Here is a 120,886-nt window from a genome sequence, read left to right on the forward strand (position 1 = left end):
AGCGGTAAGCGCGAGCCTGATCGTCGCTGCTTCCTAGGTCTGCGTCAGAAAAAAAAAGCTTCAAGAAATGAAAACGATGATGGGAAGTGGTGCTGCACATGCGCGTGCTATTCTCCTACGGCGTAGGAGCTAAGCTACCAGTTTGAGCATGGCTCGGGTCCTTTCAGCTTGACAAGAAAATCGTGCCGCGAGCGTTGGACACCGACAGGATCGGAGTGATCGCTTTGTACCGCCAGGAAATTCCACAGGAAAGAATTGCGGAGAGTACCTGAAGAGCTCTGCTTTCGACAGTGAACAGAGTTTTGAAAGCCTGCAAAACTGAAAGTAGACTCCCGGGCCTTCCTCACGGTTCGCGGCCAAGTTTCGCGACAGCGGAAAAATACCTACTGGTTATTGCAGCCGCTGTAGATAACCCTTTTTTAATAGCCAAACAGATCAAAAACAAGCTCGGGCTAAACATTGATGTTCAAGTGGCTCGACAGCGCCTCCACGAAACGGGCCTTCAAAGCAGGACAGCCTTTGCTTTCAGGTCTTCACAAAGCCTCCCGGCTACATTTCGGAAAATCGCATAAGGATCTCTGCAGGATTGTGTCCAGATGATGTTCACAGATGAGAGCACCACGAAGGGTCACGGTAGACAAAGTGTGGTCAGTGGTAAGCCTTTGCATCCCAGTATTCTAGAATTGCGATCCTCTTTATAAAGATGTAGTCCCTAATTCGTTCAGTTAGTGCTAAGTTTAACGAGTATAACCCGACGACATGGTACAGGAGGGTGCGACCTCCGAGATTTTAAAAGACATAATAATATACATCAAATCAGAGTTTTAAATAAGAGTTCTTAGCAAGCTTGGCTACTTTTGGTTGCTGCATGCTATGAATTAACGGCTCAAGGTGCATTTTAAGCGAACGAACAAAAAAACCATGCTATAGTGACAACGCGGTCCCTGTTTTTGTGCTACGTGCCTACTTAGCTAAAATATACAAGAAAACAAGATTATACAACTTTGAAGTGCGTAAACACTATCAACTTTTATTTTTTTTTACATTATGCAGCTTTGATCCCACCTGCTTCAAGCAAACAAGCAAGCCTCAGCGGGCGCTGCTCCGTGAATGTGTGGGGAGCCCTTACAGCCGATGGGTTGGGTGCCCTTATACGACTATATGAACGATTCACTGCAGTAAAATACTGTGACGTAATTGAGCTGGTTGTCCTGTGTTGTGGTTTAGATGGATCATTCCAGAATGGGCTGTTTTATTACCAGCATGACCTTTCTCCAATTCGTACTATACGTTGCGGGGAAGCCTTGCTAGAGAACCTTGCCATCTGTAAACTTTCGTGGCCAGCAAAAGACATAAATTCAATTGAAAATCTCTGGGGATTTATTAAATGACGCTTCTCAGGACTGCAGCTTCATAAAATGAGCAAGTACTCCCATGGGTTGCTGTTCACGTCTAGCAGGGCAGGCTTAGCAAATATTATTAGGTATATTAGCAAATATTACCAATTAATGCAAAGTATGGTTTCGTCGAGCAATGCTGCTTTCTGATAAGTTCAGATTTTGTACCAGCTTGCGCTTTCATTTTAACTGTTCTTCATAATTTTGTTAGGAAAATAAATTTGATATGGTCTCGAAGAAAATCACGCTTCACTTATCTTCTGCACGCAGTCATCGTGACAGCATCAAAGCGTGCCGTATTTTAAGGCGAAAGCCTTTAATGGCTCATACTGTTGTCCGTTAACAAAGCTTGTCACACGCGTTTAGCTCGGGAACTAAAAAAGAGACAAGAAACCCAATGGCTGATTCAGATAGAGGACGAAGAAATGAGCCTAGAAGCCAAGTTTGATGGGGGTAGATTAGCTAGGTCATTAATTATAGGCAAAAATGTCGAAATAGCGTGGGTGTCGATGTAGCCACGGGAACGATGTGACGTCGCAACCATCGGAAGTCGTCACGGCACAGCGCCCCCGGCTTTCGCCTCTCAACACATTAGTTGCCAAAGTGTCTTCGCAATTTTAGTTGCTTGGCATAATGACATGGAAAAGTTATCCGCCAGTCACGCCTGGAACTCGGAACGCACACGCGGTGCGATAGCGCCGATCGGAATTAGATTCAAATCTACGGCAGCGCTGACTGAAAGCGGCGATTTGCATAGCGACAGCCAAGGCGTATCGCAGTTGACAAAGATCCTCGCACTAGTGGTTCGGCGCTAGGCTGCGCTGATTATGCTTCCGGCCATGCGTTCCGCTGTTCGTGTTCCTTTTCATCGCGATAGTAGAGTCAGGAAATTTATGAGCGTGAACACGGGAGCGCGTGGCAGATAGCCTCGAGCCCTACTTGTGGCGATACGCGGAGGCTGTTTTTAGCAACGTGTGGAGAGGGTAATGCCGCCTTGCCAGCTTCCAGCAAGCCGAAGGACACGCCACCCTTTCCACTTTGTTTATGCAGTCGACCGCCGCGTATCGCCATGAGTAGGGTTCCAGGTGATCGTGGACGCGCTGCCGTGTTCGCGCTCAAAAATTTCATGACTCTACCTGCGCCGTGGAAAAAAGGACGATAAGAAGCTCGCACCCTTGTTGGGCTTGGCTGAAAAGAAAACCAAGGGTGCCCGTTCCGCTCGCAGAATCGCTTCTGGAAGCGGTGACACGGTGCCGAAGCTCTGAGACGAAATGCTTCATTAAGGGTTACTTAGTGTTCGGCGGCTAGCACGGAAAACACATCTGTCGGCTCTCGCGCATTGATGACAGCCCGCACTAACAAAAGTTGCCTTCAGCCGTTTACAAAAGGGGAAAGTAGAATCGCCGAATGACTGGCTGATGCGCATGGTTTCACAGCGCCGTGCTGGGCCAAATAGAACCAGATAATGGAACTAAGTATTCAGAAAGTGTGGTGGGTCTCGGAAAAACGCGTCGTAATGTACGAGAGCTTCGCGAAACAGAGTCTAAAATGTTAGCCTCTCATGCCACATTTAGCCTGCTAGCCGCGTCGAGCACTGAACCACGATGCGATTTAGAAAAATCCTATCGCTACTATTTTCTAGAACAGCAGCTTGGGCTTGTTGGTTATTCATCTTCAAGTAACAGCGCAAAAACACAGACTGTACACATAAAACGAGAACACACAACAGCACTCGTTGTGCGTTCTCGTTCTATGTGTCCCGTCTGGGTTTTTGCGCTGTTACTTGAAGCATTTTCTGTACCATCTGCGAGTACAAAGACACACGCCGCCGGCTTTTCTTGTAATTGAACTAGTAATGCTTGCGCATTAATACTAGGAATGTTTCGAACTCGCTAAATTTGTCGTACGAGAGAGCGCGGCCATCTACTGTTGCACTCTAGAAAAATTCGCAGCACTGCTATAGCATATTCACGCCCTTAAACTCTATCCAGAGAACCTGGGTGAAATTAAAGCTGCAAGCAGCAGTAACAGCCACTGTGACGCTGCCCGAAATCAGTACGCAGGAAAATCAAATCTTGAAATGAAAAGTTGAAGCCCGCGGCGACAGTTAGAACTCAAAGAAATGCCTCCGTTGGCGAAATAACAGCTCATTTGCATACGAGTGTTCTGAAGCACAGCATTGAACAGCAAGTAGGGAATGTGCGACTGCCCTCTGCCCGCCACCTCTCTGCTTCCTCTGATCCCACACCGAACTGTACGAACAGACGCTGGGAGAAGAGTTAATTAATTTGCTAGCCACTTCCATATTAAATACGGGGTACTTAAATGATGTAAACAAGAGACCGCGGTATGAAGCTTACCTTTGCTCTGTTGTGGTATTAACCGAGCCTGTTGACCGACGAATGCCCCCTTTTATGCAATCGTCTAACAAAAACTTGCTGTTTATGCCACTCACATGGGTAACCGTGTCGACTGAGCTGATGCTACCTGCATTTCTGAAGGCGGATTCACGCACCTGAAAACATTTTTCCTCTTGATGAAAACAGATGCGGGAGATTAGTCGAGGCAACGTGCTTTGTCCAAAGATATGACTTGCTTGCGCATGCGCAAAAAATATCGTGATACTTTAGCGCCCTGTAACTGTAAAATGAATGCTTGACGAAATTCATCGCTAATACGAGTGCAGTGTCACTGCGATCTGCAGGGTGAAAAGAAGGAAAGCTGACATCACATTTTCCACCCTTGCGTTTCTTGAGCGTTTGCATGATCATAGCTATGCGTGATATGAAAGCCAAAAATTACGTCTCGAAAAGCTTAGTTTTAAGCCGCAAGAAAAGGTAGAATCTGGCCTTTTGCGGGATTTGTCCTAAACAACGTCGGGATTTTTCTCGCAAGCAACAGCGTTTCCCTCTTCATTACTTCATCTGCATAGAGTATCTGCAAAAGCTTTCTTTGAACCACGATCAAGATAATAAATTTGCTCTTTGAACAAACTGCGATTATCTAGTCCCGTTTCCTGGAGATTTGACATGATCTTGATAAATCTAGTACGATCTTAACGATCTGGCGTATTACATGCCTGTGATTTAGCGCCTCTGACTTTGCCCATAGCCACACTTAAAACGTTCTGAAGCTTTCCACATGAGCAGCTAGCAACAAGCCTTGTAAAGAGGCTGTTTTAATCCTCGCAAGATGAACACTGGTCTCGAATATGTCGAAGTGAAGCGAGAGAAAGCATTTTACATTTTTTTTATTCAGTCAGTTGTCACGCACGCATTTCAGCTGGTGAACGGAATCTTCCATGACAAAACTGGCTGAGAACAATCTGGTGGATTCAAGTAGAATGCAGGAAGCTTTCATAGGTCTGGAACCATCGTCATCGCGTTCTCGTTCAGCGAGCTGTAACAAACGACGGCTGCTGACTTCTGTTATAATTTTTCTGCGTCTAAAATTACTGCTTTGAGGACCGTCTTAAGCTGGTCACTAATCAGAACCTTTAGATACAGACGGTGTACTACTCCTCGGCGCAAATATAGACGCTTTACAGCGGCGTATCATGGTAGCGGCCATCTTTGATCACGTGATCACGCCGCCATTACTCGCCTCCTGACCGCTCGGCGCGCGCCTCGTCGTGACGGCCAATACGTCGCATGTTTCGGTTCCGACAGGTAGTGTTTCGGCTGATACGGTTGTAAAGGAGTTGGACGGCAACACTGTGGTTGTTCCAAAGCTTCGAGGGACATGTGAGAGCCATCATTTGATTCCTTTAGGCGTGAGAACGTGATCGGGCTTCATATTGCGGAGAGCCGCTGAGCTCTCCGCCTGTTCGAGGCAACGGGTGGATCACCTGAATTCTTGTCTTTGCATCCACCGAAGGCTTCCGTTAATGTTGTTATTGTTATCATTTAAAACGACAAGGTTTAATGCTCCTACGGCATCGTAGGTTGTTGTCGTATTGTGTACATGCATTCAGACACCGGTCTAGAACGCTCACATGCACATCTTACGCATTTGTTTGCAACCTGTTAACGGTGCGCAGGAAACCGAATATATTTTCTACTGGCTTGTTAAACACAGAAGGGCGACAAAAATAAATAGACACACAAATGTTAACTAGTAATGTAAGCAGTAACATGCATGAACCAACCTTCATAATCTGGCATGCAATCGTTTCTAAGAATTCCGCGCTAAAATTGTTATAACGCGCACATGGCAAAGCGTTCACGCTACATGAAGTTCAGTTACGTCAGCCTCACATATAAAATTGTGTTACGCTCCACGCTCGATATGCGCACATGAAAAGGCTCGAGGTCTCGTTGGCTGTAAGTAATCAGCCGGAGTCTCTTTTAATGAATGTCCTGAACAGACCGCGAGGAAGTTACAACCATCGAGCACAGCAGCCGTGAGGCAAATGCTTTATTCCGATTGTGGCCCGAGAAAACCGCGCTCCTTGGAGCGAAGTTCAACAGTAGCACCAAGACGGCGTGTAATACAAGGACTGACGGTAAGCGTTGTCTGCTCGCGCAGCTATGCACTGCACAATATGGAGTAGAGGTATGTAGGAGCGTATGTCGTCATTTTTTTTTTCGTGCCTAATTCGGCCTCGTACTCTCCTTTTATGAATGGCCGCACGCCTTAACCTACAAGCAGTGGGGTCTCAGCACACTGCACAGCAAATGAAAGCGCGAAGTGACGGTTTCGGCAGTGGAACAGCCTGTTCATGCGGGTATATGTTGTGCACTCGCAGATTTTCTACGATCAAAACCTTTCTTTCTATATTTATTTATTTATTACAGATACCTCGAGGGCCCTCGGGTGAGGGCTTTACATCTAGCACTGACGAACATGTTGGTTGCGTTCGCCCGTTCGGAAAGGGAGGATGCCGCACGGGCGCGAACAGGGGCAGTATGTCCTTGTAAAGTTCGGTTCGGTGAAACTCGCAAACAATCACATTCCGCACCTTTAACTCTCTGTCGCAGTTGTTACAATCCACAACACAGCATGCATTTTCTCTGCCTTTTCCCATATTTGTAGGAAGAACGCATTCAGCAGCCAACCGCGTCGGGGCATACATGCCGGCGAGTTACGAGGCCCGTAATGGCGCCGTGTTCTGAGCGCACCTGTGGCGCCATCTGGTCTCAAACGGAAGAACTGCGTGCAGTAAATGTTCTATAGCCGGCCTTGCATTCTGAGAGCATGCGCCAAAATTGCTGCTTCCTTAAAACTGCCAGCGGCGCCGCATGTATCCATCCCAGTAGTGTAAGCAAAGTGTTATATACGGGTGAATTTTCGAAATATTATTGCGCTTTATAGAAAATATATAATGCTGATGGTGACGTGGATGCTATTTTCACTTAGTGTTTGTTGGGCTCCGCGGACACAAGATAACGAGAGTGGTCATGTCTATGAGAATAATTAAGGCAAAAAGTTCTGAAATAGCTTACGAATTAAGGCGGGCTGACGGGTTCTTTAGGTTCACATGGCCGCATAGGGCAACATGAGCCCTTTGAACCAGCCCCCGAAACTGGCCAGGGTGCGCAATGAGCAGAATGGACTCCCATTGCTTCTCTCAGGGGTTTGAGCTAAGGTCGAGGGCAAGGTTGAATTGGCACGGCCACACTATATGAAATGATGCTGATATTGCACCACTATGTGGGCATTCAGGGTTGTCAAGCGTAGGGTACTACTGGTGTAACCAGACAGGAGCTGAGTAAGTCTCGGTTTGTTATCCGCGCAGAGTATATTCTTCCTCCTTGATGAAGAATGCACGTTGTTTGGGGCGCATATCTTTCTAGCCTTCCTATGAGAATGAAGGTGTTGAGCCTAAAACGTTATTTTCCCCGTTCCATACCTCTCTTCCTCGTTTTCTACGGTAGTAAAATGGTGTAAGCGACCTCGGACATGCCTTTGGGCGACACTGCTTCTCCTGTTGATCCTGTGTGACCTAGGAACCAAATTTCTGAGGCTTGGTTGGGGGGATGATTAGTGTGCAAGAGTAAGCCTGTTCCAAGTATTAGCCCTTTGTTGGGGTTGCGACATGCATTTTGGCAATTCGCTACTTGAGCCCACGGCAAGTGCTATGGCAGCTACCTATGCGTGAATGGGCACTGCCCTGCACAACGAGTCGCTGTTGACCAGAGTTGCTGTGGGAGTCGTAAGTGTGATGTTCATTGTTCCCTGTGTTTGTCCATCACCAGGTGCCGCCTTTGCAGAGAGTAAGCAGGCAGAGGAGGCAGATATGCACATCGGACCTTTCTGGTGTACAATATAGGCACCGTTTTTTCGCACAGGATTGTACCTCGTCCGCTACGGCTTGGAGGTGTGACTCCGCTTCGGAGTCACTCCCGGTGTTGCACCAGAGAAGAGACAGGAAGACTTTAATGAATAATGGAGAGGTGGTGTTGCAGCAGATAGCGATGTCTGCATATATGGCATGCTTGAAGTCTTCAATTTTAACAGCTGAGTGGCCAGGTTCAGCACGGCCAGGTTTTACACCATAGGCGACAAGACCACCTCTTGTGTAGTTCCCAGGCGACGGAGCGTAATGGGGTCCGGTATCAGGTTCCGCAGGCTTAAGACTGCTTGTGTTGAGGTCAGATCAGGTTCCCCAGACTTCAGACTGCTTGTGTTGAGGTCATAATGCCTTTGAAGTAGTTGCATGTCCAGAGGCCGCAATTTATGACAATCAGACGGCACAGTAATGTTATGTAAAATATATTGTTGAGCGTGCCTTTTAGATCTACCATCAGAATTGTCCTGGTTTGGGTTTTAGATGGTGTCGCCAAAAGGTCTTCTACAGATAGAAGAAGACACCTTGCATGGACAAATGCGCATAGCGGGTTGTTCGGTTCGAGATACCTGCTGAGCATTCTTTTGGTAACATTTTCGATGAGGTTTCCTGGGCAGGTGTTTAGCGATATTCAATGAAGATTTTCCAAGAGCTTGGGTTTGTTAGGCTTCGGCATATATTTGATCTCTGTTATTTTCCACGATGAGCGCAGCTGTCCTATGTCCCTGTGCTTCTCGGTAAAGTACATGACTAATGATGAAAGGCTGCTCCACTACAGCAACTCTTTGTATCTTGCCTCTGCGTTCTGCGTGATTCCTCTCGTCAAAACTATTTTTTTTAATCTTTCCTCACTCTGCTGCATCAAATTTTTCGAGAAAATATGAGAAGACAGTCGTGTACATTTCAGCAGTAGTCTCGTCAAACAATAGTACATAATGTGTTTTGTGCGTTATACCCGACACCCACGCACATCGCAACCCAAGCAACCACCGATATCCTTCGAACGGCAGACGGAGGTCTGTTTTGGATGTTCCGGACGTCCGCTGAACACCCACAAACAGCCGGCGGACGTCCGTCAGCCTTCCGATAGGAGGCCGAAAGTGTACGTTGCTCGCGCCCACGGACGTCCAGTTGAGATCATCCGTTGCCGGATATTTCTCGGATATTCGCATATATGATGCATGCGTGCTTTTTTCACTCCCGCGATGGAATAAAACGGAAAACAATTTAATGTACAGCAGGCGTGTTGTGGTTGATTGTACATCAGCAGAACACTGGATTATATTTGTAAAATTTCTTAAATCTGACTCTTCAAATGTGACAGTCTTGGGACACGCATCCATAACCTTCTTACCCACAGGATTTCTGAAAAAAATGAAAGTGACAAACATTAGACATGTGAAAGAAATGCCAAAATGCAGTAGGCTAAGTAAAAACATTGGAATGCAACTTGAGACGGCGAAAGAAGACCAGGAACGAGGAAGAGACCAAGAAGAGAGAGCGCGATGTCTTCCTCGCCCCTTGTCTTTTTACCGGTCCCAAGATACATTCTAATACTAGTCATCAACTAGCCCAGCTTTCTCAGTTATATAAACATTGGAACCAATTAACAGGAGTGTTTAGTGCTTAAAGTTTAACAGACAATGCATTTTAACAAACACCTTAATAATTATAAGGCAATGACAGCTCGACTTTTGTACAGCATATTTGACAGTATATCTGTACGTTATTTACTCTCATAGTTTTATGTCTTACAACCATCAATTCACGGCTTAAGGCACTAACCTGCGCAGCACTGTACGCGACTGTCCACAGAAAGCCGCACAGCTTCCGTTGCAAACAACTGCAAACTACACGTTCTCCCTATGTTTTGCCTTTCGCAAGTTGGCACTTTTTATAGGAACACTGAACCTAGCGATGCCTTAAAAATTAACAAAATGCGAAAATACTCCGTCGCAAAATTTAGCAGAAGTGTGGGAATTAGCCGCGCGAGTTGAGGGCTCCCGCAGCTATGTGGTGTATGCTCCCGAAAGTGTGAGAACAGCACACACTTGTGGAAGCCATCACCTCGCGCTTACTGCTCCCATTCTCCTGGAAACGAATGTTATGTGATCATGCTGCATTGACCTAAAAGTAAGTTCCAAGCAGTGTACTGTACACACCTTCGCAGGCAATCACACTGAGCCTTCCTTAAACCAGGGTTGGCGCAGTACGGCATTCTAGCGTTCCAGAAGAGCTTCAGGCACTTCCCGTATTTTCCGAATTGCTTCAGTTACATACTACTTTCATCCACAGACCGAAAAAAGCCACGCGTTACAATAACAGAGCTATAAAGCAGTGCAACACCACGCAACAAATTAACAACGGTGCTACGTAGCAGTACTGATGGATTGGATTGGACTGACAGCGATGTGACGTCTATGGGGATGATGATAGCGGAATATGCGGCAGTTTTGAATTTACCAATTGTTTCAAAGGCAAGTTTCGCGAACAAAACGGCGGACATGTCGTACAATTCCACTCATTTGTAGAAATTTTCTAAATATAAAGTATTAATTGGGTTGCTGCAGAATTGTGCTCACCTGCTTTAAATTAATTTAGCTCGTTGGCGGCTTTTGCACTGCAGGGAGGAGAATCGCATCAATTTACAAACGTCTTCGCGTCAAACCCTCCAACTGATGCAAATAATTTCGGGAAAGCAAATTTGCGGAATAAGTCTTTCGCGGTTAAAAAAAAAAGCAAACTGCATAGTATAGACACTACACATACACGAAGGGCGCGAATTTTCAGTGGAAAAAAAAAAGTTCATACTCATGGCCTGGGAAATCGTTCGGACGTACACCTCGTCTCTCATGCGGATATACAAAAGTGGACACTGTCCGTACCTCCGACGGACGTACGGATTAGGTTACCCAAACCGATTTGCGTTCGTACGTCTTATGAACGTCCTATCTTGGCGCAGGGCGTTCGGATCTAGTTCGGACGTACGACGGATATCTGTGGTTGTTTAGAAAAGACATTTTGGGCACAACGTTCAAAACTCCGGCATTTCAAATTTTCTTACAAGCTACTTTGCGTTGAGAAGATCATTGGGGATAGAGATAAGGAAGGAGAGCGAAGAATCCTCAATTATTATTAGGCACGAAGTGCATTTACTTCGCATTTTCTGAAAACTCACTTCCACAATGGCCTAGAACCGCAGTGAAGTCGATTCGAAACCTGCATCCGACAATTCCAATGACTCTAAGCTTAATGCTGGCATGTTGTCTCAGTGGTAAACAGCCATACCCTCCCGAGGATGATGAAATCCGCAGCAACAGAAGTATCCTGTGACCGGTAGTCACACTTCGTGGTTGATCCAGAGGCCCCAGAGACACAGTGCGGGACAGACCCTAACAACATGGTTGTGGTGAATGACGGCGGCATATGCCGCCGTCTAGCATACGTCTATTGTTGCAGCATCCTTATTGACTGAGGAAACGGTTTCGAATCGATATGAATGTAACCTGCAAAACTAGTCGGCAAATGCCCCATGCGTATCCTCTTTACCGTATTAGAAGGGGAAGCTTCTTTCTGCTTTGGCCAAATACAGGCCCCTGACGTAGGTTGTTTGGCTGAAAGCGTCGTAAAGCACTGTCTCGCCGAATTTGGAAAAGTCCTGCCCGCTGCTCCTGGTCCCGCCGTATCTTAGCACACGGCCAATGCCTTCTAAGGAGGCATTGGCCGAAGAGCGCTAACGCTGCAAAGTCATTGCGACAGTTAAGCTTACTCTGTCTTGACACAACTAATTCGGCTAGTAGCTGACGCCGGTGCTCGGCCTGGCCACAAAATGAAATAAGGCAGGAGAAGACGACTGACTGCTTATCAGTCAAAGAACAACTGCTTGAACCAGGGACTAGAGCGCACTGGCTGCACATGGCTGCACGGCGAGGCTGCACGCTTATTTTCAACACGCCAATTTTCACATCACAGAGGGCGCTGCCCAGCGCTGACTCAACGGTCAAACCGTAGGGCAAGATAACTGCTTGCGCGAAATACGAGACTCTGAAAGATAGGCCCAGGCTCGCGCTAACAAAGTATTTGCACGCGGGCAGCGCAGATACGCTGGCGTCCATGTTCTTGCGGCACCGTAGCCGCTCGAAGAGTTTAGCAGCTGGCCGCCAAGGGCGACCAGCTACAAGCATGTGGTCGTCAAGCGCTCGTAGACTTCCTTGGATATTTTGGATATGTGTCCTCTGCGTGCCGACAGTGTGAGTAGTATTTCATAATTCTTTGTATTTATATTCTAGCACCGTGAACTTCCCTTATTTATCTCTGTCAGTGTTTTTGAACAAAAATTTTCGCATTTGTGTCTGCTAGTTCACTTAGACATACGTGCAGTTCCTGGAAACTTGCCCTCCATAGACACTCTCACAAAAAGGAATTAAGTCTCAGTGCGAATTCGAAAAACCAAACGGCTTGCTGAGAATAGGAACGCTAAGCCCGCCTCTAACGCTTAAACATAAGATTGCTTGCCGGCTTTGGCTTCACTGTCGCAGTGCTTCATACCGTGCTCTCAGGCTCACCGACGTGAAATGAGGGAACGCAGAGCGCATTGAAACACAGAATGCCTAAACACAGACCGGCGAAAGAACAACACGTACCGCATTATACAGTTTTCGCTCTAGTCTAAGCTCACCTAATGGTAATCCGATCCTGAAGCATTTAGAAGCCTACAAAAAGCACGAAGAAGTAACCCTCGCAGACAGGAGGAAAGCAAAAGAAAATAGCCGAAAAATAATGACGTACTTATTCGGTTATATGAATGCTAATCATTACTAACGTGACCGAATGCTCATTCACCGTATCAACTGCACATATCTGCCACATTCCTCGCGCACAACGGGCTTTTTGTGGTGCCATTTAACTCCGCTAATCCGCCTTATACACCATGATTACGGCATTCTTACTGCAGCAGAGGCGAACACGTTATGTTGAACCCTCCGACAGGTTGAATTCGTTTTATCGAAGTCGTATTCTTGTTCTCCTTTGAAAGGCCTTTTACACAGAAGCTGCAGTGTAACCCCTGACGCTGAGCCAGTTTGCCTTCCATGATTACGATGCGCCATCACAAGGGACAAACCGGACGATGTCCTTGTCGTCCTCACTTTGTCTAGTGGATTGTGTTCCTTGCGCTTGTTCTTGGAAAGTACGGGCGTAGTGACGCCGATTTCTGCAAATAATTGTTAGCTTAGTGGGTTGGTGATATCCAGCGGAAACTAGCCCGAAGGATGGGGGAGAGGCACACGGCAAGAGGGCTGCTTGCCTACCTGAAGCAATCCCGTTTCGGCACACGGCACGTGAAAGATAGATGAGCTGCGTCCTTGAATATAATCCCACCTGCGGGTTTTCAAGCTAGAGTTTTCATTAAGACCGTCGCATTACATGCAACAGATATGGCAGCAGTGCCAAAACCCATCGCAGCATAGAACTCAAGCGGGTATAGTTGTAGTAGGATGGCAAGTCAAACTAATTGGATTATGTTCATTTTGAAAAGAGAGAGCGCGAGCGGGGACGACGGGCGAAGAGAGAGAGGAATTCAACAGAAGCACCACACTTCGTGACTAATTATTGTGATCACTAGCCGCATAAAAGTTTTGCCGTTACTATCCGGTGTTGGCGACTTCCACTGTCTTGCTACTATGGGGGTTAGTTTTCAATCTTAACGGCAAACATCGCAAAAACCGAAGCAAAAAATCTGGTCCGCGTAACTGGACGACTCCATAGGCGTGCGTATTACGTGACTGTTGTCAGAAAGCCCCCGAGGGTGTAATAAGAACGGCCCACAAAACGACGTGACTACCATTTTCAACCAAAACAACGCCTGCAGAGGCTGACAGCGTGGAAGCCGCGCTTTTTTGCTGTTTCTCGTTTTTAGTATTAACCCCTCTATCCTATCTTCGATGACAGCAACATCAATAACAGCAATAACTAACAATCAATACAGCCGTATGTGCTGAAAGCCTAGCGTCACGATCAATAAATATGAAAAGGGCTTCTGAAGCCGAACGCAGTAAACATTTAAAATAATAAGCTCGAAATGTCTCACCTTGCACCGCCATGTGCGGTGAAAAAAAAAAAAAAACCGGGGCAGTATAAAACGCCCTTCAAAAATTAAAACTCTCGGCCTTCCATTCAATTCACGGGACGGTAGCTCAGTGGGCAGCTGCTCAATCTTTCTGAGCCTACTCTCGTAACAAACGCTCATCCAGTCAAAACCTGGTGTTCTTTTGTTCCCCGATAAGATACAGTTCATATGGGACAACAGCCAGGCTTTAAGTGCAGCCTGGCTACATGATACTTTTAAGGTTCCTGCTCTCTTCGCAACTTTTATCTGTTTTTGCCACAGCTGTAGTTCTTTCGCTTCGGCTGAATGTACAGGACGTGTGGTCTAGTACGATCCGTAAAGCGCTTAACACAAGCTTTTGATCTCTCGGTTGTAGGTCGTACCCAGGAGAGCATGTTTGTTTTTTATGGGTGAAGGGCGTTCAACGTATGAAAGAGACTCAGGCTATGAGCGACGCCGTAGTGCAGGGCTTCGGATAATTTCTACAGCCCGATATTCTTTGGCGTGCACTGACATGGCATTGTAAAGGGCATTTAACGTCCCAGAGAGACTCAGGCTATGAGGGACGCCGTAGTGCAGGGCTCCGGATAATATCAACAACCCGGGGTTCTTTGACGTGCATTGAAATGGCACAGTACAGAGGCCTCTAGCATCTGCTCCACTACTGCACCTCTTCCTTCCTTTCTTTCAGACCCACCTTTATCCCTTACCTTAAGGCGCGGTTCAGGTGTCCATCGAGATATGTGAGACAGATTCTGCTCCATTTCCTTTCCCCAAAATCAGTTTTCAATTTTCTAGCATCTGGTCTTTATCGAAATGCGACCGCCGCGGCCAGGAAGAACCTCGCGATTTTCAGATGAGCAGCCGAGCACCATAACCACTGCGCCAACGCGGCCGCTTGCAGAGTCTGCATCATTTTCACATTATGTTCCATACGTTACCAAAGTTGTCTCCGAAGAAAGTACATCGTTGGGATCCGAAAAAATATCTTGTGCAGTTCGTGCTTTTAAAGTTTTAATGGTCTGCACAGTTTTCTACATGCCTTATTCCCTCCATCCAGGGATTTTTGTTTCCTTCTGCACCTTCAGACTATCGTAGGGAACGGTAAAAGATTCCAGACGCTTAAGCTCCGCGAAAAAGCGCTAATGTGTCCCTTCAGCTGCCTGTAGTCTTCTTTGCGTATCGCTTCGCAGGCAAGATCATTATCATCTTTACATTTACATACCGCGGGGATTCCTCAACCACCGTGGCGCAGTAGAGCAGCGGATAAGCGATTCGCCGCTACTCCGGCAGGTAGCGGTTTAAAACACAGCAACCGTTGGGGATTGGGCGACCTTGATTGCGATTTAACTCACACCTGCCACAATGAGCAGTTTGCCACAGTCCGGTGGACAGGTAATGATGACATCACCAGCTTCCGTGACTAGATGTCAGGTGGACCACCTTCTTTTTCACTCACAACGCCGACAAAGAATTTTTTACTGACGGGATTCTTAACGCTTACCCGTTAACAAAAATGGCACAGGTTTCAAGCGAGATACAAAACTGTCATCGTTGGCTTAAGCCCTGTTGAACGGCACGATGTAGCGTCTGGCGACACTTGTGGGCTGTCGTGGAAGTAATTTTTAATTAGAACGGGAGCAGAAAGCCCTGTTAAACTTGTCATCAAACCATACCTAATTCTGAAATGTAAATTAAGTTAATCCTATGCGGTTGCTCACTCGTGCTGCACAGTACAGTACCGGCGAAAGTTGCATGCGGATTTCTTTCTGCTTTCTTACCTTTATCAATCACGACTCACTTTGCAGTCTTTGCGTCTCCTTAAGAAAACCGAGTCTCGTGAGCATTAATCTGATTTGTAGTGAATATCTAACAGGTTGTTTAACAAAAAAAGTATTAAATTAATCTGATCCCAACTTTATGAATAAAGTGGCGATAATATGAAAATGTCTAGTTTTACGCCAATCTCTCCTACTCAATAGCCGTATATAATTTGCAACAGATGCAGCCACTCTTTGAGATGCACACACACGCGGTGAAGGCCACTGACTCTACCACGATACAGCATGCGCACTCGTGAATGCGCTTGTCGAAATGAGTTCTGCAAGCACCGCGCTCCTGTGTGAACCTTGTGCGCGTATGTAGCGCACACCATGCAAGATGCCGGAGCCTGATGAGACCTAAATGTAGAGCAGACCCCTCTTCCTACAAAGACTAGTCGAGATTTTAGGCTCTCTATGTAAAAGTTCGGTTCTCAACCAAAGCTCGATGGTATGCCTAGAAACGCATGCTCTTCCGTATCTTTCAAATGTATTCGAAAACGATCACACTGCCACATATGACCCGTGCACTCATCAGTTAAACGAACAATGGTGCCTAGCGCGGAGAAAGCTTCTTGAGAAAGGCAATAGCTGATATTCTCAATACCGAACAGATATGCTTTTAAGGCTGCCTCAAACACATATGCCAGTGTGTAGGTCTTTACAAAGCCGCTTTTTTTGGAAAACTTTGTTCCTTACAAAGGTATTTTAACACATCAGTACCGTTTACGAAGCGTCCAGCAAGCAGTTGTGTAATGAGAGTAAAGGCCTTGAAAAGCTCATTAACTGACATCATTTTAATGGGGACTGGTTATATCAGGCTATGATGCGGATGATATCAGTGCATGTTTATCCATTGCTTTCGAATTTCAAAAACACTTCTTTCGTACTTCCCTTTGTTATCTTTGCTGCTTTTTTTAGGGATTGTCGAATGCACCGCGTTTGTTTGCTTCATTGTCTTGACCATCAGCCATCCAATTATTTAGCTTCTAGTGCCGTTGTTCCCAGTCTTGTTATTTCTTTCATGATCTCTGTCTTTCCAACGCTGCATTGGAGAGTAAACGTCGACAGGGCACCGTGCAGTTAGGCCAAGTCCTATGGACATTCCTTTCACCGAAGTTGTTGAAGATCTAAAGAAGTCAGTTTGAAGGAATTATGTATAGTATGCGTGTTCCACTGAATACTGTATAACCACCCAGGTGGAGCTGCGTCATCGTAGCGCCCAGAATGGTCCGGCCCGGAGTCGATGAGACGATTGCTGTCTTCAGCCGGGGATTGCCAAGGATCATCACTTTAACCTTGAGCAGCATCGGGCGTCAGACGCTGCCCATCTACCAAGACACCCTCAGTCTCGGCCCAGGTGAGTTTTCAGGAAAGAACGAGCGATAGGGAAGGAAAGAGAGGCAAGGACGTTAACGAGGCGATGACCACTTTACTACCATGCTCATACAGATCCATAGTAGCGGCATGGCAGAAAGACGGGATTCTCGAGATTAAATGAACAAGCGTTGTGAGAAGAGCGTCATTTCGCAAGCACACGCTTCGACAAGAGGACACGTCTTGAGACGAGACAGGTCGTCTCCCTGAAACATTAAACAGTGGACTGCGGCTACACTAGACGCTTGTTCATTTAGTTTGGTGTTGTTTATGTGTTCAGAAGGGGACAACGGATGGGAACGAAAAGGAAAATTGTTTTGTGTCAATAAAGCGTCTCCAGATAACGAATGAAGGAACTGTATTCAAGTATGCCATTTTTTGCCTTGTCTCGATGATGTACGGCGAGATAAGACATTGCATGGACAGAGCACGTCATTTTCAACACATAAGCGAAGCTACACCGGTCAATTCCACCTTGTAATGCAAAGAAAGAAAGTACAAAGGTCTCAGATATCGGCATATTCTCGTCGTACTGTCTATGAGGACCTGCTCAAGCAATGTCACTGTTCGCGATCCTCTGTACTGTCCCCAGCACGCTCGTGAGAACAGCGGCTTAAATAGGGTCGCCAAAGGAACGGGGAATAGGCGAGACACTGGTGAGCAGGTTGAAGTTGGAAGATGCTCGTTAAAAATACCTCTCTCTGCTCTTCGTCCCTAGAGATGTCGTAAATTATGCACTTGGGGTCTTTTGAGAGGTTAAGGAGCACAAACCATCACTGGGCAATAGGCAGGTTTAGCATAGTTTTCTTCTGCACCGGTATCACATATCGCAACCGCGAGGCGCCAATGCAGAGGTGCCGATCACTCCGAGATGACAGGTGTGCCCGCAGCAGTTCTGCACCTGAGCCCTCGCGGCCATGGGCGCATGCACAATGTAGCCATCGTATAGCATTTTAATAGAGACTTGTAACTTGATGTTACCGCACGCCGCATGTATACGCCGCTACGAAGAGCGGTCAACAGCGCATGCTCAAGTGATCAATCCTTCATATGGTCCCTTAGAGCCATCTGCACGTGTGGCTTTTGCCGCTGTGAGCAGTCATAGAGTTTGATTCTATACCTAGACGGAAAACTGACTTTTCCGGAGGCAAATCTCAAGGATTGCTTGCAAATTTACATGCGGGTCTCACTTTTTCTAGTTTCAAAACTACTTCCCTGTGTAGCAATCCGTTCAACCGTAAATATTATGATTTGTTTCTATAGTGTGCTCGTATGCGACCTGCCACCGTTGTATGTATGAGTTTATTTAATTTATTTTTTTGTAATGGCTTTTAGATGAGCCACAGGCATTTTCAAGTTATTTTTTTTTACCTTTTGGCCTGTGGCTCATTCGAAAGACTGCATGTACATTTGTGAAATAAAGTGAACCTTACTACTACTACACCGGACATTCACTCATGTTAAAGTTGTTAAAAAGGAAAAACACTCCAAAGAATTTAGTCTCCAGAGGTTGGAGAGAATCGGAGCTGTGGTGGCGAGTTCTAGCCACTCTATCCCCGCACAGCCACGATTCCGGGTAACAGACCATGTTTTAGGCCTATCACTAGCCAACCAAAGAGGAAACCTCATCTCGCCAGTACGCTCTTGCATTGGTTTAAGAAGCGCTCTTTTAGAAACTAGGACTAACCGAGCTTCTTTGCATGATGAGTTTATGTGCTTACATCGCCATCAAGCGAATTAAAAACACAGTACAACAAGGTACTCAGTCTCTCTTTCTCTCTCTCTCCCTTAACACGAAACGGGTACGGGCAAAATGTCAGCATCTCCTTCATCACATTGTTCGAAGTGTGATTTCGTTCGCCCAGTTCTAATCACTGCGAGGGTAACCAGAACGAGGGAAGAAAAAGAACAATGGATGAGCACACACAACATAGGCACTGGTCTGGAGCGATTTTCGCCATTTATTAGTGTTTTGGTTGGCACTATGGGCATTCGCAAGCTCTTTTTCGGAAACTACTGAAGGAGCAGGTTGGGTGATTGCCAGGCACCGGAATCAGTAAAATTTAATGTAGCGAGAGCTATAGCAAATGGCTCCGATCAAACGCCGTGTTGAATTTTGACGTTAGCGCCAATTGCGCCGGCAAGGAGTGCATGTTCATAAAGCCGTCTCCCGGCTACAGCGTCATGGGGAAGACCACGTTTATCACTTGAAAGTCGCGCCGTATGATAAAGCAGAGCTACCCTCTCTGGCCTCCGAACAGGACACTCCTAGTGCTGACGGCTTGCGATAATGCCCGTCTGGGTCAGCCGTGCTCAGTTTAGAGAGAAAGAATCTGGTCGAGGGGAGGCAGCTTGGAAACTGTATTTGGTGTAGGATGTCAGACTGAAAGACTGAACGTGGGCGACAAAAACAACTCGTGAAAAACGCGACACCACTGGGAGCGCTGTTGCGTGCTCCCGTCGCTAGCGGAGAAACCTCGATTAAGCGGTGATTGCTAGGCTTCGTTTATGCCGGCGGCGTTTATGGAATTTAATAACATCGTGGAGGATTTGCTTGCGCGGGCTTCATCTAATGTCCTCGACAGCAACATAAGCACCAGCGTTTGCAAGCGATTCTAACCTGGGCAGCGGCATTGAGTTTGGCGCAGCCGCAGGTTTTCGCCGGTTTATGTAGTTAGTACCCTGAAGATTTCGATGTTGGTCATTCGGGAACACTCATGTGAGCTCTGTAGCGAAATCCATTGGTAAAAAACCGCCGTTAGGTGTTACGTTTGCTCTCAAAGCAACTGTCTAAAAGCGCGCTGGCCTGGAAGCGAAGGAGATTTTGTTTTGCAGCCGTTGATGAGTCAGTACCAGGTGTAAAATATTGGTAAATTGGTAAATTGATTGGTAAAAATAGACTTTTTGAGGCAAAAACTAACCTGTTGCGGCAAAGTAATAGCAGGGTTGGAGAAAGTAATAAAAGAAAAGAAAACAAGTGAATCATTTAACTAGTGAGATTGTTAACTAAAATCTAATGTTAATGACTTAGCTATTATAAAAATACCTAGTTGCCATTATACATCTGTACCTGACAGTGTGTAATAGCCATATATGCTTTCAGAGTTTTGAAAACACGATTACCCTTAGCTCTATGGCTCCGCAAGTATCAACTATTTAAAAAAAAATCACACGTCGATGTGTGCGGACAGCGACCTTCATCAAATCGCGTCCCTGCGAAGCTCGCGTGTCACGTGACCTTTTCTCATAGCTTCTGACTGCTCCTGCAAGGCGGAAGCTCGCGCGCCGCATGTGAATCTCTGTCACACCAATGCTGCGATGGCCTCCGGTCCTCGCCAAACCGCTTCTCCAGCGTGGGTGGGGCAGAGCTAAATAGGTTAACAATAAAACTCTTGAAAAACTGCCAGAGTGCTTACCAAATTAGGAGCGGGGAATCGGGTGGTATACTGACCGACTACCTCCCTCTGCGAAAGTAAAGGAATTGGCGTCTGCATATAAGGCGTATGAAGATATCAATGTATATATAAGGCGCATTATCCTGAGTGGGCACGCCTGGATAGGAGGACTGCTGTATAATAGCCTATAACGACTAACTGGCAAGTTGGTTTGGATTCATTGCTACGGAGCTGCGCGCAACGACGACAGACAAGAAAGGAGAGGACACACAACAAAGCGCTGGGCTGTCAGTTGAGGCTTATTTGGAAAAAAGAAATCTTTTAAGCATGGCTTAACTGCAAGTCAAAGGGTTATGCAACATGTTGTAATGGTCACTCAAGATTTAACAACAAAAACTGTGAATAAAAGTGAATTCCTTCTCAAGCAAGGTCTCCTTTCTTTTCTGTCGCCGTTTCGCGCTACTCAGTAGCAATGTAAAGTGGGTTCTCTCTTCAGCAACTGAACATGGGAGATCTGTAGTTTTTTGCAGCGAAATGTTTCAGAGATTTTTTTTTGTGATGAAAATGGCTGTTGATGTAATGTTGCGATAACTTAATTCAGCCAATGTTTTTATGAAATTTGTACTCGCAAATCTGTATCCTTCCTTTCTCCGTAATTATCTCAAACCTTAAAATCCAAATATCTCAAGATATACATTACTTGCTTTTTTTAAGCTTTTGCTTTCTTCATATATTTCGCTAGAATAATTTAAAATATACCTTTCTTTCAAGCGGTCTCAGGTTAACTTTCGGTCATTAAAGTAAAGCTTTGCAGTCGGTATGGTGCCTTGCAAGGAGTACTGTCTCAAAAGAAGTCTCCCTAATGAGCAACTCAAGTGAGAAATTCATAGAACAAAAAAACTAACACAGCCTTACTCCTATTGTAGTACTAACTGTGCGAGCGGGGTAATGCGAAATTGGAATAGAGGGTTTAAGGCAACGCGATGGGCATGTGTTGCCGCTACCCTCAGTCATACCATCATCTCGGAAGCTATGAGGGGTGGTTTGCGTAGACGACGACGATGCCGCGATTTCTCCTAGTGGGCTACGTACAGCGTTCCTATAATATTACGGTTTTGGAGTTCCTCTTAAGCTAAACCACAGTGTTTCCACCCCCATTTAACATGGGCGTGAGGTAGGGGGATCTACAGCAGTCATCGTCATTTCGCTGTATCTGGTAGTAACTTTGGACCTCCCATAATTTTGTGATGCGCTTGCTGTCGTGACACGGTGGTAGCTGTACTACCAGGTAACACAGGTGGTAAAGAACAAAACAGCAATTTACTTAGAGCACTCTCCTTCCACATGGTGGAACTGGAGGGTGAGTGGACTGGTTCTTATTGTATATACGGCTAAAAAATACTGGCTAAGAAATACAGTCGATTCATGCCACATGGGATTTTGTTCTTTCTAGTGAATACGTTGTTTGGCCATGGTTTTGCATTGGGCGATTTTAAATAAGGTTCCTTGGTGGCTCGGCTCCTTGGCTGTCGTGTCAACGCGACCGGCCAGTGCAAAAGCGCAGGAATATTACCAGCCGTAAAAATATGAATAGCTCTTGGCAAGTTGAGCCTCCGAGTAGTTGACGAGGATGGATGCAGATTTCGGAACGTTTCGAGCTGTGAGTACTATTAATAGTGCAGCGCGCACACACTTCGCAGACACTGTATATAGCTTCCACGCAGGGTATCAGTGGTATTTCTCGCTACAAAGGGTTTCTTCCTAGCTAAACATTTGAAGGAATAATTTATAGTTTACAAACACGGGAGGAAAAAGAGGGTAGAGAAGTACGAGCGAAAATGACAAGATGTTTTCTAACACTGCATCGGCATTTTTGCGTTCATGTGCTCATCTGCGTATTAGCCGCGAACACGAAATGCCTTTTTCATTGCAATAATTATCCAGGAAGGAATTATCAAAAGTTGCGATATAATAATTAAAGTGCGGAACACTCCGTAGAGAAATTCAAGAAGTGACAGCCAATTTGTTGCTCTCAGACGCAAAAAAAAAGTGGCGGTAATGATCTCTGGCTCAAAACTTTTTTTTTCAGTTTGTGACATTTCTGAAGTGCGAATGTGACAGTGAGTTCAGTTCTAAGCCTACTTGTCCTACTTTAGACCAACTAAGTGATACGGCATCGTTGAGAAGCTTCCGTGCTGATTTTCTGGCATGTCCAGAAGAACTTGACTCTCAGGAGCAATGCATGTGCGAGGTACCACCGGTCGAACATCATTTGCTGCATAAAATTCCAGGTCTTAGAACTTTCTCTCAGCTTGCCCGCATCTGACTGAACCATTTGACAGATTCTCACGCACTTCAACTTCTTCAGCGTACGTAGCCCGTTGAAAGGGGTGCAGTAGAGAAAAGGTCCGAACTTTGGTTGCTTCTTGGTGAAAAGCTCAGCCATGTCCTCGTCCAGGAACATGTGTCACGTCCTCCGCAGGTGAGTCCCGGCTGGTGCACGTGTGGATCGATCCGGACAAGCTGATCGCTCCTGGGGGAAGCCTGAATGAAAGTTCCTACGTGTCCCTGGTGGTCGAGTGCGGTCAAGTGTACATCAAGGAGGCTCGCATTCCGATCAGCCCTCAGAGTGGGTACATGCTGATGCAGAGCGACAAGCCCATCTACACGCCTAAGCAGACAGGTGAGTAGGATACGTTCACTGCAGGGAGTTGAAGACAGGACTGGAGACTGGCAGGCTTGCTTCGATTGTTTCACGCGAATTTGGTTTACAACTAATGTGAATAGACAGATGTGATGTGTAGGAAAGAGATGGAGGTAGATTAGATGGCCATGACATAGGTTGATGGATTGTGTAGCGCCCCTTTGTATCGATGTAGTGGCGAGTGCAACCAGGTTCAACTTTTTTATAATTAATTTGATTTTAATACCTTTTCCTGAACAATATTCCCCGAATATGCGGCGGCGAACTTCTAATAAACAGACTTGTCAGTGGTACTGGTCCGATATTCTGCCCTGTATTTGTCTTTCGCTAGAAGTTTCGATGTGTTAACGTATTCACCATCTTTCCGGCAACATGTTATACCCTTTTTTATTTTTCATCAGTGCCATTAGTCTGCTGAGTGCATAATCGTGGGATTCAATCTTTTCCCCGGGAAGGAAATTTTATGAAGTCGAAATGCTATGTAAGTTCACTTTAAAGAACCTCAGATACTCAAAACAAACATTTAGCCCTCCAGTACGACGTCTTTTATAGCCCATGCGAAGCTTTAGATGTCATGCTACTACGACTCCTGAAAATTTACTCTTACACAATTTCGGTGCTTTTTGATCACATCTTCCAAACGCTTTAAAACTGAGCTCGTTTGACCAACTGTTTTAAACCTGACCCGCGACCTCGTCCTCAGCAGGCGAGCTCCACAGCCTATCACTGCGGTGCTTTGAAAGCCTGGAATAACAAACATTTATCTTTTGCAAGAAAAAGTAGTTGGGTTTTTTACGTATTTAAACCGAGTAGACATGCGAAAGCGCGTGTTTAGCCTGATTACCTCGTGCTTTTGTTTTGCTAAGTCATCGGCACGTCTGGCGGCTATATTAGAGTCAGGTTAAGCTCTGATCGAGGTTAAGCTTATCTGATCCGTTCGTGCCGATGATGTAAGTTGATGAAGTGGGCGATGTGCAGTGCACGTCACGAGAGTGTGCTGCAGACATCATCATCATCAGTTCACCACGAGGCATGAGCGGCGAAGTTTCTCTTCAGAGAGGAGTGTGCTATGGTGCAAGGAGTATATGCTGCCCAGGATCGGCCTCATGTCAGGCTCCCTTTCTTCGACGCATGCGTTCTCCCATATTTGTGATGTGCGGGACATGTGAGAGCAGGATGTTGGTGTGATTTTATATGACGAGTTGCGGCACGCGACCTGGTTAAGTCGGACTTGAAGCCTGTCAGGATGGGTGTACTTTCATGCAATAAAGAAAAAAAACTGCGCTGATAGCATAGTTCTCTTGTGAAGTGCCGAGCGAAGCTGATCTATCTGTGTAACGGCGATGTTTACTTTGTTTATTTACTCATGGTCAAGTTCAAGGCTCCAGCGAATAATCGGTTTTTAGTTTCGCTCTTAAAAATACTGCATTCAAAAACAACCCATAAGCCCTCGTGCAGCATATCCGGAACGACCAGAAAATTAAAAAATACGGAGAAACTCTCCTGAATAAAAGCGCGAACTTGGACGAGGACTGAAGAAAGACACATAGACGACACAAAGACGCAAGACGCATAGACGCATAGTTCGCGCTGTTATTCAGGAAAATGTCGTACTAACCCGCCCAAGCATCCGCTTTAACGGAGAAGCTATCACTTTTGCGAGCTCTTCTACGGATGAGTTTCATCCACATGTGGTCGAGTCTGTAGCTCCGCAACGCATCAAGTAGTGTTCGTGCGTTCCCCTCTGTGCTAGTTTTCTTCTTTATACGCTCATAGCATGTACAATGTGCTGTTTGTTTAACTGTGTTTTATAATAAGGGAGTAATTACTCATTGACATCCACCCGAGCGCAGCCATACGGGTACAAAGGAAAGCTATACAGCTTTCTCAGAAACTTTGTAGTTAAAGAAAAATTCGTCCTGGTCCGGGGATCGAACCCGGGACCACCGCTTCACCGGAGCAGTCGCTCTACCAACTGAGCTAACCGGGACGGCAAGCTTATGGTAGGGCGAGAGCGAATTGATCAATAACTCGAAGTGGGAACAGTGTTCGTCAAATGTTTTTCGGGGAATCCCCAAGGGTTCGATCCCCGGACCAGGACGAATTTTTCTTTAACTACGAAGTTTCTGAGAAAGCTGTATAGCTTTCCTCTGTAGCCGTAAGGCTGCGCTCGGGTGGATGTCAATGAGTAATTACTCCCTTATTACAAATCTACTCCACCTTGGGGGTTTCCCCTAAAAACATTTGACGAACTGTGTTTTATATTTCTTATAAACCAATGTTGAATTCTGTAAAGCATACGTTGCAGAGAAGCGTTTTCATGTTAACTGCGCTAGTCCAAATAGTTTACTTTTTTTCGGTCATTTCCAGGCGCACTTCCTTGAAAAGGCTGATTTGCCCTATAGAGCGCGAATTTCGTTACCTTTGTCAGCCCGTAGTTCGGTTGGCAATGGTCAACATTTTGTTGCTCATGAACCCGCCGTTAATTGGATATCATGAGTGCAACTGTCTTACTCTGCGTATAAAAAATATTTAACAGCACGCCACAAATGTTAGTGCATATAACGAAGAAGTCAAAATCAGCGCACCTTTCGTCTATGCCCTTCTTTAAATGCGGAATCACGTAGTGCAAAATGCAGCCTCTGATTCTCAACAATCGCTGCTTCTTCTTTTCCAGTCCATTTAAGAATGATTGCCGTTGGAGAGGACCTGAAGCCTAAAGTTGGAGATCTCAAGCTTCAGATCAAGGTAGAAGAGAATCACGTTGATTAGTTGGCATGTGCATGGTAGTGCTCTACTTTCTGAGTGTTTCCAAAATGTAGCAAATGGAGTTTCCCACTGTTGTACTTTGGGCCCCCGTTTTTTGCCGACAATGACAATTCAACGCGCTGAGATCAATGTTCTTTCTAATGATGTCTCCAGTGTTCCGTTTCTACTTTTACGCTCGTCTTGCAGAATTGCAGTAATTAGAAAAACTTGATGTTATACGTAGAAGACAAAATACTGGCACCCACAAATTTAAAGTCGCAGAGAAGTCGCGCGGGAATCGGACTTTCAAGAAGAAACCAAGGTTTCTGAAATTGCAAACTCCCGTATGAACTTTGAAGTCGAAATGTTACGGTCGACATCTCAATTAGATAATAGCCCCGTTAGCAGAAATTTTTACATCTCCAGGTGCCAGATGTTTTCGGGGGCACCTTGCAGACAGACTGCTGTTGAGTGTCGCATCAAATTGATTATGCGGGGTTGTTGGGTGGGAGGGCTTTTCCGCCATAATTCTACAGCAACTGCAGGCTGTTTCTACGCAAGGCCATTCTTATCCACCAGCTATATATGCATAGGATTGGTTGCATCTTAACTGCGTCGGTGAGTGGAGGGATACAGCTCCCGGGAATTATTCCAGAATCCGCAGAACGTCAGTATGCAGCAGGTCATACTCAGCGCAAAGGGCAACGCCTCGGCGACTGGCATGTACAGCCACTCATACTCTTTCCCGGAGTCCCCGATACTGGGAGAGTGGAAGGCCGTCGTCACATACGGGTCCACAGTAAGCTAAACTCTAATGCTGATGCACCATAGCTCCTTCAGGTAATCAATAGGCGGCGAGCTCTGCCCTTTTGTGCTTCTTTTTCAGATCACCCAGCAGAGCGAGATTGCATTCGAGGTTGACGAATACGGTGAGTCACCGATCTGCAAGCATACCAACATTAGGCAAACCTGTCCCAGTCCTGGAAGAACTGCCTCGAACAATTTCTCTTAACTGGTTTCTATCAGCCCAACCTGTAGCATACTCCCACTTTCTTGCTAACGCTGGAACTGTGTTTAGCCAGTCGAGCGGCCGGCAGTGGTCGAACGGCCAGACAACTCATGTAGCGTAAAGGCAGTGTTTCATTACTCACAAATATAAAAGCAAGCTTAGGTGAAGTTAAAAGGTATGTTAAGTTAATGTGAAACAAATTTTCATCTATTCTAGGGCAGAACAGAATGAACGCCTGCTTCTTTGTTAGCCATTTTAGCAGCGTATGAAAGCTCTACGTTTGGACAATAGAATGCAATTTTCCTTGCTTTCTTTTTTTGATGATGCTAACGCACATGCTTCTCGAGGTGAAGGTGTTTGAACATTGACCTTGTTTCTCCTTATTCTGCAGTCCTGCCGACGTTCTCTGTCAGTCTGACCGTACCCAGCGTTATCCTCCCAGGCGCACACTCTGTGGTGGTCCGTGTGGACGCTGAGTGAGTGTGGACCTCTGCTGTTATTTTAGCTTAAGTGCATAACGGTGTCAAGGGCGTTGCCAGGAGGGGGAGGGGGGGGGGGGTTCTTATGGGGCTCTAGTCCTCTTCCTCCCTCCCCCCATCCCGAAAATTTTTCGACGCACCGCTCACCAGAACAACCACCGGCGCCGGGAGTCATTGTGGATTTTGTCACCTACAATGTCTTTTTCAGATTAGAAAAGACATTTTGGCGCCAACGTTGCTAATTCGGATTGAATTTCGTGGCAACGCCCATTCACCTGGAGTCACGTAAGGCAATCATCAGTTAGTATCATGGTCAAAATTACCATGCGAATACGAAAATTTTGAGGACATCAATAACCAATCTTGACTGACTTTGCTTATTGAAAGCTCTGCCCACGTGGCGTTTCCCAACATACACATTCGGATATTGGTTATTTCAGCTTGCGGCATCATTCGTGGCTTTCGTTTGTCCTTCTATTTCCTTTTTAGCTAACTGCGCTTGCTTTTTCTTTGACTTCATCATGTCAAAGGAATACCTTTCTGTAAGTATGGGCAGAATAATTGTCGCCGTGCAGGCACTTAAAAAATAGGTACTTTCGTATTTATTTCTGCCTTTTTCCCCTGTTATTCTAACCATACGCTGCTGTCGCGACCGCAGCACGGCCCAAGCATATATTGCCGCCAGGTGTCCCCGGGCGGAGCCGAAAGGACGAAGAAGTGAGGAACTCGCGTGCTCTTGGAGCTGGGACTCTGCTTCTCTGTTTACGGCCTGTGCCTAGCCTGTGTGATTAAGGACCCATCTGTGACATTTGTGGTGGAGGTGCTGGATACATTGCCCTGGAATATATCGCACACCCCTCCTAACAACGAGGACCCCAGACCTCTCCCTATCGACACGCCAGTGCATCAGGTCAGTCGCGGTAATCTAGGACTGCCCCCTGAGCATGGCCTGTTGGAGACTACCTCGGCACCTAGCCGGCTGCCTCCTGAGCTCAGGCCATTTGACACTACCTCGGCGCCTGCCCCTCAATCAGTCATGCAAGGCGCCGCGTACTACACCCTCCACAACCCACGGCTACCAAGATCCTTTCACGGGACTCAGCTGGAGGACGTGGAAGATTGGCTCCTCCAGTTTGAACGTGTCGCCGCATTTAACCAGTGGGATGACGCCGCCAAACTGAGGAACGTTTTCTTCAGCTTGGAGGACGGTGCTCAGACGTGGTACGAAAACCGTGAGGACGCTATTTTGTCATGGCATGAGTTCCGACGTCAATTGCTCGCCGCGTATGTCAGCGCTGATCGTCGGGAGCGAGCTGAACGCACCCTGCAGTCCCGCATGCAGATGCCCAATGAAACGGTTACCATGTACGTCGAAGACATGACGCGTCTCTTCCGACGGACTGACCCAGCCATGTCGGAAGCCAAAAAGCACATCCCGAGTGACCGACGATCCCTGCGCAGAGCGGACGTCTGGCGTGGCCCAGACCGACGACGTTTGTGTTTCCATTGTGGGGAGCCCGGTCACCTGTTCCGGCGGTGCCCATATCGCGAACTTGGCCCGCAGGGTTTTTCCCCCTATGCGCCAAGACCCCGATTTGGTCAACGGCCCCTGCGATTGAAGAGTACGTGACGCAGCAACCTATGTGGTCCATGGCGCGCCGTCAGTCCCGATCACCATCCCCTCGCCGGTCATCATTTTCACCGAATCCGCAGATCTTTTCGCGAGCGACAGCGGACCGCTCGCCCAGTCCTCGCCGGGAAAACTGAAGACAGCGACCTCCGGGGGCGTGGTCGCTGGATATCGATGCTGTAAGAACCCCCTGACGACGCCGACATCCGATGATAGAGCTTTGTCGACGTCGACGACCGCAGGTGATCTAAAGGAGCGATTCTCACTCGACATAACCGTGCTTCTCGACGGTCACAGCATTAGCGCGTTGGTGGACACAGGAGCAGAGTTTTCAATTATTAGTGGCAAATTGGCAGCGCTTCTCAAGAAAGTCACGACTCCCTGCTCTGGCATGTAGATCCGGACGGCGGGTGGCCATATCATTACTCCGCTTGGACAGTGCACGGCTAGGGTCCAGATCATCGATTCGACGTTCGTAGTGAGCTCCCTGGTGCTCCGCGACTGTTCTCGTGACCTGATTTTGGGCGTAGATTTTCTCCGTGAGAATGATGCCGTTATCGACCTGCGGAACCGAACCGTTACGTTTTCTACAGCGAAAGCCGACGACACCTTCGATGTTCGTCAACGCAGCTCCGCCCTTCGTATTTCCACTGAGGGTGTTTTGATCCCGCCGTGCGCCAGTGTTTTGGCAAGAGTTGAATGCGATGATAGGCTACGTGATGGACCTGCAGTCGCCGAGGGCAACCTTTGCTTGCTACTGACACACGGCATTTGCTCTGCCCGAAGCCTTGTCCACCTCCATAACGGTCGGTCGGAGCTCCTGATTACAAATTTTACCAACGAACCTAGTCGCCTTTTCCGAGCTACTGCCATCGCGTGGGCCGACCAATTGGCAGATGTTACGGAGTGCTTTGCGTCCGAGGGCATGGTACAATCGGACACGTCCCTGGATCGCATCGATATTAGCTCCGGGCTATCAGCGACTCAACAGCGCGACCTACGCGCCCTACTGCTTCAATACCAAACCTGCTTCGCATCCTCCTCGAAAGTGCGGCAAACGGCGGTCAAAAAGCATCGAATCATCACTTCCGATGATGCTCGCCCCATACGACAGCAGCCGTACCGCATTTCCCCGAAAGAACGCGACGCCATCCAAACGCAGGTGAAGGAGATGCTTACAGACGGCATAATTCAGCCTTCTAAGAGCCCGTGGCCGTCGCCTGTTGTTCTGGTAAAGAAGAAGGATGGGACTTTGCGCTTTTGCGTTGAATACCGTAACCTCAACGCCATAACGAAACAGGACGTCTACCCGCTGCCTCGCATCGACGACTCACTCGACAGACTTCGCCGCGCCAAGTATTTTTCATCGATCGACCTAAAGAGCGGATATTGGCAGATTGAGGTTGATGAACGTGACCGCGAAAAAACTGCCTTCATCACACCCGACGGCCTATATGAATTTAAGGTGTTGCCCTTCGGCCTTTGTTCAGCGCCTGCAACGTTTCAGCGCATGATGGACACTGTCCTGGCTGGCATCAAATGGCAAACCTGTTTAGTTTATCTAGATGACGAGGTGGTGTTTTAAGAAACCTTCGACCAACACCTTGAACGACTGCGGACCGTGCTGGATGCCCTGCGGTTGGCCGACTTGACACTTAAACCCGAGAAGTGCCGCTTTGGCTACAAAGAGCTCAAGTTTCTTGGCCATGTTGTGAGCGCCGACGGTGTAAAACACGACCCCGAGAAAACTGCCGCCGTAGCCGAGTTTCCCCGTCCTACTACAAAGAAAGCGCTCAAGCGCTTATTGGGTTTGTGCGCCTACTACCGCCGTTTTATCGCAGACTTCTCCAACATCGCTGAACCCTTGACCCGCTTAACGCGTGAAGATACACCGTTCGTCTGGACTGCCGCGCAAGAGGCTGCTTTCACAGAGCTGCGACGACGGCTGCAGACTACCCATGTGCTTGCTCGCTTTGATGAGGAGGCTGCTACCGAGATACACACCGACGCTAGCAATATTGGGCTTGGTGCCGTCCTCGTTCAGCATCAAGAAGGCGTGGAACGTGTGATCGCGTATGCGAGTCGCACACTCTCGAGCACCGAAATCAACTATTCCACCTCAGAAAAGGAGTGCCTCGCCGTCATCTGGGCCACGATGAAATTTCGGCCTTATATCTACGGTCGCCCTTTCAAAGTCGTCACAGACCACCATTCCTTGTGCTGGCTGACCAATCTCCGGGACCAATCAGGCCGCCTGGCACGCTGGAGCCTTCGCCTTCAGGGATTTGATTATACAATTGTCTATAAGTCCGGACGTAAACACGAAGATGCCGGCACGCTCTCGCGCGCACCCGTCGAGCAAGCTGATGACAGCACAGAGGACGACAATCATTTCCTAGGTGTGGTCAGCAGTTCGGACTTGGTGGCAAGGCAGCGTGCTGACGCTGACCTGCGGTCTGTCATGGATTACCTAGAGGGCCATGCTTCCAACGTACCTCGACCCTTTTCCCGCCACCTGTCCTCTTTTTGTATTCGCAATGGCGTACTCTACAAGAAAAACTCACGTAACGGTGACCGGACCTACCTCCTAGTCGTGCCGTCAGACCTCCACGACGACATCCTTTCAGCGTGTCATGATGGGCCCACATCTGGCCACTTGGGATTTGCACGCACGTTCGCCCCAGTGCGTGAGGCCTATTATTGGCCTAAACTTGCAGCGACCATCCATCGCTACGTCAGAGGTTGCCGTGAGTGCCAGCGTCGTACGTCGCCACCGCCAAGGCCTGCAGGTTTGCTCCATCCAATTGAACCACCTCGCACACCTTTTGACCAAGTCGGCATTGATCTTCTGGGCCCATTTCCTGTATCAGCATCTGGCAATAAGTGGATTATAGTTGCGACTGATTATTTGACGCGCTATGCGGAAACCAAGGCGGTGCCGCGCAGTACATCCTCGGAAATCGCGCATTTCTTCATACACCACATCGTTTTACGACACGGCGCCCCGTCTTCCGTAATCACCGACAGAGGCACTGCGTTTACTCCACAGCTCATGCGCGAGGTTTTCCAGCTGAGTCACACGACCCACCGCAAGACTACTGCATACCACCCGCAGTCAAACGGGCTCTCGGAGCGCCTCAACAAAACCTTAGCGGACATGCTCGCCATGTACGTCGATGTACAGCACAAGACCTGGGACGAGATCCTCCCATACGTGACGTTTGCCTATAACACGGCGCTTCAGGAAACGACTCGCTTTACGCCGTTTCGCCTCGTCTACGGGCGTGACGTACAGACAATGCTCGACGCCATGCTTCCGTGCGCTCCTGACGACCAGGAGCTCACGTCGGACGCCGAGGAGTTTACCCGGCACGCAGAGGAAGCCCGGCAACTGGCCCGTATGCACGTCCGACGGCAGCAGGTCACGGATGCACAACGCTACAACCAACGACATCGACACGTAGAGTACCACCTCGACGACAAAGTGTGAGTATGGACCCCAGTACGTCGCCCAGACCTGTCGGAGAAGCTCCTGAGCCGCTACTTTGGACCGTACACAGTGTTGCGCCCTATCACGGATGTGACGTATGAAGTCCTCCCCGATGGCACTCTACCGAGTTTGCGCCGTCGACCTCAGCCTGAGGTCGTGCACGTACTGCGCATGAAGCCTTACTGTACGCAGTAAGGGACGTAGCCTCTTCCGCGTGTTCTTTTTATTTGTACCTGCAGCCGTTGAGCGGCATGTGACCGTTTGTTCACTTGCTTACTTCCTCCCGTTCACTCAATGCGCGCCCACGTTTTTGCTTTCTTTTTTGCGGGAGGGGGAATAATACCGCCAGGTGTCCCCAGGCGGCGCCGAAAGGACGAAGAAGTGAGGAACTCGCGTGCTCTTGAAGTTGGGACTCTGCTTCTCTGTTTGCGGCCTGTGCCTAGCCTGTGTGATTAAGGACCCATCTGTGACAATATCGCGACTTCAGCTATCATAGTTTTGTTCTTTCCTGGATCGTATGTCTTTGCGTGTGTAAAGTTTACTATCTGTGATTACGCAAGGTGTTCATTAGCCTTGATTGACGCATTATATAGAGTAACTTTTGCTTAGATACGTAGATTTAATGGAGACATACGTGTATTTAAATATCTTGTTGCGAGGTTTTGTGTATATATACTGGGACTTTTTTTCCATTGACACTTTTTTGTCCTTTATCAAGTTGTACCTTCGCATTTCCATTTTATCTTCGCAGGTCTAATGCATATTTTGCAGAGCACTTCGTTTATACATGTTCTCGTTGTGGCGACTAAAACTGCAGTGCAATTACTCGCAACACATGACCGGTGACAGCTGCTGCTGCCCAGTACACTGGAACAAAGGACAGCGTCGTTGAGATTTTTTCCTGGCTGTTCCATATGTACAAAAATGTCAAGGTTCTTGAACGACAAAGATTCATTAAAATATTTGTCCTCTATACTTGCTTATTTCATGGCCTTTACGCTTTTCATATCAGCGGCATGCACAGCTTTGCTGGTTTCGAATTTATATAGTTTTAGACTTCGTGTGATTTTTTCTTTACATGTTAAATACGCAAAAACATCGAAGAATTCGTATCAGTTATGTCTGCTACGGTTTTTAAGGCGTACGAATGCATTCTTTCATTTAAAAAAAAATACATATTTCACTTGTCTAGACAGTCCGTAGCGTTAAATAATACACAATGGCAATGCAGTTATTATTTTTGCTTTTGATCCCTCCACAAATTCTATGAGGAGCCCGCGCTGCAACATGAGCCCCCCACCCCCCAACAAAATTTCTGGCTGCGCCAATCAACGGTACCGGTGTTTTCCTTCCAAATTGACTTCAGTGCCCATTTCTCCTGGGTGGACCCTCCGACCTTGTTGCTTCGAAAGATGTCCGGGCAACCTTGAAGGAAGTCTTTCTCTGTGTCGATGGGCGTCAAAGTGATGCGCACCACTATCGGTCTTATAACTTCGCCCATCCGAGCCTAATAACAAAGCATACTTTGCTTAAGATACGTATAACACATATTTTTGGAACTTGAAAATGAGTAGGTGTCAAAATTCCACCTGCATCATTCGTCTTTTCAACAAGGCGTTTGCCATCGAGGCGCCCAAGAACGCTTGTTTCATTAGGTTTCAAAGCAGCTGTTCAAAAGGGGCTCCAAAGAGCAGCATCTTCCCAGGTATACGCCGGCGTGGCGCAACTGGATGATTATATGCAAAGCGTGACAACACTCATCTTGCTTGAACTTCAGGACTAAAGGGTAATAATGTTAGGTAGTCGCCAGCCTCTAGTGGCTCAACCCACTTCCTGGCGCATGTGGGGAAGGTCCAGATTTTTTAGAAGGTCCTGTGACCGACAGCGGTCTTTCCTTGCGGCAGTATAGTATGACGATTTTTCTCCTTCCGTTATACTGTGTTCTCATCGGCCACAGAGCTCACTGACAGATTTTAGTGATAACGCAGGCATGTTTTCTTTTGAATCCGTGAGTAAACAAGATAAAAACGACAGCAAAACATGCCTTGCATATATTTATTTTATTATGGACACCAAGTACAAGTTTTGGTTGACATTAAGAGAAGGGAAGTGGACGGAGTGGGTGAGGGAACAAACGCGAGTTAATGACATCCTCTTCGAAATAGAGAGGGAAAAATGGGCTTGGGCAGGGCATGTGATGTGAAGGCAAGATAACCGCTGGTCCTTAAGGCTAACGGAGTGAATTGCAAGGGAAGGCAAGAGTAGCCGAAGCGGCAGAAAGTTAGGTGGGCGGATGAGATTAAGAAGTTTGCGGGAATACGATGGCCGCAACTGGCAAATGACAGGGTTAATTGGAGAGACATAGCAGAGGCATTTGCCCTACACTGGGCGTATTCAGGCTGATGATGATAATGATGACGTGTGCGTGGAGCCTTTTGCAACTGACCTAATCATTTTATTAATGCAACAGAACCGAGTTCTTAAAGACACCCTATAGGAGTGATTATTCTGAACTTGATCATTGTGGACGTACCCTTTAGGGTGGTGAGAAGAACGCCCTATTAATTCGATATGGAAAGGTTTTCGTCAAAACTTCCTGAAGAATTTATAGCGGTGCTTTATATTTTTCACCCTTTCTGATTACAGGTACGTGTACGGACAGAAGGTGGCAGGATCAGCGACTTGCCGGTTGAAGATCAGGTACGCGGCTGGTGCAGAGCGGAAAATTGGGTCAGCAGTGACGAAACAGGTCAGCATAAGCAATCTTTTTCTGAGGCTTATAATCTCCATTTTAAGTGCTGCGCAATCGGTGTTCGAGGCCTTTATCATAGCGGTGAAACGACCTCTGAAGCCTGTGTACAGCCTTTATTGTTTCCATCGCGGCGACCATCTCACTTTATCGTCTACGTCGAGATCTGCCGCCGTGGTTTATGATGATGTAGATAACGTGCATAATCACAGCTGTCAGCCACATCCTCGCCTAAACACAGAGCCGAGATTGCACAGATCTTGATTTACATGGCTTTCACAGAACTGGCAGTGTTCAATTTGGGGCAGTGTAGCTGCGCTCAGATGCATCGTAACAGTAATACATGTTCTGTTTGTGGCAGCGGACTTTAAGGACACCTGGTTTATAAGGGCAATGATGCCAAGGTCAGTGGATTTCAACAGAAAGCTAGCGTAACAGTGGGCGGCAGAAAGTTTGGTGGGCGGATGAGTTTAGGAAGTTTGCGGGGATACGGTGACCGCAGCTGGAAATTGACAGGGTTAATTGGAGGGACGTGAGACAGGGTTTTGCCCTGCAGCGGGCGTAGTCAGGCTGATTATCATGATGATGATGACGAAGATACGCCTGAGTCACCGAAGCACCCTTGTGTTAGTATTAATAACGCGGACGAGGGTCTGAAACGTGCTAAGCAAGTAGAACGCCCAGTATGCTGCTTCTGAGATGCAGAGCTAAGAGTGGGCCAACAAGCTTGTCGTCTACGTTACACTCACCTTCGAAATACTGCAACTGGCTAGCGTATCACTGAGTGTTTCCGTGGCGGACTTTCGCAATTTTGTGAACGTCATTCATGCCACAGTTTCAAATCTTCTTTCTTGGCACACGCAGCTCGTACGGGGTAGCGCCACTTTCAACGTGCCCACGTCCCTGATAAGGGAGCCGTCGGTCTTCCTCGGTGCCAGGCTGGTCGTGGAAGCCACGGTGCTGGACAAGGAAACCACTGAGCGCGTCGCCGCAGTGGACGACTCGGCCCTGTTTGCCACCTCACCCTACGTGGTCGGCTTTTCGTCAACTCGGCGAAGTTATTTGCCGGGCGTAGCGAAAATGGTCACGGTACGTACAATAACCCAAGCGCGGAGGTATGGTTTTATACCAGTAAATAATGATAACCTCAATAATGATAAAATATGTATTGAGCCCAGCGCCAAAGACAGGACGTAGGCAGAAACACACACAAACACAGTTGTTGGCGCTGCTGAAACACAATGAATATTTACCAATTCGCCCAAATGTCAGCTTCAAGCAATTAAAAAACTAATCATTATTGTGCGCCAAGAAAGTGGGTGCAGCAAGGCTGGCCCAGAGAAGTCACTAGTGGTCTCTGCAATAAGCCCCGGCTGTCAGCAGAGGTTGTCAGCAGAGGTGTCACGCTTTTCGATTGGTCGAAATGGTTATGACGTCAGAGTGCGCGGGTTCGAAGTAATGAGGTCACCCACGGAAACAAAAACATTAAGAAAAAATAAAAATAAAAAGTTATATGGAAATAAAAATGACAAGGAAAGCAAAATAAATGGAAATTAAAAAGAAAAGAAAAATGAAAAGAACAAAAGGTAAAAATCGAAGTAACTAAATACTTTACAAAAATTAAAGCACAACAAAATAAAGAAATCAATGCCAAACAGTGCGCCAGGAAAAGCTTTCGCCTTGCAGCACTTTAGAGAGCCAAAGTGCCCCTGAATTTTTTTAGGTCGATATCAGGCACGTCAACGGTAAGCCGGCTGCTGGCGTTCCTTGCGCCGTCACTGCGGAGAGCGACGAGGGAGCTCCGCTTGCTGTCATACAATCGTCGTCAGTCACCGACGCGATGGGAACGCTCGACTTCCATGTGTTCGCCAATACTCAAAGCACTGGATTCAGTGTCAAGGTAAGATGCTAAATTATGGCTGCAAGGGGGTGTGTGGAAAGATAAAATGCACAGAAATATATACGGTGCTCAAGAAAAGAGAATGCGAAATTTTACTGGTGATGTTTTTCAAGCCAAGGCTAAGTGGTCCTTTAGCTTCTGCATGCATGCGATCGACCTCTCAATTTACCGAAATCGGGGATCTCGCTCGCAGCGATATTGCTATATAAAGAGAAAGAATAAACTCCCTGTAAAAAGCAAGTTCGTTTCTTGTTTTGAGATTGTTTCGGAGAAAACTGAGTGTATTATTCATCATCTACATGCAATATGAATATGCAGCACACAATCCAGTTCTTCATTTACAGTTGAATGAAAGTGTTCCGCTTTTGTACAATTGTTAAAAAGTTTAATAGATATAAGTAAACAGGGCATCAGTTGATCAAAGGAAAAGTTTTGTCATGCCAGCACATGTTTTTTTGTTACCTGAAGAAACAATTTCTAGACAGAAATTCCCACGTGATTCTTAGCAGGCATAACAATGTGAGAAAAAAAATCTGCTCCGTTTTTTTCTTTCTCTCAAGAATGGGGTTTAAATCTGTTGTTGTGCGCATGTAGTGCTTTAGTTGCAACACGGCTGTTGTTAGCGCTGGTGTTTCTTTTGTGTTCTTTTGTCTTTGAGCTGAACCTTGATACCATGCAAATACATTTTCAACCAGCTCAGCTATCTGACCGTGATATATAAAGTTTACGCGAAAATTTGAAATCTCTGAATATTGAATTGAGCATTACCTTAATGGATCATGGTTCGAGCTCAATGCGACTATTCGACGACACGAAACATCTTATCTGCAGCTCAAACTTAATAGTTTTCTAAGAATTACCGTTTTAGTTAGAAAATGACCTGTATTCACTGTTCAACTGTGGGTACAGCATTTGCAAACACTGCTGCAGCGCTTTGAACTGTATGGTGTTACCCTTTCTTTCTGATAGCAAACGCTTGACTTCTTCCTACACTTTTGCGACAAAATTACGGTACTGAACTCATTCAGTGGAATTTTCTAAAGATTAAGCTAACCCTACTGGTAGCCCTTTGGGGTAACTATTATACACAACTTGGATAATGAAACGCCCTATGCGTTACTGGGCACGATTTGTAAGTACGACTACAGTTGTCGCAACAAAAATAGAGTATGCATATGTGTCAGTAAGCATGAATGTTTTCGAACGTGCCAGCTTCTCCCAATAATAATCCGCTTGGTCGCACCAGAAACTCAGCTACGACAGAAGCTGCTTCCAGTCCTACTTTCCATGCTTTCAATGCAGTTCCGTATCACTAAATAGATACCGAAAAAGAAACCGCTAGCACATACCGCTATTTTTTTCTGCTTGTTTTAGTGAAATATTTCCTATCCAAGGAGTTCCTCAGTTTTTTTTCTTTTCTTAAAAATACTCAAACATACCTTCCATATACTTTCTGGCGGTTGAAATAGGCCGCGTGAAGCCCGCTTATCATTAGAAGCCCCTTCCGCAAACAAAATTGATGTCGGGCATAAATTGGCTGTAGAGAAGTGACGTTATGAGAACGGAAGTGACGAGGATAAGTTTCGATGTATCTTCTTTGCGTCCGTGTCACCATCTTCGAAGAAACATCTTACCACCAGCTAGATGCCCAGAAGAGATGTCTGGCTGTGCGCAGACAGACGTGAACGGTCCGCAACGACAATCATGAAAGATTGGCACACTCAATCTATAGGTATCAGCAGCTTCTATGCTTTCACAGTGCCAGCACATAAAGTAATTAGGTGTTTCGGTTAATTTTTTTTAATTCGCCCGCCCCCACATGCATGATTAAAATACTTTCAGTAGCGCGACAAGCCTTACTGGCACGAAAGGGCTCATCTGAGCAGCGTTTCCAATGTCACTGCAGGTGCGAACACTGCTGCCGGAGCAAGCTCGGCACCAAGCTCAAGGAAGGGTCCACATCCCGGCGCTAAGTCACGCGTTCGACGCCTACTGCGTTTTGCACCCAAACGGCGGCAGGAAGGTCTTCAAGGTGAGTCCTCGGATTCGTATACTCACTCCTACACTGTGTGGCAGTCTATGAAGGCTGAATTATGCGCAGCCGATTTTGGTGCGAACAAGTCCAGCAAAAAAAAAAAAAGCTTTCCTTGATGTCAACTGATCAGAGCATAGTGGTGTTCAGGGCCAGTTGCTAAAGCATGTTTAAGGGAGGCGTAGCGCGAAAAAAGACAGGGACGAGAGCGCTGGTCCTGTGTCTTGTGTCTCTCTCGTCCCTGTCTTTTTTCGCGCTACGCCTCCCTTAAACAACTCATCAGACATTAAGGTTTTTGAACGATCAGAATTTGCAGGCCCCATCCGCTCTTTCTTCGCAGTGCCTCAGATTTGAAGCTTACAACGAGCTCAGGAGTTCGCAATTGCGTCCGCTGCTGGTGAAAAGCCTTGCGCGGCGCATTGGACAAGCAAGGCAGGCAGGCATTAGAGTAGTTCCTTGGCTGGCTTTTATGGCCTCGAAAATGCCGGTTGGCTGCTGTACGCTGCAGGAAAGCACACTATATCGGGTGTTTCAAATTATTCAAAGTGATTTTTTATTTAATCTTTGACAAATACATGTGTACAGTCTCTCATAGGGCGGACATTATTTCCGGGATAGAATGCAGAAAAAAATCTATAAAAAGAACTTTATACATCCAGTTTCTCAGTTTATATTTTAGAGCACACAACTGAAGTCCGAAGTGCAATACCTTGTAAATGGTAGGTGCTTAAAGATTTCAAATTTTCAGGTTGGGATTCCCTCGAGCAGGGCCGCGCTGGAAAGAGTGTATAAGAAGCGTTTTGAGATTTTTTTCGCCTCCTTTTATTTTTATTGCGAAAGCAGCACTTCGCTAGCAATCCTAAAAACGCAGATGGGTTTCTGAAGCCTCGACCTTTGTTGACCTTTGGGGTGAAATGACCTTGGCCAAATTTGGCAGTGAACATGAGTGCACTCGGGTGGAAGACAGGCTTGACCTAGTCGCAAAGTGTAATTGGCCCTCCTCCAAAAACGGTGTTGCCCCCCCCCCCCCCCCTCCAATTTGGGACGCCCCCAAAATGGGCTTGGCCCACCACCCAAAAATTTGAAAATTTAATTGTCCCACGCTCGGAACCATGCTCTCGTACAATATTTCGCACTTAGAAATGCTAAACTGCCAGCCATTTCTTTCGCGCTTCGCAGCCGCACTGGCCGCTGGTGATGACAGGTCGCATTTAAGTAGGTTGAGGAAGTTGCACTAGCCGGCGGCCGCAGCAGTTGGCTTGCAATGGTTTGAGCCGGAGAACAAGCGCGAGATGCGTGTAATGCGCATAGCTCCGAGTGACGTCAGCCTATTGTCGTGGTTTTGATGCTCTGCGGCCGCCGGTCGCCCGGTGTGCACGTGAGGAGAGTTGGAAGTCTGGCCCCCTTGCGCCGCACGGAATTACACTTTCCCAGATCAAATGGTGAATGTCAGATGCAGTGACAATCCCGTACGATTTCCGCATTAAAATGAAACCCATAATTATGTAGTCATAATTATGAAGTCCGTAAACAGATGTGTGCCGATTAGTCCGCTAATCAATTAGCACCTTTTTATTAGTCCGCTATGTCTGCGGCTATGATCGCACAAGAGGGAAAATTTCGTCTCAAAAACCCTTTTTTTTTAACTTATTGAAATCCTTTAAACACTCTCTAGTGTCCGCATTGTTACACAACACGCATGCAGAGACCGTACGGACGTATCTTTCGAGGCTTTTTAAAGAAAAATCTGTTTTTAATGACATGAAACACTCCGTGTATACCGTCAAATACCGCCTCTTTCCTGTTCTGTGTTTTTCCTTCCTGTTTCGTCCTTTTTTGGCGTACGACATTCTTTCAAGACAATGTACCAACTAACCCGTCAAAAAGTTCTACTGAGAAATAAAATACTTGATTATGCATGGAAGTCCCTCTAGTGACTTGCAACTACTTGGAGATGTTACTGAACAAAGCGATATCTGACTCACCGCTTTACCGCTCGTGAAGTTGAAAATGATATTGTTTTGTTTTCCTCCCTGCCGAAGTGGACTAATAATTTGATGAGATATTTTTCTCTGCCTTTTTTCCTAAACAGGCTGGAGAGACCTACGCGACTCAAGTGTTCGCTCAGCCAGGTGGCGCGCCTGTCTATTACCTGGTAAGAACTTCGCATCGAAAGCAACTTTGATCTTGTTTGGAGGTTTCATAACGCTCGACCCACCTCTGAAGCTGGCTGCATCCCAAGTCGAAAACCGTAGAAGTTTTCAAAACGCGACAGTGGTAAATGCCAGGGAAAACAGATCAAGCAGTCGTGCCAAATGTTCAAGTAGTTTCTCAGTAATATACGTGAAGACATAATGAGCATCAGTGAACACTTCAATTTTTCGAACCTGGAGTCGAGTTTGCTACAGGTAGCCGCTGAACTTCTGCACGATTTTTTCCGGGACTGAGGATCTAGGTAATATTAAGGTATTCTTCCCGTTTATGACCCTACCGGACCATAACAGAGGCGCCACCATTCCAGCACGACGGCCGAGGCTTGATTTGATGAGCACACTGCGCCCTTTTTGGTGATCTTCAAAAAGCAAGTACGGCAAGGGCCCTGACACATGTGTCTGGTTGAGAATAGGTTATTGCTCAAACACTGAAGCCTATGCCTTCTGTAGGTAGGTGGATTACGATAATGAACACGCCAGAGAAGTTCCCCCACTACACCGAAAAAGAGCAAAGTGACAACAGGTTTAGCTTTGGGGGGGTTTAACGTCCCAAAGCGACTCAGGCTATGAGAGACGCCGTAGTGGAGGGCTCCGGAAATTTCGACCACCTGGGGTTCTTTAACGTGCGCTGACATCGCACAACTTACGGGCTTCTAGCATTTCGCCTCTATCGGCGGCCGGGATCGAACAGGAGTCTTTCGGGTCAGCAGCCGAGTGTCATAACCACTGGGCCACCGCGGTGGTTCCCGAAATGAGAAACTACTCAATATAGGTGTAACAGGATATTTTTCAGAAGATACAAACCGTGCACTGCTGCAGACCACGCGAAAGAAACGTGCGGCTACAATTAAAAATATTTCTGTTCTGGATACAAAAGTAATGCATGCAAACTGCTTTACAGGGTTTGTCGACGTCCTCGGGGAAACGATTGTCGCGTTTAATCACGCGAAGCCCTGGTTGCGTCTTCTGCAGCGTCATCGCCCCTAGAGACGTGTCGAAGAGAACTCACCTTCATCGTTTTCTCCGGTACAGCCGTGAATACCGCTTACGAAGCCCACTGTCTCGCCAGCGAGCTAGAAAGAAAACAAACCCCGTGCTTCCTTTGCCTCCCGTTTGTCACTAGCATTGCACTGCACTGCTCCGTGTGCACGGCCTGCTTTACCATAGAGTGCCGTCCACGCGTCTGTACAGCCCCAACCATTTATTACGGAGCACACTGCAACGATGAAATTCTTGTCACGATTAAGCTAACGAAAATTATAAATGAGTTTATACATAAGTTAGCACACACCTCTTGTGCGCTCGTAGCCCAAGAAGCCATCATATCTTCTTTCTGAAAGCGTGAGAAAGCCCCGACGCGGTGGCTCAGTGGTTACGGCGCTTGGCTGCTGACCCGAAAGACGCCAGTTCGATACCGGCCGCGGCGCTCGAATTTTGATGGAGGCGAAATTCTAGAGGCCCGTGTAATGTGCGATGTCAGTGCACGTTAATGAACCCCAGGTGATCGAAATTTCCGGGGCCCTTCACTACGGCGTCCCTCATAGCCTAAGTCGCTTTGGGATATTAAACCCCAATAAACCAAACCAAAGCAAACCAAATGCGTGAGAAAAATTAAAACGCTCAAGAGTGCTCTGTAGTATTTGGGTGGCACCTGGACACCTGCACTCATAAGTGGCGCGTGGCATTTTATCGAATCTAGCAATGCACGGGCGGTGTGTCCTGCAGCGAAAGGGCAATTGGAAGTAGTGGAATGCGTACCTTAACGCAAGTGCATCAGAGCAATCCGCTTCTGGGGCAAGCTGACAGCGACTTAGATGCACGCGGCAAAAGAAAGTACGATGCGCTGCTGCACTAGCCAAGAAAATCATGGTGGCAAGGAACACGGCAACAAAGCGCGCTGTTCTTCGGACACGGTTAGATAAAGGTATATTTATGGCATATGTGTACGTGGGCAAAGAGCGTCTTCCACTAAATTGTTTCTTGAACATGAACAAAAACGCGTATAACCACTCCCTGTATGACGACCAGGGCTCACTTTTTTGCCGTACTGCTTGAAGTCGACAAACATTGGCATGTTTTATTTTTATTAAGGTGAGACGTGGAAGGTCCGGCCTCGATTGAAAACGTTGCGTAGGTTACCTCACCGGGCATCTCAAATCATGAGTCACTCTCCTATTGTATACAGTGTTTCTGTTTATCATTTTCAGGAGCTTACTAGCGATCTGCTCAGATAAACGGGGAAGCATAAACATCTTGAAATCTGTTCCTTGCGCAAAGAGCAGTGAAAAAGAAAATGGATTCAGAGCATTCGATGTTTTCGGCTGTCTGGGAGATACAATTCCATTTCATTGTCAACAGGTCACTCAAAACGGACGGATCATCCATCACGGAGCACTGCGAAAGCAGAATTTGTATGCAGACTTTCCTCCCCTGAACATCCTGGTAACACCGGACATGGCCCCCATCTTCCGACTGCTAGTGTTTAACTTTCATAGGGGTAACGTGTTCACTGACTCGATCGCAGTCGAGGTGGAGCCGGTCTGCACGGAGTCATCCAACGTAAGTAGCTACCGTCGACATCACATGTTTAATATTATGTTTTCCTCACTCTAATAATAGAATTTTCACTCATATTTTGTCTCGCTGTCTTTCTTATTTCGTCTGTGCGATATTATGGTACGTCTGACATGCAGAAAATCGAAGAAAATTTGCAATAGTCTGGCAAGGAAACAGCGGTTCGCAGTTGGTAGCGAAGGGATGAAAGTAGTAAGGAAATACGTCTACTTAGGGCAGGTAGTGGCCGCTGATCCGGACCATAAAGGGTAAATAACTAGAAGCATAAGATTGGGGTGGAGCGCATATGGCAGGTTCTTGCAGATCAATAATGGCAGTTTACCAATATCCCTCAAAAGAAAAGTATACAACAGACGTATCTCACCCGTACTCAACTACAGGGCAGAAACGTGGAGGCTAACGAAGAGGGTTCAGCTTAAGGACAACGCAGCGAGCTATGGAAAGAAAAATGATAGGTGTAACGTTAAGAGATCGGAAGAGGGTGGAATTGGTGAAGGAACAAATGCGTAATAAAGACATCCTAGTCGAAATCAAGAGGAAGAAATGTTCTTTGGCAGCGCATGTAACCCGAAGGCGAGATAACCGCTGGTCCTTAAGGGTAACGGAGTGCGTTACAAGAGAACGCAAGTGCCGCAGGAGGTGGCAGAAAGCTAGGTGGGCGGATGAGATGAAGATGTTTGTGGGGATACGGTGGCCGCATTTTGCGTAGAACAGGGTTAACCGGAGACACATGGGAGAGCCTTTGCCCTGCAGTGGGCGTAGTCAGGCTGATGATGATTATGATGCATAATCTGAGCTATTATACTGTTTTAGACGTATGGCATACAAGGAATACACACGAGTATTTGAAGGCACGAAGGTAGAAGTGCCTTGTCCAAACGCCAGGACATAGGCTGCGTATTGGAAATTCCTATTTATTTGTGCAACTTTCACTGGTGCTCCGGTCATGGGCTGTGCTGGCTAGAATTTGTAAATAAGATCTGAACTAGTGTATTCCTCCGCAAAGATTAGAGATAATGTTATGTAGTTGATGATGATGTGCAGAAAATATGAAAAGAGATGACTACTGTGCCCGCAGGGTATATACTCAAAAACTAAACCAAAATTGCACCTGAAAGCTTCCAACAGCCGCCTACTTATGATGTAATTTTCACTTGAGGTAGAGCGGTAATGGGCAGCTATACGGCGTTTGCAAGTAACCGGTAGTGAAAAACATTTACTCTTTGTTTTTCTACTTGTTCTTATCAGTACCTCTAAATTATCGGGTTGTCTGCATTTTCGTAGCGCGGATATTAATCTTGAATTCGGTCGTTTCTTGGCATCATTAATAGCACTTTCTATGGTTAGTCAGTGCTTCCTTTGGTACACGCATAACAGGCGACTTAATAACTGCTGCACGCCTCTCAAAATTAAAATCAGAGATGTTTCAGATCATTTTGTAGGGAAAACTACACTAGACTAGCAGACGCGCATTTCGCGGTGCCTGCTCGGCCACTGCTGCGCATGCGCCGATACCATGGCAACCAGTACCATGGCAACCATGGCAACCATGGCACCGCTCGGACTGTCATTCATAAGAAAAGTTAAGGAATGAAAATTGAGGTCTAGATAGGAATCAATCCCGGCCCGCCAGCGTGCGAGACGAGAACGCTGCTACTCTGTGATACACTTCTTTTTTTTTCTTTATTGCGTTCAAATATTGGCCAAAAGAAAAATTTAATCTAAGCATGCTCACGCCACAAAACACCAGGCCACTGTACCCCTGCACAACAACGGCGATAATGGACAGCCTTGGAGAACAGATAATTTTAATGGAATAGGTTTGGTTAGCTCTTGGTATAGGAAAAAGTACAGGACTCCTTATAGCACAATCATATGCCCCTAAGAAAAACATCTCCAATATTTGTATGCTCCAAGACCGCAAACAAGAAATCATGACGAATTTTATCAAAGGCCTTGGCAAAGTCAATCTGAATTAGAGCTACTTGTCCGGTCTCATCTGATACTGTCTCTAACACTGAACCTGCAATATGAATATTGGTTTGGATGCTGCGGCCTCTGATACCGCAGACTTGATGGATGCCAATTAAGTGAGCGACCACTAGCTGTAGACAATTGCAAATCACCTTTGCAAAAACTTTGTAATCTACATTACAGACGGGAATTGAACGGTATTCTTCTACTGTTTTCAACCGATTTGTACTTGCGCTTTTTGGAATTAACATAGTATGCCTAGAATAGAAAGTGGGGGACAAAGAACCAACATCGTAAGAAGCCTGGAAAACCTCCATCAAGACAGGCGCTCGGCAAGAGGAAAATGTTTTATAAAACTCACTAGTAATACCATCTGGCCCAAGAGATTCCTGAGCCGTGAGGTAAGAAATGACAGATTTAATTTTGTACCAAGTGATAGACCCCTTCACTATAGCCACGACAATTCCAAGTTTGAAGATGAATAAAGGCGTATCTAGAGAATGCATGGCTTTTAAAAACATATCTTCGAGATGTGTATGAAGGCATGCATGATTAATTATGGGCATGTTAATTACAGATGTTGAATAAAGCGTGTACCAAATTTCCTCCGTTCCGGTAAATTTCCTCCGTACTTGGCATGTATTAGAAGCGCCATCATGCGGCGCCAACTGAAAAGCCCTCTTGCAATGTACGGCCTTGGCACAGCAGGTGGGGCAGGTGGCGGACCGCGCACAGCCTCCGCGTCGCGTGAAAACGAGGCGTGAAAGTGTAAGTGGGCGGCCGAGACTCCCGAAGAGCGAGAGGAATGTCTGGCGTAGACACGCCGCCAAGCTACTGAGTGACAACGACGGGGTGTAGATATCGAAATGTCTAGCCTAGCTGAGCTAGCCACTGCCAATTTTTTTCTCGGCAGGTAAATCGTCGCCCTTCCGGTAGGCCGAATTTCGGTTCTGGTTTCTTTTGTCAACATCTTTTACTAGGTATTTTAAAAAGCGCTCTGCTGCTGTGCAGGGAGGGGATATTAGGGAATATAATGAAGTTATTCTCAAACAGTTCGGAAAACCCCTGGAATCGCTGCACTTTCTACCGACTGTTTTAGCAAAAGTGCAAAAGCGCCTTCAGTCCGCATACAGAGCAATAGATTTTACTCTGTAGAAATTGGTTTTCATAAAGATTCTAAACTTTGTTCGAGCATTTATTTATACAATTAAATTCAAGGATATCTTCTAATGAGATATTGACCTGGTGAGATAAATTCGACTTAACCGCTATTGCCTGTCACTGCAATCACCTTTAATAAACAATCGTTAAACAGTGAAATCAAACAACCCTCCGCGGTGGCTCAGTGGTTAAGGTGCTTGCCTACCGAGCCGGAGTACACGGGTTCCAACCCGACCGCGGCGGCCGCGTTTCAATGGACGCGGAACGCAAAGGCGCCCGTGTGCTGTGCGATTTCTGTGCACGTTAAAGATCCCGAGGTGGTCGAAATTATTCACCTCTTTCGCTCGCTCTTCTTTCACTTCTACCTTTCTCCCTTCCCTTACGGTGCGGTTCAGGTGTCCACCGAGATATGTGAGACAGATACTGCGCCATTTCCTTTCTTCAAAAACCAATTTACCAACTTAAATAAAACGCACTCTCTCAGCAGCCGCACATATACGCCTCTGCTAATTAAGGGCCTCTGCCAATCACCTAGAATAATTCCTCTCCAGCGCGTGCCGGGCGCACGTGTTGGTCCACCTATTATGCAAAGTTGTCACCCTTCGTTTACGGCGCGGTGGGTGACAATGAGATGTAGTTACATTTTGTAGCGAAAGCTACATTGGCCACGCACTTGCGATTTCGCTGTGGCGGTGCTCTGAGGAGGCACAGAGACCGACCTTGAGCCGTTGCCTAGCAACCGCCGCAGCTGGCGGACTCCGCGAGCTCACCGCGCCATCTGGCATGACGTCACACCGCGCGCCTCGCCGCGGAGCCGCCGCCGCCGTTTGATATGACGTCACTCCGCTTGCCTCGTCGTTGCGCTTGCTTTCGCTACACATATCCTGGCATAGCCGAGCTAAGCTGCTGCTAATTTATGTTTACCTTAATGTACGCAGATAGCGATCAAGCCGGATTTCAGCAGCGAGCTCCCGGGTAGCAACGGCTCTGTGAAGATACTCGGAACTGCCGGGACGCACGTTGGCATACTGGGTGTTGACAAAGCAGTCTACACGCTCAGCAGCAAAGGTCTTCTCACACGTGATAAGGTGCGGTCGATTCTCATCTTTCTTGACCGCAAAGTTTCAATTGAAGTCGATGCACATTTGTACCAGACAGCCGCCGAGCTGTTTTTCTACAAGGCTGTTGCTCCTAAAATGTACTGCCGCATCGATGTTATTCTCGCAGCCGTTATCACGTATCCGTTAAATCTAAAGTGCAAAACATTTTCTGAAAGCAGTTCTTGCCGTGAAGAGGAAGCTGTTTTCTTCCACTACAATTTCGGTGAAGCCTCGCTAAGCAGAATAAGGCTCTGCACATGCCCTGGATACTGAACTTACGGCCATAACGAAAAAAGCGATCTGAATGTTTTTATGTCGTGTTCTATAAAATTCGATAGCACACCTTCGTTTCACAGGCTGTTGTGTCACGAAGTCGATTCCTGTGAACCCTTAAACCCTTAATATTCAACTTAATAGATGGAAGTGAGACCGCTACCTCGTTAGGATCCTTAAACTTCATGAAAGCATCCCACGCCTATGGAAACTGCAATACACCGCTGCTCAAGGTTCACTTTATCACAACCTCTTCATTACTCAGCGGCAGTTAGAACAGATATTTGTGCTTTTTATTGTAATTGAGATACAGGTCTTTTTCAACAGCTGTTTGAAACACTGCGGTACCACGACATGGGCTGTGGACCCGGTGGAGGTGAGACATCCGAGGAAGTACTGTCCGAATCCGGCTTGGTCATAATCGCCGAGGAGGCGGCCGACCTCGTTACTGGAAAAGGTACAGTTGCTCTTTTTCGAGCGGCCGCCTTCATTTACTCTGTTATCTCCTACATTCACTCACGCCACCTTCTTAATATCTCTTCCTTTCTTCCTTTCTTTCTTCCTTTCTTTCTCTCGTTCCTTCTTTCTTTCTTTCTTTCTTTATTTATTTCTTTCTTTCTTTGTTTCTTTCTTACTTCCTTTCTTTTTTTCTTCCTTTCTTTCTTTCTTTTTTTCATTCTTCCTTTCTTTCTTTCTTTCTTCCTTTCTTTGTTTCTTCCTTTCTTTCCTTCTTTCTTTCTTGCTTTCTTTCTTTCTTCCGTTCTTTATTCCTGTCTCTCTTTCTTTCTTTCTTTCTTTGTTTCTGCTTTTCTTCCTGCCTTTCTGTCTTTCTTTCTTTTTGTCGTTCTTCCTTTTTTCTTCCTTTCTTTCTTTCCTTTCTTCCTTTCTTTATTTCCTTCTTTCCGTCCTTCTTTTTTTCTTCCTTTCACTCTTTCTCTCATTTTCTTTCTTTCTTCCTTTATTTCTCTCTTTCTTTCTTTCTTTCTTTCTTTTCTTTCTTGGTTTTCTTCTTTCTTTCTTGTCTTTGTTGTTTCCTTGAACTCAGTTTAAAAGAGGGCCGAAGCCAAAGAAGATAGCGCATCTGACAAGGGCCTCGACCCCCCTACACAATAATAACAAAACAAAATAATAAACAAAGGTTAGGCGAGCAGCCCATATCAGAATTAAAGCGAACTATCTGCGTAACATTAAGATGTCATCACAAACAATTTAATTAAGCATACAATGACAAGTACAAAATAATGCAATAATTCAATGGTAAATGGTGAACATGATGTCTGCAGCAATAGGCCAATGCACAAAAAATTGGTTTCCAATCAACAGTCTTACCACGCGCAACCATGATATTCATCGTACAGCCAAGACACTATGGCACAGATTCAGAACAGTACCCAGAAATTGTAGAAAATGACAAGGACATGGCAAGAGAGATCAGAGAACGCATGAGCACACATTTGTATCCTTACAAAATGACTTTGTTATTTAGGATTCCCAGTTTTTACATTATAGAGTTCTCTCTCTCTTATTTAGAAAGGATCGTATGACGCCTTGTCACCGGTCACATGAACATATTCGTACCGTGGCCATGTGGCCGATGGAGTGGTTCATGTGACAAATTTTTCCACTCAACTTCTAAACATTTTACCGTGTCACAGTCTTCCTTTCGCATCCCCGCTACACAAAAAACTGACGCTTAAACTCGAATGACATTATGTAAACGGCCAAAAAACTTTTCGAGAAAAGCGGCCTACTGCTGGGCAGCATCATCGAGATAATTTCGTTTATTTCTCTTACTATTGCAGCGAGTGCCTGCGCGTCCCGGATCCGTCATCGAAGGAGTGTTCCACAAAATTTGCGTAAGTACACGGTACCTTGCACCCTGGCGACTGACCGCTGAGCAAACTACCACGCTGACGAGCGAGGCATACACTAACAGAATTTGTGACGGAACAGTGCAGTACGACGGGACAGGACAGGAGACAGGCGCTTCGAAGCCGCAGCGCACGGTGCTTTGGAACTGGCCGTAGCCTTTCACAAGATCTGTTATCCTGTTACCAGGACACTACAAATAGAATAATTCGCTTAAAATTAAGGCACAGTTGCTTTCCTTAAGACCTTCGGTATCAGATGGAATAAAGCATGCTGGGAAAGGAGAATGGTTAGGCTTCCACTATGTTCGCGTCACCACGTGACAATGTTGTAGCCAGGAAAATGAGTGCAAGAGACCGAACGTCGACCTCAGCAGCACCATATATTCGCCTCGTCATCGGGTTTTGGTTTTGCAGAGCAAGCGCTGCCAGCACGTGCACAAGACAGCGCAGTCGACCTGTTACCACCATACGCGAAAAGTAATTAAGGGTGCCGTTTGGAGAACTGTCAGCGCAGAGGCACGGCACACAGTTCGATATATCGAATCTTCCGATGAACGCGTTTCGATAAACGCGAACAAGGTTGCAATACTTTCGCAAACAGTTTCCAACGAGATGTTCTGACAGTGCGATATAAACAATAATTCGATATATCCGGATTCCATATATCCGCGCTAGACTGTATCATTCTACCCATCCAACTATCGATCTCTTTGTTGGTTTTGTAAATATATCCGTGTTTCTTCACGTGTCTGTCCATATGTATCTGTCTGGCGTCCGGTTCGTCTCTCGCCCTGCATATGCCTGCCTGCGGCAGTCTCAAGTCTCCTATAGTCGGATATAACTCAACAAGGAAGCGGCAAATGCCCTTGAAAGGAACCCTTGCCGCCAGTGGCGTCGACCGATTCTCCCTCTCTCCCCCCATCACCAATCCTTTTGTGCCGGCTGGCATGAAATTGAAAGGACTGGCAGATGAGTAGGAAACAACCACAGCTTAATCGAATTTACCATGGCTTCATGAAAGTCAGCCAACGCCATTCGCAATAGGGCCTCCTTTAAGGTGTATCTGCCGCATCGTTCTTGAGTTGTATCGGACTATAGTCTCCTTGACGCAATTTGACTCTGGCTTCTACTGGCGTTGTCCGCAGCGCACGAGTACAGCAGCGACCCGTTCCTGGACAAATGCTGCTCTCTGGGCCTGAAGCCAGACAGGGCCAACAGGGACTGCATCACGCGGTCGCATATCGTTCGACGCTACATTCCGGGAGAAAGGGGAGAGGGCTGCGCGCAGGCGTTCCAGGATTGCTGCTTGACTACCATCCCACGGCCGTGTGAGTAAAAAAATGGACGATGCCGCGGTATTGTTGACCTCAATATTAGGAAAAGGGCTTCTTTCTCGTGTGGTTTAGCATTCGATAGCTGCATACCAACTGTTAAGAACGTGGTAGCGGATAGCTTCGGGTTAAAGGAGGTCGACTGATGTCCTTACTTCTGAAGTGCACTGACATCGCACTGCACACAGATGTTTTTGCATTACGCCTACATCAAAATGCAACCGCCACGGTATGGATTTGGTTCAGTGGCCTTGGTCTTAGCAGCCTAATACCGTGGCCACAGAGTCACCAAGGCGGATCCCTGTTCAGAGTAGCCCGGGGCCTCAGTACACCTAGTATAGGGTGCCTGTTTTGGTTGAAATTTGTAGCCCCGCAGACGGTCTCGTAACCTAAACTGAAAGAAACTCGACTGATTAGCCCGATCGTAAGTTTTAACGCTCAATCGGTAGTTTATTGCCCGCAGCAAATTAGCACATCGCCGCCGCTTTTTATGCACTAAAAATTACCTGCTGCATCTTCGTAGCTTCACAGTCAGATATATCTACCTTGTATCATAACAGCGTGAAAGGTGAAATATGGCATACCCAGCGTGGCAAATCTGTGCTACGGCGAATCTATGCTACGCCTGCCACAAAACAACCTGCGCTTACGTTCTGCCTAAAGCCTAATTAATCATATGAGCTCCGGCCAATGCGATTGTAATAGTGTAAATGTTACCCTAGCAGCGCAGCTAATTGTCCCAATACTGGAAAATATCTCGGCAAAGGCCGGCCCTACAAGGGACCAGGGTGGCGCCGGCCAATTCCAATATTGTGCCAATTACCTGTTCTGCTTGGCTAGCACGCTTGTACACTATATGTGGTCACTTATAGTCTTGATTTGGCAACAGTGGGAGCTAAGTAAAGAATCTTTAAAAATCAAAGCAATAGAAAGGGCGACATGTATCCGTTATAAGGAAAAACAAGACGAAGCTGAGCTAAGGGCACTGCTTCAAACGCTGATGAAGCAGGAATGCAAAGAGCCTGGGAAATGGATAGATGTTAGGAAAACAAAACAAAAGATAGAGCTTATGGAAGAACGGCGTTATCGCGGAGCACTAGTGAGGGCAAGGGCGGAAGACACAGCTGCTGGCGAAGCGCCATCGAAACGTGCTCTTGGTCTAGAAAAAGCGCGCGCTGAAAGAAATCACATCGATAAAATAGAATGGGGGGGGGGGGGGGGGGGGTATCTCATCGGCAGACACTGACCACATCAAAGAAGCCTTTAACGAATACTACCAGAGGCTTTTTTCGTCGGCTCCTGTAGACGCAGTAGCATTTACGCATCAGTTTCTTGGTGCAATGCCACGGCTTGACGAAGAAAGCAAAAAGAAAATGGAAGTAGCAATAACTCACAGCGAGGTAGAGCACGCGATAGATCAGTTAAACCTAAGAAAATCACCAGGACCAGATGGATTCAGTGCGGCATTTTATAAAGAATTTAAGCACGAAATTGCCCCAGTGCTGTGTACAATTTTCAATGAAGCCTATAAAATAAACGTATTGCCTCCGTCTTTTGGGATCTCCCATACAGTGCTCATACCTAAAACGGATGATATAGAGAAATTACAATTGCTTACAGAGTATCGACCCATAGCACTCACTAATGTGGACTACAAAATTTTTAGGAAGGTATTGGCGCGTAGACTGCAGACAGTGATATCGAATATTGTTGGACCCCACCAGACATGTGGAATCAAAGGGCGCTCAATTTTTTCCAACATTCACAAAGCGCGCAGTGTGCTTGAAAGCTGTGACGACATCAATGGGCGAGTAGCGATGCTTCAAATTGATCTCGAAAAGGCATTTGATTGTGTTTCCCATGAAATTTTGTTTACCGTTTTAGACCATGTGAACGTCGGTTCAGTTATCCGTAAGGGTGTAGCCCTGGCGTATCGAAACTGCACGACGAGACTGATTGTTAACAAGAGTCTGGGGGCCCCCATTAGCGTGCAGCGTTCGGTGCGTCAGGGCTGCCCCCTCAGCCCTCTCTTGTTTTGTATTTACATCAAAACGCTGTGCATGAAAATCATAGAAAACAATAGTATTAATGGCCTTAGGTTACGAGCAGCTGAAGTTAAGCTGCTGGCCTATGCAGATGACGTTTCAGTATTTACGGTTGATCAGGGGAGCATAAGTGAAGCTGTCGGGTGTGTACGCGCGTTCAGCGAAGTCACAGGTAGCGGGGTTAACTGGTCCAAGTGCCTTGGGCTCTGGCATGGATGGTGGCCATCCCACCCGGACCATTTCGCCAACGTACCGTGGGCAACGACCCCGGGCAAGTATTTGGGCGTTCCGCTCGATGCTTATCGCGATAGCGAGGAGTATTGGAAAGAGCAAACTAAAGACGCACGTGACCGAGCTGGGAAATGGAAAGGCACCAGCCTTTCAATTCTCGCCAGAGCTACAGTCTGCAATCTTTTTTTTATTAGCAAACTCTGGTATGTGATGCAGGTTTTGCATTGCTCGCGTGTGAACGTTCAGAAGCTACACTGGATTTTTGCAGTTTTCATATGGGCGTCCGAATGGGAACGTTGTAGCAGAACGAACCTGTTCCGGCGGGTAAAAAACGGGGGGCTAGGTGTAGGGCACTTCTTTTTAAGGCAGCTTGTGAACCGTTTTTTGTTTTTTCGCGGCGTCACAGTCCCGTTCTTGCGCACCGTGTGCCAAGTGAAGCTGCGGCTATTGCTGCCGGAGTTTGTGGTATCCACAGAAGAGCTCTCTGGTGGAACTTTTGGTTACTACAAAGAGATTGTAGCAAGCGTTCGGTTTCTTTCGGCACGTTTTTCCACCGATTATTTGTGGAAAAGTAAAAGGAAAAAGTTGTACAATGATCTTTGTGATATTGTTTTCCCAGAGCCCCTGTACAGGGCCTTGTACAGTGGAGGCCCGGGAGGGGATGTTTTAAAAAGGGTGAAGAAAATGCAGGTGCCACCAGGAGTAAAGACTTTCTTTTTTAAGTTACACACCGGGACGTTACCAGTAAAAAAGTTTCTAGAGGGAAAGGATTTCTTTTTACCGTGGGGATCGAACTGCTTAATTTGTAAACAGCCTGAAACAATAGACCATGTTTTTTTGCATTGCTGGGAAGGGGTTTATTTTTGGGACGTGTTACAAAGGACCATAAAGAAAGAGCTACCGCTTGACGCGCACGGAATTCGCTATTTAAGCACTGATAATGAGGATGGGGCACCTTTTGATCTCATAATGCTCTTGGGCCTCCACTGTATATGGCGCTCCAGAATGGCAGGCTACCATTGTGACAAAGACGCACGACCGGCCCGAATTTATTTTCGGGAAAGCATGGACTGGTTTCTTGCAATCCAAAAATCAACTGCGGAGCCTCCCGAGTGGCTCTCAAGACTAGAGCCGTTGTGTATGTTGCGGGAGTTTTAAGCTGACGAAGCCAGTCTCGTGCTGGCTGACCACGACAGTGTCGTATGTATATAGCGTTATGTGTATTTTTGTTGTGCAATGTCATGAGCCAAAGCCAGGCAATAAGGAAAAAAAAAACTTATAGTCTTGATAAGAACTGCATCGGAGCTAATTAGCTTCGCACAGTTGTTGGTTGCTCACGATGGTGAGCCTGCAATTTGCGTTTCACTTCCAACTAGCCTTCAGCGGGCGCCCGGGGCCTGTGGCAACACATCGATTGGGAGTTGGCCCAGTTCTCGCAGTGTCTCCGCGGGTTCGGTTCCAGCCGGGCCAGACACATGGGACAGATGATGGCGATATTGGCGCCCCACTCACCCGCAAGGACTTCCGGGAGACATGGCTTTTCGACGAGCAAGTGATCGGGTGAGGATACAGAGGACGTTTTCTGGGAGAGAGGACTCCTAACGGCCCCTGAAGCTAAGCTGTTTACATCAATGGTATAAAAAAACCGAAATACTGGTGCTACATGCCAATTCTGCCATCATACTTTCATAAGAGCTTACTTTATGTACAACTTTTGTAGGAGCAGAGATATCGACGATAAAAATCGGCTTATCCCGTGTAACAGGAGACAGACGTAGTGTCGGGGACAAAATTCACTGGAGTGCATGAGGCGCGCGCGAAGTCGTTAGCCTTATATTAGCCACCGCGGATCGGCACCGCAGATATGAAAGTGAACGTTACACTTACGCTCTTTAATCCATGGTATTAAATTTATAAGATCGCTATAAAATATGGCGTCTATGGGCCTAAATCGCTTTTAGACAGTCCTAGTGATTTTTTCCACGACAGAACGCGTGCGGTGCGCCTCGCAGCAGAGAGTCAAAAGCACGAGGAGCAGGCTACTGCCACGACATAGCTCCAGCTGTGCTTCGCTATTTAGGAATTATGGTGTAATGATTTTGTAACTTCCTCAGGTTCCTCTACAGCTTCCCTCCATGCTCCAACTTCACTGCACTAACAGCCGTCGCCGCCGCGTGCCTTTCGCAGCGCGGATGGCGTCGCGGACTTCGCGGTGAGCTTGCCGCACAGCATCACCACGTGGTCGGTGCAGGCGGTGAGCGTCTCTCCCTCGGGAGGGGTGTGCGTGCCCAAGGCAGAGGAGGTGCGTGCCTTCCAGCCGGTTTTTCTACAGGTGGCGCTGCCTTACAAAGTGGTGCGCAACGAGCAGATCGAAGTGCTCGCCACCGTATACAACTACGGAAACCAGTTGCTGCAGGCAAGTGAGACCACGACGACAGTGATCAGTTAGCACGCACTGAAAGCAGAGTAGTGGCGAGCAGTGCTTGAAATCAGGGAGGTCTCAGGAAGTCTCGGCCCTATCGGCCTCTTGAATTCGAATTTGTTACCATTAGTGACCATCCATCGTCTGCTCACCGCAATACTTGCCTATCCGTCCACCATTTTTTCTGATTGATTTCGACCAGGATATTTGTATATTGGGGCTTCACGGACGTACTACGCTACTACCCGAAACTAAGTTATTCCTACTGGCCAAACTGAATCATATCCAGATTGGTTGGGGCTATGGTGGTGATATGAGCCGAGGAAGAGACGCTAGATAGCCGTAATGCCGCATTTGTGTTTATATAATCAAGGTAGGTTTGGCAGTGCTCCTCCTCGTAGGGTTGTAATATTTCTAGCCTTACTATTTTTGGACCCTGAAGACCGTGGTGGGAAGCCAAGTGCGCCGCCTTGCTGATAGTGTTCTCCGCATGTGGGATGGTTTTTCTCCTTCACGCTGCAGGGAGTCGTCCACACATACGGAGTCGATGGACTGTGCACCGGTGCTCAGAGTGGCGAGCGCTCGGAAGGGCGCAACGTGCTGGTGACCGCCAACTCTGCGTCCAGTGTCACGTTTCCTGTTGTGCCATTGCGTGAGGGCACTTTCATAATCAAGGTCCGGGTACTAAGCTCACAAGGCGTGGACGTCGTCGAGAAAGAGCTCAATGTCGTGGTAAGAGAACTAAACTCAGGATCCTAGTAGCATGATGCTTATATTCTCAGGTCCTGGCGGTGGTGGTTTCCTTGGTGGCGTATCATTTGTAGGTTATGAAAAAAGCAGGCCTGAATAAAGGGCAGTAGGCGTCCGAACTGACGGTGATGTTTTCTCATTGTTTTTTCGAGCAAACCTCAAAATAGAGTAAGTTCGAACCCTGTTAACGTTCCTGTCGTAGCCACGCACGCCCACTCTGGATGTTGTGCTTATTTGTCACACGTATGCTCTCGCCACTGCAAGGGTACCTTCACAAAGGCATTCAGAAACCACAAAACATGGCATGGCAGCGTCGTCGTAACTTAACATTACAAATGATCTTTTCAAAGTTGAAGGAAGATACCTGAAGGACGTGCACCAGAACTTATGTCATACGCGTTGCGATATATCGCAGCGTAAATTTCTATTGAAGAGCGAAGCATCACTTGCCATGACCTTTTCATGTGGCGAGGGGTTCTCTTTTAGCGGCCGAAGTGAATAAAAAGGCCCATTTTTATAGTATATTGACGAGAGTATACAGTTCTTTTAAAAATTCTGTGCCAACCTTTCAATGTAACCGTAAAGCAAGGATCCGTCCGATGGATCCTGTATACTACTCCTTAACCTCCAGGAGTGGTTGGCCTCGAAAATGACTGACTTGACCGTCTAAATCATTTGGTGTGCCAGCAGCATTACGAGAATTAAAGACTCAGTGCCACGCGGGCCATAGACCTGCATGTTCCTGTGAAGAAGGCGGCACGGAATAATTGAGTTGATGGCAACAGAAGATGATACTAAATGATGTATATAAACTTTAAGGACGACTGCCTGATTAGATGTCCTCGCGAAAGGAGGCTGGAAATCATCAACAGGCAGCTCTAGGGCGCTAGAGGCTCTGGCTCTGCGACACTGCTGCTTGTGATGAAGGTTTTGAAAGAACTGCTTTTGCTACAAATGATGACCATGAATGCCAACCAAGGACTTGCTTACTTTTCCGACAGCCTGAAGGAGTGCCAGTGGAGAAAAGGGTCTCCGTACAGATCGACCCAACCAACGCTGGAAGAATCAGTACTCGGGGAGGGATAGCGGATATTTACGAAGGTATGACCGCGAATTTCGAAGCGCAGTTTTATGCTCATTATGTTACTTAACATGACACCTCACGGCTCCAAGACACCCTGGCGCCGAGAACGAATTGGTACTTCTGCTTTGGTTCTCAGAGGACCCTTTATTCTGTCAAGGCGCAAAATTCAGGCTTATTTTTAATACAAGTGAACAATCAAAATCGACCCCGAACGCTGGTCATGATTACTACATGCCAAATAGCCTCCGAGAATTCCTGGAATAAGACTTCATATGCACTTCACTAAGTGCAGCGAGTTTCGAAGCTACCTTCTCAACGCGGATTATGGGCTTCTGGATTCTAGGCGCTGCCGAAATTGTAATAAATGTTTCTAATGATATCTTCTTGCACATTTTATCTCAGGAAGTTTGCCTCTCCTATTATGTTCAAATCAAAATTATTATTTACCCATTCTGTCATCGTAAAATATTTATTTACACTCTCCTTTGCTCGGCTGTAGTTGTTTATGCAAAAAAATGTAGAGGCGAAAGTCTTGCCGAACCAAGTCTTGTAATACTTAGCTGTCGTCGCATTTTTTTCTATAGAAAACGTTCTTTTCACAGTAATGTATAGAATGCAGGAGTCAAGAAACAGAGAAGAGGATCTATAAATTTTAAGGCGAGCGTTCATATATAGCAAATAAAGCATTACCGTGAAACAGAAAAAGACAATGAGCATGTGACTTTGTGAGGGTGGCATAATAAAAATGAAAAAGGTAAACGCCGCGGGAAGGGCGCAACAAGTGAAAGAGCGGCATCATAGAATGAAAATGCGGTTTCTATCCTGCAGACAGTGAGAAAAAGGTGGCCTTAAAAATAAAAGGGAGGTAAATAAAGCCGAGGTGGAGCAAAAGGTCAAGTGGTATGAAATCAAAGCAATAAAGAGCTAAGACCGGATTAAGAGAAGGTACAGATACTCTCTGTGGGACGGCAATGAAAATGTCACATTACGATGAAAATAATTTTCTGCGATGTTTCCAGTTACCAGAACGTTTGCCGTTCAAGTATATGCTTTTTTATTGTAATGAAAAGAGTTTTTTGAATTTAACTGCACTTTTTACGCTCGCTAAACCGTCTTTCGGTACAATTAAAGCGCTACGCATGAACCGTTTCAAGTGTTTTACAAAACTGTTAGTAGACTGCGCCACAGTGTTCTGCTTTGGTGGCTTTAGTAGGGACGACCATTTTCTTAATTCATAAGTAGGTCAGTTGTCATTCTATATTTCTTTAAAAGCTTAACGTGATCCTCCACTGTGGTTGATGCATAGTCTATTGCGCTTTTTTTTTTCACGGAAAAAGAGTCCCTTGTATCGTCTAGCTGATGTGCTTTACTTTCTTTTTCGACAGACGTCATCGATCAGGTAGCGCACAGACAAGTTATCTCTGTAAACACGCTGCTGCCACCGGACGCAGTGCCAGGCACGAAAAGCTGCTCGCTCTCCGTAACAGGTAAAACACGGCAGTCTTCGGTATTGGTCTTCATTGTTCAGAGTTACGATTTAAGTGCCGTCACAATGTTCTGCTCACTCCCTTACATAAGTATTTCACGCTGCGCGACACGTGCAATAAAAACCAAACAAAATAATGGCCACGAACAAACCGCGACGTCAGTGCATATCTTGCCAAGCTACTCCTGGTATTGTAATTATTTAAAGAAAACAATTAATAGCATTAAAACCTTCCTGAGGGCATCTATGAGGCTGCACAATAAAGCTGTGTAGATTGTGAAGGCTTTCTTGCGAGAGAAAACTCACGCGCTACCATGGTTTGTACCCAAGACAATCGCCTTTAAAGAGTCAAGTCTCTACAAACTAAGCTAACCATCCTGGTAACTTAACTCGCTAAGCCCTTCAGAGGTTCGTCCTTGCCGTGCCAACTGCCAGCCGTGCCATTTCAACAAACCTTTTATGGACGAGATAGATTTCGGATCGAGTGCAGTACCGGGGTCGACCGGAAAAGGAAAGAGGGCGATGGGAAAAACGCATTGCGCCTTAAAGCTGTTAATGCCGCTTTAATTTTATCGCGTATAGCTGGATAAGTGTTAATGCTTTCCATAATCTGTCTGTTTTACCAGGATTCCTCTCGAAGATATGCAGCTCTTATGCTCCCTTTATTGTATAAAGAAGAGGTATCTAAGGAAAGTTGTAATTTTCTTGACTAGCGTTGTTCTTTCTACAACTACGCACGGGATAATCCAGAGCAAAAAGCGTTTTTTGCTCTCCATTCTCCAGTGCGTAGTTATAGAAAGGACAAGGCTAATCAAGAAAATTAAAATTGTCGTTTTGCATCCAATAACAACAGCCCAACATGACACCGTGGAGAGGCGTACAGCACGTCTCAGGAGAGTAAAGCTTGCAAGCACCTGTTTTCTTGCAGCAACGCTGATCACAGCGCATGTGTGTTAAGTTTTCTCGCGCTCTTGTCCATGCATGACTTACGGCCTTATTACGTAGGCGGCGCCTCCAGGCTTACCCACCAGCCAATTCAACTTGTACGTCTCTCTACACGTACTGTCGCTATTACATCGATAGATGTATTAAGGGCTGTCTTAGATTAGAGATTATCATGCAGACGCCCGTGGGTCATGTGGTTCAGGGAGATGGCATTTTCATAAATGCGTCGTGCGATCTATAGAAATGCCAAAAGCGCATGTGCACTGAAGAGGCGGCGAGAAGAGATGAAGTGGGTAGCCCAAAGATGACAGTTTTATTTATTCCCTACCTCTCGCCCCTCCACTCCGCGTGACATTTGAAACTATACAGCAGTGTATGGCAGACTGTTAAAGCGGGGGCGAGGGTATTCTGTTCCCAGATATACATGAGTGCCATGTCGAACGTAACCAAAAACACCAGTCGTCTATTCAGAGCAAAGCTGAGACATCTCGAGGCCTGGTTTCCTTGCCGAGTCAGTTTTTCAAGCTGAATCAGTGCGCGTTTTTTCTTTTCATAGCCTTGGAGATGACATAGTAAAGATGGCATGGTGCCAACGAAGACTACCAAACCATTTATTGTCAACTTCCTACAGCTATCGCGGCGGGCAATTAAGCACGTCGAATCACCTTTATATTTTACCACGCACACATTGAGAATCTCGCGAGGGGACGTTTTTCCTCGCATCTCTTATAGTTTTTCAACGATATGTCAAACAGGGAATCGGATGCGACCACCTGTTCAGGAGACGCTTGAAGAGCTGGACACTCTCTTTAAAATACCTGCGGGGAACGGAGAGCATAACGCCTTCCTTATGGCGCAAGCGCTGTACGCCCATGACTACCTGACGCGGGGCAGCCTAACAGACAAAAGCCTGCAGGAGAAGAGCCGTGGCTTTCTAACAGAAGGTAAGATCATTCCTTTGTGAGAACCAGGTGACCGCTTTTGCTGTTCGACCCAAAAGTGCAGCATACTAGATGTTCAAATGACCTGCAGAAAATAAGGACAAAATCTGCAATTTTGGCAGTCTATTCAGTCGTTTTAATCTTGCAACTGTCAAAGAGTAGGTGTCAAGGGGCGTAGGTGCAAACATCACAGCTCGCCCACAAAAAAAAACTGCAGAGGTAGAGAAATGTGTTAGGTCATTTTATTCAGTGTTTACACTTTTCTGACACAGCATACCATCGGCAACTGTCCTTTCGCAACGAGAATGGCTCTTTCTCTACATTCAAGGATACTCCAGGGAGCGTTTGGTAAGCTATCCGTCTCACTTTTCCTTTGGTCAATTTCAAATTGATAGGGCAAAAAGTCTGGAAAAGATTCACTTTTACGCCAACATAATTTCCCCCAGTACCGAACATTTCACTTCTTGAGTATTAATGCCATTCGTGAGTGTCCGCAAGCCGGAAAAAGAATAAGAAAAGTCCTCTGCTGAATATCTTTTCTGCAGACGAAAGCTATGGAGCAACCGTCTCCTCTGCTCATGCATGATTGAAGGATGGATGAATATATTTTATTTGCAGCCTCTTTGAATCGAGGCTATGGCAAGCGCCACATTGCTTAGTAAATATAATACGGCTGTCAAGAGTAATTTCAGTGCACTTACAGGGAGAATGCTTCGGTAACCCAAGGGACTCTATAGAGTACGAGGTGGTGAACAGTGAGCAGAGTGCCACTCGTAGTAACAGAAATGAGGAGCGGCTATCACCGAAAGTTTTGAAAAATAAATAGAAGCAAAAGCATCTACAAATCTATTGTTGACGCTGCAGCATTAATAAAACGAATAGTTGTTGAAAACGAAAGTATGAAGGAAAAACTAGCAGTGATTAAACGATTTTACACCGAATGGTCGAGCGAGAGCTGTTCTTGCTAGTCTATCACGCCAACATTGTTAAACGACATGGTTTGGATTCCGATTAAATGTCAAAGCCTCTAAAATGTCCAACCAAGGCGAAACCATGGAATGACTAAGGTCAAATTTAGCTGGAAATGGTTTGGTTAAAATCGAAGAAGGTCGAATTTCGAGAGTGGGTGGACCAAATTTTGGGAATAACCCGGGTCCAATTTGGAGATGTCCATAGTGAAATTAAACTCGACATCATCATCATCACCACCAGCCTGACTACGCTCACTGCAGGGCAAAGGCATCTCCCAAGTCTCTCCAATTAACCCTGTCCTTCGCCAGCCGCGGCCACCATATTCCCGAAACTTTCTTAATCTCATCCGCCCACCTAATTTTCTGCCGCCCCCTGCTACGTTTGCCTTCTCTTGGAATCCACTCCGTTACCCTTAAGGACCAGCGGTTATCTTGCCTTCGCATTACATGCCTTGTCCAAGCCCACTTTTTCCTCTTGATTTCAACTAGGACATCAATAACGCGCGTTTGTTCTCTCACCCACTCCGCCCGCTTCCGATCTCTTAACGTTACACCTATCATTTTTCTTTCCATTGCTCGCTGCGTTGTCCTTAACTTAGGCTGAACCCTGTTTGTTAGCCTCCATGTTTCTGCCCCATAGGTGAGTACCGGTAAGATACACCTGTTGTATACTTTTCTCTTGAGGGACATTGGTAAACTGCCATTCATGATCTGAGATAACCTGCAATATGCGCTCCACCCCATTCTTATTCTTCTAGTTATTCTTGACATCGAGTTTGGTCCAAATTGAAGATGTTCAAATTTCGGGGTTGGACCAAATTTAGGGATGGCCGGGTTCAGATTTGAAGCCCACCGTCGTACTAAGCCGGTTCAAATTGGCCTGGACATATTTGTCCATGCTAATTTTGGGGCTGGGTTGGGCCATTGAAGTCCAGGCTAATTTCGGGGGCGGGGTGGGCCAAATTTGGGAGTGGCCTGCTTCAAATTCGCAGACTACCATTGTATCGGACACATTAAAATCAGCCTACACGTCAATTTTGATGCCTATCGATGAAGGTCAAATTTCGGGGATTAGGGTGGGCCAAATTTGTGAGGTGGGATGGGCAATATTTCTTAAACGACCCGGGTCTACTTTCAAGAGACCATCTCATTGACCATAGTCAAAGTATGCTTTGGCATCTGACTTAAGGCTGTTGCAATGACATTTTAAAGTCCGCAGGGCATTTGGAGGTCACATGAACACATGGACTGTAACGAGTTTTAGATTGAGTTGAGCTATCGCTGTGAAAGATGAAATCTCGAGACTAGCCAGGACTCATTCCTAGCCTATCTAACGACAAACAGGGCGCGTGCAGAGGAGCTGTATTTGAGGATCTCATTTTAGGGCGCAGCTCTTTGGCGCCCCTTTCTGCGTTTCGCGGCACCGCCGTCGCCGTTGTCCGTTGTAACCAGGAGTGGACACCCATTAAGCGGCGAAACCAATGGAGCGGGAGCTTGGAAAGGAAAGGGTGAAATTGGAAACTTGGTTTTTAAGGAAAGGAAATGTGCACTACCCGTCTCACACAGCTGCGAAACCAATGGAGCGGGAGCTGGAAAGCAGAGGGTAAAAATTGCTAAATTGGTTTTTGAGGAAAGGAAATGCGCAGTATCGGTCCTACACATCTCGGTGGACACATGAACCAGAGGAAAGGCCCCTAACTGCCCTCTTGGAACAGTGACAGATGTGCGCTGCATGCGGTTGCATTGAAAAGTTTGTTCCAGAAACGCGGCGCTGAAGCCGTAGGCCGTCGGCGCTCGTTGCGTTCATTGGTGTTTACGTTGACAACGTTTTACACTCTGATCATTTTAAGGAAAGGAAGCGCGCATAACTGGCGCCCTGGGTCAGTGGACGCCTGAATGACGCTCACAGGTACGTGGGATGATGACAGAGAGATGTGGGCTGCATGCGTGAATGCTGACAACTTAATCGGGAAATCCTTGACCCCCTCGAATGCCCCCATAATGACCGGGTAGTACTCGCCTTGGATCTTAAAGGGGAATTTTTAAATGTAACACACAAGATCATACCCACTAACCTAAGCCAGACCGAATGTGGCCTCAACACATTCCGATACATAAGACAATTTTTAATGGATCGTCAATCCTACATTCGAATACAAGATAGAGAGCATGGTCCTTACCTACTCGGCACGCGGGGAACCCCCCAAGGGGCGGTACTTTACCCGCTGCTCTTTAATCTGGCTATGATGCACCTGCCGGCACAGCTGGATGGTGTTGCCGGCGTGCAGCACGCCCTATACGCAGATGACATCACCCTGTCGGCCACTCAGGGTAGCACAGGACACATTGAAACCAGCCTGCAAACAGCGGCGACGATAGTAGACCGCTACGCCCGCGGCTGCGGTCTTCAATGTTCCCCTCATAAATCGGAATTTGTGCACCTCCGGCCCTCACAGCAGTGCATAACTAAAATCTCTCTTTCTCTTCAGAGTGGTCCCATACGCGAAAGTGACGAGATACGAGTGCTAGGACTCTACATCCACAAACACAGACGGCCAGACACTACATTGGCCAAACTCCGTAAAATGGGGGTCCAGGTGGGCCGCATGGTCCGCCAGGTTTCCAACAAACGCGGGGGGTTACTAAGTAAGGATGCCTTGCGGCTGGCAAAGGCATTTGTAACCAGTCGAATTCTCTATTCGACTTCTTATCTCCACCTACCAAAACAAGAGGATGATGCGCTTGAGGTCATCCTTCGTAAAATTATTAAGCGTGCCGTTGACCTCCCCATCACTACTTCAAATAGCCGGCTTATGGCTCTTTGGGTGGTGAATACTTTCCGGGAGCTCCGGGAGGCGCACCTTACAAACCAGTACACGCGCTTGTCGCTAACGCAGTCGGGTCGCCGCCTTCTTGCTCGACTTCACATCCAACACATTCCTCAAATGGAAGAGAGACGCCGCGTTTGAGCGCGGAGTGATCGGACGCGTGGTGCATCGGCTCCGTCGATTTCTCGGCTGGAACCGCGGTAACCTGATGTAACGCCTATCAAACCTGTGCGACTGCTACCGTGAAGTCAGCAGGATCCTGGAGAACCCGATCACACCCAGGTACGCTGAATTTTCGGCCATTTCGAGCAATCCTCCGCATCACCACGTAGCGGTCGAGCTAAGCCTAACGGCTCCGGCTCCTCCGCCGCTGGCTGCGGAGACGCCTGCCGGCCAACCTCTCAACATGGCTCTACCTGAACAACGCGGATACGACCCCACGACTCTGTCGTGGTCATCTGTCCCTGTAAGCCAGCCAGAGGACGGCCCATGCACCATTTCGGCGCAGCAAGCTGCCCTTTTCCAAGAAGTCGTTGAGAGCCGGCGCCGCCGCCGGCAGAACGCACGAGGAGCGGCAACACCCAAGACTCCTCTCAACAATTCAGCAACGGGAGACGCTCGCGCTCCGTCTTCTGCACCTCCACAGAAGACTTGTTCACCAGTCTCGAAGTGGACTCCCAAGCCAACGGTCAGGATGGACCCTGACGACTACGTGGTCGTGCTGCAGCCACGCAGTACGGTCTCCCTCAAGACGGCCTTCCAGCAAGGTGAGCTCGGCGCTGCCATTTCGCAACTCATCGGTAGGCAGCACATGAACACCATCACCATTTCACCAAATTGGGAACAGAACATCATCGTCTGTGGCACGCAGAACCCAGAAGTGGTTAAAAAGCTCCTCACGGACATTCAACTTAACACCAGCAGAGGATCGCTCGCATTTCACGGCCACCTCAAGCTCACCGGTGATGTGTGTCGCGGTGTGATATCTGTTCACAACTTAGAAACCAGTGAGTCACTAAAAGATAATGTGCAGTGGCGCGGTGGTGAACTAGTTCATGTGCGCAAGCTGGGACAATCAAACGTAGCTGTGCTGACTTTCGAGGGACGCACTGTTCCGCGTTACGTCCACTATAACGCAGAACTGACTCCCGTCAAGGAGTACAAAAAAACAGTGCCAGCGTGCTACCGTTGCGGCACACTGGGGCACCGGGTGGACAACTGTCCCACCCCGGTCAAGGAAAGATGCGGCCTTTGTGGCCAAAACGTGGGGCTTGGTACTGAGGGGATGGCCCCCCACGTCTGCAATCCTATCTGTTTAATCTGCGGGGGCCCGCACCTCACCAGCTCCCGCGAATGCACCGCGAAATTCATCAAGTTGCCGCAGCCAGGTCCCAGGACGCCACCCAAGGGAGCCAATGCCGGCGCTACACGGGGAGGGCGGCAGCGAAACAACCAGAAGACGCCACGGCGTGGCGTGATGCCTCCCCCTGGCAAGACAGCAACAGTAACGCCACCACCCGGAGCAGCGGAGTTCCCAGCTCTCAGCGCTTCATCTGGCGGCGCCGCCTGCAACCAACCCAAGGTAGGCAGCTGGGCGAGGGTCGCCTCCTCTCCTTCCCCTCCTCCCTCCTCCCCCACCAGCACCGCCGAGACACAGGAACTCAAGCGCGAGCTCGCCCTCTTGCGAGCTCAAAACGAAAAACTAGCCAGCGAGCTTAACTCGCTCAAATCCCAATTCCATACTCCGCCCGCGTCGAGCGACGAGGCAGAAAACATAACAGACAGGGAGATCCCTCCTCCTGTGGAGAGTCGCGCAGCGGCCCTGGAGACCCGGGTGACCGCAATTGAAACACAATTGGCTGACCTCCCCAAAATTATCCATGACACCATCGCGCGTCAGGTGGAGAGTGTCATCGCACAGGTGACACAAGCCGTAACGCACATTATCCAAAAATGGATAAAAGATAATCCGCGCGTCCTTAAACGCGTAGGACCCATCAGGGACGCTAACCGCCCCTCAAAATTCAATAGAGCTATTCCCGATGAGTTTGACTTTTCGGAAGACTCCTGCACGTCTGCGCCGGGCACTAGCGGACTGGGGAGTCTTAACAACGTGACCCCACCCTCCGCCTCCGACCATGGCCCCCAACCCTAAGTCGCGAGCAAGAACAACTCAGCCGCTTACACTAACGCAGTGGAACTGCCGAGGTCTCAAGGACCACAAGAAGCGGACTCATCTCCGCCTCTATCTTGAGACCTTTGAGTTCCTCGTCGCCGTGGTTGCCCTTCAGGAACCCGGCGCCGGTGCCAAACTAACAAACTACACTACATTTCAACACAACCCGCAGACATGTATACTTGTTCACAAGCGATACACTGCGCAGGAGGTCACACTTCCCACAACACCGTCTTTCCCATACACGATGGTTTCAGTGCTGCCCCTAAAGCGGTCTGACCCACCTGTACACATTCTAAATATTTACTGCCCACCGAAACTTAACAACGTCACGTTCAATGAAATTTTCACTCAAGCTATGCAGGTGGCGGGTAGGGATCCCCTCCTAATCGTCGGCGATTTCAACGCCCCGAGCAGGCTATGGGGATACCCCCGGGAGGACAGGCGTGGGAGGAAGCTTGCGGAACTTCTTTCCACACTTGGACTCACCCTGCACACTGACCCCGCCAACCCAACACGTGTCGGCAATTCCATTCAACGAGATACTTGCCCGGACCTCACATTTACACGCAACATACGACATGCCGACTGGCTGAATACAGAGGACACTCTAGGTAGTGATCACTGTATAATCAACACAACCATTTACATGCGTCCCCTGAAACGCCCACTAAAACAAGCTCGTATCCCTGACTGGACGACTTTCCGCACCTCTCTACCTATTGTAGACCCCCTCCAGTCGGGATACGACGCCTGGTCCAGATCGCTCACTTCTACACTTACACAACACGAACAGCAGATACAGCTTACAGAAACACAAACAGACGTGGACAACCACCTTCTCCACCTTTGGGAGGCCCGTCGCAGCCTCACGAAGCGATGGAAGAAACAGAAACATAACAGACGCCTAAAGAACCGCATCCTGGAACTCACACAACAGGCAGCGGAATATGCTACTCAGCTAGCCGACACTAACTGGGTGGACCGGTGCAACGCGGCTGCTCGCCAGATGTCTGGCCGCAACACGTGGCGCCTGTTCCGCGCTCTCATCGATCCAATACAAACACGCACGGAAACCCAACGCCAATTACATAGGGCCTTGCACAACTTTACAGGAACGACAAAACAACTAGCGCACACGCTCAGGGATCGCTACCTGTGCACCACTAAGGACCCCCGGCAGGCGGCGTACTCGTATGCAGGCGAAGAGAACACGGAGCTGGACAAGCCGTTCCAGCTCCACGACCTCCGGGCGGCCTTGAGCAAAATGAAGCGGGGCACTGCACCCGGGCGCGACAAGGTTACGGTCAAGCTCTTGGCCAACCTTCCCGACGCAGCCTACGCCGCGCTCCTCAAATACATCAATAGCATTTGGGACGGAGAGACTCCTCTCCCTCTCGATTGGAAATCGGCTCTCGTGACCTTTATTCCGAAAGCCGGCAAACCTATTGATGTGGAGAACCTTCGCCCCATCTCCCTCACGTCTTGTGTCGGCAAGCTGATGGAGACGATGGTGCGCGACAGACTCTCCGATTTTCTAGAAACACAGCACACTTTCGCGGACACCATGTTCGGTTTTCGCCCTCACAAGTCTGCACAGGATATACTTCTGCAGCTTCACCACGACATCTTAGATCCTGTCGAATGTCCCCACAACGACAAGGTGGTCCTGGCCTTGGATCTTAAAGGCGCATTCGACAACGTCAAACACGAAGTAATCCTGGACCACCTCAGTAACACCAACTGTGGCCACAAAACATTCAACTACATAAAACAATTTCTTACAGACCGTCAAGCCTACATACGCATACAAGATGCGGAACACGGGCCATACACCATCGGCTCGAGGGGAACACCTCAAGGCGCGGTCCTGTCTCCCCTCCTCTTCAATTTGGCAATGCTTCATCTTCCCTCCAAATTGTCCTCTTTGCCCGGGATACATCACGCTCTTTATGCGGATGACATTACAATCTGGGCCACGCAAGGTAACCTGGGCCACATGGAATCCTGCCTGCAAGCAGCGGCGACCCTAGTCGACGACTACGCGGCCTACTGCGGACTCCAGTGCGCCCCGTCGAAATCAGAATTTGTGCACATACGTCCCTCCCCTCGGGACACAACCCCGCTTTGCATCAGTCTCCCCTCGGGACCGATCCGGGAGTCCAAGGAGATCCGCGTCCTTGGTCTCTTCATACACCACCAACGCAGAGTCGACACCACCCTAGCCAAACTTCGCACGGTGGGAGACCAGGTGGGCCGCATGGTCCGCCGGGTCTCCAACAAGCGGGGCGGATTACGAAGCAAGGATGCGCTGCGGCTTGCCCATGCTTTCGTAACGAGTAGAATCCTCTACTCAACCCCCTACTTGCACCTGCGCAAACATGATGATGACCAACTGGAGGTCATCCACCGGAAAGTCATCAAGCGGGCTCTCGACCTCCCGGTCACCACGTCCAACCAGCGACTTCTGGCCTTGGGCGTGGTGAACACATTTCGGGAGCTTCGAGAGGCCCACTTAGTCAACCAATACACGCGTCTTGCAGAGACCACGTCCGGTCGCCGCCTCTTGGACCGGCTACACATCAAACATGACTACCATATTGAGGAAAGGGAGAGAGTGCCAGCACCCTGGAGACGCGCCCTCCGGGTCCGACCCCTTCCCCGCAACATGTCCAGAGAAGACCATAGCGGTCGTCGCCAGGCGCGCGCGGAAGCGTTGGCGCGATACTATGGTAACCAACAACATGTGTATTACGTGGACGTTGCCGGCCCACACCACGGGGTGTGGTACACGGCCGCAGTCGTACACAACACAAACACAGTCAACGGGCTCACTTTCAAAGCCTACAGCGCAACACACGCGGAGGAGATTGCCATTGCTCTTGCTCTCACTACTCCCAAGTCGAAACACATCATCACCGACTCGCGAGGGGCCTGTCGGAACTACGAGTTGGGCTGGGCTCCCCCGCTTGCCTGGCGCATACTGGAATATAGCTGTCGATCTGAAGATCCAACTCCACGCAACCTGATTTGGGCCCCCGGTCACCAGGGACTCCAGGGAAACGAACAGGCCGATCAGGCCGCCCGCGCACTCTCTCCCCGGGCTATCTCCCTGTCCTTGGAAGGGTACTCCCAATCAGACAATCTGGCCATTACATTCAAACAAATCACCGATTACTACAAGGAGGAGCACCGGCGCTACCCGGCCCCTTGTAAGGGTCTGGATCGCGCTGACGAGCGCCTCCTCATCAAAATTCTTACTAACACTGTACTGTGCCCGGCGGTGCTTAAACATTTCAATACATCCTTTGATGGCGCGTGCCAGTTCTGTGGGGAGGTGGCTGACACCTTCCACATGGTTTGGGCGTGTCAGTCAAACCCATCTATCCCCCCCAACCCCAACCCCACCAGAGAGGACTGGGAGGCGGCCCTGCTCGGCTGTCAGGACCTAAAGACCCAAAAGGCCTTGGTTCACCGGACGCGGGCGGCGTTGCTTGCCAATGGGGCCCCGGAATAGGGGCTCCACCTAGTATTGTTAGGGGAAAGGGCCAATAGGGCCTACCCCAATCACCTCTCTGTAAATATTTATTGTATTATAAATGTTTTTCACCACCACCACCAAATGGAAGACAGGTTTCGCATCCCAGAACTGTAGAGGCGTGCCCTCCACGTGTGGCCTCTTCCAGCAAACATGTCACACGAAGACCATAATGGTCGGCGCTTGGCACGAGCGGAAGCGCTAGTCCGAGATTATGTCAACAAAACAGGTGTATACTACGTGGACGCCTCCCGTCCTCACCACGGGGGAGGGTACACGGTCACGGTGGTTCGCAACAGCAGCACAGTTAACGGCCTCACCTTCAGAGCCAGCAATGCAACGCAAGCAGAAGAGGTCGCGATTGCTCTCGCGGCCTCACATTCCGATTCAAAATACATAACCACCGACTCGCGAGGGGCCTGTCGGAACGTCGAACAAGGCTGCACTCCCTTCCTAGCCTATCGAATCTACCGAAATGAAATTGCATACGGGATACGGACCCCGCACACCGTTACCTTATATGGGCCCCTGCTCATCAGGGTTTGGCAGGAAACGAGCCAGCAGACGCAGCCGCCCGCGCGCTCTCTCACCGGGCTGTTTTCTCCTCCTTGCCCGATCAGGAACCCGATCCTAATCCGATGTATACCTTCAAAGATATTACAACCTATTATCAAGACAGTCATCGCCTTTACCCTAGCCCATGTAAAGGCCTGAAGAAGACGGATGAGCGGCACCTTCTCCGCCTTCTCACCAATACTTTGCTGTGCCCGGCAGCGCTAAAACATTTTGACCCCTCCTTTAGCGGCAGCTGCCCACACTGTAGTGCAGTGTCTTCTGACACCTATCACATGGTGTGGGCCTGCCCCTCCATCCCGGGTATTCCCCCATCCCCAACCCAACCGGGGAGGACTGGGAGGCGACCCTGCTCGACTGCCACGACTTACAGGCCCAACAAGCCTTAGTCGGGCGCGCCCGGGCGGCGGCCACCGCCACTGGGGTCCCATTCTAGGGACCGCCACCTAGTGCTTGTGAGGATCAGTCCCTTAAGGGCTCATCAAAACATACCTATTGTCCATTCTTAATAAAAATGTTTTCACCACCACCACAACGGTGAGCGAACTCTCGCGAGACCATTAACTGCCACCTACTAGGGTGGCAGGGTGCGTGGGGACTTTAATGTAGATGTAAAGACGAACAGGAATTTCTCACAACTTATGCGGGAGAACACCCTGTTCCTCTCGCTCGTAACGCCTCCTACAGCCGTGACAACCTCGCGAAATACTTGCGCAGACTTTGTCTTTGAGAACCAGGCATTGGTGCTGCAAGTCGAGCATATATCCATCTATTTCTCCAACCACAAAGTTTACTGCATGACAATCAAGAACTCTTAGTGCAGTGTTTCTCGAAGAAGGAATATGTGTGAAAAATAACAAATTGTCTGCAATTGTATATGTCTTGCTTGAATTCTTTGCCTCAATCTATCGAAAAGCTGGAACAGCTGAAAAGCTGCGCTCAAATTTTGCATTAGGAAGTAACGCAATCGTCGGCAATTTTTTGTAGCGTGAGCTACACTGGCCGAGGTGGAGCAGTTTCGCGTGGCTCCTGGCGAGCCATGCTGCGCATGCGCGAGGAGCAACTGTCGTCACTACGCACAGCTGGCGTGCCACGCCGCACGCGCTCGCCTTTCTTTCCTTAAAATGATCGGAGTGGAAAACGCTGACAACGCCAACGCCAATGAACACAATGAACTCCGACGGCCTGCGGTAACATTGGTAAATTGGTTTTTGAGGAAAGGAAATGGAGCAGTATCTCTCACACATATCTCGACGGACACCTGAACCACGCCGTAAGGGAAGGGAGGAAGATGGGTGACAAAGAGAGAAAGGGGTGCCGTAGTGGACGTCTCCGGAATAATTTCGACCACCTGGGGATCTTTAACGTGCACTGACATCGCACAGCACGCGCAGCGCCGTGTTTCTGGCACAACGTTGTCAATGCCAACACATGCAGTGCACATCTGTCACCACCGCCACTTAGCTTAAAGCATGATTGAGGTGTCTACTGTTCCAAGAGGGTATGCATCTTCCCTATAGTTCAGGTGTCTACCGAGGTGTGGACACCTCGCCCTCACCTCACGTATATCCTGGCATAGCAGAGCTAATCCAATGCCACTGTTTTTTGTTGAGTTGTTTGCTTGCTGTGTAAGAAATAAGTATATTAAAAAACTGTGCTGCACGATTTGAAATGAACTTGTAAGTGCTTATTTTATAGGTAACATTTTTGCTTTGTAAGTCATGCTTGCGAGGCTACACACTCGGCGAACGAAGTGTAATGTGTCCACGCACTCCAAATGGACTGCTCACTCCTGCTAGTGACACTTCACATGCCCAGTTTGTCTTCGTTAGGTGGGTGAGTGATGCGCTGGTGGACGCTTCGGTGTGTGTTCCGGCCGCCGGCTTGCGTCGGTGGCCGGTGTGTGACCTTTCGACGTACTGTTTTGTCAAGGTGTCCTTCGGCTGGCGGGCGCCTCATTATGGTGAGCCAGCCACCTACAAAGGCTCTGGCCTTTGATGTTGTCGTCCCTGAGGGGGCTAGTCCGGAGGATGTCGTCGATGCGACAGCCTCCGTTGTTGGATTGGAGGAAGTGTACTGCGTCCAGCACTTCGGTGGACGCAACTACCAAGTCACTGTGAAAAGTGAAGCCGCCATGGCTAAAATCGTTGAAGCTTCCTGCCTCACCATCGGCAAGGAACGCGTCGCCATCGTTCCCCTGAGCCCGCAAGTGACCCAGGTGACTGTTCTTTTTCTGCCCGCACGTGTACCCAGTGACGCCCTTGCCAAGGCTCTCTCCCCTTTTGGCAAGGTGCTGCACATCAGTCGCGGCGTCATGGGATCGCGTCCCACTGTCACCACCGGGACCCGCTACGTGCGGATTGAAATGAAACCAGAGTCACCCGTACCCAACTACATCAAGGTCGCGGGCCACCGCGTGACGTGCGACTACAAGGGCATGCAGCGCGTTTGCCGGCGTTGCGGGTCCACTGCGCACTTCAGGGCACAGTGCACGGCTCCTTTCTGCGCCCGCTGTGGGGTCTTTGGGCACCAAGGCCAGGGTTGCGTGCTGCCATGTCGTCGTTGTGGTGATCCGCACGCTACTGTGGCGTGCGCTATCAGGCCCTCGTACTCGGAGGCTGCGGCCCGCCCTGCGCCCCCGCAGGCCGCTCAGGGAGCGGTTGAAGCCATCAAGGAGACCGGCGGGTCCAACACCGCCGCCGTTACGGTTGCTTCCACTGCGTCTCAGCGTCGCTACGTGGAAGAGCCGGAGTCTGCTGTTGATGCGTCCTGTGCTGCACCAAGCGAGCAGACAGTAAAGGTTCCTGCTGCGTCAGCCTCAATCTCTCCGAGCGTCCCTGATGAGACAGGGGCCGAGCCTACTGTGTCCCTGGAAAAATCTGAGGCTGAGAACGTGCCACCCTCGGAGCCCGCGCTAGAGCCCGCGGCCAGCGTTGCGGTTCTGAGCAGGGACGCCGACATAGCTAAGGTCCACGGTGACGACAGCAGCTTGACGTCCTCGGCCTCTTCAGTCAACCTCGTCATTGACGAGACTGTCATCACGCCTGAGGAGGACCCGACGCCGCCATCGTCGTCTTCGTCATCGCTTGTACGAGAGCCAAGATCATCTCCAGACGCTGACCCTGTGCAGTCGCCGTCCTCTTCAACATCGAGGATCAGCGCTAGCACTTCTAGCGAAGAGTCGTCGGATATTGAGATGGTCGCTTTAAGTTCGAGCTTAAAGCGTCCACATGCGTCGACTACGGACTCGGACAATTCTGCCGGTCGGCCAAGGAGGCCTCGTGCCTCCTGTGGTCCGACCCTCCGCAAAACGTGAGGTGGTTTAGCGCCGTTCGCGGCGCGCTTTGTATTGCCTAAGCATCACGACTGTTCAGGTTTCATTTTTCATTTCCAAAATGACTAACCTTCAAATTATTACTCTTAACGTGCAGGGGTTCCGCAGTGTTTTGAAGCAGGCAACGGTGGTCGCATTCGCTCGTTCCTCGGGTTGCGATATCGTCTGCCTGCAAGAAACCAATTTTTTTCGTCTCAGTGACGTGTTGAAATTCAAGCGTAGGTTTGGCGTCGATGCCTTCTTTTCGTACGCCAGCACGCGTTCTAGCGGCGTTGGCGTTCTTGTTTTAAACCGCTCACTGTTGCGCGATCATCATGTTACCTACGATGCGCTTGGACGCGTGTTGGCGTTCGACTGCACGTTTAACGCACTTCACCTGAGAATTCTTTGTATTTATGCGCCTGCGCATTCCAATTTGGTAAACGCATTCTTTAAAGATTTAGATGCGTATTTTCTTGGAGGGCGTAAAGTTGTGATGTTGGGCGATTTCAACTGCGTGCTCGATACGGTCGCCGATGTGCAAGGCCCTGGTAGGGGTAGGCCAGGCTGGAATGCGCGTGAGTTGCGCCGCTTAGCGAACCATTTCATGCTCACGGACGCGTATGAGCTCCTCTATGGCAACGTCTTTGTGTGAACTTGGCGTCGCGGGTTATCGTCGAGTAGGCTAGACAGGGCGTACGTTCCGGCGAACCTTTCGCGGTCAGTGTGTGTAGCTAATGTACTGACGCTGCCATCCTCGCCGGTGCACATATCAGACCACCGCCCTTTTCTTCTATCACTCACGGTTCCGGCGCCTGCAGTATCACCCCATAGACCATGGCGGTTGGATGTACGCATACTTCACGACGCCAGCACTAAAGAGGGGCTCACACGGGTCTTGCGTTTTTCGGTTGTTGGGGCGGTGCCTGGTGACTGGGACCGTCTGAAGGAGCAGTGGCGTCACCATTGCGCCGCATCTGGTCGAGCCCTTAGGGCTCGCGTGTCAGATGAGGTGCGTGTGGTGACGGCGAAGCTACGTATTGCTCAACGCACCCCGTCACCTTCGTCGCTTATGTGCGCATGGAAAGAGGAGCTTTCGGAGCGCCTACAGCGTCTTTTACGTGCCTCCTCTTTGACAGCGGCTGCATGGCGTTGTCGACGCAGTCCAACTGCTCATCCTGAGGTGCTTCGGTAGGCCCGCCAAGAGCTGTTGTACACTCAAGGTGCCCCTGCGTTTACATCTTCCGCCGGGGCTACGTCCCAACCAGGTGGCAGGAATTTCAGTGCGTTTTTTAGCCATTTCAGGGGTATTGCTCAGTCGGTCATTCTAGTTGATCGCAATGTCGTTTCCGCAGCCCCATTTTTAGCAGGCTTGCCGCAGGTTTCAACTGAACACCATGACGGCCTTATGGCTGTGGCAACAACAGATGAAATCAAGGAGGCGTTGGACTCCATGAAACGAGGCTCAGCGCCTGGTCCAGACGGCCTTCCTGTGGAGTTCTATTTAGAATTTTGGGATATTGTGGGCCCTATTTTCTCGGAAGTATTAAAAATATGCTTTACTGAGCACATATTTCCTGAATCATTCAAAAGAGGCCACATTGTCCTTATTCCTAAAAAGTCTCCTATGTCGACATGTCCGGCAGATTGGCGCCCTATCACCCTGCTAAATTCAGATTACAAATATTAGCAAAATTACTCGTTCGTCGTCTACGAGCTCTCCTCCCGTCACTTATTTCCTGCCACCAGGTTTGCTCCATCCCAGGCCGTGAAATACACAGTTTATCTTCTTTAACGCGCGACATCCTAGCGTATACTTTACGACGGCGCGCACAGGGTCTTCTTGTTTCCCTTGATCAGGAAAAGGCGTTCGACCTCTTAGAGCACGAGTACATTTACGGGATGCTGGATGCTTTCGGCTTCCCACCTTCTTTCGTGCTTCTCATTAAAGAGATGTACAGAGATATTTCAAGCACTCTGTTCCTCGATGGCCGGGAAAGTACCGCATTTGATGTTCGCCGCGGCGTCCGTCAAGGTTGTCCGCTCTCCCCCCTTTTGTTTGTCTTAGCATTAGAGCCTTTCCTCTTGGCAGTCAATCGCCACTCCTTTATTAGAGGTCTGGCTTTGCCAGGCAGCGAAGCGGTACGCGTCACTGCTTATGCAGACGACATCACTCTGTACTTAGCTGATGAACGCAGCCTGCTTGAAACTTTAAATGTTTTCCGTGAGTACGCCTCCTTGTCTGGGGCTGCTCTTAATTACTCGAAGAGTTGTTACTTTTTTGTGGGGTCTTCCCAGACTCGTATTACATCTTCAATACCTTTGCAGTGGTGCGCGCAGATGCGCATTTTAGATGTGACCTACGACTGTGCTGGAATATGGAATGGTGTGTGGTCTTCGGTCGTCGAAGACATTACAGCTCGTGTGCGAAGGGCGCAGACATTCGAGTTGCCTCTGCTTGAGAGGCGCTACCTGGTTCAGTCCGTCATACTTGGTGCCTTCTGGTACCTCTGCTACACTGTTAAACCACCCCTCCGTGTCATAAGGCGAGTGCAAACTACAGTTTTTTCGTTCTTTTGGTCAGGCGGAACCGAGCTTGTAGCCCGTGCTGTTCTTGGACAACCACGGGAGAGAGGAGGGTTTGCCTTTCCAAATTTGTCCGTCACGTCCTCGCTGTTAGCGTTGAAGAGTCTTTTGCGTATCCTGCTAGGAAACGCATCTCCGGCGCGAATCCTGGCTCGGTACTTTTTGGGCTCTTCTTTACGCTTTTTGGATCCGGCGGCCCCTGTTAATCATGGACCCCAGTCAGAGCAACCTACCGCTTTCTACGCTTCATCAGTGGCCTTTTACAGGCATGTAAGAGCAGTAGCACCTGCTGTCAACATCGTTGCAGACCGTGTGGTGGACATTATGGGCACACTATTGTTACCTGTTGTGCCGGCGTCTCGCCGCTCACCTATGCGCCGCGTTCAGTGGGCGCGTTTAGCGTCGACACCTCTCCCAGATCATCTACGTGACTTTGTCTGGAAACTTGGCTGGGCAGTTCTCCCTACTTGTGATCGGTTAGAGCGGTGGGGTGTGTTACGCTCCAGTACCTGTCCGAATTGCCCGCTCCCGGAATCTAATCGCCACGCTACAGTCACCTGTGTTGTAGCGCGTGTCTTTTGGCGCGCGGTTCATGCGGGATTTCGTGGGCAGGGCATTTCGTGCTTCGTCTCCCGCGGCCGCTTCCCCAGCGGCCGTTTTGCTCGCCTGTTAATAGTTGCAGGTCTTTTTAGTTTATGGCGCAGTCGATGCGCCGCGGTCGCTAGTGGCTTTCGACGCCGCGCTGTGTGGCCAATTCTCGGCCGTCTCCGACGGGAGCTGATTAGTTTTTTGTCCGAGGAACTCTTTTTCTTGGGTGAGGAAGAGTTTCTCCGACAATGGTCATGCCCATTTATTTCTGTTAATAACGGTCGTCTTGCCTTGGTTTTTAGGCCAAACTGGCGCTAAGGTCTCCTTTTCAATGTTTCAATGACTAATTATCGACTTTTCGCTCTTCTGTCAATCGGTATATATGCATTCTAATTTTACATTGGCCATTCCTGTTAGTTACTTAGAAATGTTTATGGTACCTGTTTAATTGGCTCACCTTACATGCTTAATGTCATGTTAATGTGAATGTATCTTGTAACCTTGGCATGTGTACATATGTAAATAAATTTTTTCTAAACATCTTCAATACATCTTCAATACCTTTGCAGTGGTGCGCGCAGATGCGCATTTTAGGTGTGACCTACGACTGTGCTGGAATATGGAATGGTGTATGGTCTTCGGTCGTCGAAGACATTACAGCTCGTGTGCGAAGGGCGCAGACATTCGATTTGCCTCTGCTTGATAGGCGCTACCTGGTTCAGTCCGTCATGCTCCGTGCCTTCTGGTACCTGTGCTACACTGTTAAACCACCCCTCCGTGTCATAAGGCGAGTGCAGACTACAGTTTTTTCGTTCTTTTGGTCAGGCTGAACCGAGCTTGTGGCCCGTGCTGTTCTTGGACAACCACAGGAGAGAGGAGGGTTTGCCTTTCCAAATTTGTCCGTCACGTCCTCGCTGTTAGCGTTGAAGAGTCTTTTGCGTATCCTGCTAGGAAACGCATCTCCGGCGCGAATCCTGGCTCGGTACTTTTTGGGCCCTTCTTTACGCTTTTTGGATCCGGCGGCCCCTGTTAATCATGGACCCCAGTCAGAGCAACCTACCGCTTTCTACGCTTCATCAGTGGCCTTTTACAGGCATGTAAGAGCAGTAGCACCTGCTGTCAACATCGTTGCAGACCGTGTGGTGGACATTATGGGCACACTATTGTTACCTGTTGTGCCGGCGTCTCGCCGCTCACCTATGCGCCGCGTTCAGTGGGCGCGTTTAGCGTCGACACCTCTCCCAGATCATCTACGTGACTTTGTCTGGAAACTTGGCTGGGCAGTTCTCCCTACTTGTGATCGGTTAGAGCGGTGGGGTGTGTTACGCTCCAGTACCTGTCCGAATTGCCCGCTCCCGGAATCTAATCGCCACGCTACAGTCACCTGTGTTGTAGCGCGTGTCTTTTGGCGCGCGGTTCATGCGGGATTTCGTGGGCAGGGCATTTCGTGCTTCGTCTCCCGCGGCCGCTTCCCCAGCGGCCGTTTTGCTCGCCTGTTAATAGTTGCAGGTCTTTTTAGTTTATGGCGCAGTCGATGCGCCGCGGTCGCTAGTGGCTTTCGACGCCGCGCTGTGTGGCCAATTCTCGGCCGTCTCCGACGGGAGCTGATTAGTTTTTTGTCCGAGGAACTCTTTTTCTTGGGTGAGGAAGAGTTTCTCCGACAATGGTCATGCCCATTTATTTCTGTTAATAACGGTCGTCTTGCCTTGGTTTTTAGGCCAAACTGGCGCTAAGGTCTCCTTTTCAATGTTTCAATGACTAATTATCGACTTTTCGCTCTTCTGTCAATCGGTATATATGCATTCTAATTTTACATTGGCCATTCCTGTTAGTTACTTAGAAATGTTTATGGTACCTGTTTAATTGGCTCACCTTACATGCTTAATGTCATGTTAATGTGAATGTATCTTGTAACCTTGGCATGTGTACATATGTAAATAAATTTTTTCTAAACATCTTCAATACATCTTCAATACCTTTGCAGTGGTGCGCGCAGATGCGCATTTTAGGTGTGACCTACGACTGTGCTGGAATATGGAATGGTGTATGGTCTTCGGTCGTCGAAGACATTACAGCTCGTGTGCGAAGGGCGCAGACATTCGATTTGCCTCTGCTTGATAGGCGCTACCTGGTTCAGTCCGTCATGCTCCGTGCCTTCTGGTACCTGTGCTACACTGTTAAACCACCCCTCGGTGTCATAAGGCGAGTGCAGACTACAGTTTTTTCGTTCTTTTGGTCAGGCTGAACCGAGCTTGTGGCCCGTGCTGTTCTTGGACAACCACAGGAGAGAGGAGGGTTTGCCTTTCCAAATTTGTCCGTCACGTCCTCGCTGTTAGCGTTGAAGAGTATTTGGCGTATCCTGCTAGAAAACGCGTCTCCGGCGCGAAACCTGGCTCGTTACTTTTTGGGCCCTTCTTTACGCTTTTTGGATCCGGCGGCCCCAGTTAATCATGGACCCCAGTCAGAGCAACCCACCGCTTTCTACGCTTCATCAGTGGCCTTTTACAGGCATGTCAGAGCAGTAGCACCTGCTGTTAACGTCGTTGCAGACCGTGTGGTGGACATTATGTGCACGCTATTGTTACCTGTTGTGCCGGCGTCTCGCCGCTCACCTATGCGCCGCGTTCAGTGGGCGCGTTTAGCGTCGACACCTCTCCCAGATCATCTACTTGACTTTGTCTGGAAACTTGGCTGGGCAGTGCTCCCTATTTGTGATAGGTTAGAGCGGTGGGGTGTGTTACGCTCCAGTACCTGTCCGAATTGCCCGCTCCCGGAATCTAATCGCCACGCTACAGTCACCTGTGTGGTAGCGCGTGTCTTTTGGCGCGCGGTTCATGCGGGATTTCGTGGGCAGGGCATTTCGTGCTTCGTCTCCCGCGGCCGCTTCCCCAGCGGCCGTTTTGCTCGCCTGTTAATAGTTGCAGGTCTTTTTAGTTTTATGGCGCAGTCGATGCACCGCGGTCGCTAGTGGCTTTCGACGCCGCGCTGTGTGGTCAATTCTCGGCCGTCTCCGGTGGGAGCTGATCAGTTTTTTGTCCGAGGAACTCTTTTTCTTGGGTGAGGAAGAGTTTCTCCGACAATGGTCATGCCCATTTGTTTCTGTAAATAACGGTCGTCTTGTCTTGGTTTTTAGGCCAAACTGGCGCTGAGGTCTCCTTTTTAATGTTTCAATGTCTAATTATCGCCTTTTCGCTCTTCTGTCAATCGGTATATATGCATTCCTATTTTGCATTGCCCATTCCTGTTAGTTAATTAGAAATGTTTATGGTACCTCTTTAATTGGCTCGCCTTACAAGCTTAATGTCATGTGTTCTTGTAAATGTGAATGTATCTTGTAACCTTGGCATGTGTACATATGTAAATAAAATTTTTTCTAAACAGCTTTTTTTGTCTTAGCATTAGAGCCTTTCCTCTTGGCAGTCAATCGCCACTCCTTTATTAGAGGTCTGGCTTTGCCAGGGAGCGAAACGGTACGCGTCACTGCTTATGCAGATGACATCACTCTGTACTGAGCTGATGAACGCAGCCTGCTTGAAACTGTAAATGTTTTTTTGTGAGTACGCCTCCTTGTCTGGAGCTGCTCTTAATTATTCGAAGAGTCGTTACTTTTTTGTGGGGTATACCCGTTTAGAAAAAAATTTATTTACATATATACACATGCCAAGGTCACCAGATACAGTGACATTTACAAGAACACATGGCAATGTGACCCTTCAGCATGTAAGGCCAGTTAATTAAACAGGTACCATAAACATCTCTGATTAACAGGAATTGCTCGTGGGCGATGTAAAACAGGATAGCATACCTATTGACAGAAGTGTGAAAAGGCAATAATTTGACATTGAAACACTTAAACGGTGACCTTAGCGCCAGTTTGCCCTAAAAACCAGGACAAGATGACTGTTATTTACGGAAGTGAATGGGCATGACCATTGCCGGAGAAACTCTTCATCACTCAAGAAAAAGATCTCCTCGGACAAAAAACTGATCAGTTCCCGTCGGAGACGGTCGAGAATCGGCCACACAGCTTAGTCATTATTCAGTAATTAGCCATTGATTAGTAGTAGTAGTAGACCTTTATTCGGCTATAATTTACAGGCCGAGCACGTCGATCCCCTTGGTGACCAGAAGTCGCTGTTCTTCCTCCCCTTCAGCACCAAACCAGTCGAGCCAGATAGTGATGGATCGAGAAGGTGGGGGGTAGGAACACGACTGCTGAGCAGCCGAGCAATAGAAGAGGCAATTGGCCAGGTCCGCATAGATACAGGGGCAGTCGGGACAAGAATTAGTAGTTTGTCACTACTTAGTAATCAGTCATTCATTACGTGTGACGTCATCCAGTGGTGACCTCACCACTGCCACAGAGGCAGTGAAAGTGGTACGGAAAACCCTGTCGCCTCTACGCATTTTAGACAGTCAAAGTGCCCCCTGTATTTTTTCGCATCCTCGTGGGCGTGTGTCCAGGTCCAAGAAGAGAGGTCGCATGATCACTGGATACGCGTGTAGTCAGGGTAATGTGTCCGCAGAAATTCTGAGCATAGCACGTGCTTTGCGTGGGCTAACCCTCCGCAAGTGGCACGCTTTTGGGTAACACAAACTTACGCTTAGTTTCGCGACGGCCGCGCCGCGCTCCTTCCTTAACGGTGATCCGGTAAACTACCAGGGTTCAGCTGCAGCTGCCGTTTCACTGGCTAAGTGCGTTCGTTCGACAGGCGCGTTGGCCGAAGCGGCATTTTCCTCAAGGGTGGCACAATGTGTTGTTTTGTTGTGGGCTATCACTGCAGTGCAGAGAACAGCAGAGGTCTAGTTTCCCTATTGAAGTTGTACCGACTGGTGAAGAAGTAGTACGAGAAGAGCAGGTGTGAAGAAAGGCGGGCAAGTGGCACACTTTTTCAGCACAACACAGTAAGGAACAACACGTGACAAGGCGTACACTTTTAAATTAAGTTCTCGTGCATAGCTGAGGCTGTGCCGCAACAATCGCAGAGTATGACCAGGCGGAAAATAAGCGCGTTGATGGGCTGACATTGTAATTATCTTTTCTTGCCAATATTTCTGATGATGTTGAAGAGAACGCATTCAAAGTTTTCAGTTAGCTGGTAAATTATTTATATTTCTTGCGTACTTATTTTCATTACAAAACTCTGAGCACCATAAAGTGTAGAGTTTTGCATTTATGAAATTTTGGTTAAAGAATTACTTTAAACTCGATATTTAAACAATAAGATTGGAATTTTTCCTCATTGTTCCTCACTGCAGAGACCTTGTTCGAAAGCAGTGTAGCATAAATATTGATTGACCATACTGTAAAGCGAACTTTGCAGTAGCAGTTGAACCATTTCTGTGCTTCGTGCAAGGCAATTGATTTATAAACAAACTTCATGCAAAGCGCTGCCCTTCTCCTTTAAAATATCTGGCAGCGAGGTACTAAAATAAATAAAAGACCTCGGTGAATCGTGCAGCGCAAGTATTCCCTTCGTCTACAATAATAATATTTAAGACAATGTATCTACAAGTTTAGTTACAATCCTATAAGTGCAATGCACAGTCTCCAACATCGTTTCTTTCTAACTGCCTCATAAAGCCCTTCCTGGCACCTGTGTTGACCTTCTGCAACTTCTTGTTTTCAGCACAAAGCCAAAAGTTTGCCCTTGTTATCATGGCGCTTTCCACTTTTTTTCACGTGATTCTGCACAACATTACAAAATACCTCGTCTGCCATACTACTTACGGTAAACTCGTGGTTTTTACGCGCATTGTCAGAAAAAACGACCGATCGCTGCCTTACAAAAAAAAATGTTTTTGCGGAAATCAAATGCGCAGTAACAGTATCGCTTCTCGTTGAACACCTCAAATGCACCGTGAGGGAAGGGAGGAAGGAGGGAATAACAGAAGAAAGAGAGAAATAGGTGCCGTAGTGGAAGGCTCCGGAATAATTTAGACCAGCTGGAATCTTTAAGCGCGCTGGTATCGCTTGGCTTTGCAGTCTTCTTGGAAAGTACACGGCTGCAGACAGCTTTCATAAACTCTATGAAACGAGGCTGTATGACAAGCGAGACAACTGCTGGTAATCGAACACTGGGAAATAGTGTCAGTGTTCCAAAAGTTGGAGTTCTAAAAAGCAAACTTTTGAAGTTACAGGTTATAGTTTATTTCAACACAGAAAACTTTTTTCTTTGGAGCCTCTCTTCTTTGGTTCGAGGCCAAAAACAGATGCCCAAAACACGCCTGCCTAAAGTTAAGCCTTATTTCCATAGGTGGCGCAATTTTAAATATCAAGCGTTGAAACGAGTTCACTGTTTGATGGGTATAAGTAATCTTTATCAGTCTTTGCGTTAGGGCTATCAAGTTATCGCGAATTTATTTTTGAACTTTGTTACCGATCGTCTCTTTAGGCGAAAATATATTTGTTTGATGATTTCCAAATGCTACACATGTGTAAGTTTCGAATGTGTATTTACTCTCGCGCTAAGTCAGAAAAAACTTCGCGCGCCCGACATTGTGGCGTGCCTGTGGTTTGGCACCATTCACACTGAACGCCGTGTTCACGCGGAAAGTTTTAGGCCAGTTAAGCTGATACTCACAGAAGTCTTCTTGCGGGGATCGCTTGAAAAGTGTAATTCATAAAAGAAGCAGCCTGTCATGCACTGTAAAAGTTAAATGCCAGCTACCTTGGTACACGGAGAGGTTGCGATTACGCACATTACGTACGTTACGTAACCTTAACACGTCACCTAAGTTCTCAGGTGTTTCAGTGGGCTATCTTTCCTCACCAAGCAGAAGCTATTTTTTCCGTGCACCAAAAGCTGTCGTCTCCGATTGTACAGAATTATGTATGCAAGGATGTAAAATAAGAACTAACCCGCCATGATGCTTCAGTAGGTTGTTGATCCCAAGGGCACTAGCTAGTATTTCGATGGAGGCAAAATGCAAAAACATTCTTGTGCACTGTGATGCAAACGCACGTTAAAGAGCCCCAGGTGGTCGAAATTTCCGTAGCCCTTCACTACGGCGTCTCTCATAGCCTGAGTCGCTTTGGGACGTTAAACCCCATTAACCAAATCAAACCAAACCGTCTAAAGAAAACGTTTCTGTTGTCTTCTTTCTCTGATCCGCAAGGCTGACGGCGTTCGCTACGCGCATCATGTGCCAAGCGACACGCTACGCAAGCATCGACTATGACGTCATGAGGACAGCCTTGGCCTGGGTCATACTAAAACATCAGGAGAGTGGAAACCTCCATTTCGAGTGGCCTCTGGTGGACAAGAGCATACCGGTAAGTGGCAGCGTGTAAGCTTTGCTGAAGGACAGTAGTCCTGGCCTTCATAACGCAGTTCTTTCTTCTCCGTGGCTCCACAGTAATAAAGCGACAATCTTTTCTCTGATACCTGTAATGTCATAATCTACCACAGCCGCATATTACCACGACGACAAAAAAACATGCCCCGGCTCAAGATTATATTAGGAGCGCGTGGCGGCTTGTCTGGTCTTTCCGGTTCTTAAGCGATCGACCACTACCCTTTCCACACGGCTCGCCTCTTGTGGCGCCGCTTTAGTAGAGCAGTGGGGCAAGAGTTAAATGATGCACATGCCACAGCCGCCCCTTGCCGCAAGACAGAGCAACGTTCCCTGTATTTTTCAGTACCTCTCACGAGACCCCAATATGGCTCAGTGGTTTTTGTTGCCTGTACGAGCTCGTCATGTTGTGTACCACTGCTGCAAGCCTCGCTGGAGGGACGAGGCGTCCGTGCTGCTTCCATCTGAAAACGGATGGTGTGACAGGCACTGAAAGTACACGAGGCGTTGGGCAGAGATGTACTTGTAGCTCCTGGGATCGTCAGCCCAGCCGGAAATTTAACACTTGGCTTCGTACGGGCCTGCCAACCGGCCAATAGCTGTCGCTCGCTGTATGTGCCAGATTCGGTCATCGGAGACGTGGCGAACCGATCAGCGATACCGCATGCTAGGCGAAGCGGCAGCTTTAATCCGTGTACAGTTCGATTGTTTTTTGTGCTCCTGTGCTAGTTGCATTTTGTGCATGCAAGCATGTTCTAGCTGTGTTTTAACAGTTTTGCATGTATGCAGTCCAAGGGAGTCCGCAGAACTTTTTTCACGGGGGAGCACTCGATGGCCAGGGATGGAGGAGGCGGTAGGCTAGCCCCAAAAGGGCACTATTTGTGGTATAAGCTGCGCTCATGAAATCAGTGCAACGCTTTGAGAACATAGATTGGATTATATTAGTGAACAAAGAATTAAACCTAATAAACAAAATGCAAATAGTTACTATCACACAAGCGTGCTGATTAAGCCGTGTAGTGTTTTCTGCTAGTGCATAAAAAAGTATTCGAAAATCCAGGTAGAGGCGGCCCCCCCCCCCCTTGCCCCCCCCCCTCCCCCCTTTCAGACGCCCATAATACTCTCTGCTGAGCCGCTTACCAGCTACGTTTTCTGTCTCGCTCTAAACATAGTTCTCCTAGGACACCATTTTATTCATTAAGCATTTCTGCTCAACAACAGGCATAAATCACTAATCCTACTAATCATTCTTAACACAGCCCAATCTACCTAAATATCTTACTAATCCGTCTACTGATTCCAGCTAATCCACTTTAATTTGTTCTCTGGAATGAACCTACCTCTAAAATTTTGGGGGTCGCCTGGAATTTTTGGGAGTGGGCCAAAAATGCGGTCAAGAAGGCCCCTTGTTTTTTTTTAAATTTTGGCTATTATTGTTAGGCGAACTCTCGACAAAGTGAGTAACGTTTCCAGAAAATTTTAAGCCCAGAAACATTTATTGAAGGCACCGCTTTTTGTGAAGCCCGTTTCTGTAGTGTGCCTAGATAAATCTCTTGGTTTTATGCATTCCTGAAATTCTGGAGCTGAATTTATATTTAATACCTAATTTATAATTGGTATAAGTCAACTCACATTTTAGATAAGCGCTTCCACTGATTAGATTATTGCTTAATATATAGCCATTGTTGGCAATTTGTCCGCACCACATCTGGTAAATCGTTCCTGGGACATTTTTTGGCCTTCACTGAATAATTAACTATAAAATTTATCATGGCAATAACTTGAAACACGACAGCCAGATCGAATTGCGGATTTAACAATAATAAATTAACAAGTTATTTTTAAAACCTATTATTAAGCGCACAGTTTAATAAGCAGGTCCTAGCAATGCGGGTTTCTTTAGTTGACGCATGGTAACTTTCTGAGCCTTCGATACGAATAATATGAAGAACCATGCCTCTCAGATAGCAATCCGTGTGCTATCCTACCCGAAAAATTAATATTATTATTATCAGTGATTGCATAAGTAGGGATGCTTCAGTGAGAGCAAAGCAGAGAAAAAATAGACGCAGACGCAGGAGAAGAAACAAGAAAAAAGCATAAAAAGAAAAATATGAATTGAGACGGTAATTAAACAAAAAAGTTCGAAATCGAAATCACCGTACCAAACAGAACATGTAGGAATGAAGTGAATAAACGATGCTTATCTCATATTGGCAAGCAACGCTGTGAAGCGTAGCACCTCTACACATGCCTCCATACGTGTGTAATAAGTACGTACAGAAAACGAGCTGAATTTCTCTCCTTCTTTTTGCAGGGACCTGCTGATAGAGCCGTGTCCACGACAGCGTTCATTGCCCGAACCTTCCAGGAGTGCTGGCATGTTGGGACGCCTGAAGGCAGCGACATCAATACGTGGCAGGTGGTTATGATTTCACTCTGTCCACCTACAGCGGGCGGTATTGGCCAGAAAGATAATGGCCAGAGACGACGAGTAGATAGGGAAAATCTTGCTATTGAATCAGCGCCAAAATAAAAAGAGGTTAACACTTTTTCACCTTGCACATCACACACAAGTTTTCCAGCTGGGACATATGAATGCTCGGCGGAGTGCATTGACTCACAAGTGAAGCAAGTCACGTGGGCTGATATTGAAGTTCTAATTCAATGCCTTTAACTTTCCTTTCGTTCTAAGAGGATGGGACTAGAAGCTCGGAAAACAGCTTGCGAGGTAACCCGACGTTTCAAACGGTGGCGATACAACGAGCCGTGCGCAAAGCGTAAAGTATTTTGAAAGAAAAGAGGAAAAACAGAAAGAAAAAACATGCCAGCAATTCAAGAAATTGAATCAGCAGAATTGTGTGCATCATTACCAAGAGCAGCGGATTGTTCAAATGATCGCTTTGGGAATTTAAACCCCACAAATAAAACCAAATAAAAGGACATTAAATACATAAAGTACGATTAGAAACTGAGAAACTGCTCCACTTTGTATACCAGCGTGTGTGCAAACAGCACATTATGCACAACAATTCGTATATTGTGTAAAACTGCGCCATTTCCTTTCCTGAAAACAACATTTTACAAAGGTTGAGCGAAAAAAGACGCTGCATGTGCTAGTTGTACTGTGAGCCATGGGCGGCAGCTGAACTTGAATTGTGACAGCATGCTCAGGATGATGAAAGAAAATATTTTTTTTTTCGAGTCGGCTCTAGACTAAAGCCTCCGTTAGTTTTTTAAGTCATGCGCAGAGTGAAGTAGAAGCATAAACCGCCACTTTTCATGTATTGCCCTTTCCTAGCAGTTTTGGACGTATTGTAAAGGAACGAAGTGGGTAGTCAATCATGCTACGGATTTCTTTTATAAAATACAATCATTCTGATGTGTTCGTCACTTCCTGACTCCCGTTTGTAGCGTACGAAGGCAGTCGTGCTGTTGTGGCCTCACTGAACGCACAGGTTTGGCCCGCTGTGGTGTCGCCTGGAGTTCTTTTGCCTTTTCCTCTTCTTTTATGCTCTTCTGCGTTGATCAACGCGGGTAACTTTGGGGGGGGGGGGAGCACTCGTAGTTCGATGAATGAGAAGCGTCAAGTAGTCACGTGATCCATGAGCGAAGGGTGACATGCGGGCTGCATTAGTGGCGCTGATCACGTGATATGACATATCGCCGGACGACGTTCGCTCCAGCAATCAACCATCTGAAGGTGCGCTGTAAAAAGCTTCCGAAGTTCAGTGAAGCCTTAGCTACATGGCACGGCCACGCTGGGCATTGTACAAACCTTTTCCTTTACGCACAGTACATATGACCAAGAGAGTGACTGTCCACATCTTGAGGGCGCGGGAAGGGGAAGGAAGGGAAAACTTTATTTACACTAATGGTTTTTCCTGCGGTTTGGGGGCATCTTCAGAGACGTCTTGGTTCTACCCCCAGGAGCCTTCTCTGTCGAAGTCGTCCGCCTCTAATCAGTGGTCGGTTGCCCTCAGTCCAGGGCTCCGCTGGCCACTGCCGCCCGTTGAGCTCGCTGTACCAGACCTTGTTGGTCTTCGCAACGGTCGCTGGACAGCAGAGTCTCCCACTGCTCCGCACTCGGGTTTTGTATTTTGGGGACCACGTCTATGTTTTGGCAGGCCCATGTGATGTGGTATAGTGTAGGTTTTTCGTCGCACCAGGGACATTTGTTCGTGTATATCGTAGGGTGCATTTTGTTTAGTATATGTAGGGCGCGGGAGAAAATTGGTTTTCAGGAAAGTAAAGAGGGCAGCAACTTCCCCGATTCTCCTCGGACGCCTCAACCACTCCACAGGGGAAGGAATGAAAAGAGACTGAACAAGGAGAAAGAGAGGAAGAGGTGCCGTGTTGAACGGCTCTATATTAATTTTGACCACCTTAGGGCCTTTAACGTGCAACGACGTCAGAAAGCACTGTGTGTACGGAAGCATTTAAGGTTTGACTATTGAGGAAATGAAAGCTGCGGTGGCTGCCGTACTTCCGCGTATGGTTCCAGTCCCGCATATGGTGGCGCTGGTTTGTGTGCACGTTTGCGCAGATTCGATATGCGTTATTCGATATGTGTTAAGTCCGCTTTGGGGTGGCTGCATAAGCGGCAGTTTGGTGGGCTTGCTGGAGCATGAGTTTGGACTATGTCGGTGGCCTCCGTGAAAAAGGAACGGGGACATTACCGCTCATTGTGGCGTTCCTCTGCTAACCAGCTTGACAGTTCAAGAGGGGGAGAGGGGGGGGGGGGGATGGAGGGTCGAGATACATAACTAAGGTGAAATTTTGCGGTGCGGTTGGTAAGAAACGCTGGCACATATACATATATGCGTCCGTACGGCTACGTTTAGATGACTGAGTGCCTGCAGGGTGGCTACAGGGCGCACGTTACGAAAAACGTTAGGGATGTCTAACACCACAATGGCTTTGGTAAGGTGAGGAATACTGGGATCTAGAATGTCCTCTTTTAGCTGGAGCATTGCATCCTGAGTGGAGAGTTTCTCTCGGAAGCCATACAGTGAGTCTGGAAATAGGCGATTCTACTCCATGTATACTTGGTGTGCCAAGGAATACATGATCCATTCGGCTTATTTGCAGGCGTTAGCGCAGCCTTTCCGCCCCGGAGGTGCTTACACGAACATGGCCAGCTTGGCAAGAATCAACCTTCATGGCGCAGCGCTTATGGCATACATATTCTTGAAGACGGAGCATCAACAGCCTAGCAACATAACATCGATGCTCAAGCAGAATCTCGTCTACGACCCAGGTGAGTAATCGATGTCCGTCCTTTCTTGTACCTTCGTAAGGAATCTGAATGGGAAGTGTGGTCTTGTTTTGGGGCAGTTCATGCAGTTTAGGTAAACTTTTAGTGCGAAAACACTCATGCGCTCACCAACACTGAACAAGAATTTTGCCACCGTACGTAAGTAGGTATACGTACAACGTTACTCAGCAACCCGAATTACTGCCCGAGCTTACCTGATAATTCGGGTAAGCTCGAGTAGTAATTCGGGTAAGCTTGGATAAATTCAGAGGAGCGTCGTGCCAGCTGCGCGAGATTTTGCTCGGGAAGAGCAACATAGGTCGCACAGTCAGTACCGGTGGCTGTGATAGAAACAGACACCTGCCAGTGCAGTGGCGTTTCTCTTAACCGCTGCACCACTGCGCTGGTAGTGGTAGGAGGACTCGCCCCATCTATGATCGTTGAGAGTGACTAATTCTGCATATATGGACATTAACCACCTAAATATATCTCGTCATACCCTTAAGGCGGATGTTAAGTGTCCCTTGCACGTGAGGAATGAACTCTTGCTTTAGCACGTCTACCCCGTCCAACTGAGGACCCCTACCAATTTAGCTTTATGTTTTCCTTTTTGACTTGATCAATTCAACCAAGTTTGGAATCTGTGTGGCGTTTAACGTTTCATTCTTTCGGGAGCTGATTTTAATGTCTGGCATTTTCGGGGCCTTAGTTCATGCGGCATGTATGGGCAACGTTGGGCTTACATAATGTTACATAATGTTAGCTACTCCTCGTTTGCTTTACAAATTTTTCAGGCGTTAATTAATGAGCTCTGAAATTTAACAATCGTAGTCGCCGTTTCCTGTTTCATCACTGAATATCTGTACCAGTGTTTCTTTATGGAAATGTTTCTGCCGTCATCGCACCGTCAAGGAAGTACAGAAAATTCTTTCGTTGATGAAAGGAAATGGCGCAGCAACTCTCTGAACTCTAGGGGGCACTTAACCCGCCCCGTGAAGGAAGAGATGAAGAAGGTAGTGAAAGAAGAAAGAGGTGCCATATTTGAGGACTCCGGAATAATTTCGACCACCTGGGGATCTTGAACGCGCACTGACATCGCACAGCACACGGGCGCCTTACGCGTTTCGCCTCCAGCGTAACGCAGCCGCCAAGGCCGGGTTCGAACCAGGGTTACTCCGCCTTGATAGACGAGCACCGTAACAACTGAACCAGCGCGGCTGGTAAGGAGAGTGCATCCCATGACACCAAAATCTGTTTCATTTCGGTTCGCCATTGTTGCTGCTTGCTTCTCGATGCTACTTCGCCCTTTGTTCGCATAGGTGATTTATTTGTCCTTTGTTCTCTTTTTAATATTCCCCGTTTAAGTAATCTGCTATCTTTGTAGTTATATGCCATCCACGCCTTTGTGATATCTCCCGCCTTCATCCCTACAAAACTTTAATAACGATTCGGAAATTAGTAGCAATTAAAAGATTCAACCCATACAAACATGAAGGCAAAGTTTCGTTGTCAATGCGCACACACATGATATCAGGTACTTTTATTTCATGAGTAGCTTAATGTCAAGATTACTTAGTTGGACTAGTTTCATGATCTGAAGCAAAACATTGCTAAAAGTCACGTCTGGCCCTGTAATTTAGTGCTCTTTTCTATTAGTAATACCCAGGCGTGTTGTTTTGAGGTTCCTAGGATGAGGCTTCTTCGGTGGAGAAAACCTGACTTTCATCCGACACAACGTGACGATGTGATATCTTCCACTAGAGTTTTTCCTAGTTATTTTTTGTCTAGTCGAGCCGCACCAGTGAGGGTAATCGCGTTTTCAAAATTATAGAAATTGATACAGCTAATACTAACGGCTGGCTGCAAATCTATTCCTGGAATCAGGTGCCTATCGGTAATTATTAAGAAGTTAACCATTACAACTTGGGTAATCCCTTTACTAGTTGATATGATTCGGCTGCTTTTACACGTCCGCCAACACTTGCACAACTATGCCGCAGAAAGTTTGTCTTTACATCAAACCCCCTTCTTTTTTAATTAGCGGCCAACTTCCTTGATACACCTGGTATAGGTCTTAAAATTTTGCTTAATATAATGGCTTTCCATTAAAGGGACGGTTGCTGTTACAGTAAGTTTGGAACTCCAGTTTGCAATGCCCTAGCGGTGAGAAAGGTTATTTTGCGTTCCCTCCCTTTCCTTTTGCAGTACATGACACACGAAGCACGGGAAGTGATGCCAGCCCCTTGGTCGTCGAAATCACGGCCTACGTTCTGCTGGCTCTACTAGCCTCCAATGACACCGACACTGAGACGATCCAAACGTTGGCAAACTGGCTAGAGTTGCACCGCTTACCCTCCGATACTCCAACGCACGTGAGTCACCACCCGTTGTTTCGAGAAGTTTAGGTATTAGCACTTTATAAGTAGCCATGGCCATGGGCTCGACGGAGGATTTCTTTCGTATTCTTTAGACTTCTGTAGAGTTAAGCCTATTTCAGAGAGTTTCCAAGCATGAATGAAGTCGCTGCGCAGTTAAGAAGCAGGAAAAAAGCTCTAACTGCAAGCTGCGGGCACTAAGCTGAGTCGCATCGCAGAAAGTTCTGCTTATGCAATGATGGCTTTTAATTGAGAAAAAATGCCCATAAAATAAAATTACACCTGTTAAATATCATTGAAATAGTTTTCGTCAGACCGCATGTACACGACCAAACTGCACATTAAAGGAGGATATCGTTCCTGATAAATTCTGGAACAGCAGACGCAGGAAAAACAACCAAAGATGCTTGTGAGTGGTGTGCTCTTCTGAAAGTATGATCGGAAAACAACCATCTTTTTGCCCTTCTTTTTATCCTTAAGACCTTCCCGATGCCCGCTATGCCTAAAACACTAATAAATTAAACGGTATTTTTAAAGTGATAAATCAGATAAATAAGCAGATAAATCCGATAGCGCACTGTGATTCAAGAAACTTTGTTCAAATTGAAGATACGATATTCATATTTTGGTTGTGTTCTAATTGGATAATTTCATATTTCACTGAAATCGATTCAATGATTCAAAGGTTATCCATTCAGCTTTGTGTCTGCCTTTAATCAGTACAAGATGGGGGTAGCAGGCAGGCAGACTCACTCCAGTTATATTCTTTCCAGCACTCTGTGGTAGCCCTCGAGGCGTTGACGGAGTTTGCACTCAAGTATCAGCAGTCCGACATGGACCTCACGTGCAACGTGACTCACAGTGGCAAGCGCAGCTTTCAGAAAAGCATCCGGATCAAGCGGGACAACGCAGCGGTTCTGCAGCAGCTCGACGTGAGTGTCCGCACAGCTCATGCGGGTACTGCATGCAAAGTTGTTCGGTGGTGCGTGACATAGAGCTATGGCCAAATGTCATCGGGGCTGAATTTCAACGCTAGGTGGCACACTGGGACACCTTATCCTGATGGCCTCAAGGCAGATCAGGAAATAACTTTTCTATGATAACTCAAGAGGCAGTGTCAGCTAATTTTTGAAGCTAGGTCAGGGTGTCTTAGAACGCGCAGCTACAAAAAGAAATTTAACAAAGAAGGTGACACATGTGCAGTGTGTGGTAGATCTGTGGAAACAGTTGAACACCTCATACTCAAATGTGATGGTATCCATCCGGATGTCGATGTAGGCACAGTCACTCTTCCTGAGGCCCTAGGGTTTAAAGATAACAATGGTCAGGTAAATAAATCTGCAGTGGAATTTAGCAAAAAGCGATTGGAGGATTGGTGGCTGAAAAGCAGAGATGTGGCAGAAGGTTAGAATTGTAGGAAACCGTAGGTAAAGATGAGGGAGAATCTTAATGAGAATTGCCAACACAGTAAACCAGAAAAAATAATAAAGAAAAGCTGAGCATGGTGGCAATTGCCACCACCCCGTTTCAAAGGGGGCGCTCCTATCCATCCATCCATCCATCCATCCATCATTCCACCCACCCACTTACCCATCCATCCATCCATCCATCCATCCATCCATCCATCCATCCATCCATCCATCCATCCATCCATCCATCCATCCATCCATCCACCCACCCACTTACCCATCCATCCATCCATCCATCCATCAATCCATCCATCCATCCATCCATCCATCCACCCACCCACCCACTTACCCATCCATCCATCCATCCATCCATCCATCCATCCATCCATCCATCCATCCATCCATCCATCCATCCATCCATCCATCCATCCATCCACCCACTTACCCATCCATCCATCCATCCATCCATCCATCCATCCATCCATCCATCCATCCATCCATCCATCCATCCATCCATCCATCCATCCATCCATCCATCCATCCATCCATCCATCCATCCATCCATCCATCCATCCATCCATCCATCCATCCATCCATCCATCCATCCATCCATCCATCCATCCATCCATCCGTCCGTCCGTCCGTCCGTCCGTCCGTCCGTCCGTCCGTCCATCCATCCATCCGTCCATCCATCCATCCGTCCATCCATCCATCCATCCATCCATCCACCCATCCACCCATCCACCCATCCATCCATCCATCCATCCACCCACCCACCCACCCACCCACCCACCCACCCACCCGTCCGTCCGTCCGTCCGTCCGTCCGTCCGTCCGTCCGTCCGTCCGTCCGTCCCATACTCATGCGCCACTTCACCGCAGTGGCCAGCGCTGAGACGGCAACGGCAATAGTCCATGAGGTGTCTCCATTACACCAGAAAAGGCTTGAGCACCCGAGACCGCCTCTTCGCTGCCCACAAGTCTGTGTGGTTCTAGCGGAATAAGGCGTTACTCAGGTCGTAGCCAAGCGTTATCTGCTGGTACTGTGTCCAAATTTGCGTCCCTCTAACGAAAGAATTCGCCTAGGAGTTTATTCAGAAGGGTGTAATGCTCAATATAAGGCAGAAATTGAGCATACTTATGCAGCCATGACAACATTTCGCTTTGACGGAAATGTGTAAAACTTTGCTGTTTTTGTTAGTGTTCATTTTTCCTTTAAGTTATGCCTTATGTTTTAATTAACGTTTTTGCTACACTTATTTGTTAAAATGTATCGCGATTACTAATATGACTGTACCCCCCCCCCCTTTATGTAGTAACCTCTTCTGGAGGGCCTTTACGAGTAACTTGAAAAAAATAAAAAAAATGTCCTGTGATAGGTTATAGACAGGCTAGCGAATACACCAAGCGGTTTATTGGAAGAACTGCAACCCGCAAACTTGAAAGCAAACGGCCGCGGCGATGGCCTCAAGTGCATTTGGCGGACGTCAGGTTAAGAATGCCCATCGATCTCGAGGGCGTTCAGTTTTAAGTGGCCGAGACTCTCCGGGTTCAATAAAGCGCCTCAAACACGATCAAATACCTCGAACATCCCAGACGCTACACCACGCGGCCACACCATGGAGTCATTTAACGATGTCATATTGGGTGGCATTTCAAGGCGATTGGCACAGTCTTGTTCTGATCGCGCACCTCGCGTAATACGACGAAAGTATACGAAGCACGTGGTGGTAGCTTATTAAGCCGAAAGCCTTTTATAGCTCATACTGTCGTCCGTTAGCAAAGCATGTCAAATGCGTTTAACTCGGGAAATAAAAAAGATAGAAGAAAAGCAATAGTTGCTTCAGACAGAGGAGGACAAAATGAACCAGAAGCCAAGTTTGATGACTGTAGATTAATTAGTTAATTAATTATAGGCAAAAATGTCGAAATTGCGTCGAAATAACGCGGCCGTCGATATAGCTACGGGTACGGTTTGACGTCACATCCCGCGGAAGTCGTCACGACATAGTAAAAATTGTCACAGAATGGTCGGAAAAACGTCGGATTTGTGTCGAATTAGATGGGAACATGTGTAATTAAGCGTAATTAACACTTAAGATTCCCGAAGGATGTATAATTTGGGTGTCGATGTAGCCACGGGAACGGCGTAACGTCACAGCCACCGGAAGTCGTCACGGCGTAGTGTCCTCGGCTTTCGCCTCTCAACACTTTAGTTGGCAAAGTGTCCTCGCAATTTTTTGACGGGTTTGCAACATGATCGCTGACGTATTCTGGCGACGAACACGACCACCCTTACAATGCGCTTTCCGATAACCTTCCCCTTACTGCTAGGGCTGTAAAATTCAAACCGGTGTCCAGAATGCCAGAATAGTAAGTAGACAGAATTGTTACATCCCCACGTGTGCGGCAGCTATCTCCCTGCATTAATCAACTGTGAATCTTAGTGACTATTCGGACGCTCTGTCAAGCAGTGCAGGGCCCGATAGCAAATCAAGTACTAATTTCGGTAAAATTCGGGGTACAATAGAGCTCCGGTTTAAGGACATGACTCATTAGCATTATTGCCTCCCTTCAGTGGCCTGGGGTCCTATTTTCGTATTGCTTCGCAGACACAGACCAGTTTTTGAATTTTTATATACATACATCTTCATTTTATAATTTTACAAATTTTTGTTTTCAACAAGGCACAAAAGGCCTTCGTTTTATCCTAGTTCGCCGGACGCGCCTCGGTGGCTTAAAAATAGCTTTTTCGTACTCGCGACCCAAGGGTCCCGTGTTCGATTCTCGTCTCTTACCAATTTTCTTTCAGCGCCATTATTTCACTTTACATTCTTACACGTAATGATGCTTTAGTCATGCTGCATCCTTATAACCACAATTCATTTCATATTTTGAGCAATTTCATGTTACGTGACGACCCTGTAGACCAAAAAGGAATTGTCTCACACATCTCACACACGCATCATGGTCGTTCTTTGGTTTAACGTCATGCTCCTCATTATTTGGTTCAGAGCCCGTGGCGTCATATCCGCAGGACGTGTGCTCTAACGCTATTGCGCTAATAGATACCTTATTACGGCACACTATCAGCCATAGAAAGACCTATTTTCTCCCGAGGGAAACTTTTCACTCTGCTGAGGTAACAGGCAATTAGGGTGTTGAATCATCACTGGAGATGATTCCAAATCCCATCAATCTCTGGCACCTTTTCCTGTATTCTGCAGGTTCACGACGTGACGGGTAAGTTGCTCGTCACTGCAAATGGCACCGGAAGTGGACTGCTCTCCGTGAGACTCAAGTACAACGTGCTCCTCCCACCTGAGCTCGTGTGCAAGGTAAGCTGCCTGCTTAGGTCGCGAAACAGCTTTTCTAGGCACGCTTCATTTTCTTAGCGAAATCATTTTTTCCCGTTTAAATCATTACTTCTGTAACCAGTGCTGGCTCGCTGAAAAAAGGCCAGAGGCCAGTGCGCCACATCAGGTGAAACGCCTCCATAGTTTGACCGAAGAAACCAAGTCGAAAACCACAACAGGAAACAATTCCCGAAGAGCCATTCCCAAAGTAATTTATGTCCTCGATTTTCAAAACAATGCTCATATAACGACCCCTGTTTCTGCAGTGTCACACGGTGCTCTGCTGGTTAATGACAGATGGCGCTATCTTAATGACAGCCGCCACCTATACTAGAAGAGTGCTGTCACTATGCCAGGACTGAATAAATTTTCTTGCAGAAGCAACACTACGCCAGCCAGCTCGGCTCGTCGTGTGGTCGCACTTCAGCCGTATGCCGTGGCCCACGAACGACCTTGAGCCGCCGTTGCCTAGCAACGCCGCAGCCGCGCTCCTACAGATGGCGCCGCCGTCGCCCCTCGCTCCACCAGATGAGCTCCGCTGGGGTAGAGGGAGAGGAGGTGTCGCCTCGCGGGGTATATATATATATATATATATATATATATATATATATATATGCGCTTCGCCTCAGTGGATTCTAGTAGTTATGGAGAGCGTGAAAGAGAGGCAATCACGAAAGAGCTAGGAAGAGACAACGCACTCAAAAGATTTCGCAATTCAGCTAAGGTTAACCAGATCTAAACCACAGCCAATTTTTCAGTGCGCTTGCACTACAACCCGCAATCACGCATTTCGTCGGGGTGTGCCTAAAGGTGCGCCGTGACCTTGAAGTGCGAGAGATGAGCAGGCGGCAACGCGTTCGTCACGGGGCTAAGCCAATGGGGAGGCGGCGTGGTCGCACAGCTGCAGCCAATGATAGAGCGGCTGTGTCACAATCACAGCTGGGGCCGCGTTCCGCAGATGGTATGGGATTCTCGCTCAGGACTCTGCACGGATCGGCTGTGTGTCGCTCGCAATCCCTCAAGCAGTACTAGCGTACCTACTTCGCATTTGATTGACTGTGCAAATCGGCGGTCGTTCTATCATTTTTTTTAACGATTCTTGTCATTTTGACTGAGAAGCATTTGGTTTTTCGCACTGTTTGAGTAAGATGCACGCTAGCCAAGCATCACGTGATACACAGCTGGGTCATATCAAACATCGGTCGCGGCTTCTGAAGTAACTGCCGCCTGATATGTTGCAAGTACTAACGGTGGTTATGATTGTCATTCATTTTCTTCAGTTTTTGTTGCGAAAGCAACACTACGCTAGTCGCCGAGCCATTTCGCGGAGCTGACGAAAGGCCGTGCTGCGCATGCGCGAGGAGCAGTGACGCCACACGGCGCACAGCTGGCGCGCCGCCGCCGTCGCTGAATCACTGCCAATTTTTTTTTAGTTCAACATTTCAGTTAGAGCTGGCATTCATACACCGGAGAAGAGGAGCGCTGCTGTGTCAGGTTTCCCGCCGGAGCTTGAGCTTGAGCTACAGGGAGAAAACAGGGGTAAGCACACAGCACTAGTACGGCGTTCCCAGTGAACAAATAAGTACGCTATTATTTCTAACGTCTTATCATTCCTTTGTGCGCAGCACGCCGATCCGTCCGTACCCGTCAGTCCTTACAAGGTGAGCGATAATTTCAGATTCTTTCCTGATCATTGCAGCTGAAACAGCATTAGTGAATCTGAAGTGGAGTCAATCACTTCACCTCGAATCAATGTTTTGCCCCAGGAAATTGTATGCGCTAATAGCGAAAGACTCTACCATTATGTTGAGAGCAGTAACGAACTGCCTAGATAACTCTCTAGCACGTCAAAGCGTTCGAAAGTGCGTTATAATTAAGCCAATGCTTGTACGAGGCACATATAATATAGGCCTCCCCTTGAGGTAAAGAGCAAAATACAAAAAAAAGACTGAAGAAAGAGCCATTTAACCTACATCTCAGGAGCTGAATGATGTCCTTGCTCGTGTCGTATGGCTCATCGCTGCTTGTGCCTTTCGAAGACTATCTGGGCTGCGGAGGTCCACTAAAACCTTCTTGTAACGAGTTGCAAATAAACGCCCTTTTGGTCTCCCCCCTTTGTCAAATAGCCTCACTGGCTAACGTTTAACAACACCGCCGTTTTGACCATCCAGCAGGGTATCGTCGGTCTTGTATTCTGAACTCTACTCAGCAGCAGGGAGGATCTTGCAAAACGAGATATCGGAAGTTCATCCCACACGGCATCCCTCTTCTGTTGCTCACATAAACTTAGGCTGAACTCAATGACATGCAGCTTTTAGACGCAGGCGACGTAAAAGCTAATCTACAAAAAACACCGTCCGGAATTTTAAGCAGGCCGCCTTATGCAGGGAGGTTGCCACTAATGTCGTCTAGAATCGCATTAGTAGCGTTTGACAGGTTCCCTACATTAACACGACCTTCTCGTAGATTTGATTCGTTTATTTATTTTCGACCTCCACCACGTGAAGAGGGCATTTAATGACGGTAACGCTGACCAAAAAAAGCATCAGTCAGGGAGCAGCAGGACAGAACAGCCCGCCGGATACAGTAGCTTCAGCACGACACTTGCGCCCTGAACACCAGCTATGGCGACGGGGCGCAGTGTGGTCTTCATCTACTTGTTACAATTCATTAATTCATTCATTCATTCATTGATTCATTCATCTAATAGCATGTGCAGCATTTCCCCATGCATGGGTGTTTCTTTTGCACTCACAGGAAACACTGGTACTACGTCCTCGCAAAGTGGCTCGTCACAGCAGAGCAAGCTCATTTACGACGTCGAAGTGTGTGCACAGTAAGACTCGCCATGCGTTTATTTTTTACCATCTTATGTGGGTTTTTCTGTTGCCTTCCCACGACTGTGCACTTTTCTGAGCGCCTTTATTTTGTTCTGACGGGCGCTGCAAAATATCGCGGTCATTGTGAAAGTTTTATGCAATAGGAGAGCTGCTAGCGGTGTGCTGGAAGTAGTAAGGGAATATGTCTACTTAGTGCAGGTAGTGACCGCTGATCCGGATCATGGGAGGGAAACAACTAGAAGATTAAGAATGAGGTGGAGCGCATATGGCAGGTTCTCTCAGATCATGGATGGCAGTTTACAAATATCCCTGAAGAGAAAAGTATACAACAGGTGTATCTTATCGGTACTTACCTACGGGGCAGAAACGTGGAGGCTAACGAAAAGGTTTCCGCTTAAACCCTGAAGACCAGCACAAAACTGACAAAGGACCAACTAAAGGGAAGACGACACGGCTGCTGGCCCTTCTCTTTCATGGGTCTTCTCTTTCGTTGGTCGCTGGTCTTCAAGACGAACTACTTCCAATCACCAAATGAAGAGTGCTGGTAAATTATAGTTCACCTTAGCTAGGGAAAACGCAGCGAGCTATGGAAGGAACAATGATATGTGTAACGTTAAGAGATTGGAAGTGAGCCAAATGGGGGAATGAACAAACGCGGGTTAATGACACCCTAGTCGAAATCAAGAGGAAGAAATCGGGCAGCGCGTGTAATGCGAAGGCACGATAACCGTTGGTCATTGAGGGTAATGGAGTGGGTTCCAGGAGACGGCAAGCGTGGCAGTGGGTGGCAGAAAGTTAGGTTGTCGGATGAGATTCGGAAGTTTGCGGGGATACGGTAGCCACAGCTGGCTAAGGACAGGAATAATTGGAGAGATATGGGAGAGGTCTTTGCCCTGCAGTGGGTGTAGCAAGGCTGATTATGATTATGAAGATCTTTCGCTCCTCGTGTGTTTCGCTCCTCGTACCTTTTCCACCAACCTGCATTTCCTCACACGCCGCCGGCGCCGCTGCGTTCTTCACTGAAAGTAAGCCTTAGCGCTATTGTGTTGAAATTCCGCATGGAGACACTTGCAAAGTTATACGTGGCGAAAATATCAAATCCGTTACCAACCAGGAGTAGCCATAATCAATTCTTAACTGGTTGTTTGGTTTTGGTTTATGAGGGGTTTAACGTCCCAAAGTGACTCAGGCTAAGATAGACGCCGTACTAAAGGGCTCCGGAAATTTCAACCACCTGGGGTTCTTTAACGTGCACTGACATCGCACAGCACACAGTCCTCTAGAATTTCGACCGCCGCGGCCGGCATCGAATCCGCGTCTTTCGGGCAAGCAGCCGAGCACCATAACAACTGAGCCACAGCGGCGGCTTAACTGGTTGGAATGCAGCCTTGTCACGTTTTGGGTAATAACCACTATGCTTGCGAAATAACTGAAGAAAATGGGGACATCAATTTAAGAAATGAACTCAGTTGTACTTCCAATTTGTAAAAAGAGCATCAGGCTGTGGTAACCAGTAGCTTACTAGAAGACATGAAGTCTGTGAAACTTTGTCTCCTCAGGTACCTCAGCGATTCAGACTCTAACATGACGGTTATAGAAGTTGGACTCCTGAGTGGATTCGTTCCCATTGCAGAGGATTTGAAAGCGGTAAGAAAGTTTCTTTGTCAAATGTAACAGAGATGCGCTATAACGGCGCATACGTTTGAGGCATTTTGTCGAAAGAATTTAGCGTGGTGTGTCGGGGCTAGTTTCAGTTATCAGCAATGGAGAAGTTCTGAAGCTCTCTTGATAACTCCATGGATGAGATCGACAGGTGGCAGTTTTAGACCGCTTACGGTACATCGTAAAGTTATAGACTACAGATGCCACAAACAAAGGTAGGAAAAAAAGAATTTTCTCAAGAAATGTATGAAATATTACAAAATTGCTCGAAACAAAATAACGCCCCCCCCCCCTCCCCCCCCGTTTATTGCCGCTTACGCCTACAGTTCACGACAAAACAATATATTTACGAATTCTTGCGCACATAGTTTGCCAATATCTCTCACGAGAAAAGTGTAAAAAAAACTGCTGTATCTTACCGGTACTCACCTATGGGGCAGAAACGTGGAGGCCAGCAAAGACGGTTCATCATAGGTTAAGGACGACGCAGCGAGCTATGGAAAGAAAAATGATAGGTGTAACGTTAAGAGATCGGAAGCGGGCGGAGTGGGTCAGGGAACAAACGGAGGGTTAATGACATCCTGGTCGAAATCACGAGGAAGAAATGGGCTTGGACAGGGCGTGTAATGCGAAGGCAAGATAACCGCTGGTTCTTTAGGGTAACGGCGTGGATTCGAAGAGAAGGCAAGCGTAGCAGGGGGCGGCAGAAAGTTGGGTGGGCGGATGAGGTTAAGAATTTTGCGGGGATACGGTGCCGGCAGCTGGGAAAGGACAGGGTTAATTGGAGAGACATGGGAGAGGCCTTGGCCCTGCAGTGGGCGTAGTCAGGCTGATGATGCTGTGGCTTTGAAATGAAGCACTTTCTTGCGGTTTTTTTTTTCGTTTTGGCTCAACCGTACATTCGCATTCTCAGTGCTGACTGGAACAGTTGCTGATTATTTATGGTAAAGGCTTCATAGTGGGGCACAATTTTTTTTTTATCTTCTACGTCTAGGGTAAAAAAAAGCAAAAAAAAATTTGCAAAGTTCCGTTTCTTTTTCTTTCTGATTCCTCACATCACTAGTATAGGCCGAAAGGTGAAAAACGTAGCGCAGAGACGAGGACACAGAAAGACGGACAACACACATAGCGCCGTGTGTTGTCCGTCTTTCTGTGTCCTCGTCTCTTTGCGCTACGTTTTTCACCTTTCAGTTATGAACCAACAAGCCCAAGCATATACCCTTCTGTAGTATAGGCCCTGGTGGCCTGCCCTGATAGTTTTGATAGGTCCTACTTAAGACGGCTATGAAATCCTACTCTCGGCGCCTTGCATGAGACAGAGTTGGTTTTCTACTGAGTTGACTATTAACCACAAAAAGTGGTTGCCTGCCGGGTAGTGTAGCATTAAACAAAACCGCTGGGCGGCAACACAACCAATAACAAATGCAGTGAAGCGGAAACACATTTTCTATGTGTTCACCACAAGGCATACGTTTTTTTCTTAACAACAATCAAATCTCCGGCGGCTGACGGCGGCGACTTCAATAATTTTATGTTTCACTGCATCAGCCATGACATGCTACAGGTGCAGGCTACGGCTAATGAGGTATAACCAATATGTAGAAGCGTGCGCGCAATTCTATGTTCTTTTCAGTAGGCAGTACTACGCACCAACGGCTTTACACTGCCACTCTAAGATAGCCCACGTGCTTTGGTTCAAACTGTAGTGGTCCCTGCAAGGGTAAACTAGAAATTGAGAGCCGTTTGAAGCCAAAAGAACATAGTTTGCATCAGAGTGTAAGACTGTTTGAGTTGTTTCTCAAATTTCTTAAAAGCCGCGGTTTCTTCAAGAGTGCTACGCTTACCTTTCTGTGCGGTTTTTTATTTTTTCAGGCAAAAATTAAAAACCAGCTTCTGGCTAACTACGTCATCACGGAGAAGAATGTAATGCTGCATTTTCATTGGGTAAGTGTTAGAAAGCCGAACGTGCATTGAAAATTTTGTGCTCGTCATAAAGTGCAGACTTGTGCTCTGGAAAGAATCACTTATTCGTTGTGATCATAGAGCTTATACAGCCGGTGCCAGAAAGGGAGTAGCAGAGAGGTTTACCAAGACGAGAAAAAAAATGGTACAGGATAGAAATCCCCTGATATTCCCTGCGTGCTCCTGACGGCCTGGGCCCACGCAGGGAAAAGGCGGTGGGGGGTATTTATTGCTAGAAAGGCAATTTCTGCCACACTTATTGGTGTTCCAGAGCAGAACAGGAAAAGGTTTTTTGCATAAGTGCGGTTTACTCACCGCATATTGGGGCTCGTTTCTCTATTTCCTATAACTTGAACCGGTCTTGCACTCGCAAAACACGGAGTGCTTGCACTGTAAAGAACCTTCTCCTTCATATCATATCCGGTTTAGACATACACATAGAAGGGCCCACTGCCCCACTGTCTTCTCTTGTGCGGGTGTGTTTTCTTTTTGGTCCTGCTTAGACGGTGAACTTTTTAATATAAACGTATTACTCCTGCAGATACCATGGCGAAATGCAACCTGCCTCAAGTTCAGGACAGAACGTCAGCACGTCGTCTATAACGTGCAATCGGCTCTCGTGAAGGTGTATGATTACTATGACCCGAGTAAGTCTCACTGTCTACAAATGTCTGCATGCCTGCGAATGCCGCGAGAAGTAATTAGACCATTCCAGTTACAAGAAAACCTTAAGTTAAGAAATCGGTTCTACTGAGTCACACTCTGTTGGCTGTCGACAACAAGCTGCAAATGACGCTTCCTAATCAAGAGCAGAATTATCAAAGTTCTTGGCAACATAGAACAGACCGTGAATAGCCGCTACCGCCATGGGTGTCATGCAACATGCGACCACAATGTCGGAGGTCACTTATTAACTTTTTTATTAACTGCTGTACTTGTGGAGAAGAACACAGGGAAGAGGTGGAGCGAGACAAAGTACAGGTTTGCTGTTTCCTTACTACTTAAAATTTCACGACGCTTTTCTGCTTGTGTGCGGCATAGTGCATGGTACTACAAGAAACTGCTATTGCTTGAAGAAATCAGATAAACCTGCAGCGCATCGCATTAAAACAGTGCGATTCCTGTTCCCTTGTTTACTAGCGCGATCATGCACACAATTCTATGGTCCTGATTCGACAAGCCCACTCCTGAAGCTGACCTGTGATGGAGACGAATGCCGATGCGTGGAAGGTAAGGACGGTTACTATTTGGGAATATAAGTTTGTGGGTATAGGGACAATGATCTGGAATAGGGTTAAAGAGATCCAGAAAACCAAGAAAATTTAATAATTACCTAATGACTTTTGAAGTCTAGCAGATGGTCGCTTTAAGCCTTAGATGAACTCTATTATTATGCCCTAGGCCGTATAGTAAGCTTGTAAACCCCACAGAACAATCCAAAAAGATTCCGCTTGGTGGCCTAGACATACGAAGGCATGAATTACGGCACTCACGTGCGTGTGCGTGTGCGTGTGTGTGTGTGTGTGTGTGTGCGTGTGCGTGTGCGTGTGTGTGTGTGTGTGTGTGTGCGCGCTTGTGCGTGCGTGCGTGAACTCAAAACAGTCATAAAGCAAGGCTTTCATATGGCAGCTGCGCAGTGTGGCGCGTAGTTTGGCCAGTTTTCCATCCCTCCCAGGGCAGTTCACGCGGTCCGCCCATAATAAGACAGTTACTGCGCCTTTTCTATCCTCATGGCAGTATAAACTTGTCCTTAAAAGCCTCTAGTTAGTGTCTCGACAGGCAACTCACAGTCTCAGTCGCCAAAGCAAACAGGTGACGTGAAGCGCGAGTACATTTCCTGGAACGACATTGCAAAGCGATCACTGTTGTGAGAATGCAGCGCACCAACATGTTGTCCGACACAGCTGTACTAAAGCTATAAGAATGCATATATTTGCGAGCTTTTTCGAATATTCTATTTAATATGTACCTTTGCTGGAATTCGCACGGTGCAGGAAGTGTCCCTCAAGATATAGTTACGTTCCTCCTAGTCGTAACCATGCCATCTATACAAGGTAAACAAACTAGTTTCGCATACACCTCAATCACAAAGATCTAAGTAAACAAAAGTTTGGTTTGATTTGTTGGGTGGGAGGCATGAACTGCAAGAACGTTTTGATGACATCGGTTCTCACTCTGACCTGAATCTTGTGCGCCTCATGACGCGTTCTTTTGATCCTACTTGGCAGACTATGAACAAGGACTGGAAGTGTTTGCACCAGACCAGGAAATGGACTGTTTTAGTTGCTTGTACTCTACGGCGGGATTTAACTCACTGGTAGCGGTCAGAAACGGAGCAGTGGTTTATCTGCTGGGTAGCTCGTAGTCTGCCGGGCAGCCGTATTTCTCGTCTTTTTCTGCCTCTAGCCGTTCGGCTTAGCTTCATCACTACAGTACATTTGGAGCGGGGACAGGGATGCTCGAACCCTGAAAAGAGCTTGACATTGTGGCTCATCAAAAGTTGATTCATATTCACGTCTAAGGCATATTAACTGGCACAAAGTAATACATACATAACTAGGGAGGACAAACAACGTGCTATTATCCTAACTTGCGTTACTTTTTCGTCACATTCGTTTTGCACTAAGAGCCTGAGAAAGTGACTGAAAGTGACCTATCAACTAGCCTAAATAAACACTTTATGCCTTGCAATATGACTGCTGTTTGATGCGACACCAATGTCAATGCATATCTGCCGCTTTGAACTGTGCAACCAATGGTATCCTCTATACAGACAATAGAAAGCTGAAGAAATAAGGCTGCCTAAGCTAGGTTACGGCTCACGTAAACCATTTGACGTGACACCAGATGTTCGTCAGTTTTTGTAGCGAAAGCTACATTGGCCACGAAGTTGCGATTTCGCTGTGGCTGTGCTGCGAGGAGGCACCGAGACCGACCTTGAGCCGTTGCCTAGCAACCGCCGCAGCTAGCGGATGTCGCGCGCTCGCTGCGCCATCATCTGGCATGACGTCACACTGCGCGCCTCACCGCGGCACCGCCACCCCCGTTTGGTATGACGTCACACCGCTTGCCTCGTCATTGCGCACGCCTCCGCTCGCTTCGCCAGCTGCGTCGCATACCTGATAACATGTCGGAGGATTGAAAAGGAGAGTTCACGTGCGCCGCAACCACAGTTGAGGACTTTGGCTACGTATATTCTGGCATAGCCGAGCTAAGCCACTGCCAGCTTTTTATTCTTTTTATTCTTCATGTACTCCTCCCCTTCTTTTCGTGCTCTCTTCTTTTTTCTAATCTTTTGTTCTATTTTTTCTTCTTCACCCTTCTCCTGATTTTCTCTTTCCTATTCTGTCTCCCTTTGTTCACTTCATCTTCACCTCATTTTTCTTCTTTCTCTTCTTCGCTATGTTGGCTTGGCTTATTTAATCTTGACTTCTTTCTCTTTATATTGTTTCCTGTATAGCGTGATGCTTGGTGCTTTACTTGGCTGGCCTTAACTTGTGGATTTCTCCGTCAAATGCTCAAAAGTGATTCATTTTCACGTAGCCTCAAAATGAAGTCCCAGTAACGGCTCACGCCATAAAAATTTCATCATTTTTGCCTTTCTTGAGGACAATAAATTACACCATTAAGTGCGGCCTATCTTCCTCTTAACGCGTCCTATGAGAAGGCCCGCTGAAAGTCTGGCATCTATATCACACGACTACACAGGTTTTTGACCATTTGGCAATACACTTTTTACGCACTCGCATGTGAACACGACTTTTTTGGTTGCGGCACAGAACGGCGATGGCGACGCCTTTTATCTGGGAATGAGTTTCTCATACAAGTATCGCTTGAAAATGCGGTCCGAAGTTCGACTCCCGCTCGCCCAATGATGCGGCGGTTTTTTGTGTCTTGTTAGCTGCCGAGAAATGACGACGGATTCCTTCGGGACGAAGTCTGACGGAGACAGTAAGAAGGTGGAGACTGTGGAAGAACGGCGTGACAGCTGCATTTTGGTTTAAAAATGACTGACTCTAACACAGAGCTTTTTATTCTGAACGTATTACAGTGAGACAGAATATTTGTTGAGATATAAAGCATTGGCAAAGGGATAGAAGCTCCGACAAAGTGCCTCAACATAAATTGTATTCACGTGATCGGTGTGTTTCCAGATGAATGCCCACCCAGAGAACCCTTCAGAACAATTGACACCGCGGGAGCGACTTCTCAACAAAGGCGTAAGCTACTCGACCTAGCTTGCAAAGAACACGACTTCGGTAAGTTATCATGTTTAGTGTTCTTTTTTTTCTTACATGTTGCCCTCACAACAAGAACTTGTTAGGTGTTCTCACATCATACAATATGTGTTCCCAGTGCAGAGCTCAAGCAAAAATAAAGCAATGTTTCCCCGGATATTTGACATGTGCTACATCTACGAACATAGTTTGACTAGTGCGGACGGCACCCTGCGATTTACAGCGCTATGCAGCTTGCAGAAGCACCATCCTGACAAGAAACACTCACTTTGTACTTGCCACCCGCCGCGGTGGCTCAGTAGTTACGGTGATCGGCTGCTGGCCCGAAAGACGCGGGTTCGATCCCGGCCGCGGCGGCTGGATTTCGATGGAGGCGAAATTCTAGAGGCCCGTGTAGTGTGCGATGTCAGGGCACGTTAAAGAACCCCAGGTGGTCGAAATTTCCGGAGCCTTTCACTACGGCGTCCCTCATAGCCTAAGTCGCTCTGGGACGTTAAACCCCAATAAACCAGCAAACCAAACCACTTTGTACTTGCAGGCATAGCCTGCAGGTGCAGCCTTCACATTTGTCTAAAGGTTGGCCAAAACACGGAGCAAGCGATAAGGCGTTGAGCGATACCGGTGCAATCGCACACTTCGAAGCAGTAAACATGAGCAACAAGCTGGGCCGCATCATTGTTCCACTGATAAAACCTTTCCTGCTCTCGGCGTCCGATGATTATACATTGGCCGCTTTCATCATTGCACAGATGTCCTCTATTTTTTCAGTGAATTTTCAGTTGCATTAAAACAAAATGCTCAAACGTAAAAGATGAACATGGTATACGAAGTAGAACGGACATTCACATGTGCTGTCTGCCTGAGTTTCCTGCATTCGTCTTGCACAGCGGAAGTTGTTTCTAGGACTGCATCCATCTGCCGAAGGAGAACACAAAGATAGTCAAACAATTGCGAGGACACTTTCGTAACTCAAGTGTTGAGATGTGAAAGCCGAGGACACTATGCCGTGACGACTTCCGATGGATGTGACGTCACACCATTCTCGTGGCTATATCGATACCGAAACAATATATCTTTCGGGGATCATAAGTGTTAATTACGCTTAATTACTCTTTTTTCAGTTCAGGTGTCCACCGAGATATGTGAGACAGATACTGCGCCATTTCCTTTCATCAAAAACCAATTGACCAGTTTATTTTACCACATCAGAAGCATGCGATACCGAAAACCAGGTTTAAAATAAAAAAATATCTTAGGATATCTCCTCAAGGCAAATTATTTTTCGCTCGCAGTAGATTCCTTTATCATATCACTACTGTTTACACATATATTTTAATAAAGGCGCAGTTTTTAACTACTGAGAGCCGAGCACGACAGATAAAGCTGGTATGATCTCAGTTCAATCCCACAGTATTGTTCTGCGATAAGACAAATGTCGGACATTTGAGGAATTTTCATCCTGGTGTCTTCCAGAAAACTACAAACTGAGGACATCCTCTTCAGGATAAGACATTTAGACATGATGCACTCAAGCATTACTCAATGTTCTGTTCGGGATGAAAACATTGTGACCATTTGAGGACGTCCTCAGCATGTTTTGGAGTTTTCTTGGTGTTTAAAAATTTGTTCTTGATAAAACATTATCAACCAATTGGACACCAACAAGTGCTGCTAAGAAGCCGTATTTTCTAATGTAAGAACGGTCCATTTATTGTTCTACGGTTATAAATGATTGTATCTCTAATATTATTGTTTGTGTTGCTTGTTCAGAAGAAAATTTAGAATGAAAAACCTTGTGAAATGCCCCACCGTTTACAAGGGTGTCCTGAGCTGGATAAGAAGGGGTTTCAGGGTCTATTCAAGGGCTATGCCTGAAACACTAATCGTTGCCACTTTAAACACTGAGTAATCAAAACATGGCAGAGAACAATTGTGGCCAGGGACCCCAGCTTTTGTGCTGAATGTTGTCTCTATGCAACAACGGTTCTGCATTTTGTGCTACTTTGCATGTTTCATCAAAACTCAGTATACTTGCCAGCATAAACATTAGCCTCTTTGATACTTACCTATTGCTGTGCAATGAAATTTTCCTGCGAATGTACTAGCTACCTCTCGCCATGCATTGGCTGGCTTCCCGTAGCGAGTCATTGTCAGGCATCCTTTAGGGGCTAGTAAAAAGCGATAATTGCTGTTGGCTTGATTGGCAGTTTATAAACACCATGCTACATCATTTAAACTGACTGATCGTCAGTTTAAAACGTAACTCTGAGATCCAGGATGGCGGATTTCTCATTCTATGTTTCAACTGCAGTGTGGGTTGGCACTGTGTCTCGGAACCATGTCACCAACGGTTATCGTCAAATCGAACTTCGTGTTGACTCGGTGATCAAACAAGGTAATGCATTCCACTTATTTTTATTCAGAATAAACCTCAAGCGTAATACTTGAGACATCTTGTCAGTACAAAACGCGAGCCGATGCACACACAGAAAGAAGCCAACAGTCTTTGAGGAGTAGTTACAGCTGAGCTTGTTGGCTCATATCCAGGAAAGGTACAGCAGCGCTAACTATGGGCACTGACGAAGTGAGGGGATGGTACAAAGCCACAGCTTGCACATGAGAATGCTAGTTTCTTAACTACACCTAGTGTTAATGTGAGGAAATTAATCGAGGGGTTATATTTCAATCCGACAATTTTTCCGCAATACTCAGTCGTTCCAAATGTATTAAGTAAAAGTAATTTTCTTCTTCCATGGCCTCAAATACTGTTGGCTTCCGTCTATACATATCTTTAAAAAGTTCTCAACTCACTTATACGTGCGTGCTAAAATTTTACATGCTAACGTTTTTACCGTGATCCATGTAACAGTTCCAAGTGAGACCAACAGTATAATAATGGTGATGTGAGGGCATCTTTGCTGCACATTGTGCGTATGCATATGCGCTTGTTGTACTACGTAGTTGTACGTATGCATAATATTTGCAGAATGAAACATCCTTACAATTTTTCATGGCTTCTCTCTATACCTTCTGGCGTTCAGGCATGCTATGAAAGCCATCGAATGATAAATCACGTCCCCCTTCTTTTCATTCTCAACCTAATCAAAATCATTGTTCATTGCAATAAGGTTAACGGGGCATGAGGAGAACATAGACAACTGTCTACTGCACTAGTCTTACCTGTCTTGTTGGATTTCCTCCGTAGTCACACTAACATGTAAAATAGAGAGTATGTGAGAGAAATACCTTTACTGTGCACAGTTCGGACACCTGCAGGCACACTGAATGCGCAGTGACTGCTTGCCATTAAAGAAGTGAAAAGGTATACAACCTTGATCCCTTGCAGGCGCTGAAAAGAGGGAGTCCGCTTTGACGGGCACTAAGCTGTTCGTGGCTCGCAAACACTGCAACATGGCTGACATGAGTGAAGGCTCACGCTACTTTGTCTTCGGCCGAGACGGCGAGCTCTTCGAGAAGGACGGCGCAGTTGTGTAAGATTCGGTGTATTTCCTCATTTCCTAGCTCACGTTTTATTTTTCTTTCTTCTGTTTGGAACAAGTTCGCACAGGAATACTTTCAGGCGAATAGAAGTGTCGAAACGTAGGGAACGCTTATTTTCTTTTTGATAAAAACCGGGGAGTGTTCCCCATGACGCTACCGGCGGAAAAACTTCCGGAACCGTCAGCATGATGTTTGAATTGGCGCCGCCCATGCATGGCAGTATTTGCGGCCTTTGTTCTTCCGCCGTCCATTGCATGGTTGAATAGTACGTCGAGCGAGTATATTACTCAAGGCAGCCAAGCTCACAGGCGGCAGCGGGACCTGGAACGCGCCTAGAAGCTGCTACTGCACAACAATTACTACACACAACAACAACAAGCAGGGAGTAGTGAGGAACCACCTGTCGGCCTTCGCGGAGATCGCGAACCTCGCGGCCTAGTGCACAAAAGGCGCAGCTGTGTGTAGCCAGCCTGGTCGCACACCTACGCTGAGCAAGCTGTGATCATGCACTCAGCGTTAAATGTTTTCCTTCCCGAGTATCCCGAGTTTGATTCGACATTGATAAGGCCGCCACCATAATAACCTGAAACCTAGCTGCCTAGCTGGGCGACCAGCTTAAGGTACGGCACCGACAACCAAAGGCATTACTTTAGTATTATTTTTTTTACGGGAACGTGCTACTTGTAGGCAGTGTGAGTTTTGTGTTCGACAGAGAATGCAGCACGCACTCTTAATCCACCTAACAGAACATATACAGTCGTGTTCTACCGCAAAAGTCGCCGAACGAAAAGTGGTAGCCTGAGACCTGTTTCTTTCCTGCAGCAAGACCCTCACGTGGAGGACGCTGATGTGCTCTTTGTCATCATTATCATGATCACCCCTACGCCAACTGAAGGGCAATTACCTTTCCCATATACCCCTGATACCCGGTCCTCTGCCTGCTGGCGCCTTATCCCTCCAAACTTCCTAATCTCATCCGCCCACCTCACCTCCTGTTGCGCTTGCCTTTTCTTGGAATCCATTCGGTTACCATTAAAGAGAACCGGCCATGGTGCAGTCGTATTACGTGCCTTGCCCATGCTCACTTCTTCCTCTTGAATTCTGCAATGATGTTGTTAACTCTAGCTTGTTTTCTTGCTAACTCTGCTCTCTTTTCCTGTCTCCTAACGTTGCACCTATCCTTTCTTTTTTGCAAAGCTCGTTGCGTTGCCCTGCCCCATTGGTGAGTGCCGTTAAGATGCAGCTGCTGCGTACTCGGGTGTCCCACTTGTACGCAACTTAACACCACAAATGGATTGGGAGCCGTGTTTCTGCTTGGCCACAGCACATAGTCAAAGAGTCAGATGCGCAGTTACTGGCAGTCTGCAGCGGTGTAGAAACAAAAACTTGATGTCATGTAGTCAGAGGTAAAATCTACACAACTGCTCACACCAAAACAAAATCTGTCACACCGAGCAGCTGCTGTAAAATAACGACTGTTAGGCAGAGGACTGGTAACAGTGTGAAATAATTAAGGGCCATCCTCATGTACCAGAATTTTCGGCATCGGTGTGCAACTTTTGTGGCAGGGAATCGCTGCATTGCTGACGTCTCCACAGTATTCGCTCTACCGCGGGAAGTGGTTGGGAACCAAGTTTTCAGCGGTCCTCAGTCCCCTCCTCTTTGTCATCACTGCCTGAAAAACACTTGACATAATGCACACAAGTGTCCATTGAGATGTAGTTACCCCGCCTTTCATTTCCTGACAACCAATCACAATCACGTGCCTCGACTCTTTGAGTTCTAATGCGCCCTTCCTGTCGTCATAACCTCCTCATAGCTCCCGAGCCTTCCATTTCCTCGATGAACCTTACCCGCTAGGGTGGCTCAGTGGTTACGGCGCTCGGCTACTGAGCTGCAGTACCCGGGTTCGAACCCGATAGCGGCGACAGCGTTTAGGTGGAGGTGCAACACAAAATGGCACTCTTGTGCTGGGCGATTTCAATGCACTTTAAAAATCCCCAACCGATCGGAATTTTTCTGCCACCTCTTTCTTCTCCTTATTTCACTCCCTCAATCACCCTTTCCCGCAAGCCGTGGTTCGGGTATGCCCATCGAGAAGTGAGGCAGTTACTGCGCAGTTTCCTTCAACGAAACGAACTGTCATTTTTCATAGCCTCCTCATGGCTCGGCGACGGTGTTTCGACCGAGGCGAAATTCTTCAGGCATGGAAAAATTGCTCGAAAAGCACACAAACATTAAACGAGGGCACAGGACGTACACATTTTCTAACAGGAGACAGGAAGAGCCGTATCTTCATGTGTGCGCTTTATGCTCAAATTTTGCATGTCTGAAGGACTACACCAACAAGCCCGAAAGTGTCCTGCTGCCGTAGTGGCTCGGTGGTTACGGCGCTTGGCTGCTGACCAGAAAGACGCGGTTTCGATCCCGGCCGGAACGGTCGGATTTCGATGGAGGCGAAATTCTAGAGGCCCGTGTACTCCGCCATCTCAGTGCACGCTAAAGAACACCAGGTGTTCGAAATTTCCAGAGCCCTTCACTACGGCGTCCCTAATAAACTGAGTCGCAGTTGAACGTCAAAACCCCCCTAACCCCTTAAACCGAGAAAAACCTGTACTCAAGTCAAAATCTCTTGCCTTGTTCGGCGTCAGTGCACGTTAAATATCCCCACGCCACAGAAATTATTCTGGAGCCCTCCACTGAGGTGTCTCTTTCTTCCTTCTCTCGCTACATCCTTTCTGCCTTTCCTCACGGTGCGTTTGAGGAGACCTTCTGGAAGTGAGACAGATACTGCACCTTTTTATTTTACTCAACCAATAGCGCATCCGCGATCAAGCACTGGAAAACTACCACGCTTTTTCCAAAGCCATTTCCTGGAAATCGCCTCACTGTCCGTTTTACCTTAAAGGTTGCTTTCACTAATACTGCTGTAAAACATTGTTTGTGATCTGAAATTTTTTCCACGCAGGACACGCTACATTCTGGATAAGCATGTTCGTCTCTTCGACCCAAGAACGGCTGAGACATCACAAAGCGCAAGCAGGGTGAACTCCCTCCTACAGTGGCTTACAGCGCACCTACAAAGATCGCGAGGATGCCGAAGTAATTGAGCGCCGTCCTGCTCAACACCAGCTTCATATTACGTATATTGTCAACATGAGTCAAGTAACGGTCGTTCTGTGAATGCAAACTTCACCGCATGACTGCTACATAGACAAGTGATGCCAACGTGTCAAAATATTTTGCTAACATATTTCTTGCCAACCTCAGTGCGACGTCACGCCACCGAGTGCTGCGACACGGACACAAGGTCGATATGCAGCGTTCCCAAATATTTTTGTCTGTGTCAAATGGCCGTGTTTCATCAAAAAAATGAAGGCTTCTGCGCTGCCCAAATGACGAGGGCGATGTCGTTATAAAGGAAACCTGTCTGGCACAGCTGTAGAGAATGATCTTTGCAGCCGTTTTGCGGTTAAATCAAGACTCTGCGCAGGGAACCGGACGTTCAAGATGTTTTGCGCTTGTTCGAACACACTTAAATGCGGTTACACAAAAGTGAATAAACTGCAAACCTCCATTGCTGTCGCCTGACATTTATTACAAAGGAAGCTGTGTTATACTAACACAGGGAGCAAGCCATTACCACCGCGCTAGAGGTGTATAGCAACGGTGCATTCCACCATTTGTGCTTAGGCAGAGAGTGAAGTGTCGACTGCGAACAGCTCAGGCCGCTGTGGACAAACATTCCAGGCTGCCATGGTAGGAAACTGCCGAAGCGGGTGGTGGGGATCTTTAGGTGCACACTCTAAACACGAACACGCCTATATGAGAGTAAAAAGTGGTGTAATCTGTCTTATAGCGCACTTAGTGGGCTAGAAGACACATTACTACCTTTTTACTCTTTTCTCTCAATAGTATGATGACCAGAGGCGCTGTGGGTGTCTCTTCATGAGCATAGCAGAAGCGCCGGCGATAAAGCCAGCAATCACGTGGTGCAATCCGTATTGGACGGTAACGCTGGGGCTGGCACTTACCCTGTGACCACAGAAGTTCTCACGTGACGACGGTGCGAACGTCATCGCACGTGTCCTCACCCAATGCCACTGCGAAAATAACTTGTTTTGCTGCTGTCGCACATCGCCACTGCATTAAAGTTACTGTGGGTGCTAGCTACGCATGCGTGCAAGACACATGCGAGATTACTTCTGGCGACAAAGATAGAGAGGCTGTCGAACAAGAACGCATCTGTCATGCGCGGCATTTTCGCATCCTATTTTTGTATTTGTGCTTGCAAAAACCTCTTTCAAAATCGTAATCGTATGAAAAACACAACACCTTGTAAAGAGCGTCTTTAGCGCATGTAACGCTCAGAACTATTATTCCAATAGGACGTCACGTATGTGTGCCTATATTGTATGGCGGCTTCCTTGTAAGAGTTTTTCACGAAATTATCCTGCGGTCCAGCTGTACCGTGGATAGCATGTAATAAAAGAGAAAGTATTTCAATAAATTACTACTGGCAATGTCGGACAAGATGATCGTGGCTACTTTGGTTTTTCTGCCGCTTCACCGGTGAAACAAATTTGGCAGAAGTTTTATGCGCTGAAGACGTGGTCGCTTACGCAGTGGAACACGACCCATCCATCAGGTGCGCATGGCTACTAGGTTCTTCCATTGTATTTCTATGCAACCTACAAGAGACACCAGAGATGAATACAAGGTCAAGCTAGCCTAATAGGCTAGTGCCACGTGATAGCAAGTATACATGAAGGACGGCATCTTTATTGAAAAAAAAAACATTTATAAGCGAGAACACTGATTAAAGTGCAGCATACGCGGCGCCGCATTACGCGGATGCGTACAGCTACGGCAGTTGACGTATTAATGGCTTCCTCGAGGAGTGCTATTTCGCCTTCCATGAGCACTGCCATCGAAATGCGAAGAAAGCGGCGATGTGATTGTCAAGAACACGGTCTTATAATTAAAACAGCGCAAAACAGACGGCGGACAGAAAGTCAAGGCGCAAAAACTTCACTCAAAGGTGCACTAAAGATGAATCTGAGCGCCTCTTTTTAGCGCAACAACTAAATCTGCATGCTCCGAGCATTCTTAGAAACTATGCATTATTCTCCTATGCGGCCGATTTCCCTACTAAACTGAATTAAACGTCCCGGTTCCCGCCTTTTTTTTTGAACTCATATTCGTAAAGAGGAAGAGTCAGCCAACGCATGCAGTACGCCTCAGCCAGTCGCGTGGCGGTTTCGCTTTCGCTTTTATTTTGTTTTTATAGGTTTACATGACTAAATAGTTTCAGTCGCAGATTGCATAGCCGCAGATTAAGCCCGCGGGAATAAAAATACTCGTGGGCTTTTTGCTTTCGCCGATCACTACGCATCTCTCCACCGATGGCAGAGCGGCAACCCGTTGCGCGGCTGGCTGAAAGGCACCCCACTCATCGGCTGACTCCTTCTTTTTTTAAGGTAAGTTCAAAAAACAAAACAAATGCGGAAGCCGGGAAGTTTAATTCGACTTAAATTAGATATCGGTCGTACAGGACAATAATTCGCAGGTTATGAGAACGCTCGAAGCATGCGGATCGAGTTCCCGCAGTAAAAAGACGTGCTTAGAATAATCTTTAGTGCATTTTTACGTTCCCACGAAGAGTATGGCACGATAGCACTAACGGATTCCAGGCCTCCACAATGTCTCAGTGGTTATGGCACTAGGCTGCTGACCCGAAAGATGCGGGTTCGATGCCGGCCGTGGTGCTCGAATTTCGTTGGAGGCGAAATTGTAGAGGCCCGTGTACTGTGCGATGTCAGTGCACATTAAAGAACCCCGGGTGGTAGAAATTTCCGGAGCCCTTCACTGCGGCGTCCCTCATAGCCTGAGTTGCTTTGGGATGTTAAGCCCTCATAAACTTTTCAATTCAATTTAGTTCAAAATGCGAGGGCAAGCAACAAAAAGCTGCTGATTAGCAGCTTGACGAAGGTTACTGCCCCTATATTTTGCAGGTTGAAGGGCCTTAACATACAGGTTTTCTTTGAAACTATTATAGATGTCTGAATTAAAAGCAGAGGAGATCACTTATACATATCTTGTAGACATTCTCATTGGACCCAATCAAACTTACTAGTCATAGTCGTACATGGGGAAATATTACAACCAATAAGACACAACTAGAAGACTATTGCCATTAATGACACCCTTCAATGGCCATGGGACTTCTCAGTATGTTACTTCGCTTACACGCGCACTTTTCTCCCTACATGCTTATATATGCAGGACTGGTCATTCTCTACTTTACATTCATTCATAGATTGCAGGTAGTTCTCATACCACTCCAGGTGCTTGCAGTGTTGCAGCAGTTGTGTTTGGCGCCGCTACCGTGGCAGGTGGCTGTTTCGAACACATCCACTAGTGCCGCTTGTGAGGACCACGTTCCTCTCTTCGAGCAACCTCTCGAGATCTATCGTTAATGTAACTGCCACCTGGAAGGTTGGCAAGTTCTCTTGCAGTCTGCAGGTCCGGTGGCCACCTGCTACAGTGAGCAGGTTGTGATCTTGGTGGCAGCTGGTCCACCTGCTTTTCTCGACACGCCGGCGCCGACGACACCGGGTTTGCCGCTGAAGGGGACATATAGAGCTATCGCGTTAAAGAACGAGCGCTGATTCTGTTGCCTCGTATTCTGCGCTCTCTGGTTGCGCATGGTCGTTGTACGCAGCAAATTTAGAACCGCAAGCTCTTAATGCCGTTCATGCTATGTGGAGCTTACTAGATTGCCGGTGAAGTGGTTTAGTTCTGGCTGCTTTCGTCGGATGGGCTAATTTGTGTACGTTGCTGGCGTTCTGAAATTACTGCCCATTTTTAACTCGATAGCGTCAAGAATCTCGTTTTGCAGAAAATCTAGCGTCGTCGTCGTCGGCATCGTCGTTGTCGGAGGCGTTGTGAGCGAGAAAGCCTCGGAGAAGCAGCCAAGGTAGGCCACTTAGGTCACGTGACCTTGTGGGGTCATCTCAACCTGTCCACGGATAATGAGAAGACTGCTTGCCGTTTCAGGTGGCAGTTAAAATGATGATTAGTCGTCAGAGGTTGATCCGTAAGAGCAACCTTGGTCCCACATGCCGCATCGTTTTCAGAACCTTCCCTCGCAGGGCATTGGCGCATCATTTAACCGCTGAACCACTGTGCTAGGCGTGAGATGAGCATGCCCGTGGATGTATGAATGTAAAGTAAAACATGACAAATTCTGCGTATATGGGCATTAACCTATTAACGCTGTCATAACCTCAGGCGGAGTTTAAGTATCCCCTGCATTCATTCTTTCAGTACGTGTTCATGCAGGGAAGCGCATGTTGTGGTCTTCTATGTTTCCTGCGCAGAGGAAGGGCGGATATGCTCGAGATATGCTGGAAAATGGTGCATGAAGTAGCCCTTCACGCGCGGTCACTTTTGATGCAGCTCAACAAAAAAATAATGTTTCCCATCGCCGGTCATCATGAACGCAATGCGTGAGGCGCTGGCACACAAGGTCGAATTCTGGCCCCTCGCATTCGAATGCTCGTCATCTAGGGTTAAGTTGTAACATGCAGATATGGTTTTCATCGACATTGTCGTAAATATTAAACACGCTTCCGTACGAAGAACGTTCAACGAGCTGATTCCTACTCGAGGTTACAAGTGAATTCCCTGCCAGCAGCTACAGCCTGCATGCAGACGTCCGGCTACAGTTGGGCAGAATGTGCCCTGACATTTATACGCTTACAACAACACAACGGAAGAGATTACCAAGCATAGATATGGCTAGGACCACAGTACAGCCAAACGCAAGTCATCTGGTATCATATTTACAGTGTAGTTAGGAAACACGTGATAGTCGACAGCACAGCGTGCCGTTTGATGAGCAATGCGAGTGCAGTTTTTTCTCTGATGTGTTAAATAAAATACGTAAGAGGGCCACTCCTGCTCGAATGCTTTTGACGACACCTTGAAGCTTACGTGTAGGCTTCACGACAGCACCAACGCAACGACGGCCAGGCGCTCGCGTCGCCTTCGCCGATATATACATACCTGAGCGCGATGACCAGTTTGTTCGGCAGCCTGCAACTTTTCTCTATAAGGTCGCCCATGAAGCCTATATCTACCGCACACCCATGCACACTCGCAGACGCACGCGGTGCTGAGAGTACCTGCCTTATTTGCACCTTGTCACCGTGACGGCCGTCTCGCCCGCTGGCCAAACTCCGGCTTCTGGTCTAATCTCCGTCCTTTGGAAGTGGCGCCTCTGATTGGTCGGAAAGCTCCAATGCAAATTTGTCATAGAAATGACTTCACTGTGCTCACTTTTTAGGGTGGTTTGGATTTCGAACGGGTTAGGGATTTCCACTCGCAATTTTCTCAGCAACGCAGCCACCGGTTTGCGTAGAAAAAACATCGCTATAGTGTTCTCAAAGAATTATCTATCCGTCCTGCTTAGTATTATACCGCATATACTTGTTTAAAAGCCGAAACTTTATTTAAAATTTCGGGTGTTCATTTGGAAGTGCGGCCCATGCACGAATTAAAAAAAAACGTATAATCGAATATTTTTCCCTGTTATCTAGTCCAAAACAAGAGGAAGTGTGTTTAGACGAGATTATATGGTAGTTAGTGTTCTTTTAAGTTTTACTTACCAAAACAGGGTTGTCAGCAGTGAGTGATAGGTCTGTTTGAGCGAGCAAGTGACCAGTCAAGGCAAAATAAATCTTTGTTGTTTATTCGAGCCCCCCAAAAAACTGTTGCCGCATATGTTTCGTTTTCTCCTGTGGCCTATGTACATTTCGCTTAAAGCCCCTATTTCTACTCCTTATTTATGAATTGTTTACTTTAATCTTTTACGTCTGTAGTTTAACT

At 47.5% G+C, this 120,886-nt stretch overlaps 1 protein-coding gene across 1 annotated transcript; it reads left to right on the forward strand.

Moving 5' to 3' along the window:
* Positions 1 to 11,853: 11,853 nt before the first annotated feature.
* LOC149336302 (complement C3-like) lies at positions 11,854 to 115,571 on the forward strand. The gene is made up of 41 exons (XM_089552809.1): positions 11,854 to 11,936; positions 16,812 to 16,972; positions 22,867 to 23,067; positions 25,766 to 25,836; positions 26,492 to 26,635; positions 26,723 to 26,765; positions 27,237 to 27,321; positions 35,091 to 35,193; positions 36,058 to 36,282; positions 36,917 to 37,093; positions 39,000 to 39,125; positions 41,218 to 41,280; positions 43,697 to 43,897; positions 47,986 to 48,135; positions 48,748 to 48,877; positions 50,223 to 50,276; positions 51,437 to 51,619; positions 55,275 to 55,458; positions 56,086 to 56,318; positions 56,847 to 57,052; positions 58,072 to 58,171; positions 59,540 to 59,641; positions 61,341 to 61,529; positions 61,799 to 61,874; positions 85,219 to 85,375; positions 87,713 to 87,817; positions 90,487 to 90,655; positions 92,858 to 93,024; positions 93,801 to 93,959; positions 97,663 to 97,773; positions 99,225 to 99,330; positions 99,417 to 99,452; positions 100,549 to 100,627; positions 102,191 to 102,278; positions 104,166 to 104,237; positions 104,797 to 104,902; positions 105,396 to 105,485; positions 108,410 to 108,514; positions 110,805 to 110,888; positions 111,840 to 111,984; positions 114,963 to 115,571. Exons 1-41 carry the CDS (start codon positions 11,869 to 11,871, stop codon positions 115,102 to 115,104), a joined length of 5,196 nt encoding a protein of 1,731 aa, XP_089408935.1. The 5' UTR covers positions 11,854 to 11,868; the 3' UTR covers positions 115,105 to 115,571.
* Positions 115,572 to 120,886: the final 5,315 nt, after the last annotated feature.

Source organism: Amblyomma mixtum, chromosome 7 (genome assembly GCF_055824585.1).
Source record: "Amblyomma mixtum isolate Tamu chromosome 7, ASM5582458v1, whole genome shotgun sequence".
NCBI classification, from domain to species: domain Eukaryota; kingdom Metazoa; phylum Arthropoda; class Arachnida; order Ixodida; family Ixodidae; genus Amblyomma; species Amblyomma mixtum.

Coding starts and splice junctions, on each gene's coding strand:
- LOC149336302 (XM_089552809.1), top strand. CDS start 11,869: ATGTGGTCGTCAAGCGCTCGTAGACTTCCTTGGATATTTTGGATATGT. Junction 56,319..56,846: donor AAACCAGTTGCTGCAGGCAA/GTGAGACCACGA, acceptor CGCTGCAGGGAG/TCGTCCACACATACGGAGTC. Junction 111,985..114,962: donor GAGAAGGACGGCGCAGTTGT/GTAAGATTCGGT, acceptor TTTTCCACGCAG/GACACGCTACATTCTGGATA.